This window comes from Salarias fasciatus (assembly GCF_902148845.1).
Source record: "Salarias fasciatus chromosome 23 unlocalized genomic scaffold, fSalaFa1.1 super_scaffold_20, whole genome shotgun sequence".
Lineage (NCBI taxonomy): Eukaryota > Metazoa > Chordata > Actinopteri > Blenniiformes > Blenniidae > Salarias > Salarias fasciatus.
The window spans coordinates 9,767,335-9,911,513 of NW_021941230.1; the positions used below are offsets into that span (position 1 = coordinate 9,767,335).

General features: G+C 45.7%; 3 protein-coding genes across 3 annotated transcripts; all 3 read left to right on the plus strand.

Annotated features, from left to right (window-relative positions):
• Positions 1–604: 604 nt before the first annotated feature.
• On the plus strand, positions 605–29,411 carry LOC115383628 (complement C3-like). Its single transcript, XM_030085760.1, has 39 exons — positions 605–681; positions 1,466–1,661; positions 1,740–1,902; positions 6,096–6,190; positions 6,502–6,590; positions 11,639–11,721; positions 11,813–11,900; positions 12,054–12,156; positions 12,533–12,653; positions 12,745–12,860; positions 13,326–13,469; positions 13,982–14,081; positions 14,186–14,280; positions 14,357–14,545; positions 14,643–14,798; positions 15,221–15,350; positions 15,978–16,052; positions 16,179–16,376; positions 16,428–16,545; positions 17,822–17,910; positions 18,004–18,143; positions 20,416–20,628; positions 21,779–21,830; positions 21,915–22,007; positions 22,620–22,826; positions 22,962–23,037; positions 23,168–23,327; positions 23,453–23,548; positions 23,737–23,887; positions 24,236–24,321; positions 24,505–24,579; positions 24,679–24,834; positions 24,929–24,991; positions 25,080–25,161; positions 25,238–25,327; positions 25,445–25,537; positions 25,634–25,717; positions 26,065–26,209; positions 29,279–29,411. The coding sequence occupies exons 1-39, from the start codon at positions 605–607 to the stop codon at positions 29,409–29,411; spliced, it is 4,620 nt and encodes a 1,539-aa protein (XP_029941620.1).
• A 19,542-nt stretch (positions 29,412–48,953) lies between these two features.
• Positions 48,954–118,280, plus strand: LOC115383629 (complement C3-like). Its single transcript, XM_030085762.1, has 39 exons — positions 48,954–49,030; positions 52,641–52,836; positions 52,911–53,073; positions 53,930–54,024; positions 54,331–54,419; positions 60,776–60,858; positions 60,950–61,037; positions 61,189–61,291; positions 61,669–61,789; positions 61,881–61,996; positions 62,463–62,606; positions 63,079–63,178; positions 63,286–63,380; positions 63,455–63,643; positions 63,741–63,896; positions 64,318–64,447; positions 65,078–65,152; positions 65,279–65,476; positions 65,528–65,645; positions 66,920–67,008; positions 67,102–67,241; positions 68,366–68,578; positions 71,550–71,601; positions 71,685–71,774; positions 72,254–72,460; positions 72,596–72,671; positions 72,760–72,919; positions 73,045–73,140; positions 73,329–73,479; positions 73,828–73,913; positions 74,097–74,174; positions 74,275–74,430; positions 74,603–74,665; positions 74,754–74,835; positions 74,918–75,007; positions 75,125–75,217; positions 75,314–75,394; positions 75,748–75,892; positions 118,148–118,280. Exons 1-39 carry the CDS (start codon positions 48,954–48,956, stop codon positions 118,278–118,280), a joined length of 4,617 nt encoding a protein of 1,538 aa, XP_029941622.1.
• A 17,958-nt stretch (positions 118,281–136,238) lies between these two features.
• Positions 136,239–141,344, plus strand: LOC115383630 (scavenger receptor cysteine-rich type 1 protein M130-like; the record flags this gene model as incomplete). The annotated part of the gene is made up of 3 exons (XM_030085763.1): positions 136,239–136,545; positions 140,892–141,179; positions 141,316–141,344. Coding segments are annotated over 3 exons (624 nt in total), but the record flags the coding sequence as incomplete, so codon positions are not given.
• Positions 141,345–144,179: the final 2,835 nt, after the last annotated feature.

A 144,179-nucleotide genomic window follows, 5' to 3' on the forward strand; every position in this document is an offset into this window, starting at 1 on the left:
CCTTAAATTGGCTAAAACTGGCACAGCGTGGTTCAACTTCCAATCCAACACACACACACTCGTATAGTACATACATATATGCATACATTTTTCTCTTCTAAATCCCTGCTTGTCAAAAAAATGTTGGTGTTTAATGAGTTGAGCTACCAAGGCAACAAAAACAATGTGAAGTCTGATTTTTCTGTTTTCTGCATGCTTTGGTCATACATTGTAATCTAATTTGCATTAACTCAATGTCAAGACGGAATGCTTTATGGAGGTGTGGTTGTATTGGTTATCACTGAGCATAGCCTTTAAATTTCATTTCAGAATTTTTTTTTTTTTAATACTTATTGGAAATTCATCTGCTTTCTTTGTGTGCAACCAAATGTTTGGACTCCTAACGCTGCTGGATATTATGAAACACACGTTCCTGTGCCATCTTATTGATTTTCTCATGTTGATCTCTTTCCTCTGAGTGCCAGTAATGTTTCCCAACAGCTGCTGGGAGGTCAGGCGTCTGTGTTTTCACTGAGAGTTGCTTTTGGGAGGAATACGGATGGGGCAGGAGGAGATTGCTGGGTGGATAAATGGAAGGAGCTGCACCAGGAGACGGATGAGGAGGATGAGGAAGACTCTGCTACCGCTGCTGGCCTCTCTGGCCTTTGCCTCTCTCACGGCTTCGACTGATGGAGCTCCACTGTGAGTAGACCTGCTGCAGCTTCTTCATTCTTCTGTTTGACGGTAGACTGGGCAGAGGACTCAATATGTACTGAAGTACCACTGCTGTTATCGTCCTGAAATAGAGTACTGTCAACAAACACTCAAGGAAGAGTACAGAGCAAGAAATTCCTCAATGTTATGTTTCATTTTTATCCTGAATCGTTATCAGAAAGTGTTGCTTTTTTCTTTATCCATCTTCAACAAGTAGTGATTTTTCAGAAACACTTTTCAACTTCAGAGTTGTTCGAGGAAGAATTCAAATTACCCAAAAGCTCAATAACAACATATTACTTGAAGTTTAAGGAATATTATCTCGACTTCCACATGTATGCATCAAAAGCACGACTTATATTCAGTAACTTGAGTGTTTTACCTCCACACTTGTCAGAAAACGTAAAAACAGAACTCAGATAGCAGTTTGTTGATTTGATTTTTGAAGTTTCCAAATAAATAAAACATAAAAAGGAAAACCCAGCCCAGAGCTGAGTCGAGAAGTTTGATTTGATCCCCACTGGATGTTTGTCAAGCTCATCAATAGATCACTCATTTTGTGTAAAGTCCAGGCAGCAGCTCGTCACCTTCGTCTGAGCAAATACATGCTTTTGGGACACAAGCTTTATTAATTTGAGTGAACTGGACCTTCAGAGAAAACAAGTTATTTACATAATTTTAAGAATTCAAGTTGGCATAAAAAAAGAGGCCACGAAGCTTCACTCTGAAGCCTTTCTACATCCCAGTTCTCTGTCTTCTCTCCTCTCTGCAGCAAAGTCATGTCGGCCCCCAACCTGCTGAGAGTGGAAACGACAGAAAACATCTTTGTGGAGTGTCAGGACTGCACCGGGGGAGACATCAGGGTCCAAATCACCGTGATGAGACACCCAACCAAGACTGAAACCCTCGATTCCACGTCTGTGACTCTCACCAGGCAGAATAACTACCAAATGTTTGGACAAGTCAAGGTGCGGGAAATAATCCTAATGCAGAAATGGTTCTGTTGAAGGCCCCTCGTTCCTCTCACTGTATGTCCGTTGTTTTAGATCCCGGCTGCAGCATTCAGCAAGGATCCCAGCGTGAAGCAGTACGTTTACCTGCAGGCTCAGTTTGACGATCAGTTACTGGAGAAGGTCGTCTTAGTTTCCTTCCAGTCTGGATACATCTTTATCCAGACAGAAAAGACCGTCTACACCCCCGACAGCAGCGGTGAGTCTGCTGCTGCTGAAACCTGACAATACCTGTCCTGATAGAGAAATCAGTCTCTGCTATGAAAATTATGTATGTGTGTGTGTGTGTGTGTGTATATATATATATACATACATATATATATATGTATATATATGTATATATGTGTGTATATATATATATATATATTTGTTGTTGACTCTATCGATCTCGAGAGATCATGGGGGGGGGGTTTGTGCCGTGGATTTAAGTCAGCGAGCTGCAGCGCCGGGCGTGATTGTGGAGGCCAATACGGGATTCGCAGAGCTATATAAAACAAACTTTATTTCAGACACAGTCAGCCCATATGAAAAATACAAAAACATTACAAAACACTAAAAAACATACAAACACTGAATCCAGTGTTTCCAAAACATGAATGTATATCTTGTACTACTCTTAATAGTAGTCTTAAAGACAAAATTATTCCATTTCGTGACTCTTTTAACCGACCCATGAATTTGTACATAAAATTTCTAAGCACTGCATGCATGGTGGGTACATTTCGACTAACAAGCATTTGACTTTCACCGGTCCACCTTTGGAGTCTCAACAAGATTCTGAAGGAATCATTGTGCGCCACTTGGAGCTTTTTCAGTTTGGTCTAACTGTACCTACAGCACAGGTGGGCAGTGTAGAGTGGAGTGCAGGTTGATTTAAATAGAGATACTTTGACATCCTTTGTACTCATATAAAATTTACGTGCTAACATGTTGGCCTGTGCGTATAATTTGCGACACTGACGCTGCACATTATCGTCATCACTCAAGTCATCCCTGATTATGTGACCCAGGTATTTTACTTTGTCTATAACACTGAGTACTTTATCTTTCTGGTAAAATACAGGGAACTTTTGTTTCTGGTCTTCTTTTGTTTTCGAAATCATGACAACGCTCTTTTTTGAGTTAAACTTCAAATTGTACTGCTCCCCATACCATGAACATACTTTTAATAACTTTTGCAGACCAGCGCTATGGGGAGATAGTACCACTATATCATCAGCATATAGCAGATGGTTAATAAGACTTTCTCCCACCATACATCCAGTCTTACACTCTTTTAATCTCTTAGATAAGTCATCCATATACAAGTTGAACAAGGCAGGTGATATAATTCCACCTTGTCAAACCCCATTTGTGACTTGGAAAGGTGCAGACACACTATTGCCCCACTGGGCCTGCATTTTTTGATGTGCATACCAAAATACCAAAATCCGTATTGAATATGGGGGAACTCCACGCTCTCGCAGCTTTAAAAACAATTTACCATGGTATATACGCTCAGACGCTTTAGACAAGTCTAAAAAGCACAAACATTGTGGAATTTTGCATTCTATACTTACTAACCATTTTCTTTAATGCATATATGCACAGGTCTGTACCATGCTAACTTTGAAACCCAAATTGGTTGTCTGTGGTTACAATATATGGTAACACTTTACTTTAAGCACCCGGTATAACACATTATAAGTAGTTATAAACACTCACACATGATCACAATGCTTTATAACTCACTATACAGCACTATACAGCATAGGGTTAGGGTTAGGTCCTGGCATTGTGATCATCTGTGAATGTTTATAACTATAGCGACACGTGTTATAATGGCATTATAATGCTTTATAAATGTACTTATAATGTGTTATATAGGGGGGCTTCAAATAAAGTGTTACCCAATATATTCTTGAAGGCGCTCTAATAAGATTAGTTCTAATAGTTTAGAAAGCAGGCTCGCCAGTGCAACTGGCCTGTAATTTTCAATACTGGATATTTTAGCAGTCTTGTTAATTACAGGAACTAACAAAACAGCCAGCATAGAGTCAGGCAAAATCCCGTGCAATAAGAAGCCGGTAAAACAAAGTGCTAGTAACACAGAAAGTCTGTAGTTAGCATATTTGAGATGCTCTGCTGTTATATGGTCAAGGCCACAAGTTTTGTTTGATGCCAGTTTCTCAATAGCTTGAGTCACCTGGTCAGGTCTAACTGCCACATTCACATCATCAGGGACAACACCAACATTACATTAATCACTTCTGACACAGTTAAAAATATCATTATAAAATTTCCTCCACAATTGTGCAATGTTTTCAGATCCAGTAATCCCATCTTTATTGGATGGCAGAGGCATTTTGCTGTTATTAATAACTGTCACCTCCTTCCAGAAGTCATTCATATTATTCTGTTGTAGGTTTTTGGCCATTGAGTTTGCCCTCATTTTCTGCTCATTTCTCTTAATAAAGCGCACAGCATATTTGAATCTAGCATTAACTTGTTTCTTAAGTTCAAATTCTGGACTTTGCCTCGCTTTTCCAGCAATAATCCAGTCTCTAAAAGCTTCTCTTGCCTGTCCATGGAGTTCTGACACATATTCATTCCATTCTGGTCGCAAATTATTTAATTTAGCCCTCTTTTGAACCAGCGGTTTGCTGGCCCAATTTAAACTATTCACGATGTTATCATACATCTTACAAATGTCACTATTATGTTTCTGATTTTCACATGTGATGTTGTTACATAAAACTGCTTCAAAGGGTATTTCAATGTCACTGAGTTTCTTGTCAGTCAGGGCATTATAATGACGCAGATCCTCTTCTGTGAGCCTTAACCAGTCCAGTTTTCTACTATTACTATGGTTTGCACATGTTGTCAGCCCAGGTAAGTTTTTAACATTCAATGTAAGAGACACAGGTATATGATCTGTTGTTGTCAGTCTAAATAAAATCTCAGTTTTCTCTAGACAGGCATGTGCATCGGCTGTACATATGCAGTGGTCTGGCCATGATGTCGTATTCCAAGCTTCACTGACATATGTATAGCAAGAAGCTGGCAGCTGCACTTTACTGGAAATAATTAACTTGCTATTTTCACAAAACTGGCTCAGATGTTGTCCAAATAAAGATCTTTCATCGGAAATGTCAGCATTTAAATCCCCTACAACAAATATACATGTATATGCATTTTTTTTTAATAAATGAATTTATAAAAGCGAGTCTATTAAGATATTCATCTTCATTGCTATTGCATTCGTAAGGAGTATAAACATTTAATATAATAAAAACATTATTGTTATTTACAACTTTAACTGCTTAGCACCAGCCCACCCCAGTCTAATAACACTGATTAAGGGATCATATTTCTTATGCCACAGAATAGCCACCCCACCAGGTATACGGCCACGCACAATTCCCATGCTGAAGTCTGTTGTGGACTCCCCTGCCCCGTGGAAGTCTCCATGAACAGAATTAAGCTTGTCCAGGTCTTGTTTAGCCAACATTGTCTCCTGCAAGCACAAGATATCGGTGCACTCCAGTAGCTTGTCGACAACAAAACGTTGCGCCTTATCACCTGCGGTCTGTCCCAAACGCAGCCCATGCGAGTTATATGTCACAAGTCTCATGAGATATATTTATGTGTTTATTGAGCATGAGAGCCAGGCTCGCTTACCGCTGCCCCCACAACGGTGGAGCTCTTTCCTCCAACAGCACCGCTCTCCACACCCTCGGCCCCGGCTGCCTCCTCGCTGGTCGATCTGCCCTCTCCAGGCTGTCCCACAGCCGGCGTCCCATGCAAAAGCGTGTCGCATTGTTGCTGCGTCCTGGGTCCAGGCGCGCTTCCATGACCTCGCCCCCATTGCTCAATCACACCCAGACGCTGGTTGATGTCTGCTGTCGCTGCTCGGAGATCCTCCGAAACACTTGTCTGCTGGCACACAGAACCTTCTTAGAATTCTCAATCCACTCAGACACGGAGTGATTCACCGCCAGTAGCACAATTTCATCCTGGCACAAAGTTTTCATTTTGATGACAAGAAAGTTTAGGAACTCGTCCTCCACAATAATCTTGCCATCTTTAGTAGTATCGATCTCCGGTTTTGTTTGAGATTTACACAGATTACTCAGGGCGGCAGCACCTCTGCCTGCTGTGTCCGCCATGACATTATAGCAACAGTAACCATTCAGATGATGTTTTTGTTTGAACACTGGATTTTCCGGTGTGTTTGATGGCTTGTAGATCCAAATAGATATTTTAAATACTTTATTTGCAGTTAGTGGCTGTTGTTGCACTCAAGGTTTTGCGAGAGCTCCGTGCACTTTAATACAGGGCTATCAAAAGTAATCCCAAACTAAAGAGTCCCTTCCACAAATGAACTCTCCCATTTTTTCCCTGTTATCACAGTTCATTACAGGATGTTTGCTGTGACGCCCCAGATGGAGCCTGTGGAGAGGGATCCACGAACCTTATATGAAGCCTCTATCGCCACTGAGATTGTGGTAATGTGTCTCATTTCTAATCAACACAAACATGCAGCTGAAAACATGAAGAGCATGCAGACACACAGTTCAAATTCAATTTCACGTAAGCTGGAACATTCGAACCTCGTGCTGTTTGATTCCTTTTGTTTAAAGTTTGGAATCGGAACAAATTTATCATAAAATATATTTCAGAGAAAAAAAAATGTATGACTCCCACAAGATATGTGTCCCTCAGAGCTGTACACACCTAAGTATAAATCCATTGATTTCATGGTAAAGTTGTCCTTGGACTGGATGTCTGAATGATAAAAGATTTTTCTTTCCCTCAGACCCCTGATGGCATCATTTTACCACTTGATACAGTCTCTCTGAGATCAGGGATTCAATATGGCTCTTATCGACTCCCTGAAATCGCAAGGCGAGTATTTCATTAGATTTTTATTAGTTTCTGAATTTACAGTTTTATACTGAACAGATGCAGGAGCCAACAGGTCACAAAATCCACATCAGGTTGAATGTATTTTAAAGAATGTGTGCTGAATCGTGAGTGAACCGAAACATAAGCAGTGATGTAACCTGCCAATGAAGGCACATGGTTGACTATTTTGAATGTCATCAAACTAAAAGAAAACAATAACTTCCAGATCATGTGATAAAGTACCTGAGCCAATGTCTTCATAGTAATTTTATCACTGGCTGATTTTTTTGTTATGGTGAGTGGAGTTTGGACCAAGATCTGACTCAGACATGAGTCTGGATGAGAGTGGTTCATTGACAGGGATGTCATGTGGTGAAGCTGAATCCGAGTGAGGAGCCATGGACTGATGTCGCCACACCACCGGAGCGCCGCCATCGGGAGGATCACTGCTCATGCACAATGAGCGCAAATGGAGAACACAGGAATTAGTTAAACGCAGCATCTTTCTTGATGTTGGGGCCCGAAGGACGTGTACCACAGGGGGTAAACTGACGATCTTGCCATGACTTGAAGTCTGCTGCAGTCTTGAGTAGGGATGCACATGATGATGGCTTTCAGTGTGTAGATCTGGCTGGCCATTTTGCCCGCCTTCTCCACCCACCACACAGACAGATACAGACAACACGAAAAGTCAGAAAAGTTACCACAGGGAAAACTGGCTTGTGGCGGCCAAGCGTTCATAGCGACGCCGCTTTTTGATCCTTCGATGTCGGCTCTTCCTATCATTGTGAAGCAGAATTCACCAAGCGTTGGATTGTTCACCCACTAATAGGGAAGGTGAGCTGGGATTAGACCGTCGTGAGACAGGTTAGTTTTACCCTACTGATGATGTGTTGTTGCAATAGCAATTCCTCCTTGCGTCCCTCACTACATTTGAATGCACTATTCTTCCATGCACTCACTAGGGGGCTATTGCATATTACCCCGCTGTCCTGGAGCGTCAGTGGAGCGACAGGAGCTGACTGGCTGCATGGGCCTGACCTCCGGTGGGCTCACCACCCACTGAGGGAACCGTAGGGGCCGGGTGCAATGTGGATTGGATGGCAGCCGACGGCAGGGTGCCCGGCGGCCCGATCCTCAGACACAGAGACTAGCTCTAGGGACATGGAATGTCACCTCGATGGCGGGGAAGGAGCCGGAGCTTGTGAGGGAGATTGAGAGGTACCGGCTAGATATAGTCGGGCTCACCTCCACACATAGCCTGGGCTCTGGAACCCAACCTCTCGAGAAGGGCTGGACTCTCCACTTCTCTGGCGTTGCCCAGGGTGAGAGGCGGCGGCCTGGTGTGGGTTTGCTTATAGCCCCACAGCTCAGCCGCCATGTGTTGGAGTTCACCCCAGTGAACGAGAGGGTCGCATCCCTGTGCCTTCGGGTCGGGGACAGGTGCCTCACTGTTGTCTCGGCTTATGGGCCAAACAGCAGTGCAGAGTAACCGACCTTCTTGGAGTCCCTGGGAGGGGTGCTGGACATTGCTCCGACTGGGGACTCCATTGTTGTACTGGGGGACTTCAACGCCCACGTGGACAGCGACAGTGAGACCTTGAAGGGGGTGATTGGATCGCATGGCCTCCCCTGATCTGAACCCGAGTGGTGTTTTGTTATTGGACTTCTGTGCTAGTCACAGTGTGTCCATAACAACCACCATGTTCGAGCACAGGGGTGTCCATAAGTGCACTTGGCACCAGGACACCCTAGGTCGGAGATCGATGATCGACTTTGTTGTTGTGTCATCTGACCTCCGGCCATGTGTTTTGGATACTCGGGTGAAGAGAGGAGCAGAGCTTTCCTCCGATCACCACCTGGTGGTGAGTTGGATTTGCTGGCGGAGGAGGAAACCGGACAGACTTGGCAGGCCCAAACGTGTTGTGAGGATCTGCTGGGAACATCTGGTGGAGCCCTCTGTCAGCATGGCTTTCAACTCCCACCTCCGGGAGAGCTTCTCTCATATCCCGAGGGAGGCTGGGGGCATTGAGTCTGAGTGGACCATGTTTTCTGCCTCCATTGTCGAAGCAGCTGCCTGGAACTGTGGTCGTAAGGTCTCTGGTGCCTGTCGTGGTGGCAACCCCCGAACCCGGTGGTGGACACCGGAAGTAAGGGCTGCCGTCAAGCTGAAGAAGGAGTCCTATCGAGCCTTGTTGGCTCATGGGACTCCCGAAGCAGCTGACGGGTACCGGCAGGCCAATCGAACTGCAGTCCGAGTGGTTGTGGAGGCAAAAACTCAGGTCTGGGAGGAGTTCGGGGAGGCAATGGAGGAGGACTATCGGTCAACCTCGAAGAAATTCTGGCAAACCGTCCGGTGCCTCAGGAGGGGAAAGCAGGTCTCCGCCAACACTGTTTACAGTTTAGGTGGGGAGCTGCTGACCTCAACTGGGGATATTGTTGGACGGTGGAAGGAATACTTTGAGGACCTCCTCAATCCCATTACCACGTCTTCCGTGGATGAAGCAGAGGCTGAGGTCTCGGACGTGGCCTCGCCCATCACCCAAGCTGAAGTCACCGAGGTGGTCGGTAAGCTCTTTGGTGGCAACACACCGGGGATGGACGAGATTCGCCCTGAGTATCTTAAGTTTCTGGATGTGCAGGGACTATCTTGGTTGACACGTCTCTGCAACATTGCGTGGCAGTCGGGGACGGTGCCTCTGGATTGGCAGACCGGGGTGGTGATCCCCCTGTTTAAAAAGGGGGACCGGAGGGTGTGCTCCAACTATAGGGGGATCACACTCTTCAGCCTCCCTGGGAAAGTCTATTCCAGGGTACTGGAGAGGAGGATTCGACTGACAGCCTAACCTCGGATTCAGGAAGAACAATGCGGTTTTCGTCCTGGTCGTGGAACAGTGGACCAGCTCCCTACCCTCCATAGGGTGCTCGAGGGTTCGTGGGAGCTCGCCCAACCAGTCCACATGTGTTTTGTGGACTTGGAGAAGGCGTTCGACCGCATCCCTCATGGTGTCTTGTGGGGGGTGCTCCGGGAATACGGAGTTCGGGGCCCCTTGTTAAGGGCCGTCCGGTCTTTGTATGACCAGAGTAGGAGTCTGGTCCGCATTGCCGGCAGTCAGTCGGACCTGTTCCTGGTGCATGTTGGACTCCGGCAGGGCTGCCCTTTGTCACCGGTTCTGTTTACAATCTTTATGGACAGAATTTCTAGGTGCAGCCAGGGGCCGGAGGGGGTCTGTTTCGGGAACCACAGGATTTCATCTCTGCTTTTTGCAGATGATGTTGTCCTGCTGGCTTCATCGAACCCGGACCTACAGCATGCACTGGGGTGGTTCGCAGCCGAGTGTGAAGCGACAGGGATCAGGATCAGCACCTCTAAATCCGAGGCCATGGTCCTCGACCGGAAGAAGGTGGCTTGCCCTCTCCAGGTCGGTGGAGAGACTCTGGGCCAAGTGGAGGAGTTTAAGTATCTTGGGGTCTTGTTCACAAGTGAGGGACAGATGGAGCGTGAGATTGACAGGCGGATCGGTGCAGCAGCTGCAGTGATGCAGTCATTGTATCGGTCCATTGTGGTGAAGAGGGAGCTGAGCCGAAAGGCGAAGCTCTCGATTGACCGGTCAATCTACGTTCCCACCCTCATCTATGGTCATGAACTTTGGGTCATGACCGAAAGGACAAGATCCTGGATACAAGCGGCTGAAATGAGCTTCCTCCGTCGGGTGGCTGGGCGCTCCCTTAGAGATAGGATGAGGAGCTCAGTCACCAGGGAGGAACTCGGAGTAGAGGCGCTACTCCTCCACATCGAGAGGGGCCAGCTGAGGTGGCTCGGGGATCTGGTTAGGATGCCTTCTGGACGCCTCCCTAGGGAGGTGTTCTGGGCATGTCCCACTGGGAGGAGACCCCGGGGAAGACCCAGGACACGCTGGAAAGACTGTCTCTCGGCTGGCCTGGGAATGCCTTGGGATCCTCCCACAGGAGCTGGAGGAAGTGTCTGGCGATAGGGAAGTTTGGGCATCCCTGCTGAGACTGCTGCCCCCGCGACCCGTCCCAGGACAAGCGGTAGAAAATGAACATAGTCCTCGGCTTTACTTCTTATTGTCTCATGTTAGCTGTTGCCAAAGCTGTCCGTCCCTGGGAGTGGGATCCCTCCATACTGTGGTTCTCCCCAAGATTTCTTCTTTTCCCACTGGGTTTTTGGAGTTTTTCTTGCCGGATGTGAGGGTCAAAGGCGGTGGTTGCTTCGTTTTGTCTCGTTACTGTGAATTTGACATATTAATATTATGCTTATTCACCGTTTTTATTTTTACCAACCAATGTAACATCTTGAAGCCCTCTGAGGCAACTGTTGTTGTGATACTGGGCTATACAGAAATAAATTGATTGATTGAAATTGATTGAATGATGGACGGAATATTGTGACCAGAATGGACATGTCTATCTGGGATCATATCTGGCTGTAATGTCTGTAAATTCCAGTAAAACACAATTCTTTTGTCCCATGCAAATGCAATGAAAGAAACACAGACGTCAGTGAGCAATTCACAAATTACTAGAGGACCACAGATAATTATAATCCTGTGCGAATATGCCTGTATTTCTAGGAAATGGCGCGTGGGAGGGTGGTTAAGAGGGATTGCTGCGCAGTTTATTGAATATTAATGGTGGATATCAAGATTGAATCATTGAGGATACGGACTCTGTAACATTCTCAATTCTGAAGAAATGGAAGAGCAATTCTTTAGAACCAAAATTCACTGGATGTGACTGCCTTGTAATTCTTGCTATCCATCCAATGGAATCAGTTTGAGATTCAAGATTGAGAGTCATCATCTCGGCAGCTTGGACATGTGGACAAGGAGAGATGGTTACGGTAACTGCTATTGATTTTGTGTGTGTGTGTGTGTGTGTGTGTGTGTGTGTGTGTGTGTGTGTGTGTGTGTGTGTGTGTGTGTGTGTGTGTGTGTGTGTGTGTGTGTGTGTGTGTGTGTGTGTGTGTGTGTGTGTGTGTGTGTGTGTGTGTGTGTGTGTGTGTGTGTGTGTGTGTGTGTGTGTAGTCCTGGCCAATGGAAGGTGGTGGCCAGGTTTCAGAATAATCCACAACAAAGCTATTCAGCAGATTTTGAGGTGAAAGAAGATGGTGAGTCTCTTCTTAACTTCACTGTTGAAAATTTTGGAAACATATATTTTATTGAATGGAATAACATACGGAAAATGTTTCTTCTTCCCAGTGCCTCCCAGTTTTGAGGTGAAACTCAAGCCTCAGGTCCCCTTCTTCTACGTGGACAGCAGCAACCTGACTGTGAAAATCAGTGCAACGTGAGTCAAACTTTAGAGGAGTTTCAGTTCAGGCTGGGTTGTTGGTGTAACTATGAGGAATGACACAAAAAAATGCTGCTAAATTTGACCGTTTTTTAAAGTCCTGTTTCATTCCCTATGAAGGTTTGATCTGTCTCATTCTTGTGCTTTCAGGTATCTGTTCGGCGAAGCGGTACACGGGACGGCTAATGTGGTGTTTGGGGTTATGCAGGACGGTCAGAAGAAGGGCTTCGCAGCCTCTCTTCAGAGGTTCCCAGTAAGCACAGAGTCACCCTCATTAAAATGCTGCTGACTAAAATCAAGACGTTTAGATTGGGGAAGGAGAGCAAAGGGGCACAAAGCAAATTTAATAGATGGCACCTTCTATGGCAGAAACAGGAAAAAACCAAACATCAGATCTTCTGCCCTGCACATGCGTTCGTACAATCACAAATACAGTCTGTGTTTTGATCATATCAACAAGTCCAGTCCAGAATGTTTGCATGACTTCCAAAACGGGATTGTTAAACTCTTATTTCTAATTATTTATGTCGCTGTAAAGATTTGAAATGCTGAAAATTGTGGACGTGCCTAATTTTTTTTCCACTGAATGTTTTCCCGGAATGTTTTTTCACTGTTTGTTGTGGTGTTAGGTCCAGCGGGGCGAGGGGAGGGCCGTACTGAAGAGTGAGCACATCACTCAGACCTTTCCCAACATCCAGGAACTTGTCGGAGACTCCATTTTTGTCTCTGTCAGTGTGTTGACCAAGCTGGGTAAGAGACCAGGACGTCTGCTGATGCAGCTGATTGAATGACCCTCAGCTCTTCACCTCCTGCTTCTTTTGTGGCTTCCTTCCTGTCGCAGGTGGTGAAATAGTAGAGGCAGAAGTCAGAGGCATCCAGATTGTCTCTTCACCCTACACTATGAGCTTCAAGAAAACTCCCAGATACTTCAAACCAGCAATGTCATTTGATATCACGGTGAGGAGCTTCTCTTGTGTATACAGACAATTCAACTGAAAAAATAAAGGGAATTCAATAAATGCAAACTTGTTGATATTAGAACATTATATAATATATTGCACTAAAGCAAAGACGAATATTTCGAGTTGGAGATGGAAAGGACTCAGTGTGGAGAAATAGAGTGATGCGGAAATGCTACAGTCTCCATCGAAGATGAAATTGTGATCGGGAAGGATTTTTTTTTTGGTTTGTTTTCTTTTTTTTTATAATAATTGAACAAAATTAGAACGTCCTCATCTGAGATCTACAACCGTTACAGCACAAAAGAATCCTTTACTTTAGATACAATTTTTCTGGTGAATTAAAAACATTTTACTCTTTAGAACTGAAGTCTTGGATCTCAGCTCATTGAGAGAGAGCTGCTTCGTCTTTTTTTGTACTGAATTGATTAATAAAATCTTCCTGTTTCTCCACTGATGGCAGGTTGAAGTTTTGAACCATGACGAGACTCCAGCTGGAAACGTTCCAGTGGTGGTTTTTCCTGGTGACATTCAAGGTGTCACTGCGAGCAATGGCATTGCAAGGCTCACCGTCAACACAGGAAACTTCCAAAGTCTCAGCATCGTCGTGAGTCTAAGAAGGATTTTTTATTTTATTTATTTATTTTTTTTTTAACCAACTTTTCAAACGAAGCAGAAAAGGGCACAAACACATCTTTTATTTGTTTTAAAATGAAAGTTACAAATTTAACTGCGATTCTATGAATCATGGATGATCGCCAGAATGTTCCCTTCGCATATGTGCAGTTTGAGTCTGTAAACTAACGTCACTTGTGACCCCTGGGTGACCCAAGGAAGGTGTTAACCTCCTGTGTCAAACCGCTTGATTATGAGGACTCTGAGTGGCAGAACGCTGTGGAGCCTCCTGATGCCCTGGTTTGTGATTTGATACCTGGATCCTCAGCTTGCACATCCCAGAACAACAAAAAAAGAATGAAGAGAAGGAAGAGAGTGCAAAGATATGACGGTCGTTTAATTAATATCGACACTCCAGACGCCCGGCTGCCGCACCGGCTAATTCACAAGTATCCTCATTCCTGTATAAGTGACTTAATATGTCTTTGTGCATATTGATTCCAGGCCAGGACCAATGATCCTCGACTCCTACCGAAAATGCAGGCAGAGGCCGGAATGACAACACATTCATTCACCAGCAACACTACCAGATTCATCCAGATTGGTAAGAAACACATACAATCACTTCAAATGGTTTGTTAATAATGTGATGATTTATTACCGTTGCGCTTTTATTGTTTTTTTTTTTGTTGTTTTTGTTTTTTGGAGGTGTGGATTCAGCAGATCTACAAATAGGAAACAACCTGAAAGTCCATCTGTACTTAAACAGTTTGACAAATGAGAATCGAGACATCACGTACCTGGTGAGTCCTCTTTTGTTCCTACAAATTTACTCGCATGTTCACTCGGGTGGACTGACTGTGGGGACTGTGTCTGCAGATCCTGAGCAGAGGTCAACTGGTGAATTTCGGACGTTTCAAGACACAAGGGCAAGTGTTGATTGCCCTGAATATTCCCATCACCAAAGAAATGCTGCCGTCTTTCCGCATCATCGCTTACTACCATGCAGACGATGAAGTGGTGTCAGACTCTGTTTGGGTGGATGTGAAAGACTCCTGCATGGGCTCGGTAAGATGTGGAGATTTTCTACAACAGAGTTGATATGACGTTAAAGAAAGAAAACATCAATTCAGCTTCATTTCTCACTTGTCTGCTCCACTTTTAGTTGAAACTGGAGCTGGAGAGACCTGCAGCATCCTATCACCCTGGCAGGATGTTGCGTCTGAAGGTCACCGGAGACCCCGGAGCCACGGTGGGACTGGCGGCGGTGGACAAAGGCGTCTCCGTCCTGAACAACAAGCACCGGCTCACGCAGAAAAAGGCAACATCTTTAACTCTCCAAGCAGAAATACCGATAAAATAAAACTCCTTGACACTTTTGGATATAGGTTATGTAACTACTGACAAATGAAAATGACCAGAATCTGACATATTTCATTATATATGGCTCTACGAGTCCTTTAAATGAGATACTTTCCTCAACGCATTGCTCAAAAATGTCATGTCTTGTTGCCTTTGCATCTTTGAGTACTACTGGATAACATAATATGGCATCACCAAAAAAAGCATGGTATTTGTTGCCAGATAGATAAACTGGACAAGAGAATAATATTTCAAAGTTTTGCACAAGCTATCAATTATGTGAATCATTCATTTTGTAAATGAATATACATCTAAGCTCCAGTAGATGGACACCTTCCTTCTGTTCACTGTAAGCCTAAATCTTGTGTGCTTGCCTCTCAGGTGTGGGACAAAGTGGAGGAGCACGACACTGGCTGCACACCAGGCGGAGGGAAGGACGGCATGGGAGTTTTCTATGATGCAGGGCTGCTGTTTGTGACCAAAACTGCTTCAGGAACTCCTCATAGACTAGGTGACCATGCATATCTCCCCCCAAATCCACTGTCTGATCGATTTGTGCCCCCTCATTCTAAAGCAGGTGGCACCCTCTGCTGGTGAAAAATGAAGCAAACGCGGAAGAAGCAGAAAAGCTGTAATTCTGGGGAAATTCCAGCAGGGGTTGGTGATGTTGGTTTCAAAAACAGCCCGAGTCTCCTTGGAACCCATTCAAAAATGCCAATTTTCAGAGTGCAAATACAAAGATAAGGTCTCCAGTTTCATAAAATGCTTCGGTCTCTGTCACTAGCCTCCTCAACCGTACTGCCTTGACCAGAGTCCGATTTTCACATAAATTATCTGTTAAATATCTGATTTCAGATGTTCAATATGGAGACGTACTGCTCAAATCCTCAAAATTGGATTTCAGAACGCCCTGTCAGAAGTTTTGTCCATCTTTTGTACACCATCAACATTCGAAAAAGACATAAGAATTATATGTATCTGCCAAAATGTCCTAACAAGAACACCTAAATAAAGACAAAAATCTAAACAAACACAAGGCATGAATAACCTCAAGGGCCATTATACAGTTTTTTAAAGAATTAGCCTTTGTTGACGGCTCACTCGTGTCTTCGATCCTCTTTTCTTTATGTCTTTTCAGAACCGAAATGTGCAGAACCTCAGGCAGCAAGACTGAAGCGAGCGTCTCCTCTGATGGAGGTTCCCACCGCTTTAGGTGAGAATCACAGCTCAAGATAACTTACTACAAATTCAGTCTTTTCTTTTCAAAACACTTGTAATTTCGCTGTCTTCGCATGTGTTGGTGAAGAGATATTAACTGGCGTTCACTGTTTATTTACAGTTGATAAATACAAGTCGAACAAGCTGCAGAAGGACTGCTGCGTGGATGGTATGAGGGAAACGTCTCCTTCATACAGCTGTGAGAGACGCAGCGAGCACATCGTCGATGGCCCGGCCTGTGTGGAGGCCTTTCTGGACTGCTGCAGAGAGAGAGCGCAGCGAGCTGACCACAAGGAGGACCGTGTCAAACTGGCTCGCAGCAACAGACGGCGGCTCAGCAGGAGGTCATTGTATTTCTTTGACCCTTCAGGAGAAGAAGACGATGACCGTTACATGGACAGCGCTGACATCGTCACTCGCAGGAGTTTCCCTGAAAGTTTTCTGTGGACTGATGTCAAACTGCCCCCCTGTCCTGCTGGAGGACCGTGGTGAGTCCACCCCAGTCATTTGATGCACATCCAGAGTTCTATTTCATCCCTACTGACCACCAGAAAGCGGTGCTGAATGCACTGAATGTCCCGCTCACGCATGCGCAGTTCAAGTATATTCGAGGGGGTACCCAAAAGAAACCGGAATTTGGTCAGAAAATAGTAATAGTAATGAGTTTCGACTTCTGGCCGTCAGATGTGTTATAGGTAAGCCTCGTGCATATCTGTGAAAAATCTGAGGTCCCAGAGTGACACTGTCTGTCACACGCTATTTATAGTAACAGAGTGCAGCTGCGCTCTGCGATTTTTCCAAGATGGCGACATTGCTAGAGCAGCTCATGAACATTAAATTCTGCTTTTTGCTGGGAAAAACAGCAGCAGAAACACTCACCGTCAGCAGACGGTGGTGTAGTGGACACCAGAGGCTACCACAGAGTCATAAAAGGTTCTGAGCAGAGGTCTGCACACTCCAAACGACCAAAGTCTCCTGAGGAGGTGGAGGCCACTCTGGCCCTTCTTGTACAGAGTGTTGGTGTTGTGGGAGCAGTCCAGTTTATTGTTGAGGTGAACACCCAGGCACTTGAAATTGTCCACTGTCTCAATGTCCTCCCCCTGGATGTTCACCGGTGGGGGTGGTAGTGTCCTCTCCCTGATTTCGATCACCATCTCCTTTGTCTTACTGGTATTACCTGGATGCTATATCGACGCTACCGGGATAATTCGTACCGCCAACCAGCCTTCGGTCTGTCCTGACAGAGGCTCTGCATTCTTCAGGCAGGGCCATTCTTATCAGGTGGTGAACCACCCTCCACCATAAGGTGTGTACGAGTACCCCTTTCCGTTTTGTACAGCATTTTAAACACTGCCGCTCCCCATCCACTGGGAGTGGTCTTTGGCTCTGCAGAGGCTTCTCAGTGAGGTTGGTCTCTGGGATTCCTTATGACTGCGCTGGTATTAGTCATTCAGTGCTTTCAGCACCGCCGTCTGACGGTCAGTAGGGATAAAATAGAGCGTTCTCTCACTCAGAATCCTCGTGATCACGTGAGAAGATTCTGTAGGAAAAGAACCTGAGATTGACACCGGAACTAAGGACCTTTCTAGGGTCAGCCAGGAGTCACAACTGATGTTGATTTGGTGTATGTACTCGAACTGCGCATGTGCAAAGGGAATATTCGGTGCTTTCAGCACCACCTTCTGGCGGTCCTCCGGGATTCAACTTTGGATTCCACCTCTGAAGCCTCATGTTTAAATTTGCTTACTGTTTTCTGTCTCACAGCGGACTGACATCAATTCAGAAAAGTGTCCTCCTGCCATACTCCATCACGACCTGGCAGCTCACCGGCATCAGCCTGTCGCCGACTCACGGTGAGCAGTCCCAACTCACAGTCCGACGCGTTTCACCTGCGCTTCTCCTCCTCTTCACACACCTCATGCTGTCCCCCTTCCACACTATTAAAGGAATCTGTGTTGGAGAGCCGTTGGAGGTTATTGTCCGTAAAGAATTCTTCATCGACCTCAGCCTGCCTTTCTCTGCTGTCCGAGGAGAGCCGCTGGAAATACAAGCCATCCTCCACAACTACACTCCTGATACAATCACTGTATGTCTCAGCTAATTTTATTTTATCTCATTTTCTAAAGCTGAAGAGTTATTTAGAGCATTCGTTTTTATTTTCAATTAATTTTTCCAGTGAGACTTGAAAAGAAATCAATTATTTTGCTGATTCTGTCACAAAACTGGCATTATTACCTCAGCCAGGAGGTCATGTAATCACATCGGTTTGTTGGTTTGTTGGTTGGTTGGTTTGTTAAAATTTTTATCATTGAGAGATAGGGCAGTCTTTCACATAGTTGGGCAGGCCCGCAGACAGGGGGCCTGTGCGGCATGTGCGCGCCGCGGGGTGAGGCGGCAACAGAGGCATGCACTAATGTGTGTGTACGTGCGTGCGTGTGTGCGCGCGTGTTGGAATCCTCTCGCGGGCCGGATTGGACGGTTCGGCAGGCCGGATCCAGCGGCGATGGAGGCATGCACCCACAGACCGGGGGGGAGAACCGTCAGTTCGGGGTGCGTGTGTCCGCTCGAGTGGCCGGGTAATGCGTGCATACGTACGTGCGTGCGTTCATGCGTGCTCATGTTGGAATCCTCTCGTGGGCTGGATTGGATGGTTCAGGGCCGTCATTTGACAATCCCTCATATATGGTGTTCTAATTGGACACGGAACGGAAGTATTCCGGATACCAGGATCCAGAACAGACAAAAATAGGGAGATTGTGGAGTGTCAGTCACTGTGAAGCAACACATTGAGATATGAACATGCAACGAACAGCTTTCTCCCATACATTGTTTGTGTTGAGGAGAAATAAAATGTATATGGTGTTCTTATTGTTGTTGGTGACTGATTTGAGCTGTGGCGGAGGTCTGCGCTCTCTGAGTGCCAAATTCTAGTGGTTCATGGATCTCTGCTTTGGTCCTCAATAAGTCAGTCTTTCCATTGAATGCCTTTCGTCCACAATATTCAGCCATTGTTCCTTTGGGGATTCAGATTTCAACCAATTCTTTGCAATGGTCTTTTTCGCTCTAAGAGACAGGACTTTGAACAGATGTCCTCTTTGATTATTGCATTGTGTCCTTCAGACACAGCCCCAGGTACACAACACAGTGATCATGTGTAATTCCATATCCAAGAATGTCCTTCGTGGTTTGGAGGACTATTTCCCAGAATGCCGTGATTTTAAAATATGTGAGTGACTGGCGTTCTGGTGCCCACAATGTCTCCAACAATGTGGCAGCCTACTCAGTTGTTTATTTTTAATTTGTGGTTTATTAACAAAACGATGTATGTTTTTCCAACCAAATCCCCTCCATCTTTTTGGACGAGTTGTCATATGTTGGGTTCTGCATCGATCGCCAGTCACTCGCTGACAATTCAAGATTAAATTCTGACTTCCATTTAAATGTTATATTTAGTGTGTTACTCCCAGAAAGTTTTAGCAGACCTTTGTATAGATTTGAAGTCATTTTTGAAGGAGTTTGTTGATATGTATCAGTAAACACTTTCACTACTTCATTTCTTTCTGTTGAGATTCCTTTCCTCATTCCCTTGTCATAGAAAATGTGCATCTTTTCAAACATTTACAAGTTTTTGTTTTTTTTGTGACAAATGAAATTGACAATTGTAATTGACAAAGAGATTATTTCATTTATTTCAACCCTCATAGTGTTGTTTAGATGTCATTGGTCTGTTTTAGTTGCTCTGCATGATGGATGAAACCATCACCAAACCCTTTTAGTGAGCAGGACTCTGTGTCTATACTGAGAACACGCACATAGATTTCTGTGTGTGATGTGAAACTTATAATTATTCATTCATTCATTCATTCATGTTCTGCCGCTGCTCCCTTTCGGGGTCGCAGGTGGCTGGAGCCGATCCCAGCTGCTATGGGCGAAGGCGGGGTATGCCCTGGACAGGTCGCCAGTCTGTACCCCACCCTCGCCCGCAACAGCTGGGATTGCTTCCAGCCATCTGCGACCCCAAAAAGGAGTAAGCGGCATCGAAAATGGATGGATGGATTTATAATTATATTTTATAGATTTTATGTCCGTGCATGTAGTCTAATTTTTGCATCTGAGATATATATATGACTTTTAACATTACAGAGACGCAAATGAAGTTAAACACATGCACCTCTCAACGGCCTCAATATACTGAAGACAATTATTTAAAGCATTTTCAAATACAAGTAACAGGATATGAACCAAGTACATACAGTTTTAGTGTCCTCAGCCTTTTCCATGTACAGATCATATCAGCAGCCTGAATCCACTTGTGGGGATTATTTGACACTCATGTTTGTCTTTGTGTTGCTTTCCAGGTGCGAGTGGATCTGATGGAGGAGCAGCACGTGTGCAGTGCAGCGTCCAAACGTGGGCGGTATCGACAGGAGGTCAACGTAGGACCCCAAACCACAACATCGGTGCCGTTCATCATTGTCCCCATGAGGGATGGGGAGGTCCAGATTGAGGTCAAAGCGGCTGTCAGGGACTCCATTCTCAGTGACGGCATCGTGAAGAGGCTGTGGGTGGTGGTGAGAGACACCGACACAAATTCTTTCTCGTCTCCACATAAGTGAGGACATTTTTTTTCTTTGTGCCTACCACTGGCTCAGTGTGCCCAACGAAGCAGTGACCAGTGAAGCACTTGCTATTGAGCTATTGAGATGTTTGAACACGATTTGAGCAAATATCCAGCAGGTAAAAGGACACTGCCGGGGGCTGAAGACTGCTAGCTACAGATCAGAACCTGGGAAGTGTGAGAGAGACCTTTTGCACATGTCACAGATACTGAATAATCGGCTTCACCTGGGATTATTGAACGGGGATCACTTTATATGGTGTCTATACAGACGCTTTTAATACGATTGTTTTCGATTGGATTGAAAAAAAAAAAAAAAAGCACCCATGGAAATCAAGCCAGCACGTAATGTGATCATTAAGCACCCACAAACTGATGTTTCATTGTAAACAGAACAGAAAATTAAAAATGTGCGTGAGGGAAAAGTGACGATCTTCGCCAACAAAATGACGGACAAGAACAAAAGTTTACTCGAAGTGTGTTCATAGTCCCGCTGGCTCCATGGCTTCAAACTTCATTTTTCACTTACAGCCAATCTGCTCTGGAAAAAAACTCTTCATGGTGACAGCTGCTAAGTCGGGGTCTGCACCATTTTAGCCATGCAGCCTTAGTAGATCACCGGCAACACGCCCACTCGTAACACGGGGGGCGCAGAGGCTGGTGCATTTCAGTTGGATTCACAAATCAAGAAGGTTGAGAACCACTGCTCTATTCAGATGTAAAAACCTCATTTCAATGTCTTCTACCAAATTTAAACACTGAGCTTTAAAGTTTGGTGAGAACTTCAGCCGTTTTTGGAGTTTATTGTGGGAGTGGGTGTACAAAGTAAAATGTCCTCTTCAGTTGAGTTCAAAACAAAAAAACAGATACAGCTGTAAAGAGCAATTTTCAAGTAAACATATTCAGAGGGGAAAAACATACGTGTTTTTACTGGCATGTTCACAACAGCACAGCTCTGTGTGCAGCAGCCCAGTTTTTAGTAACGGCTTCAATGTCAGATTCCACACAGCAGCTTGAGGTTGTCGATTACAAGGCAGGTTGACCTTGATTTGAACCATCAGATCCATGGTGCTCTGTAATGCTTGTCTGTGTTGTTTTTCTAGCCTAACGGTGTACTTGTTAAGAGTTCTAAGATCGTCACTCTGGATCCTAAAGGTGTGGTTGAGTTAATTGAATCCACAGAAATCATTAACTACCACTTGTCATCCTCACTAACTAACCACTACTTTTTCCATTCAGGTGGAATACAAGAAGAAATTCTCAACAGTCAAATTCCCAGAAACGATAATATGATTCCAAACTCACCTCAGAGCACACACATCTCTGTGACAGGTAAGATAAATCAATATAATATATATATATGTATAAAATGTAGATGTATATATTCCAATTGACCTTTCACAAAAGCCCCACCCCCCTTAGTTACTGTTGCTAGTCCAACAAGCTTCTCGACACCGAGAAGTTTACTGGTGCGTGTCAGTGATTCTTTTTGGAGGAATACCAGTGTAATATCCTCCGAATTGAGGCAAAAGGGGGTCGCAATATGCAGTGGAGGAGTATATCCAAAACATTGAAATAAGGAACGATGCAAACACTGTGACTATCGAGGTTGAAAGCATACCGGTCAATGGGAAAATCAGAAAAACCCCACAACCTCTTCCTCAGATGCATTGAGCACAGCCTTATGGACCAATCTTGTTCTTGCACTGCCAATGCAAGGTGGTCTTATGGTGGTCCAGTGTCCACATCCTCCATCAGAGCGTTACCTGTCTATCAAAGCTTACAGACGCCTCCAAGACACCTGATTATTCGTATACTGAGATTGATCAGATACAAAAGTTTGGTGAATCTTCACGTGTGTACTGTCGTACGGTGAAATCAGCGCTCAGATCTGCTCTTGTTTCTACTCAAGATGGATGAATGAGGGCCAGTGTGTTTGTGCAGGAAGAGAAGATGTTTCAGGTCTCGTGGAGAATGTCATCAGTGGGAAGTCCATGGGCGCACTGATCTACCTGCCCGTAGGCTATGGAGAGGAGAACTTGAGCCACATGACTCGGGCTGTCATTGCAACCATATATCTGGACAGAACCAACCAGTGGGAGACCGTCGGCTTTCAGAGACGTGCTGAAGCCCTTCAACACATCAAGACTGGTAACTCAGTCAAGCACACATGCATCATAAATCACACGGCATGGGAATGACTATGCCTATGCTGCCATAGAAGTATAACTACACATATTTGATAACAGAGCTATTGAAAAGGCTGCGTTTCTTTGTTTTGCCCAGGCTACAGTCGGGAGTTGACTTACCGTAAAAGGGATGGGTCTTTTACCGTGTTTCCGACTCGCCCGAGCAGCTCCTGGTGAGAATTCCAGATCTCCATCTTTCATTCACAACCTTCACCTGTGCACCTCCATTCCACAAAAAAAAAAAAAAACTGAACACACATGTAATTCCAAATTAAATTAATAAGAAATTCTCTCCCCTTTAAGGCTGACAGCCTATGCTGCTAAGGTGTTTACCATGGCCCATAGTCTGGTGATCGTGCAGGAAGAAGTGATCTGTGATGCCATCAAGTATTTAATCCTTAACACGCAGCAGCCCGACGGCATGTTTCGAGAAGTTGGAACCGTGAGCCACGCAGAAATGACTGTGAGTGAAATGATTGTGCATTCTGATTTTCCCTCTGAGATGAATAACGAAGCTACAACAGATTCATCTTTTAAAGTGACATTGATGTGAGCATGGTATATGTGATTGGGATTCTGTCTGCGTAGGGAGACGTAAAGGGAAGAGATTCAGACGCCTCCATGACGGCCTTCAAGCTGATCGCAATGCAGGAGTCACGGGCGCTATGTGCTGTTACCGTTTTTGTGAGGATGCCACCAGCATGCACTGTCTTCTCTTACATTTGCTTCATTTATTTGTTATTTGCATTAAACTGTGGTAATTGTAGAGCTATTTATGCAAACCTCCAACCCTGATGCCTGTTTCCCTACACGTGTGTTTAATACCTCGTGTCTATCCTGTGTTATGTTTCCTGCTTTCTCCATCTTTCTAGAGTCTGTCATTCAGCATAAACAAAGCAGTGAGTTACCTGGAGAGGCGTCTGAACAGCCTCACCAATCCTTACGCCGTCGCCATGACTTCCTACGCGCTGGCCAATGAAGGCAAACTCAACCGGGAGGTCCTCTACAGATTTGTTTCCTCAGGTGTGTTCACAGCGGATTATACCAAGCAGATATTCACACACAATTTAAATACTTCTAATTCCAGAGGGAAATGCTTTAAGAATACCTTTTAGTGAACGGATTAACACAGTAAGTGCTGCAGATGTGTGAAAAATAAGCAAAAACAAACAAAAACATAAAACATCAGAGCACCACTTTAGACCTAAAATCATCGTATCTTCACCAGACTAACCTTGATAAAGCATTTTTAAAGACTGATACATGAAGAGTATGTATCAGTCTGCTGGATGAGGCATCTTTCATGTACAGCACAGTGACCGTCGTGAGACAGGTCAGTTTTACCCTACTGATGATGTGTTGTCCTTCCAGATTTGTCTCACTGGCCTGTAGCTAAGGGACATCGATACACACTGGAGGCCACAGCGTACGCTCTCCTGGCTCTGGTCAAGACCCGGGTAAGCAAACCTATAGGCTGGGAAGGCAGCGAGCCTGAGCTCACAGTTTGATGATGAGTGGCTTACGGGAATATTGGTACGTGATGATGATGAGGATGGATGCAGGTTACACTCATTCATTTATCGTCTACACCAGTGGTTTCCAACCTGAGGCACCTGAATCTTACTCTTCTGTTCATGAAGGCTTTTGAAGATGCCAGGCCTGTAGTGACATGGTTCAACCAGCAGCTTGTGAGCGAAGGCTTTGGATCAACCCAGGTACAACAAAACTTTCTGTCCTCTGTTTGTCCCCAGTGGATTGTTTTTATTGTGGACTTTCCTCGCCTCACATTTTTTCTTCCTTGTTTTTCTCTCCAGATGACAGTCATGGTGTACCAGGCTCTATCAGAGTACTGGATCAGTGCTGAAAAACCAGAGTACGACCTGAACGTGGACATTTTGATGCCGGGAAAGCCGAAGCCTTACAAGTTCAACGTGAACAGAGAAAACCACCACCTCACAAGAACATTGAAGGTGGAAGCACACTCCTCCATTCACATTCAGGAAACATGCCTGTGATGCCTTCTAACCTTTCTGCATGTGTGTGTGCATCTTAAAACCTCAACAGAGTAATGGAATAAATCAGGACGTGCTGGTGAGAGCCACAGGATCAGGAGCAGCAATCGTAAAAGTGAGACATCAGTTTTGTGTTTCCTCAATATAATTTCAAGCTTTTGTGAACGTTGCTAAGATTTACATTATTCTTCCATCTGTTTCAGATGGTGTCCGTGTACTACGCTCCGTCTCAAGAAAAACAGAGTGACTGTCAGAGGGTCAACATGTCAGTCAAGCTCATCCCAGGTAACCTGGTGCTTTCTGTTTCTGCAAATTATCAGCAACGTCGGTGCGAAGAGTCCTTCATTTTGTCTTGTTGCAGAAGCACAAGGTGTGAATTTCTCCCATCCAGAGAGGAAAGCCAGACAGCCTCTGTTGCTCTGCAGAGGTGGTGAATACACCTGCGCTGAAGGTGAATGACATTCAGCATTTTGGGTGATACAACCTGAAGAGTAAAACACCGTCTCTTTGTCTTTTTTGACCTCAAAAGAAGAACCTTGACACTTGGTCTTGGTGTTTTTGCTTCCAGGGAGCTGCAGTACGCAGAAGAAGGGCAAAATCAGCAATGATGAGCGGAGCGCTAAGATTTGTGAGGCAACACTGACCAGCAAAACTGATTTTGGTAAGAAACCATTCGTATTTCTTGCCATGAATGAAAGTCTCTCTCTATGTGGGAAAGGACATATCAGAACAAAGCCGCCTCTCACTTTTTAAACAGCATACAAAGTACAGCTGGAGGAGACAGTCGCTGATCTGTCCACAGACACTTACGCTATGAGAATACTGTACGTCATCAAAGAAGGTGAGTATCTTTAACTTTCAATAGTTTCTTTAGCCTGTAAAAGGCCATGCAGTCTTTATACCTCTGTTTTTATCTGCAGATCTCTTGTACATGTGTAAGAGAGAGGATCTTAATAAAGCTCCTGCTCGTATGAGACATGAACTCGTTCATCCTGACATCTATTCACTGGTTGCTACTTGCATCTCATCGCACGAGCCTTTTTCGTTCTACCGAGTTAATTAAGCTAAAAGCAGCTGACTGATAAGAATACAGTTTCTCAAACGATTGACTCTCGTGCGGAGGCAGGAAGGCATTAATTGTCTTTAAAATGGAATTAATGTAAGTTGTCTTTGCTGTCATAATTGCAGGAGACACTGATAATGCTCCTGTGGATAAACTGCGCCCGTTCCTCAGCCATCAGCACTGCAGAGCTGCTTTAGGTCTTCAAAAGGGTAAAACATACCTCATCATGGGCTCGTCCCGAGACATCCTCAGAGATGACCAAGCGCAGACGTACGTGCAGTCAGACTTTTCTACTATAACCAGACGTGGAAAAAAATTGTTGGTACCCTTCGTTTAATGAAAGAAAAACTCACAGTGGTCAGAGAAACAACTTCAATCTGACAAAGGTAGTAATAAATAAAAATTCCATGAAATTGAACCAACGAAAGTCACACAGTGCTTCAACAGAATTATTAAAAAAAAAAAAAAAAATTCATGAAACAAGCCTGGACAAAAATGATGCTACCCTCAACTTAATATTTAGTTGCACAACCTCTTGAGGCAATGACTGCTGTCAAACCATTCCTGTAACTGTCAATGAGACTTCTGCACCTTTCAGCAGGTATTTCGACCACTCCTCATGAGCAAACTTCTCCAGTTGCCTCAGGTTGGAAGGGTGCCTTTTCCAGACGGCATGTTTCAGGTCCTTCGGAAGATGTAGGATAGGATTTAGGTCAGGGCTCGTGGAAGGCCACTTGAGAATAGTCCAGTGTTTTCCTCTTGGGTGCTTTGAGCTGCATGTTTTGAGTCCCGTTGCAAGACCCATGACCTGAGACCAAGCTTTCTGACACTGGCAGCACATTTCTCTCTAGAATCCCTTGATAGTCTTGAGATTTCATTGCACCCTGCACAGATTCAAGACACCCTGTGCCAGATGCAGCAAAGCAGCCCCAGAACATAACAGAGCCTCCTCCATGTTCCACAGTAGGGACAGTGTTCTTTTCTTGATATGCTTCATTTTTCCTTCTGTGAACATAGAGCTGATATGCCTTGGCAAAAACTTCCATTGTTGTCTCATCTGTCCATGGGACATTCTCACAGAAGCTTTGTGGCATGTCCACATGTAGTTTGGCAAATTCCAGTCTGGCTTTTTCATGATTTGTTTTCAACAATTGGTCGTCTTCCATGAAGTACACTTTGGTTCAAACACCGACAGACGGTGTGATCTGACACTGATGTTCCTTGAGCTTGAAGTTCACCTTTAATCTCTTAAGAAGTTTTTCTGGGCTCTTGTTACCATTCTTCTTGTCTGTCTCTTCGATTTGCCATCAATTTTCCTCCTGCCGCGTCCAGGAAGGCTGGCTATAGTCCCATGAATCTTGAATTTCTGAATATGTGCAGCTGTTGTCACAGGAACATCAAACTGCTTGGAGATGGTCTTACAGCCTTTACCTTTAACATGCCTGTCTATCATTTTCTTTCTGATCTCCTGAGACAATGCTTTCCTTTGCTTCCTCTGGTCCATGTTGAGTGTGGTACATGTCATGTGACTCCCTGTCACCCTCTATATGAGCCACTGACTGATTACAAGATTGTAGACACCTGTGATGCTAGTTAGTGGGCACACCTTGGACTGACATGTCCCTTTGGTCACATCATTTTCAGTCTTTTCTCGGGGTACCATCATTTTTGTCCAGGCTTGTTTCATAAGTTCATTTTTTAAAATAATTCTGTTGAAGCATGGTTGAAAAACAATGTCTGACTTTAATTAGTGGGTGGTGGTGGGCGGTGGGGGTTAGGGGGGTGGTGGTGGTGGGTGTGCGTGTACGTGCATGTGTATATGTGTGTGGGTGTGTATGTGTGAATGTGTGAGTATGTATGTTTTTGTATGAGTGGGTATGTATGTATGTGTATGTGAGTGTGTGGGTGTGTATCTGGATATGTATGTATATGTGTGTGATTTTGTATGTGTGTGTATGTATGTGTGTGTATGTTTCTGTGAGCATGTGTGTGTTTTTGTGTATCTGTAAGTATGTATGTCTGTATGTGTGGGTGTATATGTGTGGGCGATTGGAGGTATGTATGTGGGGAGAGAGTGTGGTGCCCTGTGGGGGGTGGTCCCGGTGGGCCTGGGGGCGGTGGGCCCTGGGTCTGGGTCCTTCCGCTGCCCCCTGTCTGTCCTCACCTCCACTCCTCCTGATGCATGATGGGTGTGTGCTTCCTGAATTGGTGGCTCTTTGGCCATGGTTGCTGTCCGCCCTGGTCCTGGGGGGGGGGGGGGGGGGGGGGGGGGGGGGGTGGCGGTCCTTGGGCCTTGGGCTCTCGGCTCTGCCCGCCCCGGGCGTCCGCCGCCCAGGGTGGACCGGCTCCTGCCGGTCGTGGCTCCGCGGAGCCCGGGCCCCGGGACCGCCGGGGTTCTCGGCCAGGGCTTCCCCCTGCGCCATTTCTGAACCGGAGTGGGGGTGTCTGCCTGGGGGAGCGGCCTGGATCCGGGCTCTGGGATGACCGCCGGCTGTCTGGGCTCTGAGGGCCTCTCTGGCCTGCTTCTGGCCTTCAGAGGTCATATATGCATGATCACTGTCCACATCACCATCACCATCACATTTGCATGATCATGCTGATTTTTAATCCCTCTTCACATACTGGGTTACCTTGTGTTCTTGTGGTGGTTAGACTAATGGTGATCTGTAGTAGCCTTCTCTTGATGCACGCCCCGAGTTTGCTACTAGTTACTACGAGCTCTATTCTCACAAAAAAAAAAAAAAAAAAATTATATATATACGTATATGTATGGTTGTGTCAGTTTTTGTGTTGGTTGTCGACTCTGTTTTGGTGTTGTCCAGATTGTTGGTGATGACGATTGTTGGTGATGATGATTCTTGGTTATGTGTGGTGCGTCGACAACACTGTTTTGCATCGTGAATTTGTACATAGATTGTGCTCCCACCTCCCGTTCTCCCTCTCTTTATCTTTCTATCTTTCTCTCTTCTGTCTCTCGCTCTCTGAGCGTTTCCGTCCCGGTCCTGTCCGGCAGCCATGCCAGAGGCCAGCTTTAAATAAAGGCAGCAGCAGGAGGAGATTCAGTCTCCTCCTCCTGCTAACATTAAAATCTGTTCGGATAGTAAAAGGCTACAATCATACAATATTGCACGCCCCAACTGCCGAACAGGACAAGGGTAAAAAAAAAAAAAAATAGATTATTATTTTTGTTGTTATTATTACTTTCGTCAGATTCAAGTTTTTTCTGTGACCACTGTGAATTTTTCTTTCATTAAACAAAGGCTACCAACAATTTGGTCCATGAGTCTATCATTTATTCTCACATCAGTTCATCATGAACTCCTGTTTTTCTCTCTTCAGGTTTCAGTACGTGCTTGATGAGAAGACCTGGGTTGAGTACTGGCCCACAACAGAAGAGTGTCAAACAGATGAACACCGACTGTCCTGTTTGGGCTTGGAGGACATGCTTCTTATGTCTACACTCTTTGACTGACCACAATGACAAAGTCCAAGGAACTTTAACCTTTATTTTTATCCATCTAATGTGTTTCCTATGCAACGTTGCATGGGAGAATAAACTATATTGCCTTTAAAATTTGGTGTTTTTCATCTGAATTCTCTTGGCCAGCCCTTGTAAACTTCATAAATTGTATTGACAGTATTGCCTCACTAAGAAATCTCAATACATTGATCCTGACATGCATGAAATGTCTGCAGTTCAGCATTATTATACCAAAAACCGTTATTTGACACTATCATGGGAAAAACTGGCCAAAATGACAGTGTCAAATCTTAAAATTAAGAATATTTTTGGTGGATTGTTTGACTTCATTACCTTCATTTAGAAGGTCCTTACTGTTGCAAGACTCACGATGCTGCACGAGATCATACAGCCTCTGGACAAACACCTCCACAGTCTCACCCACTTGTTGGGTCCTCTTGACAAACCAGTCACAGTCATGAACTGCCTGCCTCCAACAGTGTTCATGATCCTCAGGATGGCATTGGAGCGTGTGATTCAGGCCCTGGAGGAGCGTTACTATATTAATGTATTGTCCTGTCATTCCACATAATTAAACGCTCTGCAGATGTCACCATTAAGTCCAGAGTAGCTGTTCACACGACTTCCCGAGAGATTTAATGTTTATGCATTTATTGTTGACATTCTTTGTCATTTTTGTTTGTTTTTTAAACCCATGGGTTGAAACATTTTCTTAATTGTGGTGCTGATTATGAAAAGGGTGGTGTTCTCACAAAATCATTTTCGTTCATGATAATATTTAAATTTATACTTTGTTTTGCAGATGAAGATATTCACATTTTCACAAAAACCAAACAGTTATTGCAGGAAATGACGACAATGTACAGTGATTAATTACTGATTAGAGAGTGAGAAGGGCAGGTCACGGCTTCACCTTCCTTGGGGAAAAAATAGACAGTCTGACTCGTAGATAGATACTGCTGAGTGGTGCATCATGGGGAATTTGGCAGTTGATGGACACGCTGCTTCTGGTGCAAAACAATGAAATGTCAGTCGTCAGCTTGCATGGCAGCATCGCCGATGCTCAGACCGCAGTGATGTGTTCAGTTCTATTTCATCCTGTCAGACCGCCAGAGGCGGTGCATAAAGCACTGAATGATCATCTTTGCGCATTCGCAGGTCGAGAATGTATACAAACAAAGTCACCTGTGACCTCCCGGTGACCTACGGGCACCTATATAAGTCACGTGACACCGGAAGCCAGTCCCTTTTTCTTTTCTCGCTTCGCAGTGGTTCGAGATCAGGACTGGTGAGCTTATGCTCGTATACCAGCGTTTTTCTGCCGCTTGTTGCTGGGAGCCTCGTGACTTCGGTCGGAGTTGCAACATTGTTTCCCTTCAGGGGCTGCACAGGCGCCTCGGCTGGCCAGCGTGTTTCTACGCAGGTGCGGGCACTGACCGCTGGCTTCATTTTCATCTGCTTTCTTCTTCCGGAGCGGACGGAGTGGTGAGTACTGTGTTTTCCAGCAGCTGTGTTCGGCTTGCGTGAGTTAATTTGTGGCTCCAGTACAGCGTGTGTAGGCGTGTGTCTGTGACGCCGTGTGTGGCTACTTGCTTTTTCTTTTTCACTTTCTCCACAAGTGGCCTTTTTCGTTCTGCTCTGTGTTGTGGATTTCCCTGCGGCTGGTGCGTCTCTGCTCGGCAGCCTGCGGGGGGGGGGGGGGGGGCATGTACGGCGGTGCCCCTTGGGTCCTGGGTCACGGGGGACGTCTTCTGCCCAACCTGATTCGGCATGCTTCCTTTCTACTCTGGTCGTGGGGGGCGTTCTCTGCCCGACCCGACTGGATTGCAGCTTCGGGTGTGATGCCAGGATGGACAATCTAGCCTGGAGGGCCTGTTGGGTGCCTCTCCAACAGGACAATGGTCATGACCTTTGCTGTCCTGTCTGGGCGTTGAGCATCTGCGCCAGGGGCTTACGGAGCAGGCTTGCCCTAACTGCTTTATTGGGCCCCGAGCGGTGCACGTTTCCCGCCTTACCGCTCTGGGGCTGCCGACTGATGCGCTGTCTGATTTCATCCCTGCCGCTCGGCCGAAGTGCCCGGCTATGGGGACCCCGGCGGGGGCTACCCGGAAGAGACACAAAAAGAGTGAGTCCGACCCGACACTGGTCCTCGGAGTGTGGGTCTCACACCTCCATTGGTCTCCAGGAGTGTGACGAGGCCCTTGGCAACTCGGTGGTCTGCGCTGCTCTCACCCTGCTCTCACATCTTGACGTTCTGCGGGTCCCAGAAGCATCAGATAGCGTTTTCTTTAGGCACCAGAGGGCGCGGCTGGCTTGTGCTGTCCCTCCGTCCTCGGAGCATGTCAAGCAGCTGCATGCCTGTTGGACTGATACCAGTTCGCTGTCATGGTTGACGTCTGACAGCAGGGCTCTGGCAGCCATGCAGGGTGCACTTCAATATGGCCTGGGCCACATGCTCCCTGTGGAGCCGGCCATTGCTTCTTTGATTGTTTCTCCTGAGGAGGCCCTTCAATCTGACCCTCGCTGATCTGACTCACAGTGTCGGCTGACTGACGAGCTCCTACGTAGGGCTTCTGATGCAGGTATGCATGGGGGACAGATGGGTAACTCCTTGTCCCATTTCCTGTTGGGACTTTCAGCCATGCTGGAGTCCTCAGCGGTCGGGGACCAGACGCTGGGTCTGCTGGATGCATTGCTGCAGACATTCGCATTGATGTCGCGTGAGCTGGGTCGCTTCCTTTCGACGCTAATGCTTACGCTTACGCTTACATGCCAACAGATTTGGCTGGCTCAGTCCCCGCTGTTGGAGGCGTGTCGGAGGACCCTTAAGTCGTTCCAGTTGTTCATGGTGAACTTTTTGGTACGGCTTCCACTGCGGTGCTTGAATGCACTGCCCAAGCCACTCAGCCGAGGCACCGGCTTGTGGGCATCCATATAGGCACCCTGCGCCAGCCTGTGGTGCCTCGACGGCACGTCGGGAATCTACTAGGCAGTCGGGGGTGTCACCTGCTGTGGGAGCAACCCCCCGACAGCGTGCATCGGTGCAGCGGGCATCGGCAGTTCCTGCATTTGCGTTCAGGGGTTGCCATTACCGGTTTCGCGTCCTTGCGTTTGGCCTCTCCCTGTCACCCAGGGTGTTTTCCCGTTGTGTGCTGCTCCGCTGGCTCCGCTGTAGGCGACCGGGCTGAAGATCCTCCCGTACATAGATGATGGGCTAGTGTGCGCCCCTCTCAGGCTCAGGCAGTATGGAACACCCAGGCAGTCTGAGATCATGCCACACGGCTGGGCCTGCGGGTGAATCTGGCCAAGAGCAATCTCATTCCCGCGCAACACATGGTGTTTCTGGGGGTGGAGTTGGATTCGGTAACGATGCTCACTTGGCCCTCTGTCCCAAGAGAAGACAGTATCATGGATATGCTGGGCGTCTTCCGCGCTGGCAGACTCCTGCCGTTCATCCTGTACCTGTGTCTTCTGGGGAAGCTCACTGCTGCCTCCACAATCATTCCGGGGCTGCTTTCCCTGAGGCCAATACAATTGTGGCTCGACGGGTTTTGCTTGGATCCCTCCAGGTTTGTGCACAGGTACAGACGACTCCGTGTGTCGACTCCCTGCCTCGAATCCCTGTCCCAGTGGAGGGACAGGGCGTGGATTGTGGCGGGTGTTTCACTGGGCTCCCTTCCATCTCGGAGGGAGGTGGTCCACAATGACGCGTCTCTCACAGGGTGGGGCGTGACGTGGCAGGGGCGTTCGGCTCAGGGGACATGGGCCACAACGTTGTGCCTGGACCACATCAATGCGCTGGCACTGTTGGGAGTGCAGTTTGCGTTGGAACACTTCTTACCAGTGCTGCAGCACAGACATGTGTTGGTGCGTTCTGACAGCACCACTGTGGTTCACCACATCAACCGCATGGGCGGATGCGTTCTCGGACGCTGGTGTCACTGATGCGGCAGCTTCTGTCCTGGGCTGCCCCACGGTTTCTCAGCTTGGGGGCTGCACACATTCCAGGCACGCAGAACTTGGTGGTCGATCTTCTGTCTCGCCGGCGGCCCTGGGCCGGGGAGTTGCAGCTCCACCCGCAGGTGGTCGACCACCATTGGGCATTGTTCGGCAGGGCTGCGGTAGATTTGTTTGCGTCCAGGGGGTACGCCCATTGTCCCCTGTGATTTTACCTCAAGAACGGCGATGGTCCACTGGGGCAGGATGCGCTGGCGCATGACTGGCCCCGGTCTCCCCTGTATGCCTTCCCTCCCATTCCCCTGATCTTTCCAACACTGATGAGGGTCCTTCACGGGGGTCACCGTCTCCTCCTGGTGGCTCCGTTTTGGCTGGGGAGGGTTTGGTTCCCGTTGCTGCACAGGCTCTGTTGCAGCTCTCCCGTTCCTCTGCCCTCCAGGTGGGATCTCCTGTCACAACTGGTCGTTGCATCCCAGGCCAGAGTGCCTGCAGCTGTGGGTGTGGCCACTGCAGGGCTCGGAGTCTCCTTCTCTGAGTTTGGCGGGGGGGCTGTTGGACGCACTGTTTCCAGTGCTCGTGCCCCTGCCACACAGGGCTTGTACGTGAATCGGTGGACACTGTTTGAGGCCCGGTGCCGGGGATGGGAACTTGAGGCCATTCGTTGCCCGGTCGCCTCTATCTTGGTCTTCCTACAGGGCCTGTTGGATAAGGGTCGCTCGCCATCCACCCTGACGGTGTATGTGGTGGAGATTTCCTGCTGGCATCAAGGGTTCCACAGTTGCTCAGTGGGCTCTGACAGGAATGTGTCTCTGTTTTGAAGAGCGCCAGGCGGCTCCATTCCCTGGCACGTCCCTTCGCACCATCGGGAGACCTGGGAGAACCATTGGGATGGGCGGATCTGAAATAGCTTTCTATTAAGATGGCCTTCCTTCTGGCCATGGCGTCGGGTAGGCGTGTTCGGGAACTGCACGTATTGTTTATTCATGAGTTATGCTTTAAGTGGAATGCTGAGGGCTCTGGTGTTACACTGTGGCCTGATGCTACTTTCCTTCCCAAGATGGCTACAGCCGTGGGCGAGATCTACCCCCTTGAGCTGGCACGGTTGGGGCCGCCAACGGTGGACAAGCCGTTGTGCCGGTTCGTGCCTGGGATGTGTATTATCCAGAGCTCGGCTTTGATGCGCCGGTCTACTTGCCTGTTTCTAGGTCATGGCGGTCCTCGCAAGGGCCTGGCGCTGTCCACACAGTGACTCACTCACTGGGTGGTGGACGCTGTTCAACAGGCTTATGTTTCGCAGGGCCATCCCCCGCCGGATGGTGTGCGGTGTCAGTCGACCAGGGGGCTCTCCACTTAGTGGGCTGCGGGGGCAGGCGTTCCCCTCCACGTAATCTGTGCGGCTGCCTCATGGACGTCACCCTCTACGTTCCCGGCTCTACCAAGTGAATGTGGCGGTGCGTCATCCGCTTCAGGGGGTCCTGGGGCGACAGTCGTCATCTTGTGGTGAGCACTTCTTCTGCGGGGGTTGCTTTCGATTCCTCGGGACTTTGTTGGTATGTATCATCAAGTGCTTTATGCATCGCCTCTGGCGGTCTGACAGGATGAAATAGAATAAAAGTTACACATGTAACTGCGGTTCTATGAATCCTGGATGACTGCCAGAGCATCAGGTCCCTCGGAATCCTCGTGTGCTCGCGAGAAATCTAAGGGATTGGCTTCCGGTGTCACGTGACTTATATAGGTGCCTGTAGGTCACCGGGAGGTTACAGGTGACTTTGTGTACATTCTCGACCTGTGAATGCGCAAAGATGATCATTCAGTGCTTTATGCACTGCCTCTGGCGGTCATCCAGGATTCATAGAACCGCAGTTACATGCGTAACTTTCGTTTGTGGTTTTTGAGTCTGTTTTGACCCACGGGCCCTATATTTTGTTTGACGCCCCTGTTAAACACAGGCATAGAGTCAACATATTGCTGTCCATTGTGCTGAAGTATCAACTTAATTCAGTCACGAGATACATTGTGTGGAAGACACACACACTTACAAATTAATTCATAGAGGAAATGAAGTGCTGTCCATGGTGCTGAAGTTACTAGACACAGTAGTTGAAAGGCATACACACACATCACAATGTTACACTCCCATGCTCAAATGCATAGAGATTAAATATTGCTGTCCATGGTCCTGAAGCTTCAACCCAAATACAGTTTTTTGGTGCATGTGTGAAAGACACACGCACACGCGTAGAGTAAATGACGTGCTGCCCATGGTGCTGAAATATCACTTACTTGATAATGTCATTCGGTACATTGTGTGAAAGACACAGACACTAACACGCATATGCATAGAATATGCATGGTGCTGTCCATGGTGCTGACTGATCAACTGAATACAATTACAAGGTACATTGCATGACTCTCTCTCCCTCGCTTGCTCGCACGCACGCACGCATGCATGTGCACACACACACACACACACACACACACACACACACACACACACACACACACACACACACACACACACACACACGTGTAAACCCACACAGCTAATCCCAAACCGTACCCTAAACCTGATTCTAACCCTAACCCAAAAATCATACTTCGTTTCATACATAATTTACGTTGTGAGGACCGGGCAAAATGTCCATCCTACTGGAGGTACCCAGGGCTTCTTCTCCATCCACGGTGACTGCTGACCTGCACAGCTACGTCGGCACAAAGGTCAGACTGGTGGGGCAGCAACTCCATTGTGAGGTTTTATTTTATAATTTCTTTATTTTTTTTTCTTTTTTTTTAATTTTGTGGAGCAGTTTTTTTGACTGGTATTTTTTAAACTACAACATTCCATGTCATTTTTTTTTGTTGAAGATTGGATAGCTTTGATCAGAATCAAAACATTTTTAGTGTTGATTATTCAAAGTTTTATCATATGACTACTCAGTCATCTCCTTTACTCTTTCTAGCTCCTCACCCCAACCGGAATAGCAGAAAGACACCACCTCTGAGCCTGGTTCTGAAGGTTTCTTCCTTCCTCAGTGAAAGTAAAGGACTCTGGAGACATCGCCGGGTGTGTCTCAGGGGAGGAGCTTCAGCTCCTGCTTCAGCTTTTCAGTGTCAGTTTCATTCCAAAGTTATTTCCACATTTCCACACCTCTCTCTGCAGGTGAGCTGTTGTCTGCTGTTTTGTTGTTGTTCCAGTCCACCAGAACAACACTTGTCCTCCCTTGTCCATGTTTCAGTGTGAAGCTGCCACAGTGTGCAGGAGGAGCTGACTCCTCCTCACCTCTTGACATCCAGCTGAGGCTAAAGTTCAGAGGTAATAAAAAACGAAAGGTCAACATGGGAAGACAAACATTTCATCACAGTTGAGCTTTCAGGAGAGCTCCTCCTCTTTATTTCCCACCTCACAATATTTCTACTGAAAACACCCCAGTCTGTGTTTGTTACATCTAAATAGCTGTGTGCACATTAGATATAGATTTATTTATTCATACATAGATTTTTTTTTAAGTGTTTGTATCCTCTATCATAATACCCGTGGTCTGGAAAAATGTATGGAAGTAATCCATAACAAACCAAAATATTATAAAACACAAGTAAATCTTGAGAATAAATTTTGAAGAATGGAGGCAAACTGTGTGGAGTTTCAGTTGAAAACAGTGTGATTTATGTTGGAGTTTCATCAAACGGATGGAAATCTGGACTGCTGTAATTTCAAGGACACAGGGGAGAGGGGAGAAACAGACGAGTAATCGAGGAGATAAAAGTAATTCCAACTGAGCAACAATGACAAAAAGTGCGAATTGATTGGAGACAAAAAAAAAAAAACAAGAAAAAGACAATTATTAAAAAAATAAAATTAAAAAAAGGTAGGAACAAAGAAGCCAAGAGAAGAGAGATGAGGGTAAACAAAACCTAGAAAAATGAATCAAACCAATAAAAGCTGTGGGAGTAATGATACATGACCAAAATATACAAATTTGAATGAACTAAAGGATAAATAAAAGATTAACATACATGGCTGCTTTATGTGTTGAATCATTGGAGTCTCAGTGAAAATCCTGGAAATCCATTGAGTGAGTTCACTACTTGTTCCTGGACGCAAACAACATATTAAGTTGTTGTGATTTACAGTTTTGGGAAAGTTACTTTAAAAAAGTAATTAGTTAGAATTACAAATTCTTCTCCCAAAAAGTAATTGAGTTAGTAACTCAGTTACCTCATTGAAAAAGTAATTAGTTACTCAGCAAAGTAACTGACGTTATTTTTCATGTTCTACACATTACCATATTCTATAACATCTATAACATCAAAGATGTTTATATCAACTGATTGAAGAATAAAAACACTTTATACAGTATTTTAGAACATTTGGTATTTATTTGTACTAAATTGCAGCCTGTTAAGAAAATACAAATGTAAACTTCTGGCCATTAAGTAGTGCAAATCTCTGTAACTGTACATTAAGCCAGTGTGCCAGTGGACCTGGAGTCAGTGTGTTCAGCTCGGCTCTTCAAATCAAATCAAATCAAATCAGATTTTATTTATATAGCACTTTTCATATTAATAAAAACAACGCAAAGTGCTGAACATTAAAAACAGTCATAAAAACCAAAAGAATAAAAACCGCGCTATCAAACAGTATGCACCACACTCACACTCACACTCACACTCTACCATTAATTCGCACAGAACAGAGGAGACATGGCGTGGCACTGAGCATCTTAGGGAGAACGCCACCAGTGGCGCCCCCCACACCAAGGGAAGTCGAGGGTCAATTAAAATTGGGGCTCCAGCGCCCGACCCCCGACCCCGACAGACCATGGGAACTCGCACACCAAAGTGTGGAGCCCCCAGGCCAGCCAGGACCAGAGTACCCGGGCACAGTAACCCCAGCATAGGACCAGCACCAACTCCCGGTGTGAAGGACCCCCCTGAGGAAACACTGGAATTATACAGCTAAAACATAATAAAATATGACACGAAATTAAAATAAGATAATAAGATAGGATTATAAAGTTAAAAAAAAGTAAAACAAGTTGAATGTGCATAATAAAATAGAATAAAATTACATAAATAAGAATGGAATAAGAGGACTATAAAAGGTCAGTTAAAAGCCTGATTAAAAAGGTGTGTTTTCAACCTCCCTTTAAAAATATCAACGGTCTCTGCGGTCCTGAGGTTCTCTGGCAGGCTGTTCCACAGGCGGGGGCCATAATGGCCAAAAGATGCCTCACCATGAGTCTTGGTTCTGGCTTTAGGAACACACAATAAGGCACTGCCAGAGGACCTCAGGGCCCGCGAGGGTCGATAGGGTAAAAACAGATCAGCTAAATAAGAAGGCGCAAGGCCGTTAAGACATTTAAAAACTAATAAGAGAACTTTAAAATCGATCCTGAAGCGGACAGGGAGCCAATGCAGCGACTGTAAAACCGGTGTAATGTGGGCCCGCCCCCTGGTCCTCGTCAGCACGCGTGCGGCTGCGTTTTGTAATAGCTGTAAGTTTGAAATATTCTTTTTGGGAAGACCAGAGAGCAAGGCATTACAATAATCTAATCTACAGGAGATAAAAGCATGCATTAGCACCTCTGTACTGGCCTGAGAGAGAAACGGGCGGACTCTAGCTATGTTCTTAAGATGATAAAATCCAATCTTAGTTATGTTTTTTATGTGTGGAATAAAATTTAGCTCAGAGTCAAAAATCACGCCCAGGTTCTTAACTGATTGTGCTGGTTTAAAATCCTGTAATTTTGGTAAAATCTTCTCTCTCTGACCTTCAGGACCGATAACTAAAACCTCAGTCTTGTCCTGGTTGAGCTGTAGGAAATTCACTGCCATCCATGACTTGATGTCTGAAATACAGTTAAAAAGGGTTTCTATTGGCCCTGAGTCATCAGGAGACACGGCGATGTACAGCTGAGTGTCGTCAGCGTAACTATGGAAACTGATGCCGTGTCTCTTGATGACGTCCCCAAGTGGAAGCATGTAGAGATTAAAAAGTATGGGACCTAAAATTGAACCTTGGGGAACCCCACACCTAATTTCATGGGTTCCTGAGGAACAAGTATCCAAACTTACATAAAAACATCGATCTGTGAGATAAGAACTGAACCAGTTAAGAACAGTACCAGAGAGGCCCACCAGGTGACTCAGTCTGTTTATTAAAATGTGGTGGTCTACTGTATCAAATGCAGCACTCAGGTCAAGTAGAACCATCACTGTGAGCTTTTTATTATCTAAATTCCACCTGATATCATTTAAAATCTTTAAAAGGGCCGTCTCGGTACTGTGGTTCACTCTAAAACCAGACTGATGTCTTTCTAAAATGTTATTAATCATTAAAAAGTCATTGACTTGGTTAAAAACCAGTCTTTCTAAAACTTTACTTAAAAATGGTAAGTTGGATACTGGTCTGTAGTTATTAAAAATATCGGGGTCTAAATTGCTCTTCTTCAGAAGGGGCTTCACCACCGCCGTTTTAAAGGCAGTGGGGAAGACACTCGTCTGAAGAGAGCTGTTCATGATATTTAAAATCTGTTCCTCAAGGAATCCATAAAGTGATTTAAAAAGTGGTGTGGGGATGGGATCTAAAAGGCAGGTTGTTGATTTTACTTGGGAGAAAACTCGACCAAGAGTCCTCGCATCAACCAGGTCAAAACTGTCCAGTGTTTCCTCAGGCATGGACAACGGTTCAGCTGTGTTCACTGATAAAACCTGTTGGGGTAAAAGACTGGACCTGATGTCCATGATTTTAGTTCTGAAGTGGTCTGCAAAGTCCACTCTTGTCGCCTGCTGGTTGCTTGTTTTAACAGAGTGGCTCGTCTCCCTCCTGGCTGCATTTGGGCTCGGGGTCGGGTTAGCAACAGCAGCAGCAGCAGCAGCAGCAGCAGCAGCAGCAGCAACAAATGTCATGCTAGCATATGGCAGACGTGGATAAAGTCTTCCAGAGAGACTTCCAGTTTCAGAACGCTACTTTTGTACGTCCTGGGCTCAAGCTCCACGCCATTGTCTCTGTCTTGTTGTGTTTACCGGTCATCATAGTGTGCAGCGAGTGACACATGTGAGCAGGGCATGCCCGCCAACCAGCCAATCATCATCGCGTCTTCATCACCCCCCCCCCCCCCAGGTCCTTTCAGCTGTCCTGGTCTGACAAGGTGAGCTGCTGACTGGAAGCGCTGTCACCAATAAAATGTACTGCTGGCCATGCCTCTGGATGAAACTATCTCAGGGAGGTGTTGTCTGGTCACAAGTGGGCTTTGAGGATCTGTCTAACTTTGACAGGGCATACAAAAGGCATGAAAGCTAATAGAATTTACATACAAAAAACAGATTACACATATTACAATGTATGCTGAAAATGAGCTTCCCCTCTTTGGAAGACCAGCAGCCGCCACTGGTATGCACCCCCCAGAGCCAGCAGCCCCCCAAACCACAGCCGCTCCAAACCCCCAGCCTGTGGGGAAAACAACAGCCCCCCCCGCCCCACCCCCCACCAGAAGGAATCCGGAAACGGGGGCGCAGAAGACCCCATTGCCCCCCCCCCCCCCCCGTCTCGTGAGTGTTGATGGAGTATATGTTGTTTGCGATTAAAATTTGAGGGTCAGTAACCACACCGTGCCGCGAGTGAGGCCAAACGAGCAGTCTCATCTACCTGAACAGCCCCACCCCCGACACAGCGCGCCAAGACCCCCCGACGTGTGTGTTTGTATGTATTTGGTCGTGTTAGATGACTAAGTGCAATTAAGACTGAGAGGCGAGCCACTGAAGCGTGCAGTGATTGGGGCCACTAAGATGGCCCCCTCCACCACACCCAACTTGATAAGCCCGCCTCCCAAAGCCCTACGTGTGTGTGCATGAGAGCGGGGGGGAGAGGGGGGTCCGGGGATGCCGCACCCCCCCCCCCCCCCCATTCCCCTTGTAATGGAAATTTTATGTATTTGATGCATGTGATGGTTATCAACTTTAAATAGACTTCCTTAGCAGACGGCCCCCCTGGACTCCTGACACCAACCAAACCCAAATGGGGGTTTCTTTCCTATCTGTCCTGTTATATGCTAAACAGATGTGTCTCCCCCTAACCGGGCGTAATCTCCAAAAGGTATCTGTGGCTTGTATGCTATTCTTCTAAGATGCATCAGCAGCCACAGGGGTTGAAGTGGGTTGGGTTGTTGGGGTTTTCTGTTCCTTTGTCACTTCAAATGTTAAATATGTGTCCCTTCTTGACTGAAGGGAGCCTCAAAGACATGTTAATGACATTAACATGTCTGCCCCTGGCCGCAGGGGTTCAGGGCAGGGTATAAATATCAGTCTGTATCACAGAACTTTAGAACTCACACTGACTGAGCAGCTGTGACTTCTCTCCTGTTGCAACTGGAAATAAAGGAACCAATAAGGAACTCATCATTGGTGCATTTATTAATAGAATTTCCACAACACCCTCTACCCCCCTCCTCCCTGCTCTCTCCTGCAGCTGATGTGTGCGGCAGAAGCGGACACTCGCGCTTCATTCAATCTAATTGTAGTAACGCGCCACTTCATATTCTTAGTAACGGTAACGTCGTTGCAACGATGGGGAAAGTATCTAATTAGATTATTCGTTACTGAAAAAAATAACGCCGTTACTAACGCCGTTATTCCCAACACTGGTAGTAGTGTATGGAACCCAGTCCAGTTTGGGATTATGCATTGGGATTACTCCTTCTGTGTCTGTGGACTTCATAAAGATATAAGCCAACTCAATGGTGGAAGAAGACTGGGTTTCCATTGTGCATGTGTCTGTTTGCACTAATGTCTGCAGGTTTTTGGGCCCTTGTCTTTTCGATTGGTGATATGGCTTGTTACGGCTGCTGCCTTTATCTGTTTATTGTTTGATCCTGTTTGTCTCCCCCAGGTGTCCAGTCATGGCGTTTTTCCTGTTTTCCTCCAGCCCTTCACCCATGACCTCACCCGTCCTGCCAGGAATCATCCTGAACACCTGTCTCCAATCATCCCATCAGCCGATCATTCAATCGTCCTCCAGTCCTGCCCCTATATATTGCTTTGCACCCTGTGTTTGTGTGGGTCTGTCTGAGTGTGAGGGAGAGAACGCGTGACCTTTTGGAGAGCATTTTGACGCTTTGTCTGAAGTTTGAGACTTCTTATTTTGCCCTCCTTAACCAAACTATTGTTTGTGGGCCTATTTTTGTTAAAACCTACTTGTCCCCACCTAGTGTGTTTTTGGTAGACTCCCCCATTTTTCTGTATTGTCTTCTTCCTTGGAGGAGGGCTCCAGGTAAGACACCCCGGGGTCTACATTTCTGCACGTAGGTGACTTTATCTATATACACACTAGGTAAGTGTGGGCGGCTGCCACGATCTCCTGTAGCATACAGGTAAGGTTTAGGCTTAGTTAGTTAGTTAGGGTTAATCACTGGCTTAAGGTAGTTAGGGTGTAGGGGAAGTTTAGGGTTTTTGTGTTTTGTGGCACCGCCCACAGGGCCCTTCTCCTATGTCCTCCTGCCCTCCCTTAGCTCTCCCCCTTTTTTTTTTTTTTTTTTTTTTTTTTTGCCAAAGTCTGCTGCCTGCGTCTGGCATCTTTGTTATAACCTGTATAATTTGTTTACCACGGCTTCTGTTTGATTTATGTTTGGTTACATAAAATACCCTTGTACTTTGGGAAAGGTCAACTGAGTTCTTTTGTGTTGTATACCTTGTTTTATGTTTTATGTACCTTTGTTACATCTGCCCAGTAGGCCTGTGCGTAAGCGTTGCGTTTCCCCCGGCTCCCAGCTTGGCCGTTTTAAACATCTTTAAGGGGGGACGTAACAGGCTGAATTGGCATGAGAGGGGGTGCTTTGAATGTGGAAACTCCCTTCTTTAGTGGCTGCCTGATTGTTGTGCACTCAGGCTCCACAGACACTGAACTCTGAATCATAATACTGTTTGTATGATGAGTGGTTCCACGGCCTGACAAAGTTTCCTTTCCAAAGTCTATGTTATCCCACACAATAGTTGTGGGTACCTTTTTGGAAAATGCCTTTGGGATTTTGCCACTGCCTTCAAGTTCACCAAGGATTAGTTGGGGAAGACTAGTCTTTAGACTTAGCACTGTGTTCCAGGAACAATGGCCAAGTCGATGGAGTGAGACAACACATGAGGACCCTGTCAAATCCCTAACAGTCAAACCTAAACACAATGATTTTGGTGTCGGTTTACAGTGCAGTGCTCCACGGAAGGATATACTGAAGCACATCAGTAGAAGCCGTAGACTCAGCCGCTGTGCGCCGGTATATCCTTCCGCGGAGCACTATGCTTGTGCAGATCTGTGTGTATCAAAACGTTATTTTAATGGATTGAAAAGAAAACATGTCTTTTAAAATGTTTCGTAACCATTCGGATTTACTTCACGTGCTAATACGCCATCCCTCCTACGAGTCCAGTTTATGTTTTCTTTTTCCCTACATGTTTTTCAAGTTTAAACTCCCCTTGCAAGTGTGGCAGGATGAGTGGTGAGGTGAACAGAAAAAACCAAATCAAAGGCAACGCGACCTGGGGACTTTCACTCCAGGATCTCAATCATGCATAAAATTTAAAAAAAACACAAAGACCCACAGGTTCCAATGATTCACTGAGGCAGAGGACGTGATTTCAAATATAAAAACAAACTTTATTAAATTCCGAATGTTAAAATCGAGAGTTATGAACGTAACTATGGTTCTATGAATCCCAGATGACCGCCAGAGGCGATGCTTGAAGCACTGGAATGTTCCCTTCGCGCATGCGCAGTTCGAGTATGTATACCAACAAACATCACTCGTGACCCCTGGGACACCCAGGAACTGTATAAATTTGGGATCTTGACCCAGGAACAGCTCCTACGGAATCTTCTTGCGTGATCACGAGGATTCCGAGTGACAGAGCGCTCTGGCGGTCATCCGAGATTCATAGAACCGTAGTTACATTCGTAACTCTCGTTCTATTTCATCCCTACTGACTACCAGAGGCGGCGCTTAAAGCACTGGAATGACGAATGCCAACTCAGTCACGAGGAATCACAGAGACCAACCTCACAGAGAAGCTTCTGCAGGGCCCAGTACCACCTGCAGTGCATGCGGAGGCACAACGGCCAGCCTGGAGAACCTGGAACCTGCGGCCTGGAATGGTGAACAGTGTCCACAAACCAGTGGGACAGGTGCTGCCTGGAGAGAGCAAAGCCCGTACTAGAGCCTCCGTAGAAGACCACTGGCTGGCCAGATGTCGGCACATCTGCATAGCAGCCATGCAGCATCCCAGAGTTCTAGCCGGGCACAAGAGCCCCGGCTGGCCCCTCAGGTCGTCCGACGGGGGGCCACATAGTGAGTCGCATAGGCTGGCTGTCCACAGCCCCGACAGCACTCGAGGAAGAAAGCAGCAGTCACAGCGTGATGTCCGCACCAGCCGGATGCCACCGGAGACATGCGGAGAGAATAGACAGAGCGTGCAGCTCCCCCCCACGCTACGCCGTGGTAATGGCCAGCAGGAATATCATCCTGCGCAACACCCACTGCAGCCCCATCGCTGCCAGGGGCTCACAGGGAGGCTGACACAAGCTCTCCAGCACCAGATGCAGATCCCAGGCGGGCGCCCGTGGGGCTCTGGGGGGGCGAGCTTCAAAGCCCCCCTGAGGGAAGCAACACCGGAGTGTGGCCTCTAATCGTGCCGCCTGCAACCCATGTATGGCAGGCAGACACCACCGCCACATACACCCTCAGGGTGAATGGGGACTGGGCTCGGTCCAAAAGGACTGCAGAAGTCCAGGACCACGGGGACCGGGCAGAGCACCGGGTCCTCCCCATGGCCACTGCACTACTGTGCAACCAATCTCCACCTACTACCATACAGCCGCCTAGCAGATGGTGCCCTAGCATTCAGGGTGGTCCACCTGACAGGCTCTGAACAGCTGCTCAGCAGCGAGTCGGGCCCCTCAGACGCCAGGACAAGACAGAGATAGTGAAGGCGGGGGTGCCCCACCGTCCTCCGCGCTGAAACAGCAGAACCCTCCAACTGAGAAAGCGCCATGGCCCGCTGTGGAGCAGAGGAAACCAAGCTCACACTGCAGAAAGTGGGTTGCTTCTGGAAGCCACCGCAAATGCACGGCTCCACACCCGTGGAGGCACCGCACCCCCGGTGGAGGAGTCCAACAGGAGAGGGCGCCCGCCAGAGCCGTGAGGTCCCTGCAAGTACACAATCTGCAGGCTGGCCAAACAGGTCGCCGACCACAACAGCCAGGTCTGTAGAAAGCCTGGGGAAGGGTCATCACCAGCTACAGACTCTGGGCCGATACCAAGAGCATGGCTCGGTAGCACAAGATGGGCGAGTGCGGGAAGGGGGCGTACGCCACCCACACAGTCAATGCAACATCACCATGCCAGCAAAGTAGCAGAGCCACATCCGGGAGAGGGAGCGGTCGCATGGCGACCCGAACTCCCTTCCGTCCTACAAGACATCACTTGCTGGAAGCCAACACTTACCACATGGGAACAACCACCGCGGGGTCCAATGCAGGGGAAGCAGCACATGCGGCTTACAACCCACGGCTAACCAACACTAGCCATGCCGCCATAGCGAGGATCATGAGGAGCGTATGAACAGTACACTGTTCAGGAGGGGTAATGGCTGCCCAACAGCACCCACCTCCATCAGCCCCCATAGCAGTGCCACCCACCAGAGGTGGGGGGTGCAACGCAAATCACCGGCTAGCAGCTCAGAGAGCCACCCCCAGGCGGAGTGCCCAGCGGCCTCCTGCTCTGTTTGCCGCCCTCACAGTGCCACCCACCGGAACAGCGGGTGCACACAACAGGGCGACACAATGGCAATGCGATAAGCCAGGGGAGGGTGGTGTACACCGCCCGTATGGTGGACGCCGTACTACCAAGCCCATGAAAGCCAGCCCGGGGCGTGCTGGAGAGGGGGAACAGCCGCCCAGAGGCCCCGTCGTTGCTGTGCCATCAGAGCAGAACCGGGGCAGAAGAAACAGCAGCATGCATGCAGTATCCATACACTGATACAGTACATATGAGATGTAAATATAAACGTGGCATTTGATGGTATAATGTAACATGATTAAATCTGTTACTGTGCCTGCTAAATGTTGCTCTGAAGCTTGATTTCAAAAGATATTGTCAATCAAAGTGAAATCGCAATATTTGCCAAAAGAAGAAGAAGAAAAAAAAAGCACAATTAGATGTTTTCCTCCAGTCGTTCATCCCCAGACTACTTTCAGGCCTGGTTTGCTCCCGCTGCAGGACTTTCTCAGGATACTCTGCTTGTCTTAGCACAGTCTGACTTTACCTGTCTCCAAGACTCCTTCTCGCTCGTCTGCTGGCGTTGTGGATGTTGGCGATGCAATGGAGGAAACTCAACTCAACTCTTGCGCAGTGCTCCGTGGAAGGATTTTCCGGAGCACAGCAGTAGAAGCCGTAGACTCAGCCACTGTGCGCCGGTATATCCTTCCGCGGAGCACTATGCTTGTGCAGATCTGTGTGTATCAAAATGTTATTTTAACGGATTGAAAAGATAGCACGCCTTTTAAAATGTTTTATAACCATTCAGATTTACTTCACGTGCTAATATGCCATCCCCTGGACCACTGGAAGGAGTATTTTGTCCACTTTCGTCAGACCGGCTCTGTTTCCTCTTCACCTCCCGCAGTTGAGCTAAACTAACTACGATGCTAACAGCTGGGATCCAGCGGCTGGACGACCAGACACAAAAAAGGTATTTATGAGCTTTTCTCACTTTGTAAACGATAGGGGTAACACTTTATTTGAAGCCCCCCTGTATAACACATAAGTGCATTTATAAAGCATTATAATGCCATTATAACACGTGTAGCTATAGTTATAAACATTCATAGATGATCATAATGCCAAGACCAAACCCTAACCCTAATCCTATGATGTATAGTGAGTTATAAAGCATTGTGATCATCTATGAGTGTTTATAACTACTTATAATGTACCATACCGCGTGTTTAAAGTCAAGTGTTACCACGATAGGGATAGGGCGTGGGTCCAAAATTCTCGGAGTATTCTTTTAAAGCTGTAGTGCGTAACTTCGGTCACCCTCTAGCGGAATTCTGCATTCTTACAACAATAAAGCTGGCGCTTCCATATGACGTATGCCCCAGGTGTCCACGGTGTCCCCCCTCCCCCTCTTCCCCCAAACCGCTGCCACAGCTGCCGCTGCGTTTCCACAGCGCAAATTACCGTTGGAAACGGTTTTTATTCTGTGTGAATAAGGACAGCTGGTGAAAAAAAGATGGACTCTTCCGAAGAGGTAATTATTGTTTTCTTTTTTCTGCTTTCAACGCTCTCCACCGAGGAAAAGCCACGCCAATACAAATCCTCGTTTGCCTTCTCCGTCGGTCACCTTCCTTCTTCACCAGCAATCCTTCTGCCGACCGTCCAGGCTTTTTTTTGGTGGTAGGATCCACTTCAGGACTCTTTCTGGGCTGTTTCTTTGGATTGTCTGCCATGCTGCTTCCTCATTCTGCCTGAGCTCTGCCTGTTGCTATGAGACCCTCCGCGCGTCCTCCCCTTCCCTTCTTGTTGTGACGTAAAATGCGTAATTTCCTGTGCGCCAGCGCGGGAATCTCGCCGGTGGACATGCAAAGCAAGAATTATATATATTGAAAAATCCCGCGATATGTTAGAGGAGCCGATCGGCTTAATCTGCATTTTGTCATCTCCATGAGTAGTGGCTTGGCTAAAACGGACATTCATAGACATTTCAAAGTTATGCACTATAGCTTTAATGTGTCCTAATAAGAGAGCGAAAAGTGACTTGTTTTTGAAGAAATGACAAATGGAGTCAGAAATTTGTTCCGAATCCAGTGAAATGAAGAAAGTAATGCATGTTTTAAATATGCAGCTGGAGGTTGTCTTATACCATTTGTATGTTCTCCCTGTGCGTTGGTTTCCGCCCGCAGCCCAAAAAAACTTGTTAGTAATCTGATCTGCTCATGCACCCTGCAGCCTTAAATTGGCTAAAACTGGCACAGCGTGGTTCAACTTCCAATCCAACACACACACACACTCGTATAGTACATACATATATATGCATACATTTTTCTCTTCTAAATCCCTGCTTGTCAAAAATATGTTGGTGTTTAATGAGTTGAGCTACCAAGGCAAGAAAAACAATGTGAACTCTGATTTTTCTGTTTTCTGCATGCTTTGGTCATACATTGTAATCTAAATTGCATTAACTCAATGTCAAGACGGCATGCTTTATGGAGGTGTGGTTGTATTGGTTATCACTGAGCATAGCCTTTAAATTTCATTTCTGAATTATTCTTCTTTAATACTTATTGGAAATTCATCTGCTTTCTTTGTGTGCAACCAAATGTTTGGACTCCTAACGCTGCTGGATATTATGAAACACAGGTTCCTGTGCCATCTTATTGATTTTCTCATGTTGATCTCTTTCCTCTGAGTGCCAGTAATGTTTCACTGAGAGTTTCACTGAGAGTTGCTTTTGGGAGGAATACGGATGAGGCAGGAGGAGTTTGAGGGGTGGATAAATGGAAGGAGCTGCACCAGCACCAGGATGAGGAGGATGAGGAAGACTTTGCTGCAGCTGCTGGCTTCTCTGGCCTTTGCCTCTCTCACGGCTTCGGCTGATGGAGCTCCGCTGTGAGTAGACTTGCTGAAGCTTCTTCTACTTTCTGTTTGACGGTAGACTGGGCAGAAGACTCAAAATGTACTGAAGTGCTACTGCTGATATCGTCCTGAAATAGAGTACTGTCAACAAACACTCAAGGAAGAGTACAGAGCAAGGAATTCCTCAAAGTTGTGTTTCATTTTTATCCTGAATCGTTATCAGAAAGTGTTGCTTTTTCCTTTATCTATCTTCAACAAGTAGAGATTTTTCAGAAAGTAACACTTCTCAACTTCAGAGTTGTTCGAGGAAGAATTCAAATTACCCACAAGCTCAATAACAACATATTACTTTAAGTTTGAGGAATATTATCTCGATTTCCACATGTATGCATCAAAAGCACGACTTATATTCAGTAACTTGAGTGTTTTACCTCCACCCTTGTCAGAAAATGTAAAAACAGAACTCAGATAGCAGTTTGTTGATTTAATTTTTGAAGTTTCCAAATAAATAAAACATAAAAAGGAAAACCCAGCCCAGCGCTGAGTCGAGACGTTTGATTTGATCCCCGCTGGATGTTTGTCAAGCTCATCAATAGATCACTCATTGTGTGTAAAGTCCAGGCAGCAGCTCATCACCCTTGTCTGAGCAAATACATGCTTTTGGGACACAAGCTTTATTCATTTGAGGGAACTGGACCTTCAGAGAAAATAAGTTATTTACATAATTTTAAGAATTCAAGTTGGCATAAAGAAGATTTCAGGAAGCTTCACTCTGAAGTCTCTCTGTATCCCAGTTCTTTGTCCTGGGGTGGGTGTGGCTGGGGGCCCTGGGCCCTGGTGCCTGGGGGCTCTCTCCTTCCGTGAGGGTGAGGGGGTCGACCTGGCTGGGGGGGCCGGTCGGCTCGGGCGTGCTGCCGCGGCCTGGGTCGGTGCACGCCCTGGTGTCTGGTTGCTGCCCCGGAATTCAGGGCATTGGGGTGGGTGGTTGTGGTGGTGGGGGACAGGGGGGCGGGGTGGATGGGTGGGGGGTGGCGGGGGAGGTGGGTGGGTGGTGGGGGACGGGGTGGGGTGGATGAGGGGGTAGATAGGGGGGTGGTGGGCTGTGGGGGTTAGGGGGTTGAGGAAGGTGCGTGTACGTGTATGTGTATATGTGTGTGGGTGTGTATGTGTGAGTATGTATATATGTTTTTGTATGTGTGGGTATTTATGTAGGTGTATCTGAGTGTGTGGGTGTGTATCTGGATATGTATGTGTATGTGTGTAACTATGTATGTGTAAGTGTGTATGTGTGTGTGGGTATGTATGTGTGAGCGGGGTATGTGTGTGTGGGTGTGTATCTGTAAGTATGTATGTATGTCTGTACGTGTGGGTGTATATGTGTGGGCGATTGGAGCTATGTATGAGAGAGTGCGGTGTCCTGTGGGGGGTGGCCCCGGTGGGCCTGGGGGCGGTGGGCCCTAGGTCTGGGTCCTTCTGCTGCCCCCTGTCTGTCCTCACCTTCACTCCTCCTGATGCATGATGGGTGTGTGCTTCTTGGGTCGGTGGCTCTCTGGACATGGTTGCTGTCCGCCCTGGTCCTGGGGGGTGGGGGGGGGTGGGGGGGTGGGGGGGTGCGGCATCCCCGGACCCCCCTCTCCCCCCCGCTCTCATGCACACACACGTAGGGCTTTGGGAGGCGGGCTTATCAAGTTGGGTGTGGTGGAGGGGGCCATCTTAGTGGCCCCAATCACTGCACGCTTCAGTGGCTCGCCTCTCAGTCTTAATTGCACTTAGTCATCTAACACGACCAAATACATACAAACACACACGTCGGGGGGTCTTGGCGCGCTGTGTCGGGGGTGGGGCTGTTCAGGTAGATGAGACTGCTCGTTTGGCCTCACTCGCGGCACGGTGTGGTTACTGACCCTCAAATTTTAATCGCAAACAACATATACTCCATCAACACTCACGAGACGGGGGGGGGGGGGGGGGGGGGGGCAATGGGGTCTTCTGCGCCCCCGTTTCTGGATTCCTTCTGGTGGGGGGTGGGGCGGGGGGGGCTGTTGTTTTCCCCACAGGCTGGGGGTTTGGAGCGGCTGTGGTTTGGGGGGCTGCTGGCTCTGGGGGGTGCATACCAGTGGCGGCTGCTGGTCTTCCAAAGAGGGGAAGCTCATTTTCAGCATACATTGTAATATGTGTAATCTGTTTTTTGTATGTAAATTCTATTAGCTTTCATGCCTTTTGTATGCCCTGTCAAAGTTAGACAGATCCTCAAAGCCCACTTGTGACCAGACAACACCTCCCTGAGATAGTTTCATCCAGAGGCATGGCCAGCAGTACATTTTATTGGTGACAGCGCTTCCAGTCAGCAGCTCACCTTGTCAGACCAGGACAGCTGAAAGGACCTGTTACTTTTCCCCACCTTTCGGCACCAGCTCAGTCTTAGGAGTTGATCTGTTATGCAGTTTAACACCAATTTTCTCTTCGTAAGGAAGGCTATCAAATGGCTTCGCCAAAATCCGGTCCACAACATTCAAATTGTCTGCCGTTGTGTGCAGCTCGCGAGCAGCTGGAGCTGCTGGAGGCTGGAGCTGTGTGAGAGAAGGGGAGAAGCTCCACAGCTGCTAGTCGAGGACAGAAACCACAGAGTGACCAAAACGAGTCTTCAAACACAACGCTAGTAGTTTTTCACAAACACAAAGTCTCCAGGGATCAGCGAAGCCTCTGAATCAACTCAGCACAACAGAATGAAAAACTTCAGAAGCACTTTGGTGCATTTTTTTTACTTCAAGATCGCTGATTTGCTCATTTCGCTGTCAATCAAGCTTCACACAGATCATCCAATCACCACGCAGAAGCTCAGCGTCCAGGCCAGCTCACTGCCCCATAGACCCCCAGAGACGCTGAGCGTCCGTGGGCGGGACCAGCCCAGTATTTTATCCAATGAGCGTCCAGTTTCACTGCAGCAGAACAACCCACTCTCGCTTCCGCATGGACGCTCAGCGTCCGGCTGTTTAAAGTGCCGTGCCGCTGCGAGGAGGAGTGAGAAAAAAGCCGAGTCAATTACTTGAGATAAGTAGCCGATTCTGAACAAAAGATGAACGTGTTGTAGCGCATATTTAGTCAATGAAATGTTCACACAACAGTAAATATTGGACCACTTATTTTTGGATATTTTAGGGGAAGTTGAGCTTCCCTTGCAGTCTTAGAGCAATCGCCACTGGTGCATACCTGTCTGTGGCGGTGGGGTGGGGGGGTGGAGGCGGCAGTTATGGGTGGCGGGGGGGCCTGGATGTGGGGTTCGGTGTTCCCTTGCCTTCCGGGGGTGTCTCCCACAGGATGTGACAGTTGGATGACGCGGGAATGTGAGTGTGTTTGGGGTAGGATGGAGTGTGTGTGTGTGTGTGTGTGTGTGTGTGTGTGTGTGTGTGTGTGTGTGTGTGTGTGTGTGTGTGTGTGTGCTTGTTAGCCTGCTGCTAACATTGAAATCTGTTCGGATAGTAAAAGGCTGCAATCATACAATATTGCACGCCCCAGCTGCCGAACAGGACAAGGGGAAAAAAAAAAAAAAAAAAGAATTCAAGTTGGCATAAAAAAGAGGCCACGAAGCTTCACTCTGAAGCCTTTCTACATCCCGGTTCTCTGTCCTCTCTCCTCTCTGCAGCAAAGTCATGTCGGCCCCCAACCTGCTGAGAGTGGAAACAACAGAAAACATCTTTGTGGAGTGTCAGGACTGCACCGGGGGAGACATCATGGTCCAAATCACCGTGATGAGCCACCCAACCAAGACTGAAGTCCTCGATTCCACGTCTGTGACTCTCACCAGGCAGAATAACTACCAAATGTTTGGACAAGTCAAGGTGCGGGAAATAATCCTAATGCAGAAATGGTTCTGTTGAAGGCCCCTCGTTCCTCTCACTGTATGTTGTTTTAGATCCCGGCTGCAACATTCAGCAGGGATCGCAGCGTGAAGCAGTACGTTTACCTGCAGGCTCAGTTTGACGATCAGTTACTGGAGAAGGTCGTCTTAGTTTCCTTCCAGTCTGGATACATCTTCATCCAGACAGAAAAGACCGTCTACACCCCCGACAGCAGTGGTGAGTCTGCTGCTGCTGCTGAAACCTGACAATACCTGTCCTGACAGAGAAATCAATCTCTGCTATGTGAATTATAGCAACAGTAACAATTCAGATGATGTTTTTGTTTGAATACTGGTTTTTCCGATGTGTTTAATGGCTTGTGGATCCAAATATCTTTTAAATACTTTATTTACAGTTAGTGGCTGTTTTTGCACTCAAGGTTTTGCAGTGGAGCTTATTTCACAACTCGAAAGCTCCATCCACTTAAAGCTCGTGTCCGGAGTTTTGAGAGAGAGAGGTTTTTTTTAATCCAGCGTCTCGAAGTTCCCCCTCCCTCTGCTTTCATGAGCGACCAAGCCACGCCCCTTTAATTCCGCTCGCTATTATCTGTCGGGTGAAAATGAGAGCCTCGGAGTCCTACAGCATCCTCCATGTTTAGCTGTTTACGGTGGATGTTCAGCAGACAGTGGATATATCCGAGGTAAGCGCGGCGGCTGCTGCATAGCTAACTCTCTTCTCCTGCCTGGGCGAGCGGCCATGCTCTCTGGCTGCGCGCACACTTTGATTGACAACATGAGAATGCGGAAGCTCGAACTCTATTGGCTGAAGCTGACCGGCGCTTTTTCGGATAACATGGGGGTCTATGAGACGAAGGCGGGGCTCATAAATAAATTTTTATATTGCTTTATGCTAATATTATATTGTAGTATTGAACCAGACTGACACATTTAAGCTCTGTTGAAAAATGATACATACGTTGGAAACGAATGGAAACTCCGGACACGAGCTTTAAAGATCAGGCTATCAAAAGTAATCCCAAACTAAAGAGTCCCTTCCACAAATGAGCTCTCCCATTTTTTCCCTCTTGTCACAGTTCATTACAGGATGTTTGCTGTGACGCCTCAGATGGGGCATGTGGAGAGGGATTCACGAACCTTATATGAAGCCTCTATCGCCATTGAGATTGTGGTAATGTGTCTCATTTTTAATTAACACAAACATGCAGCTGAAATCATGAAGAGCATGCAGACACACTTCAAATTCAATTTCATGTAAGCTGGAACATTTGAACCTCATGCTGTTTGATTCCTTTTGCTTAAAGTTTGGAATCTAAACAAATTTATCATAAAATATATTTCAGAAAAAAAAAAGATTACTCTCACAAGATATGTGTCCCTCAGAGCTGTACACACCTAAGTATAAATCCATTAATTTCATGGTAAAGTCGTCCTTGGACTGGATGTCTGAATGATAAAAGATTTTTCTTTCCCTCAGACCCCTGATGGCATCATTTTACCACTTGATACAGTCTCTCTGAGATCAGGGATTCAATATGGCTCTTATCGACTCCCTGAAATCGCAAGGCGAGTATTTCATTAGATTTTTATTAGTTTCTGAATTTACAGTTTTATACTGAACAGATGCAGGAGCCAACAGGTCACAAAATCCACATCAGGTTGAATGTATTTTAAATAGGGGTGGGACTCGATTAAAAAAATTAATCTAATTAATTAGGGCCTTTGTAATTAATTAATCTCAATTAATCGCATATCGATATTTGACCCGAGATCAGTGAGAACCTTTCTTTTTCTAATGGATTTTGGTATAGTGAATCAATATAGTGATACATAAGCTTAAGCAACAAAACACTGTTCATTTTTTCAGCAGGGAAGGAGGAATTTAACCAAGACAAATAAACCAATACACATTGATTAGTGCAACTTTTGTTGGGCTGGGCGAGGGTCCTTGAAGTAGTCGGAGTGACATCCTCTTCAACTCTAGCTGTATGCCAGGCTTGCGTGTTGGCCGCTGCTGCGACATGCTTAGCATTCAGATGATATAGCAGGCTCGATGTGCTGCGATGGTATGCAAATTCTTTGCTGCACAATATGCATACAGCTTTGGTTTTATCCACGCTGCCATCCGCTGGCTTTTTAAATCTAAATTTTCTGTGCACGAGACCAAGTAGTGCGCTGTCGTCGGGAGCAGTGTTGCCAACTCCCCAGTAAGGAAAGTCCCTATTGGCTGTCCTAAAAGTCGCCAGAAGTTGCTAGATGAGGTCGTTACCTAATTTGCAATTTGCAAGTAATTGTAATGGACGCTGTAGGAGAGAGGAATAACGTCATGGGAGAAGCAAAATGTGAGTTAAAAAAACACCCTAAATATGTTTAGAACTACAAATGAATTTTCTTCTGTTTATTCTTGGTTTGTCAGCAGTGAGCAGTGGCGTATTTGCGCACACGCGATTCATTTGAAGTGTGGAGGAGTGGTGTGGGTCTCCTCTCTGCTCTGACTGCAGCAGGGAGCGCTGCGTGAGACTGGCCGCCTGTGAGTGCTTTGGGACGGGGGAGGGGCTCCCGCAGCACCGCAGCTCATTGAGGACAGCAGCTGCAGAACGAGACGTCCTGTCACGTCTCCAGAGCACCAGAAAAAGTCGCTAAATTTGTTGCTAGTCGCTTTTGACAAAAAAAGTCGGCAGGAGGCTTTGGAAAGTCGCCAGATTTAACGAGAAAGTCACCAAGTCGGGAGCTGTTTCGTTGTGGTGTCACAGCGAAATATGTCCGGGTGAAACTCGTCCGGTGACAAACGTTCCGCGACAATTTGCGATAATTTTTTTATCGCGTTAAAATTTCTGTAATTAATTAATCGTAACTAACGCGTTAAAGTCACAGCCTTAATTTTAAAGAATGTGTGCTGAATCGTGAGTGAACCGAAACATAAGCAGTGATGTAACCTGCCAATGAAGGCACATGGTTGACTATTTTGAATGTCATCAAACTAAAAGAAAACAATAACTTCCAGATCATGTGATAAAGTACCTGAGCCAATGTCTTCATAGTAATTTTATCACTGGCTGATTTTTTTGTTATGGTGAGTGGAGTTTGGACCAAGATCTGACTCAGACATGAGTCTGGATGAGAGTGGTTCATTGACAGGGATGTCATGTGGTGAAGCTGAATCCGAGTGAGGAGCCATGGACTGATGTCGCCACACCACCGGAGCGCCGCCATCCGGAGGATCACTGCTCATGCACAATGAGCGCAAATGGAGAACACAGGAATTAGTTAAACGCGGCATCTTTCTTGATGTTGGGGCCCGAAGGACGTGTACCACAGGGGGTAAACTGACGATCTTGCCATGAGTTGAAGTCTGCTGCAGTCTTGAGTAGGGATGCAGATGATGATGGCTTTCGGTGTGTACATCTGGCTGGCCATTTTGCCCGCCTTCTCCACCCACCACGCAGACAGTGACAGACAACACGAAAAGTCAGAAAAGTGACCACAGGGATAACTGGCTTGTGTCGGCCAAGCGTTCATAGCGACGTCGCTTTTTGATCCTTCAATGTCGGCTCTTCCTATCATTGTGAAGCAGAATTCACCAAGCGTTGGATTGTTCACCCACTAATAGGGAACGTGAGCTGGGATTAGACCGTCGTGAGACAGGTTAGTTTTACACTACTGATGATGTGTTGCAATAGTAATTCCTCCTTGCGTCCCTCACCATATTTGAATGCACTATTCTTCCATGCACTCACTAGGGGGCTATTGCATATTCTCCCGCTGTCCTGAAGCATCAGTGAAGTGACAGGAGCTGACTGGCTGCATCCTTTCCTTGTACAGGGTGGTCAAAAATGTTCTGCATCTCTGTAGTGAGTCACACACATCTATGAGTCACACGCAGGAGACCCTTGCTCAAACACTGCTGTTGCTGAGCTGCTTTTCCTGACAGTAATCCCACCATGGAAGTGACACGGGACTGATCTGAAAGATATGAGGCTGGCTGGTGTCGGAAAATAAGCACACACTGCAGACGGAGGCAGCCTCAGGTTCCTCCTTCACCCGCGTACCACTCCAGAGGGGGGAGGTCGGCTCCCTGGGAGTCAGGAAGGCGAACAGGCTGATTGCCTGTGCACGATTGGTCTTTGAGAGGACAAGGTGTGCTGTAGCCCCTCTGGGTACAAGACAATATTTCATTTATGTGCATCATAACTCGCACAAAGAAAAGCACAAAGAAACAGAAATAAACTGAGCTCTCCTCTTTCTGTCTGTATAATTAAAATTGTAATAGAACAAGGACCAGAATTTATCCTGAAATGCACCTTTTAGAAATTTTTTTTTGGGGATCTCTATGTTAATGGACAAAAAGATCCAACAATTTTGCATAATAAAAATATAATACAACAATATTGTTGCCAGGCCTGGGGTTGAGGCTCGTAAGCGAGCGCCTGGTGCCCGAGCCTTTGCCTACGGGGCCCGGCCGGGCTCAGCCCGAAGGGACAACATGGGCCTGACCTCCGGTGGGCTCACCACCCACCGAGGGAACCGTAGGGGCTGGGTGCAATGTGGATTGAGTGGCAGCCGATGGCAGGGTGCCCGGCGACCCGGTAGGGACTCTAGGGACATGGAATGTCACCTCATTGGCGGGGAAGGAGCCCGAGCTTGTGAGGGAGATTGAGAGGTACCGGCTGGATATAGTCGAGCTCACCTCCACACATAGCCTGTGCTCTGGAACCCAACCTCTCGAGAAGGGCTGGGCTCTCCACTTCTCTCCCTTTCTCTTCACATCCCTGTGCGTTCGGGTCGGGGGCAGGTGCCTCACTGTTGTCTCGGCTTATGGGCCGAACAGCAGTGCAGAGTACCCGACCTTCTTGGAGTCCATGGGAGGGGTGCTGGACAGTGCTCCGACTGGGGACTCCATTGTTCTACTGGGGGACTTCAATGCCCACGTGGACAGCGACAGTGAGACCTGGAAGGGGGTGATTGGATTGCACGGCCTCCCCGATCTGAACCCGAGTGGTGTTTTGTTATTGGACTTCTGTAGTCACAGTTTGTCCAAAACAACCACCATGATCGAGCACAGGGGTGTCCGTAAGTGCACTTGGCACCAGGACACCCTAGGTCGGAGGTCGATGATTGACTTTGTTGTTGTGTCATCTGACCACCAGCCACGTGTTTGGACACTCGGGTGAAGAGAGGAGCAGAGCTGTCGACCGAGCTGGTGGTGAGTTGGATTCGCTGGTGGAGGAGGAAACCGGACAGACTTGGCAGGCCCAAACGTGTTGTGAGGATCTGCTGGGAACGTCTGGTGGAGCCCTCTGTCAGCATGGCTTTCAACTCCCACCTCCGGGAGAGCTTCTCTCATGTCCCAAAGGAGGCTGGGGGCATTGAGTCTGAGTGGACAATGTTCTCCACCTCCATTGTCGAAGCAGCTGCCCGGAGCTGTGGTCGTAAGGTCTCTGGTGCCTGTCGTGGCGGCCCCCGAACCTGATGGTGGAAACCGGAAGTAAGGACTGCCGTCAAGCTGAAGAAGGAGTCCTATCGAGCCTTGTTGGCTCATAGGACTCCCGAAGCAGCTGACAGGTACCGGCAGGCCAATCGAACTGCAGTCCGAGTGGTTGTGGAGGCAAAAACTCCGGTCTGGGAGGAGTTTGGAGAGGCCATGGAGGAGGACTATCGGTCGGCCTTGAAGAAATTCTGGCAAACCGTCGGGTGCCTCAGGAGGGGAAAGCAGGTCTCCGCCAACACTGTTTACAGTTTAGGTGGGGAGCTGCTGACCTCAACTGGGGATATTGTTGGATGGTGGAAGGAATACTTCGTGGACCTCCTCAATCCCATCACCACATCTTCCGTGGATGAAGCAGAGGCTGAGGTCTCAGAGGTGGCCTCGCCCATCACCCAAGCTGAAGTCACCGAGGTGGTCGGTAAGCTCTTCGGTGGGAAGACACCGGGGATGGACGCGATTCGCCCTGAGTATCTTAAGTCTCTGGATGTGCAGGGACTATTTTGGTTGACACGTCTCTGCAACATCGCGTGGCATTCGGGGACAGTGCCTCTGGATTGGCAGACTGGGGTGGTGATCCCCCTGTTTAAAAAGGGGGACCAGAGGGTGTGCTCCAACTATAGGGGGATCACACTCCTCAGCCTCCCTGGGAAAGTCTATTCCAGGGTACCGGAGAGGAGGATTCGACCGATAGCCTAACCTCGGATTCAGGAAGAACAATGCGGTTTTCGTCCTGGTCGTGGAACAGTGGACCAGCTCCATACCCTCCATTGGGTTCTCGAGGGTTCATGGGAGCTCGCCCAACCAGTCCACATGTGTTTTGTGGACTTGGAGAAGGCATTCGACCGCATCCCTCGTGTTGTCTCGTAGGGGGTGCTCTGGGAATACGGAGTTCGGGGCCCCTTGTTAAGGGCCGTCCGGTCTTTGTATGACCAGAGTACGAGTCTGGTCCGCATTGCCGGCAGTAAGTCGGACCTGTTCCCGGTGCATGTTGGACTCTGGCAGGGCTGCCCTTTGTCACCGGTTCTGTTTACAATCTTTATGAACAGAATTTCTAGGTGCAGCCAGGGGCCGGAGGGGGTCTGTTTCGGGAACTACAGGATTTCATCTCTGGTTTTTGCAGATGATGTTGTCCTGTTGGCTTCATTGAACCCGGACTTATAGCATGCACTGGGGCGGTTCGCAGCCAATTGTGAAGCGACAGGGATGAGGATCAGCACCTCCAAATCCGAGGCCATGGTCCTCGACCGGAAGAAGGTGGCTTGCCCTCTCCAGGTCGGTGGAGAGACTCTGGGCCAAGTGGAGGAGTTTAGGTATCTTGGGGTCTTGTTCACAAGTGAGGGATGGATGGAGCGTGAGATTGACAGGCGGATCGGTGCAGCAGCTGCAGTGATGCGGTTGTTGTATTGGTCCGTTGTGGTGAAGAGGGAGCTGAGCCGAAAGGCGAAGCTCTCGATCTACATTCCCACCCTCATCTGTGGTCATGAACTTTGGGTCATGACCGAAAGGACAAGATCCTGGATACAAGCGGCTAAAATGAGCTTCCTCCATCGGGTGGCTGGGCGCTCCCTTAGAGATAGGATGAGGAGCTCAGTCACCAGGGAGGAACTCGGAGTAGAGGCGCTACTCCTTCGCATCGAGAGGGGCCAGCTGAGGTGGCTCGGGGATCTGGTTAGGATGCCTCCTGGACGCCTCCCTAGGGAGGTGTTCTGGGCATGTCCCACTGGGAGGAGACCCCGGGGAAGACCCAGGACACGCTGGAAAGACTGTCTCTCGGTTGCCCTGGGAATGCCTTGGGATCCTCCCACAGGAGCTGGAGGAAGTGTCTGGCGACAAGGAAGTTTGGGCATCCCTGCTGAGACTGCTGCCCCTGCAACCCAGCCTCGGATAAGCGTTAGAAAATGAATGGATGGATGGAATATTGTGACCAGAATGGACATGTCTATCTGGGATCATATCTGGCTGTAATGTCTGTAAAATCCAGTAAAACAGTTTTTTTTTGTCCCATGCAAATGCAATGAAAGAAACACAGACGTCAGTGAGTAATTCACAAATTACTAGAGGACCACAGATAATTATAATCTTGTGCGAATATGACTGTATTTCTAGGAAATGGGGCGTGGGAGGGTGGTTAAGAGGGATTGCTGTGCAGTTTATTGAATATTAATGGTGGATATCAAGATTGAATTATTAAGGATACGGACTCTGTGACATTATCAATTCTGAAGAAATGGAAAAGCAATTCTTTAGAACCACATTTCACTGGATGTGACTGCCTTGTAATTCTTGCTATCCATCCAATGGAATCAGTTTGAGATTCAAGATTGAGAGTCATCATCTGGGCAGCTTGGACATGTGGACAAGGAGAGATGGTTACGGTAACTGCTATTGACTGTGTGTGTGCGGGCGTGTGTGTGTGTGTGTGCGTGTGTGTGTATAGTCCTGGCCTATGGAAGGTGGTGGCCAGGCTTCACAATAATCCACAACAAAGCTATTCAGCAGATTTTGAGGTGAAAGAAGACGGTGAGTCTCTTCTTAACTTCACTGTTGAAAATTTTGGAAACATATATTTTATTGAATGGAATAACATACGGAAAATGTTTCTTCTTCCCAGTGCCTCCCAGTTTTGAGGTGAAACTCAAGCCTCAGGTCCCCTTCTTCTACGTGGACAGCAGCAACCTGACTGTGAAAATCAGTGCAACGTGAGTCAAACTTTAGAGGAGTTTCAGTTCAGGCTGGGTTGTTGGTGTAACTATGAGAAATGACACAAAAAATGCTGCTAAATTTGACCGTTTTTTAAGTTCTATTTCATTCCCTATGAAGGTTTGATCTGTCTCATTTTTGTGCTTTCAGGTATCTGTCCGGTGAAGCGGTGGACGGGACGGCTTATGTGGTGTTTGGGGTTATGCAGGACGGTCAGAAGAAGGGCTTCGCAGCCTCTCTTCAGAGGTTCCCAGTAAGCACAGGGTCATTCTAGTTAAAATGCTGCAGACTAAAATCAAGACGTTTAGATTGGGGAAGGAGAGCAAAGGGGCACAAAGCAAATTTAATAGATGGCACCTTCTATGGCAGAAACAGGAAAAAACCACACATTAGGTCTTCTGCCCTGCACATGCGTTCGTACAATCACAAATACAGTCTGTGTTTTGATCATATCAACAAGTCCAGTCCAGAATGTTTGCATGACTTCCAAAACGGGATTGTTAAACTCTTATTTCTAATTATTTATGTCGCTGTAAAGATTTGAAATGCTGAAAATTGTGGACGTGCCTAATTTTTTTTTGCCACTGAATGTTTCCCAGGATGTTTTTTCACTGTTTGTTGTGGCGTCAGGTCCAGCGGGGCGAGGGGAGGGCTGTACTGAACAGTGAGCACATCACTCAGACCTTTCCCAACATCCATGAACTTGTCGGAGATTCCATTTTTGTCCATGTCAGTGTGGTGACCAAGCTGGGTAAGAGACCAGGACGTCTACTGATGCAGCTGATTGAATGACCCTCAGCTCTTCGCCTCCTGCTTCTTTTGTGGCTTCCTTCCTGTCGCAGGCAGTGAAATGGTGGAGGCAGAAGTCAGAGGCATCCAGATTGTCTCTTCACCCTACACTATCCACTTCAAGAAAACTCCCAGATACTTCAAAACAGCAATGCCATTTGATCTCACGGTGAGGAGCTTCTCTTGTGTGTACAGAAAATTCAGCTGAAAAAATAAGGGGAATTCAATAAATGCAAACTTGTTGATATTAGAACATTATATAATATGTTGCACTAAAGCAAAGACAAATACTTCGAGTTGGAGATGGAAAGGACTCAGTGTGGAGAAATAGAGTGATGCGGAAATGCTACAGTCTCCATGTAAGATGAAATTGTGATCAGGAAGGAATTTTTTTTTTTGTTTGGTTGTTTTTTTTTTATAATAATTGAGCAAAATTAGAACATCCTCATCTGAGATCTACAACCGTTATAGCTCAAAAGAATCCTTTACTTTAGATACAATTTTTCTGGTGAATTAAAAACATTTTTCTCTTTAGAACTGAAGTCTTGGATCTCAGCTCATTGAGAGAGAGCTGCTTCGTCTTTTTTTGTACTGAATTGATTAATAAAATCTTCCTGTTTCTCCACTGATGGCAGGTTGAAGTTTTGAACCATGACGAGACTCCAGCTGGAAACGTTCCAGTGGTGGTTTTTCCTGTTGTCCTTCAAAATGTCACTGCGAGCAATGGCATTGCAAGGCTCACCGTCAACACAGGAAACTTTCAAAGTCTCAGCATCGTCGTGAGTCTCAGAAGGATTTTTTTTTCTTTTTTCTTTTTTTTTTTCCAACCTTTCAAACGAAGCAGAAAAGGGCACAAATGTAACTGCGATTCCATGAATCACGGGTGATCACCAGAATGTTCCCTTCGCATATGTGCAGTTTGAGTCTGTAAACGAACGTCACTTGTGACCCCTGGGTGACCCAAGGAAGGTATTAACCTCCTGTGTCAAACCGCTTGATTATGAAGACTCTGTGTGGCAGAACGCTGTGGAACTTCCTGATGCCGTGGTTTGTGATTTGATACCTGGATCCTCAGCTTGCACATCCCAGAACAACAAAAAAAGAATGAAGAGAAGGAAGACAGTGCAAAGATATGACGGTCGTTTAATTAATATCGACACTCCAGACGCCCGGCTACCGCACTGGCTAATTCACGAGTATCCTCATTCCTGTATAAGTGACATAATTTGTCTTTGTGCATATTGATTCCAGGCCAGGACCGATGATCCTCGACTCCCACCAAAAATGCAGGCAGAGGCCAGAATGACAACACATTCATACACCAGCAGCTCTGCCAGATACATCCAGATTGGTAAGAAACACATACAATCACTTCAAATGGTTCATTATTAATGTGATGATTTTAAAGAGTGATGGTATTGCTGTTGTGCTTTTTTTTTTTCTTTTTTTTTTTTGGAGGTGTTGATTCAGCAGATCTACAAATAGGAGACAACCTGAAAGTCCATCTGTACTTAAAGAGTTTGATATATGAGAATCGAGACATCACGTACCTGGTGGGTCCTCTTTTATTCCTACGAAGTTAATCATGCTCCCTGGGGTGGACTGACTGTGGGGACTGTGTCTGCAGATCCTGAGCAGAGGTCAACTGGTGAAATTCGGACGTTTCAAGACACAAAGGCAAGTGTTGATTGTCCTTATTGTCCCCATCACCAAAGAATTGCTGCCGTCCTTCCGCATCGTTGCTTACTACCATGCAGACGATGAAGTGGTGTCAGACTCTGTTTGGGTGGATGTGAAAGACTCCTGCATGGGCTCGGTGAGATGTGGAGATTTTCTACAGCAGAGTTGATATGACGTTAAAGAAAGAAAATATCAATTCAGCTTCATTTCTCACTTGTCTGCTCCACTTTTAGTTGAAACTGGAACTGGAGAGACCTGCACCATCCTATCACCCTCGCAAGGTTTTCAATCTGAAGGTCACCGGAGACCCCGGAGCCACGGTGGGACTGGCAGCGGTGGACAAAGGCGTCTCCGTCCTGAACAACAAGCACCGGCTCACGCAGAAAAAGGCAACATCTTTAACTCTCCAAGCAGAAATACCAATAAAATAAAACTCCATGCCACTATTGGATATAGGTTATGTAACTACTGACAAATGAAAATGACCAGAATCTGACATATTTCATTATATATGGCTCTACAAGTCCTTTAAATGAGATGCTTTCCTCAACGCATTGCTCATAAATGTCATGTCTTGCTGCCTTTGCATCTTTGAGTACGACTGGATAACATAATATGGCATCACCAAAAAAAGCATGGTATTTGTTGCCAGATAGATAAACTGGACAAGAGAATAATATTTCAATGTTTTGCACAAGCTATCAATTATGTGAATCATTCATTCTGTAAATAAATATATATTCAGGCTCCAGGACATGGAGACCTTCTTCTGTTCACTGTAAGCCTAAATCTTGTGTGTTTTCCTCTCAGGTGTGGGACAAAGTGGAGGAGCATGACACTGGCTGCACAGCAGGCGGAGGGAAGGACGGCATGGGAGTTTTCTATGATGCGGGGCTGCTGTTTGTGACCAACACTGCTTCAGGAACTCCTCATAGACGAGGTGACCATGCATATCTCCCCCAAAATCCACTCTCTGATCGATTTGTGCCCCCTCATTCTAAAACAGGTGGCACCCTCTGCTGGTGAAAAGTGAAGCAAACGCGGAAGAAGCAGAAAAGCTGTAATTCTGGGGAAATTCCAGCAGGGGTTGGTGATGTTGGTTTCAAAAACAGCCCGAGTCTCATTGGAACCCATTCAAAAATGCCAATTTTCAGAGTGCAAATACAAAGATAAGGTCTCCAGTTTCATAAAATGCTTCGGTCTCTGTCACTGGCCTCCTCAACCGTATCGGCTTGACCAGAGTCCGATTTTCACATAAATTATCTGTTAAATATCTGATTTCAAATGTTCAATATGGAGACGTCCTGCTCAAATCCTCAAAATTGGATTTCAGAACGCCCTGTCGGAAGTTTTGTCCATCTTTTGTACACCATCAACATTCGAAAAAGACATAAGAATTATATGTATCTGCCAAAATGTCCTAACAAGAACACCTAAATAAAGACAAAAATCTAAACAAACACAAGACATGAATAACCTCAAGGGCCATTATACAGTTTTTTTTTAAAGAATTAGCCTTTGTTGACGGCTCACTCGTGTCTTCGATCCTCTTTTCTTTATGTCTTTTCAGAACCGACATGTGCAGAACCTCAGGCAGCAAGACTGAAGCGAGCGTCTCCTCTGATGGAGGTTCCCACCGCTTTAGGTGAGAATCACAGCTCAAGATAACTTACTACAAATTCAGTCTTTTCTTTTCAAAACACTTGTAATTTCGCTGTCTTCGTATGTGTTGGTGAAGAGATATTAACTGGCGTTCACTGTTTATTTACAGTTGATAAATACAAGTCGAACAAGCTGCAGAAGGACTGCTGCGTGGATGGTATGAGGGAAACGTCTCCTTCATACAGCTGTGAGAGACGCAGCGAGTACATCGTAGACGGCCCGGCCTGTGTGGAGGCCTTTCTGGACTGCTGCAGAGAGAGAGCGCAGCGAGCTGACCACAAGGAGGACCGTGTCAAACTGGCTCGCAGCAACAGACGGCGGCTCAGCAGGAGGTCATTGTATTTCTTTAACCCTTCAGGAGAAGAGTACGATGACAGTTACATGGACAGCGCTGACATCGTCACTCGCAGGAGTTTCCCTGAAAGTTTTCTGTGGACTGATGTCAAACTGCCCCCCTGTCCTGCTGGAGGACCGTGGTGAGTCCGCCCCAGTCATTTGACACACATCCAGAGTTCTATTTCATCCCTACTGACCACCAGAAAGCGGTGCTGAAAGCACTGAATGTCCCGCTCGCGCATGCGCAGTTCAAGTATATTCGAGGGGGTACCTAAAAGAAACCGGAATTAGGTCAGAAAATAGTAATAGTAATGAGTTTCGACTTCTGGCCGTCAGATGTGCTACAGGTAAGCCTCGTGCATATCTGTGAAAAATCTGAGGTCCCAGAGTGACACTGTCTGTCACACGCTATTTATAGTAACAGAGTGCAGCTGCGCTCTGCGATTTTTCCAAGATGGCGACATTGCTAGAGCAGCTCGTGAACATTAAATTCTGCTTTTTGCTGGGAAAAACAGCAGCAGAAACACTCACCGTCAGCAGACGGTGGTGTAGTGGACACCAGAGGCTACCACAGAGTCATAAAAGGTTCTGAGCAGAGGTCTGCACACTCCTAACGACCAAAGTCTCCTGAGGAGGTGGAGGCCACTCTGGCCCTTCTTGTACAGAGCGTGTGTGTTGTGGGACTAGTCCAGTTTATTGTTGAGGTGAACACCCAGGCACTTGAAATTGTCCACTGTCTCAATGTCCTCCCCCTGGATGTTCACCGGTGGGGGTGGTCGTGTCCTCTCCCTGAATTCATTCACCATCTCCTTCTTCTTACTGGTATTACCTGGATGCTATATTGACACTACCGGGATAATTCGTACCGCCAACCAGCCTTCGGTCTGTCAAAACAGAGGCTCTGCATTCTTCAAGCAGGGCCATTCTTATCAGGTGGTGAACCACCCTCCACCATAAGGCGTGTGCAAGTACCCCTTTCTGTTTTGTACAGCATTGTAAACACTGCCACTCCCCATCCCCTGGCTGTGGCCTTTGGCTCTGCAGAGGCTTCTCAGTGAGGTTGGTCTCTGGGATTCCTTGTGACTGCGCTGGTATTAGTCATTCAGTGCTTTCAGCACCGCCGTCTGACGGTCAGTAGGGATAAAATAGAGCGTTCTCTCACGCAGAATCCTCGTGATCACGCGGGAAGATTCTGTAGGAAACTAACCTGAGATTGACATCGGAACTAAGGACCTTTCTCGGGTCAGCCAGGAGTTACAAATGATGTTGATTTGGTGTATGTACTCGAACTGTGCATGCAAAGGGAACATTCGGTGCTTTCAGCACTGCCTTCTGGCAGTCCTCCGGGATTCAACTTCGGATTCCACCTCTGAAGCCTCATGTTTAAATTTGCTTACCGTTTTCTGTCTCACAGCGGACTTACATCAGTTCAGAAAAGTGTTCTCCTGCCAGACTCCATCACGACCTGGCAGTTCACCGGCATCAGCCTGTCGCCGACTAACGGTGAACAGTCTCAACTCGCAGTCTGACGTGTTTCACCTGCGCCTCTCCTCCTCTTCACGCCCCTCATGCTGTCCCCCTTCCACACTCCTATAGGAATCTGTGTTGGAGAGCCGTTGGAGGTTATTGTCCGTAAAGAATTCTTCATTGACCTCAGCCTGCCGTTTTCTGCTGTCCAAGGAGAGCCGCTGGAAATAGAGGCCGTCCTCCACAACTACACTCCAGTTACTATCACTGTATGTCAGCTAATTTTATTTTATGTTATTTTCTAAAGCAGAAGGGTTATTTAGAAAATTTATTTATATTCTCAATTAATTTTTCCAGTGAGACTTGAAGAGAAATCAATTATTTAGCTGATTCTGGTACAAAACTGGCATTATTTTTGTAGTAATTACTTTATTAATTTATTATGCTTTATTTTCCATTTTACATGCACAACAACTAAAAAAACAGACACAAAAACATAAGAGGTGGGGGCTGGGCATTACTTTTTGTCATATATGTACCATTTTTATCATCTTCGTTCATGGGTCTCTGCTTTGATCCTCGAACAATAAGTCCGTCTTTCGTTCTGGTGCCCAAAATGTTTCCAACAATATGGCAGCCTACTCAGTTGTTTATTTTTAATTTGTGGTGTAATAATGATAATAAAAAAAAAAAAAAAAAAAAAAAAAAAAAAAAAACGAATCATGTTGTTCCAATCAAGTCCCCTCTGTCTTTTTGGACTTTTTGAGCTCATTTTTGAAGGAGTTTGTCAATATGTATCAGTAAACACATTCACTACTTCATTTCTTTCTGTTGAGATTCCTTTCCTCATTCCCTTGTTGTAGAAATTGTGTATCTTTTCAAACATTTACAAGTTTTTTTTTTTTTGTGACAAAAGAAATTGACAATTGTAATTGACAAAGAGATTATTTCATTTATTTCAACCCTCATAGTGTTATTAAGATGTCATTGGTCTGTTGCAGTTGCTCTGCATGATGGATGAAACCATCACCAAACCCTTTTAGTGAGCAGGACTTTGTGTCTATACTGAGAACGCGCACATAGATTTCTGTGTGTGATGTAAACTTTATAATTATATTTTATAGATTTTATGTGCATGCATGTAGTCTAATTTTTGCATCTGCATTTTGCATATGATTTTTAACATTACAGAGACGCAAATGAAGTTAAACACATGCACCTCTCAACAGCCTCAATATACTGAAGACAATTATTTAAAGCATCTTCAAATACAAGTAACAGGATATGAACCAAGTACGTACAGTTTTAGTGTCCTCAGCCTTTTCCATGTACAGATCATATCAGCAGCCTGAATCCACTTGGCACCCTTGTGTGTCTTTGTGTTGCTTTCCAGGTGCGAGTGGATCTGACGGAGACGCAGCATGTGTGCAGTGCAGCGTTCAAACGTGGGCGGTATCGACAGAAGGTCAACGTCGGACCCCAAACCACAACATCGGTGCCGTTCATCATTGTCCCCATGAGGGAGGGAGAGGTCAAGATTGAGGTCTATGCGGCTGTCAGGGACTCCGGGCTCAGTGACGGCATCGTGAAGATGCTTCGGGTGGTGGTGAGAGACACCGACACTAGGGCATTAACGACTTCAGTTTTTTTCACTTCGACTTATCCATCAATAAAATTGAGGTCGAGTCAACAAGTCGTGATAACGTCATGACATTGACGGGGGGGCAACATGGACACACGGCTGTCCAGCAATGAGCAACTTGCATTAAGGTTCACTTCAACGTAGCCATGTACATTTTAACCCGAACAAAACAGTGAGTTTTCTTTAACATTTAAATCAGCAGCAGCCAAGACGCAAACCGTGCGTGTCTTCATCATGTTTTGAAAAAAAAAAAAAAAAAAAAAAAATAGCGTGCGTTGTCTTAATGAAATAAATACCAAAATAATCAAAAACCAATGGCTGGCAAAATTATAATTCAATATTGGTCTTGCTTGTATGGGTCACAGAACATTGGTGAGACAACAGTTTTTTGTTTTTTTTTTTTCCCTTGTCCTGTTCAGCAGCTGGGGCGTGCAATATTGTATGATTGTAGCCTTTTACTATCTGAACAGATTTTAATGTTAGCAGCAGGACGAGAACGAATCTCCTCCTGCTGCTGCCTTTATTTAAAGCTGGCGTCCGGCATGGCTGCCGGACAGGACCGGGACGGAAACGCTCAGAGAGCGAAAGACAGAAAAGAGAGAAAGATATAGAGAGGGAGGGCGGGGGGGGGGGGGCACACAACCTATGTACAAATTCACAACAGATGCAAAACGGTGTTGTCAACGCACCACACGCAACCAAGAACAATCCCAAACCCCAATCTAGACAACACCATAATAGAGCCGACACCCAACACAAAAACTTACAGAACCATACATTTATATAATTTTTTTTTTTTTTTTTTTTTTTTTTTTTTCCCCTGATGAATCATAGTAGTGAACAGACTAGTAACTAGTAGTAAACTCGGGGCGTGCATCAAGAGAGGGCTACTACAGATCACCATCAGTCTAACCACCACAAGAAGACAAAGTAACCGAGTACGTGAAGAGTGATTAAAGATCAGAGTGATCATGCAAATGTGATGGTGATAGCGATCATGCATATATGACCTCTGACCCCTGAGAAGGCCAGAAGCAGGCCAGAGAGGCCCTCAGGGCCCAGACAGCTGGCAGTCATCACAGAGCCCGGATCCAAGCCGCTCTCCCAGGCAGACGCCCCCGCTCCAGTTCAGAAATGGGGCAGAGGAAAGCCCCGGCCGGGGACCCCAGCGGTCCCGGGGCCCGGGCCCCGCGGAGCCACGACCGGCAGGAGCCGGTCCACCCCGGGCGCCGGACGCCCGGGGCGGGCAGAGCCGAGAGCCCAAGGCCCAAGAGCCCAAGAGCCGACCCCCCCACCAGGCGGAGGGCCATGACCCACCCGGGAGAACCAGCCCACACGGGTGGCTACCCACCCCAGGCCAGTACCCCCCCCAGCGCTCCGGCCACGCACCCCGAGATCCAGGGCATCACCCCCCCCCCCCCCCCCCCCCCCCCCCCCCCCGTCCACCCCCCTGACCCACCCCTCCCACCCTGTCCTCTCCCACCTCACTCCCCCCCACCCCAACCCAACACTTACACCCACTCACTCACGCTGACACACACGCATGCACTCACACGCACACACACACACACAGACACACTCATCCCTAAACCAAACACACCCACATTCTGACACACTCACACACGCTAGCAAACACGTACACACACACACACACACACACACGCATGCACGCACACCCACCCGCACGCACATGCACACACACACACACACACACACACACACACACACACACACACACACACACACACACACACACACACACAGTCTTACACAGACACGCAGTCTTAGTAGATGACCGGCAACACGCCCACTCATAACACAGGGGGCGTGGAGGCTGGTGCATGTTCAGTTGGGTTCAAATTCAAGAAGGTTGAGAGCCACTGCTCTATTCAGATGTGAAAACCTAATTCCAGTGTCTTTTAACAAATTTAAACCGTGAGCTTTGAAGTTTGGTGAGAATTTCAGCCGTTCTGGGAGTTTATAATGGGAGTGGATGGGAGAGAGGGGTCGACAGTGAGAGAATGGCAGTGAGAGTGTGAGTGTCTCTCAGTTTAAACCACGGTCCCCACGGCCACATTTCTGGCTCAATCTTAACAAATGAATCATCAAAACCTTGTGATTCTCTCAGTGCTTTGATCTTTTTCTCAAACAGTTCTCTCTTGAGATACATTTGTCGGAAGAGAGTGCAGAATTTTCTCCCATCCGCTAAAATACATTTTGGAGAAAGATTTTTTTCACTCAAACACAAAAGTTTGAATTTTGTATACAAACTGTTTCCTGTGATATGGATAATCCTACAGACATGAACATTTCAAGAATATTCCGTGACAGGTTTGTGACGCTCACAGTAAAAAAAAAAAAAAAAAAAATCAATTTCACCTTTCAGTTCTTGAGAAACGACATTTCTTCAGCCATACAAACTGGATAAAAAACTGCTGATTCACTGTCATGGCTGCTGGGTGCAGCTGGTCTCCATGGCAACACACACACCTGCTGACTCTCTGTCAGGTCTGATCTCAGCTCAGAGCTCACAGTGAATATGGAGGTGTTTTTCTCTCTCACACACACACACACACACACACATACACACACACACACACACACACACACACACACACACACACACACACACATACACACGACATTCGGCATTCAGTTGAGTTCATGCTTTATTAACAACAACAAAAAAACCGATAGGTACAATTTACAGGTGCAATTTGCAAGTGAACATATTCAGAGGGGGAAAAACATACATGTTTTTACTAAGATGTTCACAACAGCACAGCTCTGTGTCCAGCAGCCCAGTTTTTAGTAAGAGCTTCATTGTCAGATTCCACACAGCAGCTTGAGGTTATCCATTATGGGGCAGTTTGGCCTTGATTTGAATCATAAGATCCATGGTGCTCTGTAATGCTTGTCTGTGTTGTTTTTCTAGCCTAACGGTGTACTTGTTAAGAGTTCAAAGATCGTCACTCTGGACCCTAAAGGTGTGGTTGAGTTAATTGAATCCACTGAAATCATTAACTACCACTTGTCATCCTCACTAACTAACCACTACCTTTCCGTTCAGGTGGAATACAAGAAGAAATTCTCAACAGTCACATTCCCAGAAACGATATGATTCCAAATTCACCTCAGAGCACACACATCTCTGTGACAGGTAAGAGAAATCAATATAACATATGTACACACACACATATATATATATATATATATATATATATAAATATGTATGCAGTGGAGGAGTACCGGTATATCCAAAATATTTAAATTAGGAATGATGGAAACACTGTGACTATCGAGGTTGAAAGCATACCAGTCAATGGGAAAATCAGAAAAACCCCACAACCTCTTCCTCAGATGCAATCAGCACAGCCTTATGGACCAATTTTGTTCTTGCACTGCCAATGCAAGGTGGTCTTATGGTGGTCCAGTGTCCACATCCTCCATCAGAGCGTTACCTGTCTATCAAAGCTTACAGATGCCTCCAAGACACCTGATTATTCGTACGCTGAGATTGATCAGATACAAAAGTTTGGTGAATCTTCACGTGTGTACTGTCGTACGGTGAAATCAGCGCTCAGATCTGCTCTTGTTTCTACTCAAGATGGATGAATGAGGGCCAGTGTGTTTGTGCAGGAAGAGAAGATGTTTCAGCTCTCGTGGAGAATGCCATCAGCGGGAAGTCCATAGGCGCACTGATCTACCTGCCCGTAGGCAGTGGAGAGGAGAACTTGAGCCACATGACTCGGCCTGTCATTGCAACTATATATCTCGACAGAACCAACCAGTGGGAGACTGTCGGCTTTCAGAGACGGGCTGAAGCCCTTCAACACATCAAGACTGGTAACTCAGTCAAGCACACATGCATCATAAATCACATGGCATGCGAATGACTATGCCTATGCTGCCATAGAAGTATAACTACACACATTTGATAACAGAGCTATTGAAAAGGCTGCGTTTCTTTGTTTTGCCCAGGCTACAATCGGGAGTTGACTTACTGTAAAAGGGATGGGTCTTTTACCGTGTGGCCGAATCGCCCGAGCAGCTCCTGGTGAGAATTCCAGATCTCCATCTTTCATTCACAACCTTCACACATGTAATTCCAAATTAAATAAATAAGAAATTCTCTCCCCTTTAAGGCTGACAGCCTATGCTGCTAAGGTGTTGACCATGGCCCATAGTCTGGTGGCGGTGCAGAAAGAAGTGATCTGTGATGCCATCAAGTATTTAATCCTCAACACGCAGCAGCCCGATGGCATGTTTCGAGAAGCTGGAACTGTGATCCACGCAGAAATGACTGTGAGTGAAATGATTGTGTATTCTGATTTTCCCTCTGAGATAAATAACGAAGCTACAACAGATTCATCTTTTAAAGTGACATTGATGTGAGCATGGTAAATATGAGTGGGATTCTGTCTGCGTAGGGAGACGTACAGGGAAGAGATTCAGACGCCTCCATGACGGCCTTCAAGCTGATCGCAATGCAGGAGTCACGGGCGCTATGTGCTGCTACCGTTAATGTGAGGATGCTACCAGCATGCACTGTCTTCTCTTATATTTGCTTCATTTATTTGTTATTTGCATTAAACTGTGGTAATTGTAGAGCTATTTATGAAAACCTCCAACCCTGATGCCTGTTTCCCTACACGTGTGTTTAATACCTCGTGTCTATCCTGTGTTATGTTTCCTGCTTTCTCCATCTTTCTAGAGTCTGTCATTCAGCATAAACAAAGCAGTGAGTTACCTGGAGAGGCGTCTGAACAGCCTCACCAATCCTTACGCCGTCGCCATGACTTCCTACGCGCTGGCCAATGAAGGCAAACTCAACCGGGAGGTCCTCTACAGATTTGTTTCCTCAGGTGTGTTCACAGCGGATTATACCAAGCAGATATTCACACACAATTTAAATACTTCTAATTCCAGAGGGAAATGCTTTAAGAATACCTTTTAGTGAACGGATTAACACAGTAAGTGCTGCAGATGTGTGAAAAATAAGCAAAAACAAACAAAAACATAAAACATCAGAGCACCACTTTAGACCTAAAATCATCGTATCTTCACCAGACTAACCTTGATAAAGCATTTTTAAAGACTGATACATGAAGAGTATGTATCAGTCTGCTGGATGAGGCATCTTTCATGTACAGCACAGTGACCGTCGTGAGACAGGTCAGTTTTACCCTACTGATGATGTGTTGTCCTTCCAGATTTGTCTCACTGGCCTGTAGCTAAGGGACATCGATACACACTGGAGGCCACAGCGTACGCTCTCCTGGCTCTGGTCAAGACCCGGGTAAGCAAACCTATAGGCTGGGAAGGCAGCAAGCCTGAGCTCATAGTTTGATGATGAGTGGCTTACGGGAATATTGGTACGTGATGATGATGAGGAGGGATGCAGGTTACACTCATCCATTTATCGTCTACACCAGTGGTTTCCAACCTGAGGCACCTGAATTTTACTCTTCTGTTCATGAAGGCTTTTGAAGATGCCAGGCCTGTAGTGAGATGGTTCAACCAGCAGCAACTTGTGAGCGAAGGCTTTGGATCAACCCAGGTACAACAAAACTTTCTGTCCTCTGTTTGTCCGCAGTGGATTGTTTTTATTGTGGACTTTCTTCGCCTCACATTTTCTTCTTCCTTGTTTTTCTCTCAAGACGACAGTCATGGCGTACCAGGCTATGTCAGAGTACTGGATCAATGCTGAAAACCCAGAGTACAACCTGAACGTGGACATTTTGATGCTGGGAAAGCCGAAGCCTTACAAGTTCAACGTGAATGGAGAAAACCATCACCTCACAAGAACATTGAAGGTGGAAGCACGCTCCTCGGTTCACTTTCAGAAAACACGCCTGTGATGCCTTCGAACCTTTCTGCGTCTGTCTGTGTGTGTGTGTGTGTGTGTGTGTGTGTGTGTGTGTGTGTGTGTGTGTGTGTGTGTGTGTGTGTGTGTGTGTGTGTGTGTGCATCTTAAAATCTCAACAGAGTAATGGAATAAATCAGGACGTGCTGGTGAGAGCCACAGGATCAGGAGCAGCAATCGTAAAAGTGAGACATCAGCTTTGTGTTTCCTCAATATAATTTCAAGCTTTTGTGAACGTTGTTAATATTTACATTATTCTTCCATCTGTTTCAGATGGTGTCCGTGTACTATGCTCCGCCTCAAGAAAAACAGAGTGACTGTCAGAGGGTCAACATGTCAGTGGAGCTCGTCCCAGGTAACCTGCTGCTTTCCGTTTCTGCAAAGTATCAGCAACGTCAGTGTGAAGAGTCCTTCATGAGCTTTTTGTCGTGTTGCAGAAGCACAAGGTGTGAATTTCCTCCATCCAGAGAGGAAAGCCAGACAGCCTCTGTTGCTCTGCAGAGGTGGTGAATGCGCCTGCACTGAAGGTGAATGACATTCAGCATTTTGGGTGATACAACCTGAAGAGTAAAACACCGTCTCTTTGTCTTTTTTGACCTCAAAAGAAGAACATTGACACTTGGTCTTCGTGTTTTTGCTTCCAGGGAGCTGCAGTATGCAGAAGAAGGGCAAAATCAGCAATGATGAGCGCATCGCTAAGATTTTTGCGGCTACACTGACTAGCAAAACTGATTTTGGTAAGAAACCATTGATATTTCTTGCCAATAATTAAAGTCTCTCTCTATGTGGGAAAGCACATATCAGAACAAATCCGCCTCTCACTTTTTACACAGCATACAAAGTACAGCTGGAGGAGACAGTCGCTGATCTGTCCACAGACACTTACGCTATGAGGATACTGAACGTCACCAAAGGTGAGTGTCTTTAACTTTCAATACTTTTTTTAGCCTGTTGAAGGCCAAGCAGTCTTTATAACTCTGGTTTTATCCACAGATCTCTTTTAAATTTTTAAGAGAGAGGATCTTAATAAAGCTCCTGCTAGTATGAGACATGAACTCGTTCATCCTGACATCTATTCACTGGTTGCTGTTTGCAGCTCATCGCACGTGCCTGTTTCGTTCCACCAAGTTAATCAGGCTAAAAGCATCTGACTTATAATGATAAGAGTACAGTTTCTCAAACGATTGACTCTTGTGCGGAGGCAGGAAGGCATTAAGTGTCTTTAAAATGGAATTAAAAAAAGTTGTTTTTGCTGTCATAATTGCAGGAGACACTGATAATGCTCCTGTGGGTAAACTGCGCCTGTTCCTCAGTCATCAGCACTGCAGAGCTGCTTTAGGTCTTCAAAAGGGTAAAACATACCTCATCATGGGCTCGTCCCAAGACATCCTCAGAGACGACCAAGCGCAGACGTACGTGCAGTCAGACTTTTCTACTATATACAGATGTGGACAAAATTGTTGGTACCCTTTGTTTAATGAAAGAAAAATTCACAGTGGTCAGACAAACAACTAGATTCTGACAAAAGTAGCAATAGATAAAAATTTGTAACCTTGCCGGCAAGCTGAATTCTCACGGTATTTGTTCTCACACACCACGAGAATCCATCTTGTACCGCTCGGGCTTGTACTGCTCGGGATCAGACTTTTTTCGGCCGGACCAATCACGCTCTGATTTTTTTCGGTCAGCCCAATCACGCGTCGTTTAGGGCGGGACATCAAGCTTTGATGGAAGTAGGAAGTGACGGAATGCTAATAATATTAGCATGGCTAGCGAAAACAATGGATATCCCGACAGCGATTAAATCTGTTTTGGATGAATCCTCTATTGTGTCTTTGAAAAACGATCAGTAAGAGGTTTTTTCTTTGCAGTGATGGGCTGAAACTAAACATGGTTAGGCGGGCACACTGTGTCCTTCCGTCCGATGAACGCAAAGAGTTCCACAGCAAGTCAATCCTTCCCCGAAAGGATTTGCCGAGTGAAATCCCAGATTGACACCCAGTATGGAGAGAATGAATAATGCAATGTAAAGCATCTGTGAGTGTCCTATAAAGCGCAATATAAAACCAATGCATTATTATTATTATTACAAAAATGATGGTACCTTCAACTTAATATGTAGTTGCACAACCTTTTGAAGCAATGACTGCTATCAAACAATTCCTGTAACTGTCAATGAGACTTATGCACCTTTCAGCAGGTATTCTGCACCCACTCCCATGAGCAAACTGCTCCAGTTGCCTCAGGTTGGAAAGGGTCCAGACGGCATTTTTCAGCTCCTTCCAAAGATGTAGGATAGGATTTAGGTCAGGGCTCATAGAGGGCCACTTGTTTTCCTCTTAGCCAGTCTTGGGTGTTTTTAGCAGTGTGTTTTGGGTCATTGTCCTGTTGCAAGATCCATGACCTGTGAGTGAGACCAAGCTTTCTGACACTGGCCAGCACATTTATCTCTAGAATCCCTTGATAGTCTTGAGATTTCATTGCACCCTGCACAGTTTCCAGACACCCTGTGCGAGATGCAGAACCTAACAGAGCCTCCTCCGTGTTCCACAGCAGGAACAGTGTTCTTTTCTTGATTTGCTTCATTTTTCCTTCTGTGAACAGAAAGCTGATGTGTCTTGGCAGAAACTTCCAGTTGTGTCTCATTTGTCCAGAGGACATTCTCCCAGAAGCTTTGTGGCATGTCCACATGTAGTTTGGCAAATTCCAGTCTGTCTTTTTTATGATTTGTTTTCAATAATTGGTCGTCTCCCATGAAATCCACTTTGGTTCAAACAGGGACGAATTGTGCGATCTGACACTGATATTCCTTGAGCTTGAAGTTCACCTTTAATCTCTTCACAAGTTTTTCTGGGCTCTCTTGTTACCATTCGTCTTATCCGTCTCTTTGATTTGTCATCAGTTGTCCTGATCTGGCCACGTCCAGGAAGGCTGGCTACAGTCCCATGAATCTTGAAATTCTGAATAATATGTGCAGCTATTGTCACAGGAACATCAAACTGCTTGGAGATGGTCTTACAGCCTTTACCTTTAACATACCTGTCTATCATTTTCTTTCTGATCTCCTGAGACAACGCTTTCCTCTTCGCTTCCTCTGGTCCGTGTTGAGTGTGGTCCACTTCATGTGACTCCCTGTCGCCCTCTATATGAGCCACTGACTCATTACAAGACTGTAGACACCTGTGAAGCTAATTAGTGGACACACCTTGGACTGACATGTCCCTTTGGTCACATCGTTTTTATTATTTTCTGGGGGTTCCATCATTTTTGTCCAGGCCTGTTTCATGAGTTCATTTTTTAAAATAATTCTGTTGAAGCATCGTTGAAAAACAGTGTCGGACTTTAATCAGTGAAATTTCATAGATTTTTATTATTATTATTATTATTATTATTTAGGGACCGAGCCCCGGAGGGCAAGGTGGCCGCAGGCCACCTTGCCCGTAGGGCAAGGTCTCTATTGTTATGTTATTCGTGTGTTTCTCGTTCTCGTTCTCGTTCTTCTTCTTCATTAGGGACCGAGCCCCGGAGGGCAAGGTCTCTATTGTTATTCGTTCGTTTATTGTCGTCGTTCTATATTATTAGGGACCGAGCCCCGGAGGGCAAGGTGGCCGCAGGCCACCTTGCCCGTAGGGCAAGGTCTCTATTGTTATTCGTGTGTTTCTCGTTCTCGTTCTCGTTCTCGTTCTCGTTCTTCTTCTTCATTATTATACTGACCTACCAAGTAAACGCAAATTTGACCCCCTAAACATGCACGAAAACTCACCAAATTTGGCACGCACATCATGACCGGCGAAAAATTTTATAAAATAGAAAAATTGACCCCATCTGCTCTCTAGCGCCACCTAGAAACAGTAAAATAGGCGCCACGGCCCGCAGGAATGTTGCAGAGAGATCAAACCTACGTTGACGCGTTCGTCTCATCGAGATCTACATTTCACGCACTGACACCCCTGACCTAAATCCAACAGGAAGTCCGCTATTTCCCTTTCAAAGTAAAATTTTGATCAAAATCACTCCTCACGAAAAAATTATCTCCTCCGAGACCGTTTGTCGTACAGACATAAGAGTCACGCGACGTGAAAGAGGACAAATTTCTCTACAAAAGTTGTGAACAACTTTGTCAAAAGTCTAACGGTGTGGATTTTATTAACGTTCAAAGTTGGAAGTCTGAAATCCTGCCTTTCTCCGGCCCTCATCCGTTATAATGGGGAAAAAAGAAAAAAAGTCGCCTTTTTTCAGCACCTCGAACAAGTGGCGACTGCGACTAAACCGTGACTCCTATCAACAAACCGAGCACACGAAAAGTTCCAGCAGGTTCTCCCGAACAAGATGATGTAACATAAGTGGGGAAAATGTCATGATTTATGTACGTTTTCACAGGTATAAGTTGGTGTGCGCCTTGCATTTTTTTCCCTGTCAGTCATAATGGAGCCGGATGGGGAAAAATCTCGCGCTTCTCACAAACTGAGGCCTCTGAGGTCCAAACGAAAAGTCTGACTGCTCTGAAAGCCTCACCAACTGAAAGACAACAAATTTTCCTATCAAACGTGATATTTTTTGTTCAGTTATGCCAAACAGCAAAGGAACAAGGAGCAGTTGTTTCCCCAAAAAAGACTTTTATTTTCTCCTCTCTCCACTCTAACTCACATTACCATATATGGGCATGCAGTGCAGTTACACAGCTGACAGCAGCTGTCAATCAAACTCTGACACTCAATGACATCATTCAGTGACTCTGGAAAGCAGATGGCAAAAGCTAACTACTCCATGTTAGTGGATGGGAGATGCTAACTACTCCATGTTAGTGGATGGGAGATGCTAACTACTCCATGTTAGTGGATAGGAGATGCTAACTACTCCATGTTAGTGGATGGGAGATGCTAACTACTCCATGTTAGTGGATGGGAGATGCTAACCACTCCATGTTAGTGGATGGGAGATGCTAACAGCTACATGTTAGTGGATGGGAGATGCTAACTACTCAATGTTAGTGGATGGGAGATGATAACAACTCCATGTTAGTGGATGGGAGATGCTAACTACTCAATGTTAGTGGATGGGAGATGCTAACTACTCCATGTTAGTGGATGGGAGATGCTAAGAGCTCCATGTTAGTGGATGACAGATGCTAAGAGCTACATGTTAGTGGATGGGAGATGCTAACAACTCCATGTTAGTGGATGACAGATGCTAACAGCTACTTGTTAGTGGATGGGAGATGCTAACAATTCCATGTTAGTGGATGACAGATGGTAACAGCTACATGTTAGTGGGTGGACGTCTCAGTCGCTGGCCGGCGGGGAGGCTCGGTCCCGACCAATGCCGCTTGCGGCTTTAATTAGGGACCGAGCCCCGGAGGGCATGGTGGCCGCAGGCCACCATGCCCGTAGGGCAAGGTCTCTATTGTTATTCGTCCGTTTCTTTTTCTTAGCTATTATTATTATTATACTCCCCGCGCCTTTGACCTCAAATTTGACCCCCTAAACATGCACGAAAACTCACCAAATTTGGCACGCACATCGTGACCGGCGAAAAATTTTATAAAATATAAAAACGAAAACCATCAGCTCTCTAGCGCCACCTATATCCCGAAAAACGTCTAAAACAGTCGCTACGGCCCGCAGGAATGTCGTAGAGAGATCAAACCAACACTCACGTGTTCGTCTCATCGAGATCTAAAATTCACGCGCTCAAACCCCTCACCTAAATCCAACAGGAAGTCCGCTATTTCCCTTTCAAAGTAAAATTTTGATCAAAATCACTCCTCACGAAAAAATTATCTCCTCCGAGACCGTTTGTCGTGCAGACATAAGAGTCACACGACGTGAAAGAGGACAAATTTCTCTACAAAAGTTGTGAACGACTTTGTCAAAAGTCTGACGGTGTGGATTTTATTAGCGTTCAAAGTTGGAAGTCTGAAATCCTGCCTTGCTCCGGCCCTCATCCGTTATAATGGGGAAAAAGGAAAAAAGTCGCCTTTTTTAAGCACCTCGAACAAGTGGCGACTGCGGCTAAACCGTGACTCCTATCAACAAACCGAGCACACGTAAAGTTCCAGCAGGTTCTCCTGAACAAGATGATGTAACATAAGTGGGGAAATATGATGATATATGCATGTTGACACAGGTAAGAATTGGGGTGCGCTCTGCATTTTTTTTGCTCTCAGTTATAATGGAGCCGGATGGGGAAAAATCTCGCGCTTCTCACAAACTGAGGCCTCTGCGGTCCAAACTAAAAGTCTGAATGCTCTGAAAGCCTCACCAACTGAAAGACAACTAATTTTCCTATCAAACGTGATATTTTTTGTTCAGTTTTGCCAAACAGGAAAGGAACAAGGAGCAGTTGTTTCCCCAAAAAAGACTTTCATTTTCTCCTCTCTCCACTCTAACTGAAATGACCATATATGGACATGCAGAGCAGTTACACAGCTGACAGCAGCTGTCAATCAAACTCTGACACTCAATGACTTCATTCAGTGACTCAGGAAAGCAGATGGCAAAAGCTAACTACTCCTTGTTAATGGATGGGAGATGCTAACGACTCCATGTTAGTGGATGGAACATGCTAAGAGCTCCATGTTAGTGGATGGGAGATGCTAACTACTCCATGTTAGTGGATGGGAGATGCTAGCTACTCCATGTTAGTGGATGGGAGATGCTAGCTACTCCATGTTAGTGGATGGGAGATGCTAACTACTCCATGTTAGTGGATGGGAGATGCTAACAGCTCCATGTTAGTGGATGGGAGATGCTAACTACTCAATGTTAGTGGATGGGAGATGCTAACTACTCCATGTTAGTGGATGGAAGATGCTAACTAGTCCATGTTAGTGAATGGGAGATGATAACAGCTCCATGTTAGTGGATGACAGATGCTCAGAACTCCATGTTAGTGGATGACAGAAGCTAACAACTGCATGTTAGTGGATGGGACATGCTAACAACTCTGTGTTAATGGAAGACAGATTCTAACAGCTTAATGTTAGTGGGTGGACGTCTCAGTCGCTGGCAGGCGCGGAGGCTCGGTCCCGACCAATGCCGCTTGCGGCTTTAATTAGGGACCGAGCCCCGGAGGGCAAGGTGGCCGCAGGCCACCTTGCCCGTAGGGCAAGGTCTCTATTGTTATTCGTTCGTTTGTCGTTCTTATTCTCGTTCTTCTATATTATTATTATACTAACGCCCAAATAAACGCGAATTTGACCCCCTAAACATGCACGAAAACTCACCAAATTTGGCACGCACATCATGACCGGCGAAAAATTTTATAAAATTGAAAAATTGACCCCATCTGCTCTCTAGCGCCACCTAGATCCCAAAAAACGTCTAAAACAGTCGCTACGGCCCGCAGGAATGTCGTAGAGAGATCAAACCAACACTCATGCGTTCGTCTCATCAAGATCTACATTTCACGCGCTCACACCCCTGACCTAAATCCAACAGGAAGTCCGCTATTTCCCTTTCAAAGTAAAATTTTGATCAAAATCACTCCTCACGAAAAAATTATCTCCTCCGAGACCGTTTGTCGTACACACATAAGAGTCACGCGACGTGAAAGAGGACAAATTTCTCTACAAAAGTTGTGAACAACTTTGTCAAAAGTCTAACGGTGTGGATTTTATTAGCGTTCAAATTTGGAAGTCTGAAATCCTGCCTTGGTCCGGCCCTCATCCGTTATAATGGGGAAAAAAGGAAAAAAGTCGCCTTTTTTCAGCACCTCGAACAAGTGGCAACTGCGGCTAAACCGTGACTCCTATCAACAAACCGAGCACACGGAAAGTTCCAGCAGTTTCTCCCGAACAAGATGATGTAACATAAGTGGGGAAAATATCATGTTATATGTATGTTTTCACAGGTAAGAAAAGGTGTGCGCTCTGCATTTTTTTTGTTCTCAGTTATAATGGAGCCGGACGGGGAAAAATCTTGCGCTTCTCACAAGCTGAGGCCTCTGCGGTCCAAACTAAACGTCTGACTTCTCTGAAAGCCTAACCAACGGAAAGAAAACAAATTTTCCTATCAAACGTGATATTTTTTGTTCAGTTTTGCCAAACAGCAAAGGAACAAGGACCAGTTGTTTCCCCAAAAAAGACTTTTATTTTCTCCTCTCTCCACTCTAACTGAAATGACCATATATGGGCATACATTGCAGTTACACAGCTGACAGCAGCTGTCAATCAAACTCTGCCACTGATTGCCTTCATTCAGTGACTCTCAAAAGCAGCTGGGAGAAGCTAACTACTCCATGTTAGTGGATGACTGATGCCACCAGCTCCATGTTAATGGATGGAACATGCTGACAACTCAATGTTAGTGGATGGGAGACGCTAACTACTCCATGTTAGTGGATGGGAGATGCTAACTACTCCATGTTAGTGGATGGGAGATGCCAACTACTCCATGTTAGTGGATGGGAGATGCTAACAGCTCCATGTTAGTGGATGGGAGATGCTAACTACTCCATGTTAGTGGATGGGAGATGCTAACAACTCCATGTAAGTGGATGGGAGATGCTAACTACTCCATGTTAGTGGATGGGACATGCTAATAACTCCATGTAAGTGGATGGCAGACGCTAACTACTCAATGTTAGTGGATGGGACATGCTAACTACTCCATGTTAGTGGATGGGACATGCTAACTACTCCATGTTAGTGGATGGGAGATGCTAACAACTCCATGTAAGTGGATGGGAGATGCTAACTACTCCATGTTAGTGGATGGGACATGCTAACTACTCCATGTTAGTGGATGGGAGATGCTAACAACTCATTGTTAGTGGATGGGAGATGCTAACTACTCCATGTTAGCGGATGGAAGATGCTAACAATTCCATGTTAGTGGATGGGAGATGCTAACTACTCAATGTTAGTGGATGGGAGATGCTAACTACTCCATGTTAGCGGATGGAAGATGCTAACAATTCCATGTTAGTGGATAGGAGATGCTAACTACTCCATGTTAGTGGATGGGAGAAGCTAACAACTCCATGTTAGTGGATGAGAGATGCCACCAGCTCCATGTTAATGGATGGAACATGCTAACAACTCAATGTTAGTGGATGGGAGACGCTAACTATTCCATGTTAGTGGATGGGAGATGCTAACTACTCCATGTTAGTGGATGGGAGATGCTAACTACTCCATGTTAGTGGATGGGAGATGCTAACTACTCCATGTTAGTGGATGGGAGATGCTAACTACTCCATGTTAGTGGATGGGAGATGCTAACAACTCAATGTTAATTGATGGGAGATGCTAACTTCTCCATGTTAGTGGATGGGAGATGCTAACTACTCCATGTTAGTGGATGGGAGATGCTAACAGCTCCATGTTAGTGGGTGGTAGATGCTAACAGCTACATGTTAGTGGATGGGACATGCTAACTACTCCATGTTAGTGGATGGGAGATGCTAACTACTCCATGTTAGTGGATGGGAGATGCTAACTACTCCATGTTAGTGGATGGGACATGCTAACTACTCCATGTTAGTGGATGGAAGATGCTAACAATTCCATGTTAGTGGATGGGAGATGCTAACTACTCCATGTTAGTGGATGGGAGATGCTAACTACTCCATGTTAGTGGATGGGAGATGCTAACTACTCCATGTTAGTGGATGGGAGATGCTAACTACTCCATGTTAGTGGATGGGAGATGCTAACAACTCTATGCTAGTGGATGACAGATGCTAACAGCTACATGTTAGTGGGTGGACGTCTCAGTCGCTGGCCGGCGGGGAGGCTCGGTCCCGACCAATGCCGCTTGCGGCTTTAATTAGGGACCGAGCCCCGGAGGGCAAGGTGGCCGCAGGCCACCTTGCCCGTAGGGCAAGGTCTCTATTGTTATTCGTTCGTTTCTTTTTCTTAGCTATTATTATTATTATACTCCCCGCGCCTTTGACCTCAAATTTGACCCCCTAAACATGCACGAAAACTCACCAAATTTGGCACGCACATCATGACCGGCGAAAAATTTGATAAAATACAAAAACGAAAACCATCAGCTCTCTAGCGCCACCTATATCCCGAAAAACGTCTAAAACAGTCGCTACGGCCTGCAGGAATGTCGTAGAGAGATCAAACCAACACTCACGCGTTCGTCTCATCGAGATCTAAAATTCACGCGCTCAGACCCCTCACCTAAATCCAACAGGAAGTCCGCCATTTCCCTTTCAAAGTAAAATTTTGATCAAAATCACTCCTCACGAAAAAATTATCTCCTCCGAGACCGTTTGTCGTGCAGACATAAGAGTCACACGACGTGAAAGAGGACAAATTTCTCTACAAAAGTTGTGAACAACTTTGTCAAAAGTCTAACGGTGTGGATTTCATTAGCGTTCAAAGTTGGAAGTCTGAAATCCTGCCTTGCTCCGGCCCTCATCCGTTACAATGGGGAAAAAAGGAAAAAAGTCGCCTTTTTTCAGCACCTCGAACAAGTGGCGACTGCGGCTAAACCGTGACTCCTATCAACAAACCGAGCACACGTAAAGTTCCAGCAGGTTCTCCTGAACAAGATGATGTAACATAAGTGGGGAAATATGATGATATATGCATGTTGACACAGGTAAGAATTGGGGTGCGCTCTGCATTTTTTTTGCTCTCAGTTATAATGGAGCCGGATGGGGAAAAATCTCGCGCTTCTCACAAACTGAGGCCTCTGCGGTCCAAACTAAAAGTCTGAATGCTCTGAAAGCCTCACCAACTGAAAGACAACTAATTTTCCTATCAAACGTGATATTTTTTGTTCAGTTTTGCCAAACAGGAAAGGTACAAGGAGCAGTTGTTTCGCAGAAGGAAACTGTAATTTTCTCCTCTCTCCACTCTAACTGAAATGACCATATATGGGCATGCAGAGCAGTTACACAGCTGACAGCAGCTGTCAATCAAACTCTGACACTCAATGACTTCATTCAGTGACTCAGGAAAGCAGATGGCAAAAGCTAACTACTCCTTGTTAATGGATGGGAGATGCTAACGACTCCATGTTGGTGGATGGAACATGCTAACAACTCCATGTTAGCGGATGACTGAAGCCACCAGCTCCATGTTAATGGATGGAACATGCTTAGAACTCCATGTTAGTGGATGGGAGATGCTAACTCCTCCATGTTAGTGGATGACAGATGCTAGCTACTCTATGTTAGTGGATGGGAGATGCTAACTACTCCATGTTAGTGGATGGGAGATGCTAACTCCTCCATGTTAGTGGATGACAGATGCTAGCTACTCTATGTTAGTGGATGGGAGATGCTAGCTACTCCATGTTAGTGGATGGGAGATGCTAACTACTCCATGTTAGTGGATGGGAGATGCTAACTACTCCATGTTAGTGGATGGGAGACGCTAACTACTCCATGTTAGTGGATGGGAGACGCTAACTACTCCATGTTAGTGGATGGGAGATGCTAACTACTCCATGTCAGTGGATGGGAGATGCTAACAACTCCATGTTAGTGGATGGGAGATGCTAACTACTCAATGTTAGTGGATGGGAGATGCTAACTACTCCATGTTAGCGGATGGAAGATGCTAACAACTCCATGTTAGTGGATGGGAGATGCTAACTACTCCATGTTAGTGGATGGGAGATGCTAACAACTCCATGTTAGTGGATTACAGATGCTAACAGCTACATGTTAGTGAATGGGACATGATAAAAACTCCATGTTAGTGGATGACAGATGGTAACAGCTCTATGTTAGTGGACTGGGCATGCTAACAACTCCATGTTAGTGGATGACAGATGCTAATAACAACTCCCATGTTAGTGTATGGAGGTCTCACTCGTGGGCTGGCGCGGAGGCTCGGTCCCGACCAATGCCGCTTGCGGCTTTAATTATTAGGGACCGAGCCCGAGGGCGAGGTGGCCTCAACTGAGGCCACCTTGCCCGAGGGCAAGGCCTCTATTGTTCTTCGTTCGTTTCTTATTATTATTATTATTATTATTATTATTATTATACATCCCGCACTTTTGACGGCAAATTTGACCCCCTGAACATGCACGAAAACTCACCAAATTTGGCAGGCACATGCAGACTCGCGAAAAATTTTATAAAATAAAAAAATTAACCCCATCAGCTCTCTAGCGCCACCTACAAAGTAGCACCTTCGACTAGCACAACCGAGACACAGTAAATCCTGCACCCCTGTCAAGTAGGAATGTCGTAGAGAGATAAAACCAATTGCTGACATGTTCAACTCATTAAGATCTCAAAATCATCCATTGACACCCTTGACCTAAATCCAACAGGAAGTCCGCCAATTACCTTTCAAAGTAAAAGCTTCACGCAGCTTTTTTACAACACCATTTATTGTAGAGATGTCAGAGTAGTGCGCTCTGATAGAGGAGAAGTGTCTCTACAAGAGGTGTAAACAACTTTTTCAATAGTCACACGGTTTACATTTTATTAGCCCTTCAAAATAAAACTCACATTTTTGCAAAAAGGGTCGCTATGGCCAATAGGAATGTTGTAGAGAGATCAAACCAATTATTCACACATTCGTCTCGTCGAGGTCTACAAATCTCTCATTGACAAAAAAGACCTAATTCCAACAGGAAGTCCGCTATTTCCCTTTCAAAGTAAAAAATCACTCCTCATTTAAAAATTATCTGCTCCGAGACCGTTTGTCGTAGAGACGTCAGAGTGGCGTGAAACAATAGAGGACAAGTTTCTCTTCCGATATTGTTAAAAACTTTTTCAAAAGTCTCATGGTGTGGATGCTGTTAACCCTTAAAGCTAAAAGTCTTAAAATCCACTTGAAACACTGCAATGGTCGCTACGGCCCAAAGAAAAGCCGGAGAGAGATAAAACCAATGGTCATGCGTTAGTCTCACAGAGATCTAAAAATGACCAATTGACACCGAAAACCAAAATCCAACAGGAAGTCCGTTATTTCCCTTTCAAAATAAAAGTCACATTTTTAATAAAGCAGTCGCTACTGCCCGTAGGAATGTCGTAGAGAGATCAAACCAATTGCTCATATGTTTGTCTTATCAAGATCTAAAAATCATCCATTGACATGCATTACCTAAATCCTACAGGAAGTCGGCTATTTCCCTTTCAAAGTAAAAATCACTCCTCATTTAAAAATTATCTTGTCCGAGACCGTTTGTCGTACAGACGTCAAAGTAATGCGGCCTGATAGAGGAGAAGCTTCTCTACAAACGATGTTTCAAACTTTGTCAAAAGTCACACGGTGTGGATTTTATCAGCCCTTCAAAATAAAAGTGACATTTTTGGAAAAAATGGCCGCTGCAGCCCGTAGGAATGTCGTAGAGAGATAAAACCAAGTGCTCATGTGTTCATCTCATCGAGATCTAAAAATCACCCATTGACACCAATAACCTAAATCCAACAGGAAGTCCACTACTGACCATATATGGGCATGCAGTGCAGTCGACAGCAGCTGTCATTAAAGGGTACATATGATGCTATTTTTCAGTCATCTCATATAGGTCTCTGAAGGCCAAAAACATAGTATTCAACCGTCTTTACAACAAATTCATCCTTCTTTTAGACTTTCAGCGATGTAAAAAGTCACTCTCGAGGTGCAGTGCGGGAAGCTCCATTGCCGTGGCCCCCACTGAATCGGTTGGATCGAAATAACTTCTGAAGGACTCCGAGCTGCACAATGTTTGTCTGATTGAATAAATGAGCATGTACACACCTATAAATAAGGTCCAGGTCTCAAAAAACCGGAGTTGCATGTACTACCTTTCCATAATAAAAGCAAAAAATTCCTTCAAAATAAAAGCTCATTTACAACAGAAAATGACATCAAGTCATGAAAATGGTTGTTTATGGAGGAGCAAGGTTCCCAGTGACCTGGACTTCGGTCATCAAGCTGCAAGGACGGCCTCAGTGGGGCCACCTTGCCAGAGGGCGAGGTCCCGTCCAATGCCGCTTGCGGCTTTAATTATACTAACGCCCAAAGAAACGCAAATTTGACCCACTAAACATGCACGAAAACTCACCAAATTTGGCACACACATCATGACCGGCGAAAAATTTTATAAAATGGAAAAATTAACCCCATCTGCTCTCTAGCGCCACCTAGAAACAGTAAAATTGTCGCTACAGTCCGCAGGAATGTCGCAGAGAGATCAAACCAACGTTGACGCGGTCGTCTCATCAAGGTCTACATTTCACGCGCTGACACCCCTGACCTAAATCCAACAGGAAGTCTGCAATTTCCCTTTCAAAGTAAAATTTTGCTCAAAATCACTCCTCACGAAAAAATTATCTCCTCCGAGACCGTTTGTCGTACAGACATAAGAGTCACGCGACGTGAAAGAGGGCAAATTTCTCTACAAAAGTTGTGAACAACTTTGTCAAAAGTCTAACGGTGTGGATTTTATTAGCGTACAAAGTTGGAAGTCTGAAATACTGCCTTGCTCCGGCCCTCATCCGTTATAATGGGGAAAAAAGGAAAAAAGTCGCCTTTTTTCAGCATCTCCAACAAGTGGCGACTGCGGCTAACCCGTGACTCCTATCAACAAACCGAGCACACGCAAAGTTCCAGCAGGTTCTCCCGAACAAGATGATGTAACATAAGTGGGGAAAATATCATGTTATATGTATGTTTTCACAGGTATAAGTTGGTGTGCGCTCTGCATTTTTTTTGCTCTCAGTTATAATGGAGCCGGATGGGGAAAAATCTTGCGCTTCTCACAAGCTGAGGCCTCTGGGGTCCAAACTAAAAGTCTGACTGCTCTGAAAGCCTCACGAACTGAAAGACGACAAATTTTCCTATCAAACGTGATATTTTTTGTTCAGTTATGCCAAACAGCAAAGGAACAAGGAGCAGTTGTTTCCCCAAAAAATACATTAATTTTCTCCTCTCTCCACTCTAACTGAAATGACCATATATGGGCATGCGGTGCAGTTACACAGCTGACAGCAGCTGTCAATCAAACTGTGACACTCAGTGCCTTCATTGAGTGACTCTTAAAAGCAGATGGCAAAAGCTAACTACTCCTTGTTAATGGATGGGACATGCTAACTACTCCATGTTAGTGGGTGGGAAATGCTAAGTACTCCATGTTAGTGGATGGGACATGCTAACTTGTCCATGTTAGTGGAAGGGACATGCTAACTACTCCATGTTAGTGGATGGGAGGTGCTAACTACTCCATGTTAGTGGATGACAGATGCTAAGTACTCAATGTTCGTGGATGGGAGATGCTAACTACTCCATGTTAGTGGATGGAAGATGCTAACTACTCCATGTTAGTGGATGGGAGATGCTAACAACTCCATGTTAGTGGATGGCAGACGCTGACTACTCCATGTTAGTTGATGGGAGATGCTAACTACTCAATGTTAGTGGATGGGAGATGCTAACTGCTCCATGTTAGTGGATGACAGATGCTCACAACTCCATGTTAGTGGATGACAGAAGCTCAAAACTGCATGTTAGTGGATGGGACATGCTAACAACTCTGTGTTAATGGACGACAGATTCTAAAAGCTTCATGTTAGTGGGTGGACGTCTCAGTCGCTGGCCGGCGGGGAGGCTCGGTCCCGACCAATGCCGCTTGCGGCTTTAATTATTATACTGACCTACCAAGTAAACGCAAATTTGACCCCCTAAACATGCATGAAAACTCACCAAATTTGGCACGCACATCATGACCGGCGAAAAATTTTGTAAAATGGAAAAATTGACCCCATCTGCTCTCTAGCGCCACCTAGAAACAGTAAAATAGGCGCCACGGCCCGCAGGAATGTCACAGAGAGATCAAACCTATGTTGAGGCGTTCGTCTCATCGAGATCTACATTTCACGCGCTGACACCCCTGACCTAAATACAACAGGAAGTCCGCTATTTCCCTTTCAAAGTAAAATTTTGATCAAAATCACTCCTCACGAAAAAATTATCTCCTCCGAGACCGTTTGTCGTACAGACATAAGAGTCACGCGACGTGAAAGAGGACAAATTTCTCTACAAAAGTTGTGAACAACTTTGTCAAAAGTCTAACGGTGTGGATTTTATTAACGTTCAAAGTTGGAAGTCTGAAATCCTGCCTTGCTCCGGCCCTCATCCGTTATAATGGGGAAAAAAGAAAAAAAGTCGCCTTTTTTCAGCACCTCGAACAAGTGGCGACTGCGACTAAACCGTGACTCCTATCAACAAACCGAGCACACGTAAAGTCTCACCAGATTCTCCCGAACAAGATGATGTAACATAAGTGGGGAAAATGTCATGATTTATGCACGTTTTCACAGGTATAAGTTGATGTGCGCTCTGCATTTTTTTCCCTGTCAGTTATAATGGAGCCGGATGGGGAAAAATCTCGCGCTTCTCACAAACTGAGGCCTCTGCGGTCCAAACTAAACGTCTGACTTCTCTGAAAGCCTCACCAACTGAAAGAAAACAAATTTTCCTATCAAACGTGATATTTTTTGTTCAGTTTTGCCAAACAGCAAAGGAACAAGGAGCAATTGTTTCCCCAAAAAAGACTTTTATTTTCTCCTCTCTCCACTCTAACTGAAATGACCATATATGGGCATGCATTGCAGTTACACAGCTGACAGCAGCTGTCAATCAAACTCTGACACTGATTGCCTTCATTCAGTGACTCTCAAAAGCAGCTGGGAGAAGCTAACAACTCTATGTTAGTGGATGACTGATGCCACCAGCTCCATGTTAATGGATGGAACATGCTACCAACTCAATGTTAGTGGATGGGAGACGCTAACTACTCCATGTTAGTGGATGGGAGATGCTAACTACTCCATGTTAGTGGATGGGAGATGCTAACAGCTCCATGTTAGTGGATGGGAGATGCTAACTACTCCATGTTAGTGGATGGGAGATGCTAACTACTCCATGTTAGTGGATGGGACATGCTAACTACTCCATGTTAGTGGATGGGAGATGGTAACTACTCCATGTTAGTGGATGGGAGATGCTAACTACTCCATGTTAGTGGATGGGTGATGCTAACTACTCCATGTTAGTGGATGGGAGATGCTAACAGATCCATGTTAGTGGATGGGAGATGCTAACTACTCCATGTTAGTGGATAGGAGATGCTAACTACTCAATGTTAGTGGATGAGACAAGCTAAGTACTCCATGTTAGTGGATGGGACATGCTAACTACTCCATGTTAGTGGATGGGAGAAGCTAACTACTCCATGTTAGTGGATAGGAGATGCTAACTACTCCATGTTAGTGGAAGACAGATGCTAAGAGCTCCATGTTAGTGGATGGGAGATGCTAAGAACTCCATGTTAGTGGATGAGACATGCTAACTACTCCATGTTAGTGGATGGGAGATGCTAACTACTCCATGTTAGTGGATGCAAGATGCTAAATAATCCTTGTTAGTGGATGGGTGATGCTAACTACTCCATGTTAGTGGATGGGAGATGCTAACTACTCCATGTTAGTGGATGGGACATGCTAACTACTCCATGTTAGTGGATGGGACATGCTAACTACTCCATGTTAGTGGATGGAAGATGCTAACTACTCCATGTTAGTGGATGGGAGATGCTAACTACTCCATGTCAGTGGATGGGAGATGCTAACAGATCCATGTTAGTGGATGGGAGATGCTAACTACTCAATGTTAGTGGATGGGACATGCTAACAAGTCCACTATTACAGATGCAAACAGCTACATGTTAGTGGATGGGACATGCTAACAACTCTATGCTAGTGGATGACAGATGCTAACAGCTACATGTTAGTGGGTGGACGTCTCAGTCGCTGGCCGTCGGGGAGGCTCGGTCCCGACCAATGCCGCTTGCGGCTTTAATTAGGGACCGAGCCCCGGAGGGCAAGGTGGCCGCAGGCCACCTTGCCCGTAGGGCAAGGTCTCTATTGTTATTCGTTCGTTTGTCGTTCTCCTCCTCCTCTATTATTATACTTACGCCCAAGTAAACGCGAATTTGACCCCTTAAACATGCACGAAAACTCACCAAATTTGGCACGCACATCATGACCGGCGAAAAATTTTATAAAATGGAAAAAAAAAACAACATCTGCTCTCTAGCGCCACCTAGATCCCAAAAAAACGTCTAAAACAGTCGCTACGGCCCGCAGGAATGTCGTAGAGAGATCAAACCAACGTTGACGCGTTCGTCTCATTGAGATCTACATTTCACGCGCTGACACCCCTGATCTAAATCCAACAGGAAGTCGGTTATTTCCCTTTCAAAGTAAAATTTTGCTCAAAATCACTCCTCACGTAAAAATTATCTCCTCCGAGACCGTTTGTCGTACAAACATAAGAGTCACGCGACGTGAAAGAGGACAATTTTCTCTACAAAAGTTGTGAACAACTTTGTCAAAAGTCTAACGGTGTGGATTTTATTAGCGTTCAAATTTGGAAGTCTGAAATCCTGCCTTGCTCCGGCCCTCATCCATTATAATGGGGGAAAAAGGAAAAAGGTCGCCTTTTTTCAGCACCTCGAACAAGTGGCGACTGCGGCTAAACCGTGACTCCTATCAACAAACCGAGCACACGCAAAGTTGCAGCAGGTTCTCCCGAACAAGATGATGTAACATAAGTGGGGAAAATACCATGTTATATGTATGTTTTCACAGGTAAGAAAAGGTGTGCGTTCTGCATTTTTTTGCCTCTCAGTTATAATGGAGCCGGATGGGGAAAAATCTTGCGCTTCTCACAAGCTGAGGCCTCTGGGGTCCAAACTAAAAGTGTGACTGCTCTGAAAGCCTCACCAAGTGAAAGACAACAAATTTTCCTATCAAACGAGATATTTTTTGTTCAGTTATGCCAAACAGCAAAGGAACAAGGACCAGTTGTTTCCCAAACAGAAACTTTTATTTTCGCCTCTCTCCACTCTAACTGAAATGACCATATATGGGCATACAGTGCAGTTACACAGCTGACAGCAGCTGTCAATCAAACTCTGACACTCAGTGCCTTCATTCAGTCACTCTCAAAAGCAGATGGGAGAAGCTAACAGCTCCATGTTAGTGGATGGGAGATGCTAACTACTCCATGTTAGTGGAAGACAGATGCTAAGAGCTCCATGTTAGTGGGTGGGAAATGCTGAGAACTCCATGTTAGTGGATGGGAGATGCTCACTACTCCATGTTAGTGGATGAGACATGCTAACTACTCCATGTTAGTGGATTGGAGATGCTAACTACTCCATGTTAGTGGAAGACAGATGCTAAGAGCTCCATGTTAGTGGATGGGAGATGCTAACAATTCCATGTTAGTAGATGGGAGATGCTAACAACTCACTATTAGTGAATGGGAGATGCTAAGAGCTCCATGTTAGTGGATGGGAGATGCTAACTGCTCCATGTTAGTGGATGGGAGATGCTAAGAACTCCATGTTAGTGGATGGGAGATGCTAGCTACTCCATGTTAGTGGATGGGAGATGCTAACTACTCCATGTTAGTGGATGGGACATGCTAACAACTCCATCTTAGTGGATGACAGATGCTAACAGCTCCATGTTAGTGGACGGGAGATGCTAACTACTCCATGTTAGTGGATGGGAGATGCTATCAATTCCATGTTAGTGGATGGGAGATGCTGACAATTCCATGTTAGTGGATAGGAGATGCTAACTACTCAATGTTAGTGGATGGGAGATGCTAACTACTCCATGTTAGTGGATGGGAGATGCTAACTACTCCATGTTCGTGGATGGGAGATGCTAACGACTCAATGTTAGTGGATGGGAGATGCTAACTACTCCATGTTAGTGGATGGGAGATGCTAACTACTCAATGTTAGTGGATGGGAGATGCTAACTACTCCATGTTAGTGGATGGGAGATGCTAACAGCTCCATGTTAGTGGGTGGTAGATGCTAACAGCTACATATTAGTGGATGGGAGATGCTAACAGCTACATGTTAGTGGATGACAGACGCTAACAGCTACATGTTAGACGAAGGGAGATGCTAACAACTTGCATGTTCATGGGTGGACGTCTCAGTAGCGGGCCGGCCGGGAGGCTCGGTCCCGACCAATGCCGCTTGCGGCTTTAATTATTATTAGGGACCGAGCCCCGGAGGGCAAGGTGGCCGCAGGCCACCTTGCCCGTAGGGCAAGGTCTCTATTGTTATTCGTTCGTTTGTCGTTCTCCTCCTCCTCTATTATTAGGGACCGAGCCCGGAGGGCATGGTGGCCGCAGGCCACCATGCCCGGAGGGCAAGGTCTCTATTGTTCTTCGTTCGTTTGTCGTTCTCCTCCTCCTCCTCCTCCTCGTTCTCTATTATTATACTAACGCCCAAATAAACGCGAATTTGACCCCCTAAACATGCACGAATACTCACCAAATTTGGCACGCAAATCATGACCGGCGAAAAATTTTATAAAATGGAAAAATTGGCCCCATCTGCTCTCTAGCGCCACCTAGATCCCAAAAAACGTCTAAAACAGTCGCTACGGCCCGCAGGAATGTCGGAGAGAGATCAAACCAACACTCATGCGTTCGTCTCATCAAGATCTACATTTCACGTGCTCACACCCCTGACCTAAATCCAACAGGAAGTCCGCTATTTCCCTTTCAAAGTAAAATTTTGATCAAAATCACTCCTCACGAAAAAATTATCTCCTCCGAGACCGTTTGTCGCACACACATAAGAGTCACGCGACGTGAAAGAGGACAAATTTCTCTACAAAAGTTGTGAACAACTTTGTCAAAAGTCTAACGGTGTGGATTTTATTAGCGTTCAAAGTTGGAAGTCTGAAATCCTGCCTTGCTCCGGCCCTCATCCGTTATAATGGGGAAAAAAGGAAAAAAGTCGCCTTTTTTCAGCACCTCAAACAAGTGGCGACTGCGGCTAAACCGTGACTGCTATCAACAAACCGAGCACACGTAAAGTTCCAGCAGGTTCTCCTGAACAAGATGATGTAACATAAGTGGGGAAATATGATGATATATGCATGTTGACACAGGTAAGAATTGGGGTGCGCTCTGCATTTTTTTTGCTCTCAGTTATAATGGAGCCGGATGGGGAAAAATCTCGCGCTTCTCACAAACTGAGGCCTCTGGGGTCCAAACTAAAAGTCTCAATGCTCTGAAAGCCTCACCAACTGAAAGACAACTAATTTTCCTATCAAACGTGATATTTTTTGTTCAGTTTTGCCAAACAGCAAAGGAACAAGGAGCAGTTGTTTCGCAGAAGGAAACTGTAATTTTCTCCTCTCTCCACTCTAACTGAAATGACCATATATGGACATGCAGAGCAGTTACACAGCTGACAGCAGCTGTCAATCAAACTCTGACACTCAATGGCTGTGTCCGAATGTGCACCCTATGCCCTAACCCCTCAATCACTACATAGTGCACTACATAGTGTTCACTACGTAGTGCACTACATAGTGCCCTGAATCCGTTGGCGATTCGGACACTCAGCTCCCTACTTTTTCCCCTCAGCGCTGATCACGTGACCCTCGGACGGTACCATGGTAACCACACGCACATGCTCGCCAAGACGTAATATTTTATTTTAAATGTGCTCCTATACTGCATTTTACTTTCCTTGTCATGTTTCTAATCATTGAGGAATAAATAAAAATATATTATTAAATTCAGTGAAATTATTGTAAAGTATTACATTAATACGTTATGTTCTTTGATGTTCGCGCCACTCACCTGCCGCGGGAATCTCATCCACCGGCGAAATGGCCCCCATCGTCAACTTTTCTGTGTTTTTGTTCTCTTTAATTCAACTTTTACTGGCCAAAATGACACAAATTAAGGCGAGGAGACAAAGGAGAGAGGCCTTGAGGAGGAGACGGCGAATGAGAGTGGCTCTCATTGCTTCGGCAAGACACCGCGTAAGTAAATAGGTTAATTCCCTTTTTTGCAATATCACGCCATCTGCTGGGGAAAATTAAGGGTATTATAGTCCTCATTTTTAATTGATTGCTTTTAAGCTTTGGCAGACTAATCTCATTTATGAATAGGAATCAATGTATGACTTGATCTAGCACATATCCCATTTCAGCTATTTACAGTAACTACCAAAAACCAGCTATTCCATATGTAAACACTTTTTGTAAGCCCATTTGATATGAGCTGATTGTTAAAAAAAAACTGGCAAACTAAATGACCATATACAGGGGGAAAACAGGTTTTTCATTGACAACATCCTTTCTGACTTAATGTGTTAACTATATTGCATAATTATGATAACAGGAATACATACAGGAAGGAATAAATCCTCTGAAAATCCAGATTTCAACCTGTGAATAAAGCACTTACCCTTAAGAAACACATGCAAAGTCACCAACCTTGTGTTTTAGTTTTTATTAAGGCAACAACAGAAGAAAGACATAATAATATTGAAGTGCAAAAGATAAACCTACAAAACAATTAAATAGAACCATGTTGCACAGCTTTAAACTCCCACAAATGCTACCATGAGAAGTTGCATTTTCAGGAGCTTAAAGCTGCAAAGTGGTTCTAGGTTAGTCATTAAAACAAACTAACCTACCTTTCCCCCCCCCCCCCCCCCCCCCCCCCAGACACCACTGGCCCTGTATTGTGTGGTCAACAGGAAGGTTCCCCTGTTGGCCATGTACTTTGATGGCCACTCAGAGCTCCGGCCAGACTTCCGGCTGCACCGCACCACCGTCTCGGCCCTCACTGACCTGCTCTGGCCCAGAGATCACCAGGGCTGGGGGAGGCACCTGGACACCCTGGTGTTCCTCTTCTGGCTGGCCAGTGGAACCTCCTACCGGGTGGTAGCGAGGGCCTTTGACATCCCCAGGTCCACAGTCTGCGATGTTGCCCACCGGGTGGCAGACCAGATCCTCAGCATACGGAGGCGCCTGATCTCATTTCCACCTGCAGAGGAACTGGAAGACATTTCTACTGGTTTCCAGCAGTTGGGTGGGTGTGCCTCTTTTCAGAGGGTTGTGGGGGCAATAGATGGCTGCCATGTGAGAATTAAACCCCCCGCAGAGCATGCCGAGTGCTACCTCAACCGAAAGCTGTTCCACTCGGTACAATTTCAGGCAGTGACTGATCACCAAGGGAGATTTTTAGACATTTTCGCCGGTTACCCTGGCTCGGTGCATGACTCCCGCGTGTTGAGGAACAGCCCCATCTACAAGGAGCAGCTGTATCCTCCCGCCAGCTTCGTCCTCCTTGGTGATGGTGGGTACCCCTGCCTGTCACGGCCCATCACCATCCTGACGCCGTACAGGCAGCCTGTGAGGAACCCTGTTGAGGCCCGGTTCAACAGGCACCACTCCAGGGCACGATCTGTGGTGGAGAGAGCATTTGGCATCATGAAGGCCAGGTGGCGGGCCATATTTTTCAAGGCGTTGGAGGTTCAACCCACCTTTGCTGTGAAGGTCATCGCCTGCTGCGCTGTCCTGCACAACCTCTGCCTTCGCCACGGGGACCTGCTGGAGCCGGAGCCAGTCCAGGAGCCGGAGACAGAGGCTGTCCACCATGAGCAGGACAACCAGGGCCAGCAGAGCGGGGAGTCACTGCGGGCAGCCATGGCAGCGGCATTGTCTGCTCCGAGGGAAAGGCATCAGGCACTCCGGGACCATGATTACTGACTTGATGAACACACTGTTGGTGCCTTCCACAGCTACCTGCTAAGGTAGCTGTGCCTTCAGACCACAGACTTCAGACTCTACTTGTGCCATTTAGTTCACGTTTGTTCTAAAATAAGTGTTAATATGTACAGCAACAGATTAATATAATGTAAATAGTTTATGTAAATAGTTCATTTAATTGTCTATCCTAAAACGTAAGTAATGTATCAATTTTTCTTCATCAATCATCCTTGTTCTAATGTCATTTCTTTATTATAAAATTGTTAAATTTTGGAACTTTACAGTGAACATAAAAAACAGCAAAAACAAACCAAACTCAATTTTTTTCACAATTATTTCCAGGAGTTTCAAAAGTCTCTCCTGTCTCTCCTCTTCTCTTTTCTCTCTTTCCTCCTCTCTCTTCTCTCTCTCTTCCTCCCTCTTCTCAGCTCTCTCCAAGTACTGCAGCACACTCTGCCTGGACCTCTTGGCTGCTGGGGCGCTGCTCTCTCCCTCTCTCTCTCCCTCATCCTCATCCTGTGGCTCTGAGGATGCTGCAGAGGTGGAAGGGCTCTCCTCTCCAGAGGTGGCGATGAGGCAGGGAGGCCGCACAGACGGTCTGCCGCCTATCGCCTCCTCCATGAGGGAGAGCCACTTCCACTGACTGCCCTCCTTCATCCGCTCCTCCTGCAAACATTCATTTTATGCAACTGTTACATGACACCTATCGAACAGCATTAATAATAGAAACCTCACTAACCTTGAAGGTTTTTTTTAAGTTTTCCCACTTTTTGGCTGCTCTGGCAGGGGAAACCAGGCGGCCAAGCCCCATGTTCTCGATTATTGCTCTGTAATCACACACAACCACACAGTATTATGCAATAGCACACGGATTGGCCTTAAAAGAGTTATAGTTCCACAATTACATGCAACCACGCAATATTATGTAACAGCACACAAACGGGCACAATAGAATTAGTATAATTAGTATAATATAATAAGCTTACTCCCAGCCGGCGGCCGAGGCGAACCTCTTCCCGCTGAAGAAGCTACTGCAGCAGCGGAGCCGCACCAGCCGCTCCACATCCTCGTCTGTCCCTTCAAAGACACAACGCGTATATATCACACTCAGATATAAGCCCCTGGGTGTCACTACACCTGACATATTATCGGATGAACTGTTAATCGTTAAGTATTTGCTTTAGAAAATGCCGAAGATATCGATGCACTGTAGCTAACACAGGCTAAATATTAGCACCAGGGCTAACTTTCAACTTCAATGGGTCAAATATACGTTCACAGTGGCTGAAACTTTACACATCTTTAACCTTTACCTTGTTATAATGTGTTCATGCCCAGCAAAGTAACAATATTGTAATGAAATACTTACATTTATATGTCACAGCTCCGGCTCCCACTTCACGCTGCCGCTCTTCCGCCGTCATTTTGCTAGAGACTCGCAATGCACGATGGGTAATATCGAGCCGTCTAGGGAGCATCGATGTTCACTACTTTTCAAGATGCATTGTGGGAAAATTCTAGTGCCCTACTTTTTTGCTATCTGGACATTCGGACACCCCTAAAAATGGCGTCTTCACTATGTAGTGCCCTATGTAGGGAATAGGGTGCACATTCGGACACAGCCAATGACTTCATTCAGTGACTCAGGAAAGCAGATGGCAAAAGCTAACTACTCCTTGTTAATGGATGAGAGATGCTAACGACTCCATGTTAGTGGATGGAACATGCTAACAACTCCATGTTAGTGGATGACTGAAGCCACCAGCTCCATGTTAATGGATGGAACATGCTAAGAACTCCATGTTAGTGGATGGGAGATGCTAACTACTCCATGTTAGTGGATGGGAGATGCGAGCTACTCCTTGTTAGTGGATGGGAGATGCTAACTACTCCATGTTAGTGGATGGGAGATGCTAACTACTCCATGTTAGTGGATGGGAGATGCTAGCTACTCCATGTTAGTGGATGGGAGATGCTAACTACTCCATGTTAGTGGATGGGAGATGCTAGCTACTCCATGTTAGTGGAAGGGAGATGCTAACTACTCCATGTTAGTGGATGGGAGATGCTAACTACTCCATGTTAGTGGATGGGAGATGCTAACTACTCCATGTTAGTGGATGGGAGATGCTAGCTACTCCATGTTAGTGGATGGGAGATGCTAACTCCTGCTTGTTAGTGGATGACAGATGCTAGCTACTCCATGTTAGTGGATGGGAGATGCTAACTACTCCATGTTAGTGGATGGGAGATGCGAGCTACTCCATGTTAGTGGATGGGAGATGCTAACTACTCCATGTTAGTGGATGGGAGATGCTAACTACTCCATGTTAGTGGATGGGAGATGCTAACTACTCCATGTTAGTGGATGGGAGATGCTAGCTACTCCATGTTAGTGGATGGGAGATGCTAACTACTCCATGTTAGTGGATGGGAGATGCTAGCTACTCCATGTTAGTGGATGGGAGATGCTAACAGATCCATGTTAGTGGATGGGAGATGCTAACGACTCCATGTTAGTGGATGGGAGATGCTAACTACTCCATGTTAGTGGATGGGAGATGCTAACTACTCCATGTTAGTGGATAGTAGATGCTAACAGCTACATGTTAGTGGATGACAGACGCTAACAGCTACATCTTAGACAAAGGGAGATGCTAACAACTTGCATGTTCCTGGGTGGACGTCTCAGTCGCAGGCCGGCGGGGAGGCTCGGTCCCGACCAATGCCGCTTGCGGCTTTAATTATACTTACGCCCAAGTAAACGCGAATTTGACCCCCTAAACATGCACGAAAACTCACCAAATTTGGCACGCACATCATGACCGGCGAAAAATTTTATAAAATGGAAAAAAAAAACAACATCTGCTCTCTAGCGCCACCTAGATCCCAAAAAACGTCTAAAACAGTCGCTACGGCCCGCAGGAATGTCGTAGAGAGATCAAACCAACGTTGACGCGTTCGTCTCATTGAGATCTACATTTCACGCGCTGACACCCCTGACCTAAATCCAACAGGAAGTCGGTTATTTCCCTTTCAAAGTAAAATTTTGCTCAAAATCACTCCTCACGTAAAAATTATCTCCTCCGAGACCGTTTGTCGTACAAACATAAGAGTCACGCGACGTGAAAGAGGACAATTTTCTCTACAAAAGTTGTGAACAACTTTGTCAAAAGTCTAACGGTGTGGATTTTATTAGCGTTCAAATTTGGAAGTCTGAAATCCTGCCTTGCTCCGGCCCTCATCCATTATAATGGGGGAAAAAGGAAAAAGGTCGCCTTTTTTCAGCACCTCGAACAAGTGGCGACTGCGGCTAAACCGTGACTCCTATCAACAAACCGAGCACACGCAAAGTTGCAGCAGGTTCTCCCGAACAAGATGATGTAACATAAGTGGGGAAAATACCATGTTATATGTATGTTTTCACAGGTAAGAAAAGGTGTGCGTTCTGCATTTTTTTGCCTCTCAGTTATAATGGAGCCGGATGGGGAAAAATCTTGCGCTTCTCACAAGCTGAGGCCTCTGGGGTCCAAACTAAAAGTGTGACTGCTCTGAAAGCCTCACGAACTGAAAGACGACAAATTTTCCTATCAAACGTGATATTTTTTGTTCAGTTTTGCCAAACAGCAAAGGAACAAGGAGCAGTTGTTTCCCCAGAAAAGACATTAATTTTCTCCTCTCTCCACTCTAACTGAAATGACCATATATGGGCATGCGGTGCAGTTACACAGCTGACAGCAGCTGTCAATCAAACTGTGACACTCAGTGCCTTCATTGAGTGACTCTTAAAAGCAGATGGCAAAAGCTAACTACTCCTTGTTAATGGATGGGAGATGCTAACTACTCCATGTTAGTGGATGGGAGATGCTAACTACTCCATGTTAGTGGATGGGAGATGCTAACTACTCCATGTTAGTGGATGGGAGATGCTAATAACTCAATGTCAGTGGATGGGAGATGCTAACTACTCCATGTTAGTGGATGGGAGATGCTAACTACTCCATGTTAGTGGATGGGAGATGCTAACAACTCAATGTTAGTGGATGGGAGATGCTAACTACTCCATGTTAGTGGATGGGAGATGCTAACAACTCAATGTTAGTGGATGGGAGATGCTAGCTACTCCATGTTAGTTGATGGGAGATGCTAACAGCTTGATGTTAGTGGATGGGAGATGCTAACTACTCCATGTTAGTGGATGGGAGATGCTAACTTCTCCATGTTAGTGGATGGGAGATGCTAACTACTCCATGTTAGTGGATGGGAGATGCTAACAGCTCCATGTCAGTGGGTGGTAGATGCTAACAGCTACATGTTAGTGGATGGGAGATGCTAACTACTCCATGTTAGTGGATGGGAGATGCTAACTACTCAATGTGAGTGGATGGGAGATGCTAACTACTCAATGTTAGTGGATGAGACATGCTAACTACTCCATGTTAGTGGATTGGACATGCTAACTTCTCCATGTTAGTGGATGGGACATGCTAACTACTCCATGTTAGTGGATGGGAGATGCTAACTAATCCATGTTAGTGGAAGACAGATTCTAAAAGCTTCATGTTAGTGGGTGGACGTCTCAGTCGCTGGCCGGCGGGGAGGCTCGGTCCCGACCAATGCCGCTTGCGGCTTTAATTATTATTATTATTATTATTAGGGACCGAGCCCGGAGGGCATGGTGGCCGCAGGCCACCATGCCCGGAGGGCAAGGTCTCTATTGTTATTCGTTCGTTTGTCGTTCTCCTCCTCCTCCTCCTCCTCGTTAGGGACCGAGCCCCGGAGGGCATGGTGGCCGCAGGCCACCATGCCCGTAGGGCAAGGTCTCTATTGTATTTCGTTCGTTTCTTCTTATTATTATACTAACGTCCAAATAAACGCGAATTTGACCCCCTAAACATGCACGAAAACTCACCAAATTTGGCACGCACATCATGACCGGCGAAAAATTTTATAAAATGGAAAAATTGACCCCATCTGCTCTCTAGCGCCACCTAGAAACAGTAAAATAGGCGCCACGGCCCGCAGGAATGTCGCAGAGAGATCAAACCTACGTTGACGCGTTCGTCTCATCGAGATCTACATTTCACGTGCTGACAACCCTGACCTAAATCCAACAGGAAGTCCGCTATTTCCCTTTCAAAGTAAAATTTTGCTCAAAATCTCTCCTCACGAAAAAATTATCTCCTCCGAGACCGTTTGTTGTACAGACATAAGAGTCACGCGACGTGAAAGAGGACAAATTTCTCTACAAAAGTTGTGAACAACTTTGTCAAAAGTCTAACGGTGTGGATTTTATTAACGTTTAAAGTTGGAAGTCTGAAATCCTGCCTTGCTCCGGCCCTCATCCGTTATAATGGGGAAAAAAGAAAAAAAGTCGCCTTTTTTCAGCACCTCGAACAAGTGGCGACTCCGACTAAACCGTGACTCCTATCAACAAACCGAGCACACGTAAAGTCTCACCAGATTCTCCTGAACAAGATGATGTAACATAAGTGGGGAAAATGTCATGATTTATGTACGTTTTCACAGGTATAAGTTGGTGTGCGCTCTGCATTTTTTTCCCTCTCAGTTATAATTGAGCCGGATGGGGAAAAATCTCGCGCTTCTCACAAACTGAGGCCTCTACGGTCCAAACTAAACGTCTGACTTCTCTGAAAGCCTCACCAACTGAAAGAAAACAAATTTTCCTATCAAACGTGATATTTTTTGTTCAGTTTTGCCAAACAGCAAAGGAACAAGGACCAGTTGTTTCCCCAAAAAAGACTTTTATTTTCTCCTCCCTCCACTCTAACTGAAATTACCATATATGGGCATACAGTGCAGTTACGTAGCTGACAGCAGCTGTCAAGCAAACTCTGACACTCAGTGCCTTCATTCAGTGACTGTCAAAAGCAGATGGCAAAAGCTAACTACTCCTTGTTAGTGGATGGGAGATGCTAACTACTCCATGTTAGTGGATGGGAGATGCTAACTACTCCATGTTAGTGGATGGGAGATGCTAACTACTCCATGTTAGTGGATGGGAGATGCTAACTACTCCATGTTAGTGTATGGGACATGCTAACTACTCCATGTTAGTGGATGGGAGATGCTAACTACTCCATGTTAGTGGATGGGAGATGCTAACAACTCCATGTTAGTGGATGGGAGATGCGAATTACTCCATGTTAGTGAATGGGAGATGCTAACTACTCCATGTTAGTGGATGGGAGGTGCTCACTACTCCATGTTAGTGGATGGGAGATGATAACAGCTTGATGTTAGTGGATGGGAGATGCTAACTACTCCATGTTAGTGGATGGGAGATGCTAACTACTCCATGTTAGTGGATGGGAGATGCTAACTACTCCATGTTAGTGGATGGGAGATGCTAACTACTCCATGTTAGTGGATGGGAGATGCTAACTACTCCATGTTAGTGGATGGGACATGCTAACTACTCCATGTTAGTGGATGGGAGATGCTAACTACTCCATGTTAGCGGATGCAAGATGCTAACTACTCCATGTTAATTGATGGGAGATGCTAACAGCTTGATGTTAGTGGATGGGAGATGCTAACTACTCCATGTTAGTGGATGGGAGATGCTAGCTACTCCATGTTAGTGGATGGGAGATGCTAACTACTCCATGTTAGTGGATGGGAGATGCTAACAACTCAATGCTAGTGGATGGGAGATGCTAACAGCTCCATGTTAGTGGATGGGAGATGCTAACAGCTCCATGTTAGTGGGTGGTAGATGCTAACTACTCCATGTTAGTGGATGGGAGATGCTAACAGCTACATGTTAGTGGATGACAGACGCTAACAGGTACATCTTAGACGAAGGGAGATGCTAACAACTTGCATGTTCATGGGTGGACGTCTCAGTTGCGGGCCGGCCGGGAGGCTCGGTCCCGACCAATGCCGCTTGCGGCTTTAATTAGGGACCGAGCCCCGGAGGGCAAGGTGGCCGCAGGCCACCTTGCCCGTAGGGCAAGGTCTCTATTGTTATTCGTTCGTTTGTCGTTCTCCTCTATTATTAGGGACCGAGCCCCGGAGGGCAAGGTGGCCGCAGGCCACCTTGCCCGTAGGGCAAGGTCTCTATTGTTATTCGTGTGTTTCTCGTTCTCGTTCTTCTTCATTATTAGGGACCGAGCCCCGGAGGGCAAGGTGGCCGCAGGCCACCTTGCCCGTAGGGCAAGGTCTCTATTGTTATTCGTGTGTTTCTCGTTCTCGTTCTTCTTCATTATTAGGGACCGAGCCCCGGAGGGCAAGGTGGCCGCAGGCCACCTTGCCCGTAGGGCAAGGTCTCTATTGTTATTCGTGTGTTTCTCGTTCTCGTTCTTCTTCATTATTATACTGACCTACCAAGTAAACGCGAATTTGACCACCTAAACATGCACGAAAACTCACCAAATTTGGCACGCACATCATGACCGGCGAAAAATTTTATAAAATGGAAAAAAAAACAACATCTGCTCTCTAGCGCCACCTAGATCCCAAAAAACGTCTAAAACAGTCGCTACGGCCCGCAGGAATGTCGTAGCGAGATCAAACCAACACTCACGCGTTCGTCTCATCGAGATCTACATTTCACGCGCTGACACCCCTGACCTAAATCCAACAGGAAGTCCGCTTTTTCCCTTTCAAAGTAAAATTTTGATCAAAATCACTCCTCACGAAAAAATTATCTCCTCCGAGACCGTTTGTCGTACAGACATAAGAGTCACGCGACGTGAAAGAGGACAAATTTCTTTACAAAAGTTGTGAACAACTTTGTCAAAAGTCTAACGGTGTGGATTTTATTAGCGTCCAAAGTTGGAAGTCTGAAATCCTGCCTTGCTCCGGCCCTCATCCGTTATAATGGGGCAAAAAGGAAAAAAGTCGCCTTTTTTCAGCACCTCGAACAAGTGGCGACTGCGGCTAAACCGTGACTCCTATCAACAAACCGAGCACACGGAAACTTCCAGCAGGTTCTCCCGAACAAGATGATGTAACATAAGTGGGGAAAATATCATGTTATATGTATGTTTTCACAGGTAAGAAAAGGTGTGCGCTCTGCATTTTTTTTGCTCTCAGTTATAATGGAGCCGGATGGGGAAAAATCTTGCGCTTCTCACAAACTGAGGCCTCTGGGGTCCAAACTAAACGTCTGACTTCTCTGAAAGCCTCACCAACTGAAAGCCAACAAATTTTCCTATCAAACGTGATATTTTTTGTTCAGTTTTGCCAAACAGCAAAGGAACAAGGACCAGTTGTTTCCCCAAAAAAACACTTTTATTTTCTCCTCTCTCCACTCTAACTGAAATGACCATATATGGGCATACAGTGCAGTTACACAGCTGACAGCAGCTGTCAATCAAACTCTGCCACTGATTGCCTTCATTCAGTGACTGTCAAAAGCAGATGGCAAAAGCTAACTACTCCTTGTTAGTGGATGGGACATGCTAACTACTCCATGTTAGTGGATGGGAGATGCTAACTACTCCATGTTAGTGGATGAAAGATGCTAACTACTCCATGTTAGTGGATGGGAGATGCTAACTGCTCCATGTTAGTGGATGGGAGATGCTAATTACTCCATGTTAGTGGATGGGAGATGCTAACTACTCCATGTTAGTGGATGGGACATGCTAACTACTCCATGTTAGTGGATGGGAGATGCTAACTACTCCATGTTAGTGGATGGAAGATGCTAACTACTCCATGTTAGCGGATGGGAGATGCTAACTACTCCATGTTAGTGGATGGGACATGCTAACTACTCCATGTTAGTGGATAGGAGATGCTAACTACTCCATGTTAGTGGATGAGACAAGCTAAGTACTCCATGTTAGTGGATGGGACATGCTAACTACTCCATGTTAGTGGATGGGAGAAGCTAACTACTCCATGTTAGTGGATAGGACATGCTAACTACTCCATGTTAGTGGAAGACAGATGCTAAGAGCTCCATGTTAGTGGGTGGGAAATGCTAACTACTCCATGTTAGTGGATGGGAGATGCTAACTACTCCATGTTAGTGGATGGGAGATGCTAACTACTCCTTGTTAGTGGATGGGTGATGCTAACGACTCCATGTTAGTGGATGGGAGATGCTAACTACTCCATGTTAGTGGATGGGACATGCTAACTACTCCATGTTAGTGGATGGGACATGCTAACTACTCCATGTTAGTGGATGGGAGATGCTAACTACTCCATGTTAGTGGATGACCTTTGCTAACTACTCCATGTCAGTGGATGGGAGATGCTAACAGATCCATGTTAGTGGATGGGAGATGCTAACTACTCCATGTTAGTGGATGGGAGATGCTAACTACTCCATGTTAGTGGATGATAGATGCTCACAACTCCATGTTAGTGGATGACAGAAGCTAACAACTGCATGTTAGTGGATGGGACATGCTAACAACTCTGTGTTAATGGAAGACAGATTCTAACAACTTCATGTTAGTGGGTGGACGTCTCAGTCGCTGGCCAGCGGGGAGGCTCGGTCCCGACCAATGCCGCTTGCGGCTTTAATTATTATACTAACGCCCAAAGAAACGCCAATTTGACCCCCTGAACATGCACGAAAACTCACCAAATTTGGCACGCACGTCGTGACCGGCGAAAAATTTTATAAAATGGAAAAACGAAAACCATCAGCTCTCTAGCGCCACCTATATCCTGAAAAACGTCTAAAACAGTCGCTACGGCCCGCAGGAATGTCGCAGAGAGATCAAACCTACGTTGACGCGTTCGTCTCATCGAGATCTACATTTCACGCGCTGACACCCCTGACCTAAATCCAACAGGAAGTCCGCTATTTCCCTTTCAAAGTAAAATTTTGCTCAAAATCACTCCTCACGAAAAAATTATCTCCTCCGAGACCGTTTGTCGTACAGACATAAGAGTCACGCGACGTGAAAGAGGACAAATTTCTCTACAAAAGTTGTGAACAACTTTGTCAAAAGTCTAACGGTGTGGATTTTATTAACGTTCAAAGTTGGAAGTCTGAAATCCTGCCTTGCTCCGGCCCTCATCCGTTATAATGGGGAAAAAAGGAAAAAAGTCGCCTTTTTTCAGCACCTCGCACAAGTGGCGACTGCGGCTAAACCGTGACTCCTATCAACAAACCGAGCACACGTAAAGTTCCAGCAGGTTCTCCTGAACAAGATGATGTAACATAAGTGGGGAAATATGATGATATATGCATGTTGACACAGGTAAGAATTGGGGTGCGCTCTGCATTTTTTTTGCTCTCAGTTATAATGGAGCCGGATGGGGAAAAATCTCGCGCTTCTCACAAACTGAGGCCTCTGCGGTCCAAACTAAAAGTCTGAATGCTCTGAAAGCCTCACCAACTGAAAGACAACTAATTTTCCTATCAAACGTGATATTTTTTGTTCAGTTTTGCCAAACAGGAAAGGTACAAGGAGCAGTTGTTTCGCAGAAGGAAACTGTAATTTTCTCCTCTCTCCACTCTAACTGAAATGACCATATATGGACATGCAGAGCAGTTACACAGCTGACAGCAGCTGTCAATCAAACTCTGACACTCAATGACTTCATTCAGTGACTCAGGAAAGCAGATGGCAAAAGCTAACTACTCCTTGTTAATGGATGGGAGATGCTAACGACTCCATGTTAGTGGATGGAACATGCTAACAACTCCATGTTAGTGGATGACTGAAGCCACCACCTCCATGTTAATGGATGGAACATGCTAAGAACTCCATGTTAGTGGATGGGAGATGCTAACTCCTCCATGTTAGTGGATGACAGATGCTAGCTACTCCATATTAGTGGATGGGAGATGCTAACTACTCCATGTTAGTGGATGGGAGATGCTAGCTACACCATGTTAGTGGATGGGAGATGCTAAAAGCTCCATGTTAGTGGATGGGAGATGCTAACTACTCCATGTTAGTGGATGGGAGATGCTAACTACTCCATGTTATTTGATGGGAGATGCTAACTACTCCATGTTAGTGGATGGGGCATGCTAACTACTCCGTGTTAGTGGATGGGAGATGCTAACTACTCCATGTTAGTGGATGGGAGATGCTAACTACTCCATGTTAGTGGATGGGAGATGCTAACCACTCCATGTTAGTGGATGGGAGATGCTAACTCCTCCATGTTAGTGGATGGGAGATGCTAACAACTCTGTGTTAATGGAAGACAGATTCTAAAAGCTTCATGTTAGTGGGTGGACGTCTCAGTCGCTGGCCGGCGGGGAGGCTCGGTCCCGACCAATGCCGCTTGCGGCTTTAATTAGGGACCGAGCCCCGGAGGGCAAGGTGGCCGCAGGCCACCTTGCCCGTAGGGCAAGGTCTCTATTGTTATTCGTGTGTTTCTCGTTCTCGTTCTCGTTCTTCTTCTTCATTATTATACTGACCTACCAAGTAAACGCAAATTTGACCCCCTAAACATGCACGAAAACTCACCAAATTTGGCACGCACATCATGACCGGCGAAAAATTTTATAAAATGGAAAAATTGACCCCATCTGCTCTCTAGCGCCACCTAGAAACAGTAAAATAGGCGCCACGGTCCGCAGGAATGTCGCAGAGAGATCAAACCTATGTTGACACGTTCGTCTCATCGAGATCTACATTTCACGCGCTGACACCCCTGACCTAAATCCAACAGGAAGTCCGCTATTTCCCTTTCAAAGTAAAATTTTGATCAAAATCACTCCTCACGAAAAAATTATCTCCTCCGAGACCGTTTGTCGTACAGACATAAGAGTCACGCAACGTGAAAGAGGACAAATTTCTCTACAAAAGTTGTGAACAACTTTGTCAAAAGTCTAACGGTGTGGATTTTATTAACGTTCAAAGTTGGAAGTCTGAAATCCTGCCTTGCTCCGGCCCTCATCCGTTATAATGGGGAAAAAAGAAAAAAAGTCGCCTTTTTTCAGCACCTCGAACAAGTGGCGACTGCGACTGAACCGTAACTCCTATCAACAAACCGAGCACATGTAAAGTCTCACCAGATTCTCCCGAACAAGATGATGTAACATAAGTGGGGAAAATGTCATGATTTATGTACGTTTTCACAGGTATAAGTTGGTGTGCGCTCTGCATTTTTTTTGCTCTCAGTTATAATGGAGCCGGATGGGGAAAAATCTCGCGCTTCTCACAAACTGAGGCCTCTACAATCCAAACTAAAAGTGTGACTGCTCTGAAAGCCTCACCAACTGAAAGACAACAAATTTTCCTATCAAACGTGATATTTTTTGTTCAGTTTTGCCAAACAGCAAAGGAACAAGGAGCAGTTGTTTCCCCAAAAAAGACTTTTATTTTCTCCTCTCTCCACTCTAACTCACATTACCATATATGGGCATGCATTGCAGTTACACAGCTGACAGCAGCTGTCAATCAAACTCTGCCACTGATTGCCTTCATTCAGTGACTCTCAAAAGCAGATGGGAGAAGCTAACAACTCCATGTTAGTGGATGACTGATGCCACCAGCTCCATGTTAATGGATGGAACATGCTAAGAACTCCATGTTAGTGGATGGGAGATGCTAACTACTTCATGTTAGTGGATGTGAAATGTTAACTACTCCATGTTAGTGGATGGGGGATGCTAACTACTCCATGTTAGTGGATGGGGGATGCTAACTACTCCATGTTAGTGGATGGGAGATGCTAACTACTCCATGTTAGTGGATGGGAGATGCTAACGACTCCATGTTGGTGGATGGGAGATGCTAACTACTCCATGTTAGTGGATGCAAGATGCTAACTACTCCATGTCAGTGGATGGGAGATGCTAACTACTCCATGTTAGTGGATGGGAGATGCTAACTACTCCATGTTAGTGGATGGGAGATGCTAACAACTCAATGTTAGTGGATGGGAGATGCTAACAGCTCCATGTTAGTGGGTGGTAGATGCTAACAGCTACATGTTAGTGGATGGGACATGCTAACTACTCCATGTTAGTGGATGGGAGATGCTAACTACTCCATGTTAGTGGATGGGAGATGCTCACTACTCCATGTTAGTGGATGGGACATGCTAACTACTCCATGTTAGTGGATGGGAGATGCTAACTACTCCATGTTAGTGGATGGGAGATGCTAACTACTCCATGTTAGTGGATGGGAGATGCTAACTACTCCATGTTAGTGGATGGGAGATGCTAACTACTCCATGTTAGTGGATGGGAGATGCTAACAACTCTGAGTTAATGGAAGACAGATTCTAAAAGCTTAATGTTAGTGGGTGGACGTCTGAGTCGCTGGCCGGCGGGGAGGCTCGGTCCCGACCAATGCCGCTTGCTGCTTTAATTAGGGACCGAGCCCGGAGGGCATGGTGGCCGAAGGCCACCATGCCCGGAGGGCAAGGTCTCTATTGTTTTTCGTTCGTTTATTATTATTATTATTATTATTATTATACTAACGCCCAAATAAACGCGAATTTGACCCCCTAAACATGCACGAAAACTCACCAAATTTGGCACGCACATCATGACCGGCGAAAAATTTTATAAAATACAAAAACGAACACCATCGGCTCTCTAGCGCCACCTATATCCCCAAAAACGTCTAAAACAGTCGCTACGGCCCACAGGAATGTCGTAGAGAGATCAAACCAACACTCACGCGTTCCACTCATCATGATCTACATTTCACGCGCTGATACCCCTGACCTAAATCCAACAGGAAGTCCACTATTTCCCTTTCAAAGTAAAATTTTGATCAAAATCGCTCCTCACGAAAAAATTATCTCCTCCGAGACCGTTTGTCGTACAGACATAAGAGTCACGCGACGTGAAAGAGGACAAATTTCTCTACAAAAGTTGTGAACAACTTTGTCAAAAGTCTAACGGTGTGGATTTTATTAGCGTACAAAGTTGGAAGTCTGAAATCCTGCCTTGCTCCGGCCCTCATCCGTTATAATTGGGAAAAAAGGAAAAAAGTCGCCTTTTTTCAGCACCTCGAACAAGTGGCGACTGCGGCTAAACCGTGACTCCTATCAACAAACCGAGCCCACGGAAAGTTCCAGCAGGTTCTCCTGAACAAGATGATGTAACATAAGTGGGGAAAATATCATGCTATATGTATGTTTTCACAGGTAAGAAAAGGTGTGCGCTCTGCATTTTTTTTGCTGTCAGTTATAATGGAGCCGGATGGGGAAAAATCTCGCGCTTCTCACAAACTGAGGCCTCTACGGTCCAAACTAAACGTCTTACTTCTCTGAAAGCCTCACCAACTGAAAGACAACAAATTTTCCTATCAAACGTGATATTTTTTGTTCAGTTATGCCAAACAGCAAAGGAACAAGGAGCAGTTGTTTCCGCAAAAAAGACTTTTATTTTCTCCTCTCTCCACTCTAACTGAAATGACCATATATGGGCATACAGTGCAGTTACACAGCTGACAGCAGCTGTCAATCAAACTCTGCCACTGATTGCCGTCATTCAGTGACTCTCAAAAGCAGCGGGGAGAAGCTAACAAATCCATGTTAGTGGATGGGAGATGCTAGCTACTCCATGTTAGTGGATGGGAGATGCTAACTACTCCATGTTAGTGGATGGGAGATGCTAACTACTCCATGTTAGTGGATGGGAGATGCTAACAGCTTGATGTTAGTGGATGGGAGATGCTAACTACTCCATGTTAGTGGATGGGAGATGCTAACTACTCCATGTTAGTGGATGGGAGACGGTAACTACTCCATGTTAGTGGATGGGAGATGCTAACTACTCCATATTAGTGGATGCGAGATGCTAACAGCTCCATGTTAGTGGATGGGAGATGCTAACTACTCCATGTTACTGGATGAGAGATGCTAACTACTCCATGTTAGTGGATGGGAGATGCTACTTACGCCATGTTAGTGGATGGGAGATGCTAACTACTCCATGTTAGTGGATGGGAGATGCTAACAACTCCATGTTAGTGGATGGGAGATGCTAACTACTCCATGTGAGTGGATGGGAGATGCTAACGACTCCATGTTAGTGGATGGGACATGCTAACTACTCCATGTTAGTGGAGCGGAGATGCTAACTACTCCATGTTAGTGGATGGGAGATGCTAACTACTCAATGTTAGTGAATGGGAGATGCTAACTACTCCATGTTAGTGGATGGGACATGCTAACTACTCCATGTTAGTGGATGGGAGATGCTAACTACTCCATGTTAGTGGATGGGAGATGCTAACTACTCCATGTTAGTGGATGGGAGATGCTAACTACTCCATGTTAGTGGGTGGGACATGCTAACAACTCTATGCTAGTGGATGACAGATCCTAACAGCTTCATGTTAGTGGGTGGACGTCTCAGTCGCTGGCCGGCGGGGAGGCTCGGTCCCGACCAATGCCGCTTGCGGCTTTAATTATACTAACGCCCAAATAAACGCGAATTTGACCCCCTAAACATGCACGAAAACTCACCAAATTTGGCACGCACATCATGACCGGCGAAAAATTTGATAAAATACAAAAACGAAAACCATCAGCTCTCTAGCGCCACCTAGATCCCAAAAAACGTCTAAAACAGTCGCTACGGCCCGCAGGAATGTCGGAGAGAGATCAAACCAACACTCATGCGTTCGTCTCATCAAGATCTACATTTCACGCGCTCACACCCCTGACCTAAATCCAACAGGAAGTCCGCTATTTCCCTTTCAAAGTAAAATTTTGATCAAAATCACTCCTCACGAAAAAATTATCTCCTCCGAGACCGTTTGTCGCACACACATAAGAGTCACGCGACGTGAAAGAGGACAAATTTCTCTACAAAAGTTGTGAACAACTTTGTCAAAAGTCTAACGGTGTGGATTTTATTAGCGTTCAAAGTTGGAAGTCTGAAATCCTGCCTTGCTCCGGCCCTCATCCGTTATAATGGGGAAAAAAGGAAAAAAGTCGCCTTTTTTCAGCACCTCAAACAAGTGGCGACTGCGGCTAAACCGTGACTGCTATCAACACACCGAGCACACGTAAAGTTCCAGCAGGTTCTCCTGAACAAGATGATGTAACATAAGTGGGGAAATATGATGATATATGCATGTTGACACAGGTAAGAATTGGGGTGCGCTCTGCATTTTTTTTGCTCTCAGTTATAATGGAGCCGGATGGGGAAAAATCTCGCGCTTCTCACAAACTGAGGCCTCTGGGGTCCAAACTAAAAGTCTCAATGATCTGAAAGCCTCACCAACTGAAAGACAACTAATTTTCCTATCAAACGTGATATTTTTTGTTCAGTTTTGCCAAACAGGAAAGGTACAAGGAGCAGTTGTTTCGCAGAAGGAAACTGTAATTTTCTCCTCTCTCCACTCTAACTGAAATGACCATATATGGACATGCAGAGCAGTTACACAGCTGACAGCAGCTGTCAATCAAACTCTGACACTCAATGACTTCATTCAGTGACTCAGGAAAGCAGATGGCAAAAGCTAACTACTCCTTGTTAATGGATGGGAGATGCTAACGACTCCATGTTAGTGGATGGAACATGCTAACAACTCCATGTTAGTGGATGACTGAAGCCACCAGCTCCATGTTAATGGATGGAACATGCTAAGAACTCCATGTTAGTGGATGGGAGATGCTAACTACTCCATGTTAGTGGATGGGAGATGCGAGCTACTCCATGTTAGTGGATGGGAGATGCTTACTACTCCATGTTAGTGGATGGGAGATGCTAACTACTCCATGTTAGTGGATGGGAGATGCTAGCTACTCCATGTTAGTGGATGGGAGATGCTAACTACTCCATGTTAGTGGATGGGAGATGCTAACTACTCCATGTTAGTGGATGGGAGATGCTAGCTACTCCATGTTAGTGGATGGGAGATGCTAACTCCTGCTTGTTAGTGGATGACAGATGCTAGCTACTCCTTGTTAATGGATGGGAGATGCTAACGACTCCATGTTAGTGGATGGAACATGCTAACAACTCCATGTTAGTGGATGACTGAAGCCACCAGCTCCATGTTAATGGATGGAACATGCTAAGAACTCCATGTTAGTGGATGGGAGATGCTAACTACTCCATGTTAGTGGATGGGAGATGCGAGCTACTCCATGTTAGTGGATGGGAGATGCTTACTACTCCATGTTAGTGGATGGGAGATGCTAACTACTCCATGTTAGTGGATGGGAGATGCTAGCTACTCCATGTTAGTGGATGGGAGATGCTAACTACTCCATGTTAGTGGATGGGAGATGCTAACTACTCCATGTTAGTGGATGGGAGATGCTAGCTACTCCATGTTAGTGGATGGGAGATGCTAACTCCTGCTTGTTAGTGGATGACAGATGCTAGCTACTCCATGTTAGTGGATGGGAGATGCTAACTACTCCATGTTAGTGGATGGGAGATGCTAACTCCTGCTTGTTAGTGGATGACAGATGCTAGCTACTCCATGTTAGTGGATGGGAGATGCTAACTACTCCATGTTAGTGGATGGGAGATGCGAGCTACTCCATGTTAGTGGATGGGAGATGCTAGCTACTCCATGTTAGTGGATGGGAGATGCTAACTACTCCATGTTAGTGGATGGGAGATGCTAGCTACTCCATGTTAGTGGATGGGAGATGCTAACTACTCCATGTTAGTGGATGGGAGATGCTAACTACTCCATGTTAGTGGATGGGAGATGCTAGCTACTCCATGTTAGTGGATGGGAGATGCTAACTCCTGCTTGTTAGTGGATGACAGATGCTAGCTACTCCATGTTAGTGGATGGGAGATGCTAACTCCTGCTTGTTAGTGGATGACAGATGCGAGCTACTCCATGTTAGTGGATGGGAGATGCTAACTACTCCATGTTAGTGGATGGGAGATGCTAACTACTCCATGTTAGTGGATGGGAGATGCTGACAGCTCCATGTTAGCGGATGGGAGATGCTAACAGCTCCATGTTAGTGGATAGTAGATGCTAACAGCTACATGTTAGTGGATGGGAGATGCTAGCTACTCCATGTTAGTGGATAGTAGATGCTAACAGCTACATATTAGTGGATGGGAGATACTAACAGCTACATGTTAGTGGATGACAGACGCTAACAGCTACATCTTAGACAAAGGGAGATGCTAACAACTTGCATGTTCCTGGGTGGACGTCTCAGTCGCAGGCCGGCGGGGAGGCTCGGTCCCGACCAATGCCGGTTGCGGCTTTTTATTATACTAACGCCCAAATAAACGCGAATTTGACCCCCTGAACATGCACGAAAACTCACCAAATTTGGCACGCACATCATGACCGGCGAAAAATTTTATAAAATACAAAAACGAAAACCATCAGCTCTCTAGCGCCACCTATATCCCGAAAAACGTCTAAAACAGTCGCTACGGCCCGCAGGAATGTCGTAGAGAGATCAAACCAACACTCACGCGTTCGTCTCATCGAGATCTAAAATTCACGCGCTGACACCCCTGACCTAAATCAAACAGGAAGTCCGCTATTTCCCTTTCAAAGTAAAATTTTGCTCAAAATCACTCTTCACGAAAAAATTATCTCCTCCGAGACCGTTTGTCGTACAAACATAAGAGTCACGCGACGTGAAAGAGAACAATTTTCGCTACAAAAGTTGTGAACAACTTTGTCAAAAGTCTAACGGTGTGGATTTTATTAGCGTTCAAAGTTGGAAGTCTGAAATCCTGCCTTGCTCCGGCCCTCATCCGTTATAATGGGGAAAAAAGGAAAAAAGTCGCCTTTTTTCAGCACCTCGAACAAGTGGCGACTGCGGCTAAACCGTGACTCCTATCGACAAACCGAGCACACGCAAAGTTCCAGCAGGTTCTCCCGAACAAGATGATGTAAAATAAGTGGGTAAAATATTATGATATATGTACGTTTACACAGGTAAGAAAAGGTGTGCGCTCTGCATTTTTTTTGCTCTCAGTTATAATGGAGCCGGATGGGGAAAAATCTCGCGCTTCTCACAAACTGAGGCCTCTGGGGTCCAAACTAAAAGTCTGACTGTTCTGAAAGCCTCACCAACTGAAAGACAATAAATTTTCCTATCAAACGTGATATTTTTTGTTCAGTTTTGCCAAACAGCAAAGGAACAAGGAGCAGTTGTTTCCCCAAAAAAGACTTTTATTTTCTCCTCTCTCCACTCTAGCTCACATTACCATATATGGGCATGTATTGCAGTTACACAGCTGACAGCAGCTGTCAATCAAACTCTGACACTCAGTGCCTTCATTCAGTGACTGTCAAAAGCAGATGGCAAAAGCTAACTACTCCTTGTTAGTGGATGGGAGATGCTAACTACTCCATGTTAGTAGATGGGAGATGCTAACTACTCCATGTTAGTGGATGGGAGATGCTAACTACTCCATGTTAGTGGATGGGACATGCTAACTACTCCATGTTAGTGGATGGGAGATGCTAACTACTCCATGTTAGTGGATGGGAGATGCTAACAACTCCATGTTAGTGGATGAAAGATGCTAACAGCTACTTGTTAGTGGATGGGACATGCTAACAAGTCCACTATTACAGATGCTAACAGCTACATGTTAGTGGATGGGACATGCTAACAACTCCATGCTAGTGGATGGGAGATGCTAGCTACTCCATGTTAGTGGATGGGAGACGCTGACTACTCCATGTTAGTGGATGGGAGATGCTAGCTACTCCATGTTAGTGGATGGGAGATGCTAACTACTCCATTTTAGTGGATGGGAGATGCTAACTACTCCATGTTAGTGGATGGGAGATGCTAGCTACTCCATGTTAGTGGATGGGAGATGCTAACTACTCCATGTTAGTGGATGGGAGACGCTAACTACTCCATGTTAGTGGATGGGAGATGCTAACAACTCCATGCTAGTGGATGGGAGACGCTGACTACTCCATGCTAGTGGATGGCAAATGCTAACTACTCCATGTTAGTGGATGGGAGATGCTAACTACTCCATGTTAGTGGACGGGAGATGCTAACAGTTCCATGTTAGTGGATGAAAGATGCTAACAGCTACATGTTAGTGGGTGGACGTCTCAGTCGCTGGCCGGCGGGGAGGCTCGGTCCCGACCAATGCCGCTTGCGGCTTTAATTATTATTATTATTACTTTCATCAGATTCAAGTTTTTTCTCTGACCACTGCAAATTTTTCTTTAATTAAACGAAGGATACCAACAATTTGGTCCATGAGTCTATCATCTATTCTCACATCAGTTCATCATGAACTCCTGTTTTTCTCTCTTCAGGTTTCACTACACGCTTGATGAGAAGACCTGGGTTGAGTACTGGCCCACAACAGAAGAGTGTCAAACAGATGAACACCGACTGTCCTGTTTGGGCTTGGAGGACATGCTTCTTATGTCTACACTCTTTGACTGACCACAATGACAAAGTCCAAGGAACTTTAACCTTTATTTTTATCCATCTAATGTGTTTCCTATGCAACGTTGCATGGGAGAATAAACTATATTGCCCTTAAAATTTGGTGTTTTTCATCTGAATTCTCTTGGCCAGTCCTACTTCATAAATTGTATTGACAGTATTGCCTCACTAAGAAATCTCAATACATTGATCCTGACATGCATGAAATGTCTGCAGTTCAGCATTATTATACTAAAAATTGTTATTTGACAAATTCATGGGAAAATTTGGCTAAAATGACAGGGTCAAATCTTAAAATTAAGAATATTTTTGGTGGGTTGTTTGACTTCATTACCTTCATTTTGAAGGTCCTTACTGTTGCCACACTCACGGTGCTGCACAAGCTCATACAGCCTCTGGACAAACACCTCCACAGTCTCACCCGCTTGTTGGGTCCTCTTGTCAAACCAGTCACAGTCATGAACTGCCTGCTCCAACAGTGTTCATGATCCTCAGGATGGCATTAGAGCGTGTGATTCAGGCCAGACATAATTAAACGCTCTGCAGATGTCACCATTAAGTCCAGAGTAGCTGTTCACACGACTTCCCGAGAGATTTAATGTTCGTGCATTTATTATTGACATTCTTCGTCATTTTAGTTTGTTTTTTAAACCCATGGGTTTAAACATTTTCTTAATTGTGTTAACCCCTGTTAAACACAGGCATAGAGTCAACATATTGCTGTCCATGGTGCTGAAGTATTAACTTAATTCAGTCACAAGATACATTGTGTGGAAGACACACACACTTAGAAGCTCGTGCATAGAGTAAATGTAGCGCTGTCCATGGTGCTGAAGTTACTAGACACATTATTTGAAATGCACGCACACGCACATCACAATGTTACACTCCCATGCACAAATTCATAGAGATTAAATATTGCTGTCCATGGTCCTGAAGCTTCAACCCAAATACAATTTTTGGTTCATTTGTGAAAGACACACACACACACACACACACACACACAAAAGCATAGAGTAAATGGTGTGCTGTCCATGGTGCTGAAATGTCACTCAATGTCATTACGTATATTGTGTGAAAGACACAGACACTAACACACATATGCATAGAATACATGGTGCTGTCCATGGTGCCGACTGATCAACTGAATACAGTTACAAGGTACATTGCATGACTCTCTCTCACTCACTCACTCACTCACTCACTCACTCACTCTCACACACTCACACTCACACTCACAGACACACACACACGTGTAAACACACAGCTAACCCCAAACCGTATTCTAAGCCTAATTCTAACCCTAACCCAAAAATCATACTTCATTTCATACTTCATTTACATTGTGAGGATCAGGCAAAATGTCCATCCCACTGGAGGTACCCAGCTTCTCTCCATCCATGGTGACTGCTGACCTGCACAGCTACGTCGGCATAAAGGTCAGACTGGAGGGGCAGCAACTCCATTGTGAGGTCTCTCTCTCTCTCTCTCTCTCTCTCTCTCTCTCTCTCTCTCTCTCTCTCTCTCTCTCTCTCTCTCTCTATGTATGTATGTATATATATATATACGTATATTATTTTTTTTTAATTTTGTGGAGCAGTAGATTTCTTTTTTGACTGGTGTTTTTTTAGACTACAACATTCCTTGTCATTCTTTTTTTGTTCAGAATCAAAACATTTTTAGTGTTGATTATTCAAAGTTTTATTATATAACTACTCCTCACTCCAACCGGAAGAGCATAAAGACGCCGCCTCTGAGCCTTCGTTCTGCAGGTTTCTTCCTTCCTCAGTGAAAGACAAGGAGTCTGGAGACGCCGCCGGGTGTGTCTCAGGGGAGGAGCTGCATCTTCTTCAGCTTTTCAGGGTCAGTTTAATTCTAGAATTATTTCCACATTTCCACACCTCTCTCTGCAGGTGAGCTGTTGGTGTGCTAATACAGTTTTGTTATTGTTCCAGTCCACCAGAACAACACTTTTCCTCCCTTGTCCATGTTTCAGTGTGAAGCTGCCACAGTGTGCAGGAGGATCCAATTCCTCCTCACCTCTGACATCCAGCTGAGGCTGAAGTTCAAAGGTCATCATGAAAAACAGAAGGTCAACATGGAAAGACAAACATTTCATCCCAGTTCAGCTTTCAAGAGAGCCCCTCCTCTTTGTTTCCCAACTCACACTATTTCTACTGGAAACACCCCAGTCTGTGTTTGTTGCATCTAAATAGCTGTGTGCACATTAGATATAGATTTATTCATTCATACATAGATTTTTTTAAGTGTTTGTATCCTGTATCATTATATCCATGGTCTGGAAATGTCTGGAACTAATTCATAACAAACCAAAATATTATAAAACATAAATAATGTTCAGAATACATTTTGAAGAATGAAACCAAACTGTGTGGAGTTTCAGTTGAAAACAGTCTGATTTATGTTGGAGTTTCATCAAATGGATGGAAATCTGGACTGCTGTAATTTCACGGACACGGGGGAGAGGGGAGAAACAGACGAGTAATTGAGGAGATAAAAGTAATTCCAACTGAGCAACAATGACAAAAAGTGCTAATTGACTGGAGACAAAAAAAAAAAAAAAAAACAGAATGGAAATCCATTGAGTGAGATCTAAAGTCACCACAGAGTGTTTCAGAGAAAAGCTTTGAGCTGCGAGTGTCCACTTTCTGGCTTTAATAATCCAGAGCAGTCTGGGAATCCTCCTGGGTGACGGTGGTTCCTCTTGTGCCCCACAATACTAAATCACAGCAGTTTGAACCCTTTTTTGATGCCCCTAATCTGCTTGTTCCCCAAATTCCAACAAAGTTTGATCCTTCCACGGTGATCATCATTACTCTAACTCAATTAAAACCGTCATGATTGGTTAAATGTTTCTTAACTTCATGTTCTGATCTACCGTGGCGTTCATGTGTTTGTATCCTGTCACTCCAGCCTGCTGGCCCATTGAAGTTCTGCTTCCACCCAGGCTCCCGCCAACTCTTCAGTCATGTTGGAGCCATTTTCAGTAAAGTTCACCTGTTTTTCCAAAACACTTCCCATTTCTGGTCACATGCACAGCTTTCCTCAGTTCTCCAGCTCTTAACATCAATTCTTTATTACTTTCAGCATTATGATAGATGACCATCGAACCAGAAGCTTGTCTTAAAGACATAAAAACCTGGATGAGTCGTAATTTTCTGCTCCGAAATTCAGATAGAAGTCATTATATTTAGCCCAACACACCTGAGAGAAAAATTCAACTGGTTCAAAATGCTGCAGCAAGAGTTCTGACAAGAGCCGGCAGGAGAGAACACATTAGAACAATATTAGATTCTCTTCACTGGCTTCCTGTTAAATCTGGAACAGAATTTGAAATCCTTCTCTTAACCGATAAAGCTCTGGACAACCAGGCCCCACCATATCTTCAAGAGCTCTTAGTCCCATATGAGACATGAAAGATGTGTTCACTACTTGTTCCTGGACGCAAACAACATATTAAGTTGTTGTGATTTATATCAGTTTCCATAGTTACGCTGATGATACTCAGCTGTACATCGCCGTGTCTCCTGATGACTCAGGGCCAATAGAAACCCTTTTTAACTGTATTTCAGACATCAAGTCATGGATGGCAGTGAATTTCCTACAGCTCAACCAGGACAAAACTGAGGTTTTAGTTATCGGTCCTGAAGGTCAGAGAGAGAAGATTTTACCAAAATTACGGGATTTTAAACCAGCACAATCAGTTAAAAACCTGGGCGTGATTTTTGACTCTGAGCTAAATTTTATTCCACACATAAAAAACATAACTAACATTGGATTTTATCATCTTAAGAACATAGCTAGAGTCCGCCCGTTTCTCTCTCAGGCCAGTACAGAGGTGCTAATGCATGCTTTTATCTCCTGTAGATTAGACTACTGTAATGCCTTGCTCTCTGGTCTTCCCAAAAAGAATATTTCAAACCTACAGCTATTACAAAACGCAGCCGCACGCGTGCTGACGAGGACCAGGGGGCGGGCCCACATTACACCGGTTTTACAGTCGCTGCATTGGCTCCCTGTCCGCTTCAGGATCGATTTTAAAGTTCTCTTATTAGTTTTTAAATGTCTTAAGGGGTTGGCCTTGCGCCTTCTGATTTAGCTGATCTGTTTTTACCCTATCGACCCTCGCGGGCCCTGAGGTCCTCTGGTAGTGCTTTATTGTGTGTTCCTAAAGCCAGAACCAAAACTCATGGTGAGGTGGCTTTTGGCCACTACGGCCCCCGCCTGTGGAACAGCCTGCCGGAGAACCTCAGGACCGCAGAGACCGTTTATATTTTTAAAGGGAGGTTGAAAACACACCTTTTTAATCAGGCTTTTAACTGACCTTTTATAGTCCTCTTATTCCATTCTTATTTATGTGATTTTATTCTATTTTATTATGCACTTTCAACTTGTTTTACATTTTTACTTTATAATCCTATCTTATTATCTTATTTTAATTTCGTGTCATATTTTATTATGTTTTAGCTGTTTAATTCCAGTGTTTCCTCAGGGGGGTCCTTCACACCGGGAGTTGGTCCTGGTCCATCGCTGGGGTTACTGTGCCCAGGTACTCTGGTCCTGGCTGGCCTGGGGGCTCCACACTTTGGTGTGCGAGTTCCCTTGGTCTGTCGGGGTCGGGGGTCGGGCGCTGGAGCCCCAGTTTTAATTGACCCTCGATTATCCCTTGGTGTGGGAGGCCCCACTGGTGGCGTTTTCCCTAAGATGCTCAGTGCCATGCCATGTCTCCTCTGTTCTGTGCGAATTAATGGTAGAGTGTGAGTGTGAGTGTGAGTGTGAGTGTGTGTGTGTGGTGCATACTGTTTGATGGCGCGGTTTTTATTCTTTTTGTTTCTATGACTGTTTTTAATGTTCAGCACTTTGCGTTGTTTTTATTAATATGAAAAGTGCTATATAAATAAAATCTGATTGATTGATTGATTGATATCATGAACTATAACATAACATAATCTAACATAAACTAAGTTGTTGTCACAGACTCACATGGGAAACTTTTCTGTCATCCTGGTGTCTGCTCTAACATAATCTCTCATATTGGTGGATTTCCACATCTGAGGATTGGATTTCACACGTCTTGATTGCATTTTTACATCTGCTTTTTAGCTTCCATCACTTTCTGGAGGCTTTACATCCATTTGTTGTCATTTGTATCAGTTTGTTGGAGTTTTAACTCTGAATATTTGTCCAGATTGCAAAACTTTTGTAACCATGTTGAGCAAGAAGTCATTTCCTGAGAAATGGAGTTGTATGATTAGATCTGATAGGAGGCTGCAGTCATATGTCAGGATGTGGTTGTGTTTCCATGACAGAATCAGAGATATCCTCTCGGATTAAAACAGTCTGATTTGACTCAGTGTACCTCCAGCCTGCTCGGTGCCAGTCTGTGCGCTCCCTGATCATCAGCCTTTAATTCACTCTCTGATTGGCTGGACAGCTCCGAATCACCAAGGTGTTGCTGGAGCTGCTTTGAAAATCTGGACCTATTTCCTCCATTCAGACCCCGACCCCCAACACATCACTGACATATATAATGAATATAATCAGTGGTTTAAGTGGGCCGGTGCACGCCGGTATGGAGTTCTGAGACTTGGAAAAACATCAACTGAGCGTCCTGGCACTTCTCCAAACACCAAGAACATCCCGTTACGCTCACCAGCGTGTTTAATCAGGGTGACCAGATGCTCGGCTTTGTGTGGGACAATCTCTCTTTTCCGTTACTTTTCACACGTCCTGCAAGTTCAGATGACGTCCCGCATTATGATTGAGGCTCATAATGCATCAGATGCATGTTTTTTAATCTGATAATGAAGAGAGTCCTGGGATCAGTCGGCGGTTCGGGCCGCACTGTGGTCTTGTCCATCAACTGGGGACGCGGGACGGACGGAACCTCAGAGGAGAACCAGCAGCAAACTAATGCAGAACAGTGAGAACTGGAAGAAAGTGAGCCGTACTCAGAACAGAAGGAAATGCAGCTCAAACAAAAACTCTCTTTCCCTCGCTGAACACAGTGGAAGGTCAGTCTGACAGTTTTAGTGAAGTTAGCCGAAGTCGTTTTTCCATTTCACACTGAGAATGTAAGACTCACAAAAAACATGTTGCTCAGAAGGAGGCTTCCTGTTCTATGGACGTGTTCCTGCTAGAAACCAAGGAAGATTCAAACAAAGAGGAAACAGCAGCTGAAATAACCAGCTTTCACCACACTGTGCATCATGAGTGGTGGCTGTAGAAGAGAGGTGGCAAAAGAGAGCACCGGCACTTTTTTTGAGCCACTTATTTCGCTGTCATATATAGTGAATATATTTTCGGAACACAGGACCATCAGACACCATGTCGTTTTCACACATCCATCAATCAGGCCTTTGCTGACTCTGATCATCAGAGATCAGGACAAAATTCATCCTGTAGTTTGTTTCTGCATTAAGCTGTGAGCTTTTGGATCTTCCAACTGTATAAAAGTTTTACTCATTGATCCGGCCTTATTAGAATTTACTGATTGAAATCCTGCTTGAGAACATAAAGAATGAAGAAACACAAACATGTTTTTATGTTGTGAAGGTCAGTTTTAAAATCAGGCTGTTTTAATCTGAGAGGATATCTCAATTTCTGCCATGAAAACACAACCACATCCTGACACATGACAGCAGCCTCCTATCAGATGTAATCATACAAGTCCGTTTCTCAGGAAATCACTTCTTGCTCAACATGGTTACAAAAGTTTTGCAACCTGGGCAAGTATCCAGAGACACAGAGACGATCAGACACACAGAGAGACGTGGTCGAGCTGGAACATGGAGCTGAAGCTGCTGCTGCTGCTGCTGCTGCTGTGGAGCTCAGGTAGGACTCTGCTGCTCACTGCTGCTTCTCTCTCTGCTGGGAATTCTCCTCCATCTGGGAGTTTCAGTGCTCCACAAACTAGAACGAAGACATTAGTGTGGTCCTGAAAGCTGCTTCATGGATCATCCTGATACCTCTTTTCTGCAATGAGGATTTGGAGCTGTTGCTCCAAACTTCCAGGCAGTCGTTCCAGTACGACAGTATCAGTGATCAATATCTCATTTGCTGTTCAGGAAGGATTCTGCTTTGCTGAGGACTGAAAGACTTGTGGATATTTTGGATTCAACATGTTTGATGTGAGGTTTCCAACAGATCTTCTTGTTGATTTTCACCCTCAGAAACTTGATTTCTGGAACTCTGTCTACTTCTACACCTTCTGTCAGAACTTTAGAGTCTCTATATTCCCCTCATGACTTCCAAACAACAGAATTTCCTGAGAGTTTGTTTGAATCAAAGCTCTTCTTGAATGTGTTCAGTTTTGAGTTGATTTCCTCTGAGAGCTGCTCTAAATTCTCCCCTAGACAGAAAACATTTGTGTCATCAGAAAACAAGATTGTTGTATTTTACAGACTCTACATCCTTCATGAAAGTTTTTCTCAGTGGCTTTGGTGCATTTCTCTCATGACTTTTTCCTTTTACTGAACAGTCAGTTCAGCCTCCTCAACATTCAGTCATTTGTTCTCATCACAGCAGAAGTTTCTCATTCCTTCTGCTTCCATCCATATCTCTGCTGTTTGATAACGTGATGATTTGCGCATGTCCTGTCAGTCCAGATGAACTCTCCTTGTGATGCTGAATCGTCCTTCTCTTCTTGTTGAAGCTTTCAGCCAGGAGAGCATGGCAGACATTTCCTTGTATTTTCTTAACTTAAGAGCTCAGGTTCCACACACACTTTGGCTGGACCGGCATGTTTACTGCAGACAGCTTGAATGAGGCATGCGCACTTCTGTGGTGAAGCCCAGGGCAGTATGGGTAATGAAGTCTGTGCAGGATGAAGGAGTAAACGTGCGCTCGGCCTTGTGTAGGCTGATGTGCTCTGGTAAGCAGCTGTTTGAAGGATTCAAAGAGACACGCTGCTGAGCGTAGCGCTGCATTCTTGCAGCTTGGAGAAGTGCCAGGATGCTCAGTGGACATTTTTAGAAGTCCTGGAACTCCGTACCGGTGTGTACTGGACCACTGAGACCACTGAGCAGCTGTCGACATGCATCAAGCAGATTTTAGACATTTTCAGAGTTTTTCCGGAAAATATCTCCTAAACTGAAGAATTATTCTCAGGTGAACTTCAGCTTTCACTGATGAGGAGTGACACTTTCCCTAACAGGAAAACTTCTTTTGAGGAATGAACTGTCCATTTTTGAGCAAGTGACATGTTTTTGCAGGTTTTCTACTCGGTTTTCATCACAGGTTCAGTCACTCTTATCACACCTCACTCCACAGGAACATCAGACACCATGTCGTTTCCACACATCCATCAATCCTTGGCTGACTTTGATCATCAGAGATCAGAAAAAAATTCATCCTGTAGCGTGTTTCGGCATTAGACTGTGAGCTTTTGGATCTTCCAGCTGTATAAAGGTATTGCTTATTGATGCAGCCTGATTGGATTGAAATGCTGTTTGAGAACATAAAGAATGAAGAAACACAAACATGTTTAGGTGTTATGAATATTATTTTTCAGCCTGTAGAAGACACATTGAGACAAATCAGACTGCTTTAATCTGAGAGGATATCTCTAATTCTGTCATGGAAACAAAACCACATCCTGACATGTAATGGCAGCCTCCTATCAGATCTAATTATACAAGTACGTCTCTCAGGAAATCACTTCTTGCTCAACATAGTTACAAAAGTTTCAACCTGGATAAATCTCCAGATTCTCCGTCTGAATCCATGTTGACTTTCAGACAGCACTTTCCGTTTGTCAATAAATTCATCCAATGAAAATATTTTCTATTATCCTGGAAAACTGTGGGAGTAAAGAAACGGGCCAGTGATTATTGATCTGGTGTCTGTCTCCAGTTCTGTCCAGTGGAATGACTTCAGCCATTTTCATTTCTTTTGGGAATTTACCCGTTTGCAGAGACAGACAGCTGATTGTCATATCGATGCCATTCTAGTACTGCGAAAAACCCCCAAACCAGCACAAAATTAACCTGCTACAACTCCAAAACCTGCCTGAAAGCTGAACCACATCATGGTTTTCAGACGTTATTCCCAGATTTAGTTTCTCTGGTCTCATTTACACAACAGCGTTTCAAGTCGAAATAAATTGTTGAGTTTTTTGTTTTGGAAAAGTTTTGTATTTATCAAGTAAAAAAAAAAACGAGGCTCCGTTTCCACCATCCAGTGGTGGAAACGGAGCCTCGGTGTCAATTCCAAACTGAAAATGTGGAGTTTTCTGTCCCACACTTTAAGACTTCAGGTCAGACTCAGTTTGTTAGATTTGTTTTTAGAAATAATCTAATTTCGATCTTTGAACTCTATCGGCCCAGTCTGGATGCTCTTGACCTGAGCTGGACTCTTCATACTTTCATCTTCAGATCAAGTATATTTCATTGGAATGTTGACACTAAACTCAAGCTGCATGATCAGAAGTGAGAATCACTGAAACCTGATGAATACTGAACACTCTTTGTTTTCCTACAGGAGTCCATCTGGAAGACAGAAACCATCCAGCTGGTAAAGAAAGTCCTCAAAGATGAAGAAAGAAAGAGAACCATTGTTCTTGATGACTTTGTGCTCTTTTCTCAGAGGCTGATGGTGAGTTCAGGTTGGTGGGAGGAAGCTCTGGCTGTTCAGGTGCAGTGGAGCTGAAACACCTCGGAGAATGGAGACCAGTGGACGACTTTGACTGGAACCTGAAGTTATCAACTACAGTCTGTGAGCGTCTGGACTGTGGCTCTGCTGTTTCAAAGAAAGCAACATCTGAGTCATCAAGAAGATCTGTGTGGAGGGTCATACATCAATGTGTCAAGTTGTCAGAATTGAAGAATTGTCTCTGGTCCACTGATTCTTCCTCTTTCATTAATCTCACGTGCTCAGGTAAGATAAAAAGTGGATTCATTAACATGTTCTCAACATGGTGAGTTCAGATACAAAGCTTTTAACATAACATCAGAATTGATCAATCATTAAAGATTCAAGTTTTTTTATTTCAGTTTCTTCACAGAAACCAACAGCTGAGGCATACAGACTTCAGTGTGAGGCGTTTTCGTGGAAGTGAAGTTAAAAAATATAAAAGACAGATTCAAAAATAGAATTAACTTCACAAGAGTGAAAAAAAATACAAAAAAGAAGACCCGATTCTGCAGCTGAGGAATGAAGTGTGTGTGTGTGTGTGTGTGTGTGTACACATTTTTCTATACTTGTGGGGACCAAATGTCCCCACAAGGATAGGAAAACCTGGCACGAAGTGCCTTGTGGGGACCTTTTTCCGGTCGTAATGAGGGGAAACAGTGTTTTCTTGACCATGTTGTTGTTACTGAAAAAAGTAAAAGTGCAAAAACATTTCTTTCGGGTTAGGCATTGTTGTGGTTTGGGTTAGGGTTAGGATAAGGGTCAGGGTTAGGGGCTAGTAAATGCATTATGTCAATGAGTGTCCTCACAAAGATAGAAATACAAACCTGTGTGTGTGTGTGTGTGTGTGTGTGTGTGTGTGTGTGTGTGTGTGTGTGCGTGTGTGTGTGCGTGTGTGAGTGTGTGAGCGTGCGTGCGTGCGTGATGTTTCCATGTCAATTGTCATCATTTTCAGTGTCACAGGGAAAAACTGTTGTGAAAATATTTTTTGTGTGTTCTGATCCTGTCTTCTCTCCTGTGTTTGACAGTGTAGGTACAATGTTTCTAGTTGTTGGTACAATGTTTTTGAGGTTGTAGCTGCAGTGTTTGTGATGGGGTTGTAGGTATAGTCAGGCCAGCTGACAATTTTGCCTGGGTCCGGGACAAGATCATGTTAGATGGGCCCCTCCATCCCTCCCCACGCCTGGACCTCTCCTTTTTCCTCACTCCTCCTCTCCTCTCTTTTTCCTTGCCCCTGCTCTTCCACTCCTGTTGCCCTCCTCTGCTCTCCTCACATCTCTCTCTGCAAAAGACAAGTGACAGCCATTTGCAATAATGGTTAACGCTGGGCTCTTGCATTCTGGCTGCGGGACGGACACCACAGCTAATCCGTAGTCATTAAAATCAATGCTATGGCTCACATCGGCCGCGGTTCGGCTGTGGTCCGGCTACAGAGCCCTTGCGGAGCTCCGGAGACTTTCCACTAGCATCCTATTTTTCCGGACGCCGTAGCCCTACCGCGTCAATCCAGACAGAAGCAAGTCAGGTGCCAGAAGGAAATGCATACAGATTCCAAAATAAGTGATTTCAAAATAAAATCTGTGTCGTGTTTTTGCCTTAATACTCTATTTTTTCTTATTCTTCTGGTAAAATACAGAACAAACAACATGAGTTAGTTACTTACTTAGTGTTCCAGTGAGGGTCAGGGTATCCCGTCCCAGTGCGTTGAGCCGACCAGATGAAACAGGTTTTTCCATTGCTCGTGATCTTGTGCCAGCTGCTCTGCATCCTCAGCAGCAACTCCGTGTTGTTGGAGTTCGCCCACAATGAGGTCGAGCCATTGGGTCTGGGGCGGCAGCACGGTGGCTGAGTGGTTAGCGCTCTTGCCTCACAGCAAGAAGGTCCCAGGTTCAATCCCCGGACCGTGCGGGCCTTTCTGTGTGGAGTTTGCATGTTCCTCCCCGTGTCTGGATGGGTTTCCTCGGGGATCTCCGGTTTCCCCCGTCAACCGATAACATGCACCATAGGTCAATCCTCCAGTCAGGTGATTCTGACCATTAACCTGACTTCACATCTGGAGATGGGTCCCCGGGCGCTCCCCACAGCTGCCCACTGCTCCATACGGAATGCTTCAGTGGCATGGGTTAAATGCAGAGAACAAAATTTCGTTGTACATTCACTGTATAATGTACCTTATCTTACCTTACCTTCCCTCGTGGTCGTCTCTAGCCTGAGGTCAAACTGGAGAATGGGTCGTGTTGGATGTTCTGAGGGTAGACGAAGGACATGGCCAAGCCAGTGGGTGTGGCGTTGTGCGACCAAAGAAGATGCTCAGGGCTGGCCTGTGCGGGCTCGAAGCACTTCATTGGAAACTCGCTGGGGCCACCTGATGTTCTCGATGGTTCTAAGAGCACTGCTATCAAAGCGATTGATTCTTGCGGCCAGAGTGTCATTCAGGGGCCTTGTTTCTGAGCCATAAAGCAGGATGGAGAGTATGACTAAGTTGTAAATCCGGAGCTTCGTCTTGCATGAGATGGTCTGGTGCTGCCAGAGTGGTTTCCAGAGGGACTGCAGAGCAGATGCTGCCAGGGCTCGTCTGCGATCAGTCTCTGGTTTTAGGTCCCCGTTGTCTGTCACCATTGACCCCAGGTACACAAAGTTCTTGACAGGCTCTATGATGTCGCTACCAATTTGCATTGGAGGTGGATCTGGTCCATCACCGACATACATGAACTTGGTTTTAGTCCGGCTCACTTGGAAGCCATGCTGTGCTGCCTCCTCACTGTAAATGCCCAGAGCGTCTCTCACCTGACTGTAGGTTGTGCTGAGCAGGATGGTATCGTCAGCATATTCCAGGTCAGTCAGGTGGTAGTTGCCGAAGGACACTCCGGGGACGCGCTTGCAGACCTTGGACATCAGATGGTCAATGATGCAGTTTAAAAGATCAGGAACGGCCACGCAAATCTGGTGAACGCCACTGGAGATGGTAAACAAGTTGGAGTCAATACCGTTAATACGGACACAGCTCTCTGCATTGCTGTAAAGCAGCTTGAACAGAGCGATGATCTTGGGTGGTGCTCTGAGGGTTTGGAGGATGTTCCACAGTGAGGAGTGGCAGACAGTGTCAAAGTCGGCCTTCAGGTCAAATAATCCGATATACAGATGGCGATCTTTACGGAATTCACGGGTCTTCTCTATCAGCAGGCGTATGGTAGAGATGTGCTCAATTGTGGAGTGATTGGGCATAAAGCCAGCCTGCTGGGGACGGCAGCAGCTTCTGATTGCTAGAAGGGCATGGTTAAGCAAGATCCTGGTGAAGACCTTGCCAGGGATGGAGAGCAGGGTAATGCCTCTGTGGTTTCCGCAGACAAGCCTATCACCCTTACGTTTCCGGAAGGGCAGGATGACTCCTCTGGTCGAGTTGGTGGGCAGCTGCTCTGTTTCCCACACCTGATTGAATAGGTGGGTTAGCCACACTGTCATGCCATTGCCGCTGGCTTTAAGCATCTCACCGGTCATGGCACAGATGCCGGGGGCTTTACTGATGTTCAGTTTCTTCAGAGCAGCTCTCACTTCCGCGGGTGTTATAGGGTCTGTGCAGCAGGCCTCGCTAGGGGGTGCAGCATTTGCAGCCTCTAGGAGGGTGGAATCAGCCAGGATGGTGCTGTGCTGCAGGAGGAGGCTGAAGTGTTCCTTCCAGCGCTCGAGGCAGTTGGCTTCAGTTGTAATGAGATTACTGTCAGAATCGTTTACCAAGGCTGTCTTTATGTGTGGACCGCTACGGGCTTGGCACAGTAGACTGAATACACGGCTCAAATTATTGTTGTTGGCCACCGACTCAAGCTGTTGGGCTTCTGCTTCCCAGAACTTCTCCCTATCCTCAGCGATGGCCACATTGCGCAGGCAGTTCAGTCGCCGATACTCCGTGAGGTCGCCTCGGAGCTGGGCCTCACGTTGCTGGGCCTCACGTCGCTGGTCAATGATGTTTAGTGTCCTCTCTGATATCCAGGGCTTTCTTGGAGACGATCATGAGCATCCGAGGACATTGTGAGGAGACTGGAGGACACTTTCCTTGAAGGTCGCCCAATCTGTCACTTTGTCGGGAGCCAGGGCATCAAGAGTGCGGCGGAGGGAGCGACTGAAGTCTGTGGCGATATTGAGGTCTTTGAGTTGGGAGGAGTCGGGGTGAGGCAGAGTTTTGTGCTGGTTGGCTCGGAGCTTTAACTTAAGCTGGGCCATGAGCAGACAATGGTCTGTGTTGCCAAGCTGTGCTCCTCTGTACACCCGGCAGTTGGTGACAAATGACTTCCAGCGTGGAGAAATGAGGATATGGTCCAGCGCCTTCCTGGTTTTGCCATCTGGGCTGTACCACGTCCAGTGATGGATTTATTTCTGAGGAAACCAGGTGTCAGCAATGCAGAGACTGTTATGGTAACAGAGGAGGTGGTTGCCATTGTCATTTGTTTTCCTGTCGTTGAAGGTGGTGCCGACAGATGAGCCGGGGGACCGATCACTGCTGGATAGAGTGACATTCGCATCATTGAGAATTATGGCAACGTCGTGTGGTGGAGCTTGGCTGACAGCCTGGTGGAGCAGGTCGAAGAACACGACCTTCACATCCTCATCAGCACCTGACAACGTGATGTAGTCATTATACGCATTAGAAGAATGAACTATTTTTTACTTCGTCACTGCAGGAAAGTCAAACGACACCAAAATTACACAAAACAGCTCAATGAACGGAGCGTGTTGCCAGATTGGGTTTCTGCCAAATCAGCCTTCTTTTTTGAACACGTCGGGCGGGTTGATGAAATGGTTATGTGTTTATGATGTATTTTTTATGATACAAATATGTTTTTTACGGTTTTAGTTTTGAGTCTCAGTGCTTCGTTAATTCCGTACCGGAGACAGACCGCAGCCTGAACACACCCAGTGTGAGCCCGGCATAACATTAACAAACTGCACTTAAGCTGTTGCTGCCAAATACACTCCTCATATGTACTGACACTAGCAGGAAATTAGGGCTGGGCGGTATGACCTAAAATTCTTATCACAGTATAAATTAAATCCCTTCACGTTAACGGTATATATCGCGGTATTACTATTGCTGTGTAAAACCTATAATGGAAGTGTTTCTGAATGGGGTTTGTAGTTGTTTAATTAACCTGCATTTGCACTTCATGCAGGTGTACTGTTTGCATGTTCAACCTTATTTTTACACAGACACCACAGAAGAAGGTGGGCCCCTGAAGCGCATGCTCTCTCTGCATGTTGTTAGAAAAGGAGTGTTAGCTGGCAAGACGTGCGCCAGAAGAAGCTGTAACATGTTCAATGATGTGATGCACCTTGTTTCAGTAAAAGAAGGATTAAACGATATTTTCCGCACATTTTATTCACATAGTAGCAGTTAAACTGTATCAGGTGAGATGACAGCAGAGCGCAAATCTCTACCGTAGCCAAATTTATATTGTTTCTACCATCACACCATGCATACCGCGCAGCCCTACAGGAAATAAATGAATATTTATCATTAAGGCTACTGCTGGTGGGACATGTTTAGGTTTGAACTCCAAATGCCATGCGCTGAACTGTGGCAAAATCATCTATGATGTTTTGGCCAAACCATTTTTGTGTTGGGGGTAGGGGGAGTTCTTAACCACAATTTCAGGGGAAGTTTGAAGGAAAACAAATAAAAGCCATTTATGTAACTCAAATATTAGGTTTTCCCTCCACAAGTAGGCCTGTTTTTGAAAGTTTTTGAAAATGTATTCCTTAATTTAAAGCTAGGGCAGGTGATGTTGTCCAAAAGCACTTTTTGTCATACTGAGTGAAATGCTCCTTGCCCCCTGGGAGAAGTCAATACATTATGTGTACGGAAAAAGGTGCGGAAAAAATCTGACAACTGTAGCGGCCAAAGGACTGTAAAAACTCGGACCAATCGCAAGGCGCGGACCGCTCTTAAGAAACCAATCAGATGCCGTGCGCTGCTGTCTGAACAGCCCCGTCTGCTCCGTTCCATCTGTGTGTGTGTGTGTGTGTGTGTGTGTGTGTGTGTGTGTGTGTGAGCGCGCGGCACAGATCGGCTCACAGACCGCCTCTTGGCCTCTTTGTGTGCAAAGTGCTGGTCAATTTACGTTTATGTGCTATGAGAAACAGTGAACCCCGGACATTTCCTTGAATTTAAAAAAACCCGCCCGGACGCCCCGGACAGGACGTAAAAAGTGGACATGTCCGGGTAAAAGAGGACGGTCGCGGCACGGTCACATTCGTAGGGGTGTGGCGTTGGGCCAAGCACTGATTGGAGGAGCTTAGGGGGGATGGGTTGAGGTGTGCGACTTTCAAATCTTGCAGGCTCTTCAACATCGTCTACCCTCGCTTTAACACTAGAACTTCCAGGTTTTTCTTGCATACCCATACATTCTAGAGAGGGGCCAAATGGCCCCTGATTTTAAATGCGCAGCTCAACGGCCACTGTTTGCCCTTCTTTTCATTTGTAAATGTAGCCGATACCTTCCAGCTTGTTGGTTCATGCAGACCTCTGAGGGGGAGGGGGAGGCTTGAAATGAAAAGAGCCAGGAACTACTGAGAGCTTTCCTGTTGAGGATGGCAGAGAAGATTCTTTCCAAACACAGTGAACTTTTTTAGTCATCAGATATAGTCTAAAAAACTATTGATTGTTTCTAACATGTTTTCCACACCTGTGATTCGGCTTTGAACATGTGTGGTTTGAGTGGTTCGAGTTTGCAGAGCCATTGAGACATTGTACAGATATCCTGTTTTGCAATGAGAGATAATCACCTTCCTTTTTACTTTTGTTGGGACAGAAAAGCATGACCAAAACTAGTTTTGGTAAACTGCAAATCTCAGGGTTTTCTCCTCTACCTATAGAGGAATAATTAATTTACCAACACAGCGGATGCATGAACCTGACTGCAGAAAGAGCCTCACCGACAAGTTGTTGTGTTTGTCCTGATCTTGCATTGTCAGCTGGCGATGTTGTGCTAAAATAAGTTATGCTGCTAAATTAACATTTGTGACTTCGAGACATTTTAATGAGACATGCGGATAAAGAAGGGGAAGAAATGGCTCACACTTCAGTGGCCGGTGGCTCAACACGTCTGTTTCTTTCAGTTCATTCTCAAGCAAGCGCTGAGTTTTACTTGAATTTCCAGACATTACAGTGAGATACGATCCCAGATGGACTGGTCCATTCTGGTCAAAATACTGTTGTATCATATATTTATTCAGCAGAATTGTTGAATTTTTAGGCCCATTACCAGGAAGCCCTAAAAATACTAATATTAAAATATTAGTGCGTCCATATCAGACGGATCCATTTCCAAAAGATGCATTTCAGGACAAATTCTGGTCAAAATACTGTTGTAATACCATTTTTACTCTGCAGATATGATTAACTCCTTTTTCCTAGGTTTTTGCTGTGAACGGCATGCTATGTTGCCACGGCCCGCAGACAGAGGAAAGGAGGCTTATTTCTGTGTCTTTGTGATTTTGCAAATCTGTGGTTTAGAGTTATGTTGCTCATAAATGAAAGACTGTTTTGTACCATGGAAGACCACTCAACCAGTAACTTGACTGTATGCATATGTGTGTGTACAGATTACTCATTGATTAAATATGATTTGCTGCATGCCCCCCCCCCCCCCCCACACACACACACACACACACACACACACACACACACAAACAAAAGGAAAAAAAATTCTCTAAATAATGTGTAATAAAAGAGCAGATAAACAGGTGGTGGAGCCAAAATAAAAGACATGAAAATATATGAAATAGTAAAACCACTGGTATTACAACTCCGTGATAATGTATAAAGGGGTGCGAGTTGATGGTATTCTATAAAACTTGCCTGTTTTGTTGTTTTTCTAAAAACGGTTTGTGTCACTGGCAGCAAACTGAGACATAGGATCACTACTCTTCCTCAAACTATCTGCAGACAACATGCGCAGTAGAGCAGGGAGTGAAGTTTGCCTCCCTCCCCCACACACTCTGGTCAGTCAATCTAACAAAAGAAGTGGCCTTGCAGTGGCTTTGCATTGTCCTCTGCTGAAGAGCCTTGTTTTCATGACAAAAGCATCTCTTCACACCTTCCTTGGGGTCATTTGGCCCCGCTGTAGAAGAGATGCACCAAAAGGCAAAATGGCCCCACTGCCGAAGTTCTAGTGTTAATGAGGGCCCGGTTCTATACACTCAACACACGCCCCCTCCCCCAACCCTGGGCCCGGGACAGAAGACCCATTTGACTCCCCCTATCGGCGGGCGTGGGTACAGTGACCTCCTGTCCTGTGTTCAGACTCGGTGCGGCTGCTGAATGGATCCAGTCGTTGTTCAGGCAGACTGCAGGTGAAGACTAACTCGTCTGACCAGACCTGGTCCTCAGTGTGTGAAGCAGACCTGGACCTGCAGGATGCACAGGTGGTGTGTCGGGAGCTGGGCTGTGGGGCTCCTTCAGTCCTGCAGGGGACGCTCTATGGAGATGCGCAGACTCCCAGGTGGAGCCCAGAGTTCCAGTGTGGAGGCCATGAGTCTGCTCTGCTGGACTGTAGGAGCTCAGGCTCAGCTAGAAGCAGCTGCTCACCTGGTAAAGCTGCTGGACTCACCTGCTCAGGTAGAAGAGGAGCTGCAGCTTTCACTTCTCTTCTCCTCATACTCACTGTCTTCATCCTCTCACTCTTTTCTCTTTGCTCTGGGTTCAAGGGGTCGATGAGTTCAAGTTGATGGGAGGAGCCCGTCGCTGTGCAGGAAGACTGGAGCTGAACTGTCTTGGTGAACAGAGACCTGTAATGGACAAGGTCTTCACCCTGAAGACAGCAGCTCTCTTCTGTGAACATCTGAACTGTGGCTCTGCTGTTTCTGTACAACCAACTGTTGTGTCAGATCAATCTATGTGGATTGTCGACTCAGAATGTGTTCAGTTTCAATCCGACCTGTGGAACTGTGTGGAATCATACCGCTCCTCTCGCACCCTGAAACTCACCTGCTCAGGTATGTTTTGTTGACTTTAAAAAATGAATATTTCCTTCGTGGTTTTACAGCAGATTTATTTTCTGCCGTGAACTAATTGCTTGGTGAACTAACTTTAATTAAAAAGAAAAAAAAGTGTTTAAATATGTCAAAGAATCTGAGACGCCTTACAATGGAACTTTAAGATGCATGTTCAGTTATAAAACTGAACATATGATTAATGAAATAAATGGACACCTGACAGATGAAATTACAAGCAGGAAACACAATGTAATTTATTCAGATGTGTGATAATATGAGAATAGACACCAGTTGAATTTGGTATATAACTGTAGATAGCATTTCAATAGAGGTCTGTACTTCCGTTGAGTTTGAAAGTTGCCTTTGAATGATCAGGGCTCTCTATGGCTGTATCTCTGTCATGTCACATGACACACTTTACACCAATATGGTTCCTCATCTCTGAAAACAAACTCCATGCTCGGCTGGCTCCCTGGACACTGGAGGAGGAAAAATCAGCTGAAAGTGGTGAATTATAGTCACAGAAACATGCGGAATTTTATTATCAGTAATGGTAACGGTATAATGCTGGGAAAAGTAATTAGATTAGTCGCTACTAAAATCTCTCAAATCATCTGGCGGGCCAGATATTATTGTTTGCCCTCTGCTTCCGCCGTGGAAGACATGGCGAAGGGATTGAGGAGGTCCTCGAAGTATTTCTTCCACCATCCTATAATATCCTCAGTTGAGGTCAGCAACTCGACACCTCCATTGTAAACATTGTTAGTAGAGACCTGCTTTGTCCTCCTGAGGCGCCGGATGGTTTGCCAGATTTTCCGAGAGGCCAACCAATAGTCCTCCTCCATGGCCTCCCCGAACTCCTCCCAGACCCGAGTTTTTGCCTCCACAACCACTCGGGCTGCAGTTCGCTTGGCCTGCCGGTACCTGTCAGCTGCTTCGGGAGTCCCATGAGCCAACAATGCTCGATAGGACTCCTTCAGCTTGACGGAAGCCCTTACTTCTGGTGTCCACCACCGGGTTCGGGGGTTGCTGCCATGACAGGCACAGGAGACCTTACGACCACAGCTCCGGGCAGCTGCTTCGACAATAGAGGTGGAGAACATGGTCCACTTGGACTTAATGCCCCCAGCCTCCATCAGGGTCTGGGAGAAGCTCTCCCAGAGATGAGAGTTGAAAACCCTGCTGACAGAGGGTTCCACCAGACGCTCCCAGCAGACCCTTACAACACGTTTGGTTCTGCCAAGTCTGTGTGGTTTCCTCCTCTGCCAGCGAATACAACTCACCACCAGGTGGTGATCGGTCGAGAGCTTTGCTCCTCTGTGCACCCAAGTGTATAAAACACGTGGCCGGAGGTCAGATGACAACAAAATAAAGTGGATCATCGACCTCCGACCTAGGGTGCCCTGGTGCCAAGTGCACTTATGGACACCCCTGTGCTCGAACATGGTGTTCGTTATGGACAAACTGTGCCGAGCACAGACGTCCAATAACAGAACACCACTCGGGTTGAGATCAGGGAGGTCGTGCATCCCAATCACCCCCTTCCAGGTCTCACTGTCGCTGCCCACATGGGCGTTGAAGTCCCCCAGTGGAACAATGGAGTCCCTAGATGGAGCACTGTCCAGCACCCCTCCCAGGGACTCCCAAGAAGGCCGGATACTCTGCACTGCTGTTCGGCCCATAAGCCGAGACAAGAGTGAGGCACCTGTCCCCGACTCGAAGGTGCAGAGATGCGACCCTCTCGTTCACTGGGGAGAACTCCAACACATGGCGGCTGAACTTTGGGGCTATAAGCAAACGCACACCAGCCCGCTGCCTCTCATCATTGGCAAAGCCAGAGAAGTGGAGAGTCCAGCCCTTGTCAAGAGATTGGGTTCCAGAGCCCAGGCTATGTGTGGAGGTGAGCCCGACAATATCGAGCTGGTACAACATAGCTCTTGGGATCACGCGGGCACTCAAACTCCCCCATCACTTTAAGGTGGCAGGTCAGGGGGAAGAATTTATCTTATCTTTTATTAAATATTTTTCTAAAGAATTTTGGAGAATTGTGGGAGAGGAGAAATGGGTCTGTAGTTTGTGAAATGGTGTCTGTTGCCGTTCTTCTGCATAGGAATGACTTTGCCTGTTTTCATTTTATTTGGAAATTGTCCTGTTTGAAATGATAAATTAAAAATGTAGGTGGCGTGCAAATCCCCAAAATAACTTTTTAACGACAAACATGTCAATATTGTCAGTCTGTGGATGTTTTCTTTTAAAATTATTTTTTTTAATTATTCACAATTTCTATGATTTCTTTTTCGTCAGTGGCCTGGAGAAACAACTATACATTAATATGACATCTCCATCTGTTTGAACAGGACTTTTTTCTAGAATCAAGAAAACTTTTATGTCATACCAGTTCACATTAACATGTTTGTGGCACGAAAAGGGGATACTCAGGTCCCGGTTAAGAAGCCTAACTCTGGGAGAGTAAAAAAACAAGGGGCACTAATAATAAAGAAGATAAATAATCATAAAAGTATTTGCAGACAGTGTTGCACTGTGTGTGTGTGTGTGTGCGCATATATATATATATATATATATATATATATATATATATATATATATATATATATATACTGTATATATATATATGTACAACAGCAATGACCTGGTGTGCAAAGTGTCCAGTGCTAAAGTGGTAGCAGTGTCTCTAGTGCGGAGTAGGAGCCCACAGAGCATGACTTGAGTTTAGCAGTCTTACAGCTTCAGGAAAGAAGCTGTTTCTGAGTCTGGTGGTTCTGCTCTGCCAGGTTTGGTCCAACAAAACAATAACTGAACTTCTTCACACTACCAGGTCCATATTATTGATCTTTATATATCATTTTCAATCAAATAATTTGGGAAAATATCCTTACTGGGAGCATTTCTAATAATACTATTGAACACATTCCACATGCCATTAATGGTTTTTTAATTATTTTCTAGTATTTTACCATAATAGTCTGTCTTATATGTTTTCATAATGAGTTAGTTTTTTATATTTCTTGTATTTATTTTCTGCCTCTGTGTTTTCTTAATTTTCTACACATTCATCAGCCCCTTTCTGATCCATTGATTGTCCAATCAAAAAAATACAGCAGGAAAGGAAGAAATGACAGTGTTTATCTCAACTGCTCTTTCTATATCTATGGCACTGTCATGGTTTGTGCTGTAAAGTGTTGCAATGTCCGTGAACAGCTCATATGTAATGTAATTCAATCTGATTTTTAAGTGTAATGCTGCTCAGTCATCATTGTTTTTATCAGATATACCTGTGACAACATTACACAATTTTTGTGCACTTTAAAGGATTACGTAACTCTGTTACACGTAATTGGCTACTCCCCAACCCTGATGTGCAGACTCATGGGACTTCTCTGTGACTGTCACAAGGAAGAAAACTTGTGAAAACATGTTTTGTGTTCTGATCCTGTCTTGTCTCCTGGGTTAAAGAGTGTTTCTGGTTGTAGGTACAATGTTTTTTGAGGTTGTAGCTGCAGTGTTTGTATTTGAGGTCATAGATTCAGTGACCTCCTGTCATGTGTTCAGACTCGGTGTGGCTGCTGAATGGATCCAGTCGTTGTTCAGGGAGACTGCAGGTGAAGACTAACCCGTCTGACCAGACCTGGTCCTCAGTGTGTGAAGCAGACCTGGACCTGCAGGATGCACAGGTGGTGTGTCGGGAGCTGGGCTGTGGGGCTCCTTCAGTCCTGCAGGGGACGCTCTATGGAGACGTGCAGACTCCCACGTGGAGCCCAGGGTTCCAGTGTGGAGGCCATGAGTCTGCTCTGCTGGACTGTAGAAGCTCAGGCTCAGCTAGAAGCAGCTGCTCACCTGGTAAAGCTGCTGGACTCACCTGCTCAGGTAGAAGAGGAGCTGCAGCTTCCACTCCTCTTCTTTTCACACTGACTCCATCCTCTCACTCTTCTCTCTCTGCTCTGGATTCAGGGGGCGATGAGTTCAGGTTGGTGGGACGAGCCAGTCGCTGTGCAGGAAGTCTGGAGCTGAAATATCTTGGTGACCAGAGACCTGTGATGGACAAGGTCTTCACCCTGAAGACAGCAGCTCTCTTTTGTGAACATCTGAACTGTGGCTCTGCTGTTTCTCTTGAATCAACTGATGTGTCATATCAATCGATGTGGAAAATTGATTCAGAATGTTTTCAATCTCGATCTGATCTGTGGAACTGTGTAACATCTTTCTTCTCTTCTCGCATCCTGAAACTCACCTGCTCAGGTATGTTTTTCCTGACTAAAAATGAATATTTCCTTCCTGGTTTTACAGCAGATTTATTTTCTGCTGCTTTTCTGCTCCTTCAGTTTATTATTCAAATTTGACATCAGCTCATTGGTCTCCAACAAAATCATGTCAGAAAAAAAACTCAAATCCACAAAGATCTGAGGATTAAAATTCCGAACAGCTGGAGGTGAAGTGACTTTCAACTCACTCCTCTGAGTTTTGACTCTTTCCTCTGGTTGACCTCCTGTCCTGTATTCAGACTCGGTGCGGCTGCTGAATGGATCCAGTCGTTGTTCAGGCAGACTGCAGGTGAAGACTAACCCGTCTGACCAGACCTGGTCCTCAGTGTGTGAAGCAGACCTGGACCTGCAGGATGCACAGGTGGTGTGTCGGGAGCTGGGCTGTGGGGCTCCTTCAGTCCTGCAGGGGGCGCTCTATGGAGATGCACATATTCCCAGGTGGAGCCCAGAGTTCCAGTGTGGAGGCCATGAGTCTGCTCTGCTGGACTGTAGAAGCTCAGGCTCAGCTAGAAGCAGCTGCTCACCTGGTAAAGCTGCTGGACTCACCTGCTCAGGTAGAAGAGGAGCTGCAGCCTCCACTTCTCTTCTCTTCACACTCACTCCATTGTCTCACTCTTCTCTTCATTCAGGCTTTCCTGAAACCAGGTTGGTGGGAGAAAACAGTCGCTGTGCAGGTTCTCTACAGATCAGAAGCTCTGGAGTTTGGAGACCAACATATATCCCTGAGTGGTCCTTGGAGAAAGCAGCTATTTTTTGTTCACATCTTCACTGCGGCTCTGCCGTGTCTGCAGATGAGACTTATTCAGTCAACTCCACACTGACAATGATGATCTCGGATGACTGCTTTCAGTCTGGATCTGACTTCATGACGTGTTCGGCTTCCTTTGAAGAGCTCTCCAGCAATAATCTCTCCTGCTCAGGTAAACTCATCAGTGGTGTTTTCCTCACTCGGCACAGTCAAAATTAAAATTCTGCTGAACAACCTTTGTGTGTGTGTGTGTGTGTGTGTGTGTGTGTGTGTGTGTGTGTGTGTGTGTGTGTGTGTTTCAGACCTACTGCTTCATCCAGTCATCTCCGTGTCCTCTTCCTCCTCCATCCTCGGGGTCTCTGAGGGCCAGCAGCAGGGGCTCCAGGTGATCTGGGGCTCCACCTTCACCATCAGCTGCTCCATCCAGCCACAGTACCCAGGAGGCTCCTTCCAGCTCACCTTCACCTCCTACAACTCCACCAAGCTGGCTGTCAATCACTCTGCACACTTCCTGTTTCCTGCTGCAGAGCCCACCCACCGGGGAAACTACAGCTGTGTTTATCACCTCCATGTTTTTGGACACAACTTCTCCTCAGAGAGCCGCCTGCTGTCTCTGTCTGTGTCCGGTAAGAAGGAGCTAATTCTTCCTTTACCCTTCAAGAGAAAATGTATCAATTTTCCCCCCTTTAGAGGTTTAACACTAGGTTTACCAAGCAGGGGCCGGTTTGGCCCAACCCATCCCAGAACCCAGAGAGGGGCCACAGTGGCTCAGTGCTTTTGAATACACAAGTCGTTGTCCTCCAGCCAGCCACCTTTCATTCGTAAATGCAGCCACTATGCAATGCATCATGCAGGAATGAGGCCCAAACAGAGGGAGAAGTGTAGCACACAAACCAATGTTCAGCTGATGCTTCTAAAACTCTTCATGTAATAGTTTGTATCAGTTTGACACAAATGACCATTTTCAGAAGAGAAAATTTTGTTGTGGATGTAAGGTATCATTTTGCACGAGAATTGGGGAGTTTGCACATTTTATTAGTGTGTGTATTTAATAGTTAAAAAAATAAGATATATTTTACAGTGCATCTGTGGGTGCTGTGTATGAAAACAATATTTGTCATAACATAGTATGTACAGTGCCTTGAAAAAGTCTTCACCTCTTTTGAATTCTTTGCCCTTTTTCTTAAATTTCATACTTTGAACATTAAGTTATAAAATTGGCATATTTTGTGAGGAACCAATATCAAATGGGACACAACTGTGCAGTGAAATGAAATTTGTACAACATTTAAACTTGTTTTTAGAAATAAAAACCTGAAAAGTGGGATGTGCAATATTATTCACCCTCTTTTCTCATAGTGGCTTCAGAAGTTGTCTGATTGTTTCCTCAATGATCAAATGTTGAGCTAATGACTAAACAGAGTCTGAGTGCAATCCAGTCTTAGAACAGATGTAGCTGGTCTGTCATGGTCCCGATGGTCTGTCAGAGAAACAGACGCAAAACTACGCTCTTCTCTGTGCCACAAAATCAGTCCTTCTGTTGAGGGGAGGTTTGAGGTGGCCTTTTCACAAGGCTACCCCTGCACTGAAGTGCCTTGCTCCCCTTCACACTCTGGCCCCCAAACCCCCACCACACAAAACAAATCCATTGTTTGGAGAAAGAATCTTTCTTCCTGGCTCTCCCCCCCAATAGGTATGCATGAGCCACCAACCCGGCAGGTATCGGCTGCATTTACAAAAGAAAAGCAGGCCAGCGATCGGCCGCTGAGCTGTGCACTGAAAATCAGGGGAAAAGGGGAAGAGTTTCATAGGTAGGAAAAAAAAAACAAAAAACTTGGGATTACAAAAAATTCAGTCTTTTTGGAAAGTGTCTTCCTGGCCAATTTGCCAATTTTATGTATTCATGTTTGCAGTATGAAATTTAACAAAAGGTCAAAAAATTCAAGGAGGAAATATGCTTTTGCAAGGCGCTGTATGTGCTTGTAGAAAATATAACACTGAATCAGCATCTAATGTAAAACTGAAGTAAGAGGTTGACTCAGTTTATGTTTTTCATTTCTTCCTGTGATTTATTGATGATGCACAGAATTCAGTCTGCCTGGCTGATCCGGGCAGCTCCCCACGAATCTTATTCATTGTGCCAAGGATGGTGATCTTCCGTCAGAGGAGTTGTTTGGCGAGAGCCAGAGACGTGAAGAAATGTATCTGTTGTTACCGTTCTGCCTTTGT

What these genes read in the sequence shown, in the direction of transcription:
- LOC115383628 (XM_030085760.1), top strand. Translation starts at nt 605, where the DNA reads ATGAGGAAGACTCTGCTACCGCTGCTGGCCTCTCTGGCCTTTGCCTCT. An exon ending in TACCAGATTCATCCAGATTG is followed by an intron (nt 14,082 to 14,185) that starts GTAAGAAACACA and finishes TGTTTTTTGGAG; the next exon opens with GTGTGGATTCAGCAGATCTA. An exon ending in AGGAACTCCTCATAGACTAG is followed by an intron (nt 15,351 to 15,977) that starts GTGACCATGCAT and finishes ATGTCTTTTCAG; the next exon opens with AACCGAAATGTGCAGAACCT.
- LOC115383629 (XM_030085762.1), top strand. Translation starts at nt 48,954, where the DNA reads ATGAGGAAGACTTTGCTGCAGCTGCTGGCTTCTCTGGCCTTTGCCTCT. An exon ending in AAATGTTTGGACAAGTCAAG is followed by an intron (nt 52,837 to 52,910) that starts GTGCGGGAAATA and finishes ATGTTGTTTTAG; the next exon opens with ATCCCGGCTGCAACATTCAG. An exon ending in AGAGACGACCAAGCGCAGAC is followed by an intron (nt 75,893 to 118,147) that starts GTACGTGCAGTC and finishes TTCTCTCTTCAG; the next exon opens with GTTTCACTACACGCTTGATG.